Raw genomic sequence first — 125057 nt, forward strand, 5'->3', positions numbered from 1 at the left:
TTCCTACTGAAAGTTACTCTTACTCCTCTGTAGAATTGCAGAATACCAGGAGCTTTGAACGTTCATTGAGTGTAAAGGCTGGACCTGGCTCTCTTCACCTGCCCCTGCCAGCATTCATTCTCACATTGACCCATTTTCCTGCTGGGGACACTGCCCTACTTCACCCACCTGGTACCTCCCTGGATTTCCTGACTACCATAGGATTAATTTTTAACCTTCCCTTCCTTGAAAAGTACCACCTCACTGACCCAGAATGTGAGTTTCTCCTTTCTGGTCACTCTGACCATTTTACTCTCTGGAGCTAACCACCTTCTCTTCCTCTAAAAGTCCTGGAAAGTCAGCAGCAATAGGAAGCTAGGTGCCTTCCAATTCCCCTATGGGCTCTTTCCTACTTTTAACTCGCCAAAGTTACTAGCAAAACAGAGAAAAGGGGAAGTGCCCTGCTTCTGAGTAGGGTCTGGCTGGGCCAGGTTGGACCGGCACTATCTCATTAAATTCAACTGTCCCAGTTCCTGAGGGCCTCTTCAGGGGACTTAGGGCTCCGGGTTAGGAATGGCTAAGGTGTAAGGGGGGAGGGTTACTATCTTGGCCCTCCAAATAGAAGTATAAACAGCCCCCTCCTCAAATCCCAGGTTCTGGGAATCATTCTGAAACTCCAGCCCTGACCTGAGCACAAACCCGAAACCCAAATAAACAGGCTCCACCCAGGCGCTGAGAGCCCACCCATCCTCACCACCCTTTTCCCTGCTCCTCCAGCCAGATCCACCGCTTGGCCAGACCCCGCTGGCTGACCCTTGCCGGGCCGGACCGGCACTCACTCCACTCCCAGCACCCTCACCCGGCCGGGGCAGAGGGGTGGGGGGTGGGAGGTAGGGGAAGCAGGGGGCGGAGTTCCGTCCTTCGCTGATTGGCTCGGCGTGGATGGGCTGCGGCCGTGCCCGGCCAACCCGCGACGTGTTGCTATGTGCCGAGCGGAGGGGATAGGCGCGGGGGCGCGTCCGTCACGGGGCAGCCCCCGGCCCGGACCCGGAGGGATGCAGAGTGGTGGCAGCGGCGGTGGCGGCGGCGGCGGCGGCGACGACGACTGTGGCTTTAAGAGCGCGCCCGGAGCCCGGGATCCAGCCGGGCGGTCCTTTGCAGCTGCGCACGCCCGCAGAACCCAGCCCAGCGCTGGCGGGACGGAGCAGCCTGCTGCCGGGTGAGGGAGCCGGGCGCGCGGTGCGGGCTGCGCGCGCGTGGGCGTGGGGCGCGTTGACAGCGCGGGCGTCTGGCACCCGGCGCGGGTGTCTGCCCGGTGGCTTCCCCAGCCCGGGTCCCGCGGAGCCCGAGGCGCCGTCCACCCTGCGCGGCCGTGGCGGGGCCCCGCTTAGGGTCCCGATGGGGGTGGCAGGGGCCGGGGGCGGGGAGCTGGCCGCCGGGGCCACGTGACCGGTTTGTTTACAAACACTGCCGGGCTCCGGCTGCGGCCCGCGGAGAGAGCAGAGGCTGCGCCGCCCTGGGGTCGCGGCCGGGGACCTGTGTGCAGGGCCGGGCAAGTCTGCCGTGCGCGGCTTGGCGGGGGACCATGGGGAGACAGGGTGGCCGGTCCCTTTTCGGCTTCTTCCTCGCGGCTTCGGACTCCGTGGGGGCCTGCCTGGGAGCTTCAGACCCTTTCTGTCCCCGGAAGCCAATTGGGACCAGGGAACGCCACCCACGAGGCCCCGCCTCTGGGGGACTGGCCGCCCTCGAAACTCCCGAGAGCGCTTCGCCGGGCCCGAGCCGAGGTAACCGCAGCCGAGTTCTTGCCTGGCCGCTTCCCGGCGCCTCCCCGGTGCCCTTGCCAAGGGGGTGGGCGCAAAATGTAGGGGCCTCTCCAGCGAGTACCTCCCAGGGACTGGCGCGAGGGGTAGCCCTGGCCTCTTACTATTTCTCATAAATTTCCCCTGTTCGGCCGCAGACCTCCCCTGGGTGTCTTTCCCCAAGTAGTGGGCTTTTCTCTTTTCTCAGGTCTTGGGGGTGGCGAGACCTGTTCTTTTGGACCTCTTGCTCAGGGTTCTGCCAACTCTGGCTTCACCCTTTTAGCTACAGGAGTTTAAAAAGCAAAGTGAATGGTCTTCAGATTTCTCTGTTCTGTATGTGGCTGACCCTCCCACAGCCTCACTGCTGTTGAATGGCACAAGAAACTGCTCCTGGGCTTTGCTGGACTTTTGCTTCCTGCCTTCCTTGTTGACTTGCTCTCCTTGCGTTCTGAGAGGTTATTTCAGCGAGCCCTTACTTCTGGTGAGTCTAAAGGCTGACAAGACAGCCACTGTCTTTTTCCCCTGCTCTTCCTACCTTCTAGTCCTGCAAGATATGCAGGATGGGGCTCCCTGTCACTGAGCATTGGGCCAGAAGGGGAGCTGTCAGCTTCCCTGTACCCCACTGGGTCATAGAACATCAGAGGTGCAAAGCAGCAAGGGGCTGGAGAAGTTAAGGGACTTGCCCAAGGTAACAACTCCCTGGCTGTGGGTGGGCTTGGTTCTGATTCTGAGGTTACAGAGCCTGTGATCAGTGGGCTTGGATTCACTCTTCCCTGACTCTCCTTTTACCTAGTGACTGCCACAGGGCCTGCCTAACCTGTGGGCCTAATCTGACTTCTTTCCATCCCTCCCGTCATTTCCTTAGCACTTAATGCTCAGTCCTGCCTGCCTTTGATAAGGAACATTTTCATTTTTCTTAACTGTGATCTGAGTGGCTACAAGTTCTTTCCTGAGGGAGCAGGTCCAGCCTTAGGGGAGCTGTGCAAACTTCACTTTGGCACCTCCCCTATCTCCAGCCCCATGATAGAGTCTTAGGAGGGGAGTGGGGCCCGGGCTCATCCCCTGCTTACGTTTGGCTTTGCCCTATCAGTTTAGGAGTTAACAGTATTTCCAGAATGGTCTTGTTATCTCTGTGCTTGATTGAACTAAAATCAAGAAGCTGGAGGTTAGGGGTTGTTGTTGGGTCCAGTCTGACTTGTAGTGATCCCGTGTACAACAGAACCTAACATTGTTCACTCCTGTGCCATCCTCACAATCATTGCTATGCTTAAGCCCATTGTTGCAGGCACCAAGTCAGTCTGTTTCATTGAGGGTCTTCTTCTATTTTACCAAGCATGATGCCCTTCTCCAAGGCCTGGTCCCTCCTGATAACATGTCCAAAGAATGTGAGACGAAGTCTCACCATCCTCGCTTCTAAGGAGCATTCTGGCTATACTCCTTCCAAGACAGATTTGTTCACTCTTCTGGTAGTCCACGGTTCATTCGTTATTCTGGAAAGTGGAAAATAAATACCATAAGAATATGGTTTTCTTCCCTCTAAGAGACTGGTTTTCAAGCTTTAGCTGGGACTCATAGTAAGACGTTTTTACATAACTGCACACAGGTACACAACTGAAATAAAAGTTCCGGGAAACAGTAATTACCCTTACTACCTGCAGTGTGCTCTTAAAAAAAAGCAACTGTTGGTCATGACCCATTAAGTTGATTTCCTTACCAAAGGGGTCATGGCCCACAGTTTAAGAAATAATACTGTAGGGCAGAGGTCTTCAAACTTACAAGTGTGCGTAAAGATAACCCAAATAGTGTTTTAAAATGCAGTTTGTCAGGATGCTCCTGAGATGTTTATGTCCAGTGGGTCTCAGAAATCTGCGTTTTTAATAAGGGGATCGAGAGATTGTGATGCAGATGGTTGATAAGAAACCCCTGCTCTAGTGAGAATTGGAAGCGATGAACAATGAAATTCAATTAACTTGAATATGAAATACAAAGCCTTAGTCAGGTGTGGGACCTACACTCTGTGTAAGTGCGTGATCCATCATTCAGCTGCAAATCACACTACCCAAGGCTTTGGAAAGTCTAAGGACATAGTGCTGCTTGCTTTCAACTGCCCTAAGAGACAGTCACCCTTCCCACCCCACCTCACCCTGTTTGAGGGCTGCTGTTCACCGTTCTGTACTGTTCCACTGTTTCTAGGTGCGTGGGGATTGGGGGCATGAGTAGTGCTGATGAGTTCATAGATGATGTGAATTTTCACACATCTTAATGATTTTAATAGTTTTGAGGCAGCGGGACAGTCATTGTGCCTGGGGTATTAACAATTGGCCAGCAAAAGAAAAGGGTTGATTTTGTTTATTTTAATATCTGGATATTTCAGACTATGTGGCCTGAGGCAAGGGTAGGCTCCTGACATTGTTTTGAGTGAGGGAAGTCAGGGACCTATATATTGTCAGTTGTTGATAAGTAGATACACAGGTTCCCACACCTCCCTGTCTACCCTAGTCCTGGTTTTTTGCCTTTGTGAGTGTTCAGCTCCTGTGTGCAGGTGTGTCTTATTACCCAGTTTCTGAGGCTGTTATCTCTACCTTCAAGCAGAAACATACACACACCTGATGCAGCCACACATCAGATTTTTCTCTCTTAGTGACTATGTCCAAACATGTTAGTAGAAGAAATTTCTCTGAGTTAGTCAAAGCTGCAATTTAGCTTCAAAAAGGACTCTAAATTATCCAAATTCGGATTTAACTAGGATCCTTCTTGCCAAAGGTGTGCCTTATTTAGGAACATTAACCGTGAGATTGTTTAAATTAACTTTAATAATGTTCATTTTGGCCAGGCAGCTCACATTTAGAATGTTTAATTTTGAGCATATGGAAAAAAGAAAGTAACAAAAGGATGGCAAAGGAATAAGAACAGAAAAAGCAAAGAACGATGTTCAGGTGGGATTCAAATGAAGGGATTAGTTCTGTGTGTAAATTATTTTAGCATTTTACTAGGCTTTGTTAACCAAACCCCTAGGTGCTCTTTTAGAATGAAAGGGTTTAAAGTTCTAGAAAAGGAAGCACCTTTTTGAACTTCAGCCCCTCAGTGATGGAAAGCTAGGCATTGGAAAAATCAAGGCCTGCAGGCTAAAGGTATTTGGTGGTGGTTGTTGTATGCCATCAATTCATAGCAACCCTGTAGGACAGGGTGGAACTGCCCCATAGGGTTTCCTTATGGGAGTTGATATTTTCCATGAAGTTTCCTTAATGGCCCAATTATCTGTAACAAGAGGTGGTACAAACTTGAATCTTAAAGGACTGCACCTACCTGAATTTCCCAGGCAGCTGTGGATACAGCCTTGAGGGCTTATACAACATAAATCAGATTGTGATATTTTGTTTGAAACCTTCCAGTGGCTTCCCATAGCCCTCCAGGCATAACCCAACTCCTTTCCCCATAGGCATTGCCTGTCCACCTCCCCCAGTTTCTCCCACCTCATCTCGGACCAGTCCTCACCTTGTCCTCTCTGCTCCAGCCCTGTTGTCCTTCCTGACATGCTTGTTCCTGTCTCAGGGCCTTTCTACTGGCAGTTCCTCTTCCCAAATGCCCTTTCTCCAAGTTTTTCTTTGTGGCCCCTTCTCTCACCAGGGTCTCAGAGAGCGCTTTCCTGACCAGTTATCTAGAACAGCTGCTCCCCTCATCAGACCTCCATTAAACCCCTTAATGTTCTCTGAAGCACTTTAATGTTGTCTGAAAATGTTACTTATCTACTTGTTTGCTAAAGGAGCCCTGGTGATGCAGTGGTTAAGTGCTCAGTCAGCAGTTCGAACTCACTAGCAGCTCAGCTGGAAAAAGATCTGGCAGTTGGTGTCCTGAAAGATTACAGCCTTGGAAACCCCATGGGGCAGCTCTGCCCAGTCCTTTGGGGTTGCTATGAGTTGAAATTGACTGGGCGGCAATGGGTTTGATTTTTTGGTGGTTTTATTTGCTAGATTGGAAGCCCAGTGAGAGCTTTTGTGTTTTGGTCCCTGCTAACAGTGCCTGGCATAGAGTGGGCACTGGACACATGCTGTTGGTTGAATGAATGAATGAATGAATGAATGAATAAAAAGCAGCAGTCTAGGGTAGGAAATTTTTTTTAAGAGAGGAAAAGATAATTTCTCCCTTCCCTTGGAATGGGATAGTGTTCTCTTAGAATTACTTTCTCTCTGAAATTCTGCTTTTCATATTTTCCATCGCTTTATTTCCTTTACAGACCCGCAAACCCTCTAAAATCTCCATTGCTTTTGTTGTTGTGGAGGTCGTGGTGTTAGTAAGCAACTCTGGCCTCCCCAGTCACCTTATTCTAGGCCTCACTATTTTTTCCTGATAAACATTAGCATTTCTCTCATTAATTCTAAGCCCTCAAAACCAACCCCACTGCCATCCAGTAGATTCTGACTCACAGTGACCCTTGTAGGACAGAGTAGAACTGCCCCACAGAATTTCCAAGGCAGTAAATCTTTATGGAAGCAGACTGTCACATCTTTCTCCTGCAGAGTGGCTGTTGGATTTGAACTGCTGATCTTTTGGTTAGCATCTGAGTGCTTAACCACTGCGCCTCCAGGTCTCCTTTCATTAATACTAGGAGGCACTGTAGGCAGGGCCAAGCGTCTGGACTTTGGAATCAGAAAGACCTGTATAATTAGCTCTGTGACCTTGGGCAATTTACTAAAATTCTCTAAATCTTTGTTCCGTATTAGTAAAATGGAACTAATGATAGTTCCTACAACATAGGGTTGATGGGAGGATTAAATGAGAGAATGCAGGGTAAACACTTGGCACAGAGCCTGGCACATAAGAAGCACTCAGTGCTAGCTTTTAATAACAACACTAATATTCATAATTGGATTACCCCTCTTCTCTGGCTGGAAGGAGTTCCCAATCCATTGAGTTGGGATTGGGCAGAGAAAGGGGGAAAATGACCAGATTTTGAATTAGTTGTAAGTAAATGAAGACCAAAAATGCCACTTAGGTCTATCAGAACTAGAATGGAATTTAGAGATCATCTGATAGGAAACTGATTGCTGCCCAACTTTTAACAAATACCCAGTTGGAAGAAGCAATATTTACAGAAGTTTTTGGAAGGACATGCTGTCTACCTGTTCCTCTGGCCATTCCTGGTTTTATCCTTGGGTTAAACTAGGCCAGCTGAAAGCTGCATGCTTGGGCTGTATTATCTCAACCCTTCCAGAATGGTTTTCACTGAGATAAGCTCCTGTGTCCTGCCCTTTGCTTTCATGGAGAGGCACTGTCAGAAAAGGCTTTATGTAACTTGCTACTGTATTTCTTATACAGATTTATATTGTTGAAGATTTTAAGTACAACCTCAGTATCCACTTTAAGAAATTCATGGGAGAAATTTCTTTCAGAACTGAGTGTCAGGAAAAGCGTTGTTTCTCTGGTGGAACTGGTATGCTTTTTTCTTTGTGAACAATTGGAAATTTATGACTGATCATATTTCCCTTTTTGCATTGGCTGCCAGGGAGCACAGAGCCAAATTTGTGGCTTAATTTTAGTAACTGCCTAGGGCCCTGCATGCTAATTTTTTCCAGTGTTAACCTTATGATTTTTATCCTCTAATTTTTTGTTTATCCTCTAACCTTTTATTCCTGTAATTTTAAGTTAATAATTTTCTATTAATTAGATATATGTACAATTGGGGTATTAAAGTCCATTTTAGGTTACATTTTAGAGAGATAAACATTGAGGCTGAAATAGGCAAAAGGGACTTCCTTAATACACCACTAATTAGGGCAAAGGAGACTATAAACCATATTCTTTGATTCTCAGGTCAAGGGCTCTTTCTACTCCTGTATATTCTAGAAAAATACCAACATCTGAGGTAAACTCTAAATAGCCCATAATGGCCCAATACTAGGCAAAGAAGAGAGTGCTGCCTGCGTGGTGCCACGTTGCAACCCACACTCCTATTTCCTGGCTGAGCCGGCAACACTTGTGCCCTCGCCCCATCAGTGACAGAGCAGTCAAAAACATCACCCCTCCCCCGTAGTCCTGAGAATGTAGTGTGTCCAGACTTTAGTGGCCTTGACCTGAAACTAGATTGCTGGGCAGGGATGGGTTACCCAATGAGCAAGGTACGCACGGGCTTACTGGTGTTTACCTACTAATCTGTAGTTCACAGTTTCACCTGTTTTTCATCTTCAAAGGCATGGTGAAACCTATGTGGAATTGTATACTACAGATTAGTAAGTAAACACAATTAACCTCATGTATACCTTGCTTACTGGTTAATCTGCTGCTGTTGCCAGGTCAGAGTGAAATTAGCTTCTAGTGCCTGGAGTTCCCTTGTCTTGCCAGGCAAGGGTGGCCTGACATCCATATGGCAAATGGTGCTGTGGAGGCTCAAACAAGGTCTTCCAGGTGTGAACAGTGGCTGAGTTTGGTTGTATTGAAGATAGTGGACTTACTTTGTTTTATCTGACATCAGATTAATTAAATTAAGGCAATATTGACCATCCTGATAATTTATTTTGTTTTCTCAAGGAGCTCTGGTTAGGAGTACCTGGAGCGAGGGAGCACAGGCTTGGAGCAAACATTCCTGTTTTGAGCTAGAGAAGAGGAACCTCTGGCCTGGGGCTACAACTCAACCTTGGCTTTGTTTTACTTTCGGGTAATAATCATTCAACAACAGATAGCAGGGCCTTTGGAAGGTACAGATGAGTTAAGATACAGACCCTGCCCCTAAGAGTTCGAATAGAAGTGATAAAGGCCTATGTGTAAATAACCAGAGGACTAGGTAGAAAGAGTTTGGAGTCATTACCAAATCAAAACCAGACCAAACCCGTCCATCATCTAGTAGATTCAGACTCATAGCTACCCTATAGGACAGTAGAACTGCCCCACAGGGTTTCCAAGGAGCTGGTAGATTAGAACTGCTGATCTTTTGGTTAGCAGAGGCACCAAAAGAAGGTGGGTTTTTTTGAGACTGGAGGTGAGGAGGGTTTAAATGTGCAGAAACTGGTAGATGGAGAGGGTAATTCAGGGGAAAAGGTGCAAAGGCACAGAGGCATGTACGTAAGAGGGGATGGTGTGGCGAATGCTCAGTAGGCACGTAAAAGATGGGGAGGAGAATACTGAGACTGTTTGGGCCACCATTGCTGCAGTTAAGAGCAACTCCATGGGTGTGGACTGTCACCTCCATTCAGAGTAGAAATTTTAAAGATTAAGAGCTGTGAACAATAGCTAACTGGCACGGACAATAAACCAAACCAAACTCATTGCGATGGAGTTGATTTTGACTCATAGCAATCCTAGAGGACAGTAGAACTGCCCCATAGGGTTTCCGAGAAGTGGCTGGTAGATTCAAACTGCCACCTTTTTGATTAGCAGCCAAGTTCTTAACCACTGTGCCTCCAGGGCTCCACCATGGATAATAATAAAAAAAAGAAACCCAAACCTAGTGCTGTTGAGTCGACTCCGACCCATAGTGACCATATAGGACAGAGTAGAACTGACCCATCGAGTTTACAAGGAGCGCCTGGCGGATTTGAACTGCCGACCCTTTGGTTCACAGCCGTGGCACTTAACCACTACACCACCAGGGTTTCCCCATGGATAATAGGTTTCCCTATGGATAATAGTGAGACTATTCCCACTGATCCCCAAATTTGGTTTCCGTAGAATTTCTCAGTCCCATCAAAGGCCTATAAAACCAGAATCTTCAGGATGTGAAATCCATAATAAAAATAAGCAAACAGCAACCAAAAAAATGTTTTCTCTAGGTTTTTCAAATGTAGCCAATTGCACACGTCTGAAGTTGGGAACCCAACTTTGGTGGTTTATCTCCCTGGCAGAAACCAAATTACTAAGCATCCTCCTTTGGTCTCCCTTCCCTTTGCTCTCTCCTTTTTTGCCTCTTTCTTTTCTTTTTGTTCGTGTCTCTCCTGTACATATCATCTATTATATGTCTCTTATTACCAATTTGGTCTTCATTGGGCATCCCTCCCTAAGTTGATATGCCACCAAATGGACCATAAGGTAGAAATGAATTCTTTCAGTATTTGCTGTATTAATAGAATAAACATGTATATTGTATTTCTTTAAGAGCAACATCTAAATTAAGTAGCCTTAATTAGTTTTGCTTGTTGTTATTGTTGTTAGGTGCCATCGAATTGGAAGTTTGCTTACATGGCTCTTAATTTGATTCCTTTAGGAAAAAAAGTATCCCCACGTTTGACTATAGCCTTAAAGCTAAATAGCAGGAAGGTATAATAAGAACTGAAAAATATCTCTTGGTGTGTGTCAAATTTCCAGTTGTCCCACCTTCTGGGTAAGGTTATTCTCTCTCCTCATTTCTTTTCTCCTGTTTCTTCAATTTAAGGCTGAAGCATTGAGCCCACCCTGACATCTTTGTTTTGCACTGTAATTAGTTGACATAACCTCTTCCTCTAAATGACTCAACAGTATCGGGTTTAGCCTCTTCCTCTGGGAGCCATTCTGCCTGAAGCCCTGGAGGGCTCAGACTTCTTTTTGACTTGAAGAATCCACTTGGGGTGGGGGACATGATTCAAATTCTGATCCTGGTCCTTTCTAGCAGAGTGACCTTGGGCAAATTGCTGAACCTCTCAAGCTTTTCTTTCCTCATCTGGAAAATAGGAATAATCATACTCTAATGCCTGCCTCCCTAGGTTTTTGTGAAGATTAATTGAAATAATGCATATCAAGTACCTGGCCTTTTGCCCAGCCCAAAATAGAGAATCGTAGAGTCCTGGACATCCAACCATTTCAGGAGGTAGTGTATGATCAAGAACCAGTGGTACTGAAAGAAGTCCAAGCTGCACTGAAGGCATTGGGGAAAAACAAGGCTCCAGGTATTGACAAAATACCAACTGAGATGTTCCAACAAATGGACGCAACACTGGAAGCATTCACTTGTCTATGCCAGGAAATATGGAAGACAGCTACGTGACCAACTGACTGAAAGAGATCCATATTTGTGCCCATTGCAAAGAAAGGTGACCCAACAGAATGCGAAAATTATCGAACAATATCGTTAATATCACATAGAAGTAAAATTTTGCTGGAGGTAATTCAAGAGTGGTTGCAGCAGTACATCAACAGAGAGCTGTCAGAAATTCTAGTCGGAATCAGAAGAGCACATGGAATGAGGGATATTATTGCTGATGTCAGATGAATCTTGGCGGAAAGAGAATACTAGAAAAATGTTTACCTGTGTTTTATTGACAGCAAAAGCATTCATCTGTGTGGATCATAAGAAATTGTGGATAGGATAGTGAAGAATAGGAATTGCAAAACATTTACTTGTGCTCATGTGGAACCTGTACATAGACCAAGAAGCAGTTGTTTGAACAGAACAAAGGGATATTGCAGTGTTTTAAAATCAGGAAAGGTGTGCATCAGGGTTGTATCCTTTCAACATACTTATTCAATCTATATGCTGAGCGAATAATCTGAGAAGCTGGACTAAATGAAAAAGAACGTGGCATCAGGACTGGAGGAAGACTTATTAACAACCTGCAGTATGCAAATGACACAGCTTTGCTTGCTGAAAGTAAAGAGGACTTGAAGCACTTACTGATGAAGATCAGAGACCACAGCCTTCAGTATGTATTACACCTCAACATAAAACAAAAATCCTTGAAACTGGACCAATAAGCAACATCATGATAAATGGAGGAAATATTGAAGTTGTCAGGATTTAATTTTACTTGGATGCACAATCAACACTCATTGAAGCAGCAGTCAAGAAATCAAGTGATGTATTGCATTGGGCAAGTCTGATGCAAAAGACCTCTTTAAAGTGTTCGAAAGCAAAGATATCACCCTGAGGATTAAGGTGCACCCAACCCAAGCCATGGTACTTTCGGTCACCTCATATGCATGCTAAAGCTGGACAATGAATAAGGAAGACCGAAGAAGAATTGATGCCTTTGAATTATGGTGTTGCTGAAGAATATTGAATATACCATGGACTGCCAAAAAAACAAACAAATCTGTCTTGGAAGAAGTACAGTCAGAATGCTCCTTAGAAGTGAGGATGGTGAGACTTCGTCTCATGTACTTTGGACATGTTATGTTGAGGGACCAATCCCTGGAGAAGGACATCATGCTTGGTAAAGTAGAGGGACATAAAAAAAAAAAAAAAAACAAAGACCCTCAATAAGGTGGATTGACACAGTGGCTGCAACGATGGGGTCAAGCACAGCAATAATTGTGAGGATGGAGCAGGACCGGGCAGTGTCTTGTTCTGTTGTACGTAGGGTTGCTGTGAGTCGGAACCAACTCAACAGCACCTAACAACAGCAGTCCTTGAGGTTGGTGGTTCAGACCCACCCTACTGCTTCATGGGAGAAAGACCTGGTGATCTGTTCCCGTGAAGATTACAGCATAGAAAACCCTATGGGGCCAGCTCTACTGTGTTGCATGGGGTTGCTGTGAGTCAGAATCGACTTGTTGGCACCCAACAACAACAGAGTCCTGGAGGCTTATTTGCAGTTGCTCCAGCGCCTCAGATGACTCCCCGCTGCCCCTTCCCTTACCTCCCACCTCCCTTCAGAACACTTACTGAGCTCTTTACTGCATGCCAGGCTCTGGGCCAGGTATAAGGGGTGATTAACCAGAAATGGTCTCTGGCCAGGAATGGCTCACAATCTAGTGGGAAGACTGAACCATGAACAACTAACATTATGAAAGTTTCTGAAATTATATGAAAAAGCTGCCCTGGCAATGTGCATGTCTCCCTTTCATGTGCCAGGCGTATTAAAATCTATCTGCCCTTCTCATACAGAGAAGAAATCCAGAAATGTGCTGTAGATTCACTTCAGATTCTCCCCACCCCACCCTCTTTCCTTGCCTCTCTCCTTCAGTAAATGACACCTCTAGATGACAGTTTAATAATTCCTAGATCAAAACACATCCATCTTTGGGCTGGTGGTAGCTGGGACTTTAGACATACAGGCATTTTTTTGAAAGTGCCTGTCTCCTTTATTGTGCTTGAGTTTTAAGTTCAATTTCCAAATTCCAATTGTGGAAAGGCAGGGAGCCCAGGCACAGATGTCAGAGTCTAGAGTTTGGGATTTATTTGAATTGGGAGATTAAAGTGAGAAAGCCAAAGGCATGCTGACAGCTGAATCACAGAATTGTATTGGCAGATTTGGGATGCATGGTTTGTAACGAATTGGGGCCCCAGCTGTGCCTTGGGGGACTAGCAGTTAAAGAGACATCAAGGTCACATAATGCCTGTAGTCTAAAGGACTCATTCTTTTATTCAGCAGATGTTCAAGTGTGGGAGATACGTGACAATCAAATAATCACCCTAATAGAAGTAAAACTGTAACTGTGATAAGTGCTGCTCTGCAAGTGGGGAGTATGGGAATCGGGGCAAGTTCCCTGGTGAAGTAACCTGTGAAGATTGGTGGCATCTCTTACCATTTTTTTTTTGGAAGCTTCATCTAAATTTTTATTAATGTGAGTTTTTAAAAACAAGCATCCATACTGGTGTGGAAGGGAGAGAAGGGAGAAGGGGAGGGCAGAGGAGAAGGGAGGAATTCTGCTTTATTGGTAATGAACTCCAGGTTCATCCCATCGTGAATTTCATAGTTGTCCAGGCACATGTGGTCCTTAAAATTGTGCACCCTTCTTTCAGGGCAGTCTTGTTCCAATGGGTGCCAGTTTGGGCTGCAGTCAGCTTCTTAAAGGTCCCCAGTGGGGTCATCAGTGTTGTATTTAACATGGATCTTCTTCCCCAGATGGTCATTGCAAACCACCACATCATCCTGGCTGGAGCGAAGTCACTTCCTCCTAGATTGAACACTGAGCCCTGCTGCCCCTTACCCTGTTTTCTAAGACCTTTTTTTTCCCTTGATAGATCTTCCAAATGGCTGTTTTTCAAAGTAGTTAAAGTATAGCCCTGTCTGGAAGTAGGGTAATAGACCGGATTCCTCTTTGGGCCCCAGATCATGGGAAAAATGTATTTGTTTTGTTTTAACCAGGATTATCTTCTGAGCATGGTCAAATACAAAGGCCAGGACTGATGTTGAAGGATGGCATTCTCTGGGGGGTGAGGGAAAAGGGCAGATTTGGCCCTCTTTTCACACGTGCAGTAGGGGCGGAGTTGAAGCATCCTTTCCCTCTGAACCTGAGCCAACTCTGACACTTCACTTTTCTCTGATTCAGTAGCAGCTCAGACTGCCCTGGGGGTTCTGTGGGGACCACCCTGGAGAAGGTGCCTGGGAGGGGGAAGGCTGAGGGCTTTTCTCTGGGGTCCAATGTCACTGCCAGCCTGGGAGAGTCCCTTGAGAAGCCAACCTAGGGGGCTGCAGAGATGGTGAGAAGGGCCAGGGAGGCGCAGAATGGGAAATATTTCTGCTCTCAGACAGCAGATGAGTAAAACCATCAGAGGATTGTGTGGTGTGGCTTATTGAAGACATGACTCCACAGTACTGAGTTTCAGACTCCATTTGCCAGCCCAGGTGCACTGGCATCACAAAATTTTGCTAGCTTTTTAACTTCATGGAGCACTGATGGTGTGTCAGTCCCGTGTAATAACCAGAGTTAGATAATTTAAAGGCACTGGACAAAAAGTAAGTAAGTAAAGACATTTAAAAATTACCAACTTTACAGGGCAGGACAGTTTCACTGATGGCCACTCATTTTAGTCAATAAACATTTTATTAAGACTCTCCAATGTGCTGGACACTGTGCAAGTCTTGGGGGAAACAAGTAAGATTGGACCTCTGACTTCATGAAGTTCCCAGTCTGAACAGTGTGATCAAATGGCATTCCAGAGAAAAATGCAGAATTCCTTGTGTGCTGGGGCCCTCGTTCTGCCTTGGGTCTTATTTGAGCTTGGTATCTTTAAGAAGAGTAGGTATTCACCAGACTCCTGGGTGGTGCAAACGGTTAATGTGCTTGGCTGCTAACTTAAACGTTGGAGGTTCAGGTCACCGAGAGGCACCTCAGAAGAAATGTCTGGCAATCTACTTCCAGAAAATCAGCCAGTGAAAACGTTAGACCAGCTCTACTCTCACACACATGGGGTCAACCCAAAAGCAACTGGTTAGTTAGGCATTTATCAGGCAGAGAAGATAAAGGCATTTCAGGTAACTGAAACAGCTTGAGAGAAGGCACAGTGTATGAAAGAGCTTGATCTGTTGGGGAAACAGAGGTTTGGGGTGGGTTGGGGAGGTGGTAAGAGATGAAAAGAATTGAGCCCAGGCTCCTTGTATACCACTTGAGTGGTTGGACCATGTGCTATAGACTGCTAGGAAACCACTGAAGGTTTTGAAACATGAGAGAGATGTGATCAGATTGTGTTTTATAAATAGAATTCTAGAATGAGCTAGGGAGAGAAAGGCCTAAGTCAGGAAGACCTGTTAGAAGGCTACTGTAAAATGATAGAGAAGGTGGGGCTTTTACAGTGGGGCTGGTGGTGGCTGGGATGGTGTCCAGAGAGTGGATTTATGAGACAGAACCGACCATCTAGAGGACAGATGAAGTATGAGATAAAGGGAAGGAGAGAGTGAAGGACGTTTTCTGCTTGGGCAACTGAATGTTCAGGAGGAAGTGACAGAATTGGGGTGAAGGTGATGGGAGTCAAGGGGATGGGAGAAGATGGTGTTGTCTTCGGACGTGTTTAGTTTGAAATGCCTTCATAGGAGCTAGATAGAGATGTGCGTGAGAAAGGGGTCTAGGGTTCAGGACTGGGAGGCAGAAGTTTAGAAGAATTGAGAGGATGTGAAGAAGAGGCCCAGGGAAGCAGGCAGTTGAAGACATGTTGTGGAAGCAACACAAAAGGAGGAGGATGGAGGAAGAGCAGGTGGTGAATTGAGGCTTAGTCAGAAAGGTAGAAAAACCTGAAGAGGTAAGGTGAGGCCCACAAAAAAATTTTCAGGGAAAAGCAGCCCAGCAGAGTCAAATGCAGCACCAAGGCTGAATGTTATTGTGTGCTGTTGAGTTAATTCCACCTCGTGGTGACCCGATGTGTCAGGGCAGAACTGTCCCATGGGTTTTCCAGGCTATAGTCTATGGGAGAAGATTACCAGGTCTTTTCTTCTGCAGAGTGCTTGGTGGGTTCACACCACCAACCTTTAGGTTAGCAGCTGAGCGCTTAACCGTTGTGCCATCAGGGCTCCTTTTAGGCCGAATAATGTTAGCATTCAAAAGTATTAGTATTTGGACTTGGCATGTTGGAGGCTTCCCACATTTTTGTTACTCAAAAGCCTGGTTGTGATAAATGATATTCATGGAGCATTGCTAGAAGGTTCCGTAGCTCCTTCATTCCTCTGGAGAGTCTATATATTTTTTTTTTATCAGTGGATCCAACCAGACCATCAGAAATTCATGTTGTTGGACTGTCCTGATTTGGCCCCCTGTAGACTCCCTTTTACAGAATTGCACTTGGTTGGTTATGCTGTCTGTTTTCATGGAGGGACACTCTAAGAAACCACCTTGAAAGAGGGTACTTGGCAGGAACTGGTGGAGTGTGCTGGGGATCTTGTCCACTGGATGGCTCTTTGTTTGCTCCACCACATTCCACAGGAGAAATCTCTCTTAGAAAACCTGTGTCCTGAGCAACCAAGAGGAAACCCTGGTGGCATAGTGGTTAAGAGCTATGGCTTCTAACCAAGAGGTCGGCAGTTTGAATCCACCAGGCACTCCTTGGAAACTCTATGGGGGCAATTCTACTCTGTCCTATGGGGTCGCTGTGAGTCGGAATCAATAGACGGCAAAGGGTATGGAGCAACCAAGATGTTTTTTATTTATTTATTTTTTAAATTGTATTGTGCTTTAGGTGAAAGTTTGCAGCTCCAGTTAGTTTCTCATTAAAAAAATGATATGTATCAGTTTTTGTGATATCAGTTGCAATCCCCACAATGTGACTGCACTCTCCCTCTTTCCACCTCGACTTCCCCTATGTTGTGTGTTGTCTTTCCCTTCACCAAAGTTGACACTTGTCTACTCTGTAGTTAGAGATTTGCCCTCCTCATCCCTCTCTACCCTGGTAACTATCAAAGAATGTTTTTTTCTGTGTGTAAACCTTTTTGTGAGTTTTTGTAATAGCAGTCTCATACAATATTTGTCCTTTTGTGACAGATCTATTTCACTTAGCATAATGCCCTCCAGATTCATCCATGTTGTGAGATGTTTCCTGGATTCATCATTGTTCTTTATTGTTGTGTAATCTGTTGTGTGTATGTACCATAATTTGTTTATCCATTTATCTGGTCATGGGCACTTAGGTTGTTTCCATCTTTTTGCTATTATAAATAGTGCTGCAGTGAACATGGGTGTGCATATGTCTATCCATGTGACAGCTCTTACTTCTCTAGGACATATTCCTAGCTTTTTAAGGAGGCACCATATTGTTTTCCATAGTGGTTGTACCATTTTACATTCCCACCAGCAGTGCATAAGAGTTCCAATCTGTCCGCAACCTCTCCAACATTTATTATTTTCTGTTATTTTTAAATTAGTGCAAGTATTGCCGGGGTGAGATGGCGTCTCATTGTAGTTTTGATTTGCATTTCTCTAAGGACCGATGATCACAAGCATTTCTTCATGTGTCTACTAGCTGCCTGAATGTCTTCTTTGGTCAAGTGTCTGTTCATATCCTTTGCCCATTTTTAATTGGATTATTTGTTTTTTCGTTGTTGAGATGTTGAAAGAAGTATTTTGCAGATTTTAGAGAAGATGTTTTTATGGGAAATATCAGCCTTATAACTGCTGATGTTCGCCCCACCCCTGGTTACTAGGGAGCCGAAAGCCAAATTTGCATCACTGATTATTTAGCAGAAGGCGTTGGTGATTCAATGGTAAAACTTTGCCTTTCATGCGGGAGACCAGGGTTCAATTCCCAGCCAGTGCACCTCGTGCATCCACTACCTGTCTGTTAGTGGAGGTTTGCATGTCGCTATGATGCTGAACAGGTTTCAACCGAGCTTCCAGACTAGGACAAACTAGGAAGAAAGGATTGGTGATCTACTTCCAAAAATCAGCCAGTGAAAACTCTGTGGATCCCAATGGTCTGATCTGCAGCTGATCATGGAGGTGGCACAGGTATCAAACAGTGTTTTATTGTGTATGGGTCATGCCAACTCAGCAGCAGCTAACCACACCAACAATTATTTAGCGGTTGAGCAGCATGCATTTCTGTGTCCTGACTTCCCTTTTGTTCTTACTTTAATTACCCTACTCTAATTTCTTAATCTATTTTTAATCTTATTGTATGTGGTTTTTGTAAGCCAATCTTAAATCCTTTTTGGAGCTGAGAGTCTTATAAGGAAAGAAGGAAGCTATTGATAAACTTTAGCAAGTATCCTTAGTAATTTATCTTCAGATAGTTTGGTTTCTTTATATTATTTGTGATTGAAATTGTAGAAAAAAAAAAAAAAACTGAAGTAATATCTGAACCCCTGATAGCCAGTGGGCCACAGCTACTTACATGTAAGTTTCAGGATATTCAAGGGGAACTGCCTTTTGTCTATGCAGATGTTCTAACAGATGGAAGCTCACAAGGGCCTCCCCAGGCAAAGTGCTGAACTCAGGGCTATGTGGTAAATACGTTGCCCTGCTAACAGATGTTGCAAAGGGTCCATCCAGCAGCAGTCTCTGAGTGGGCTGTTTGTGCGGCTAGCGTGTTCTCTGACCTCACTGAAATAAAAGTCTTAACAGAATGAAGGTTGGTAGATGAATGCTCTGCTCTGCAGGGGATTCAGTTGGCAGAGACAGTACTACAACATGGAATCGGGACTTAAGAGCTGAAGGAACCCTCGGGATCATGTAGGATTATCATTTGATGGATAATCCTCCTGAAATCAAAACTAGGCCCCTGTTTTTTTGTGTCCAGGGTAGAGATGAGTGGTTGGTTTTGTTTACGAAGGAAAGTGTCTTCTTGAATATCCAGGCTGGTTTTTATTACCAACTGGATTGATTTGAAATGCCACTTGGGTCCAGTGCTTTATAAGGGGTAACATAAAATAATGACAGGGATTTTCCTGTGTGCGTTCCACATCAGCCCAATGGCGGTTTTAATAGGGGCATTTCAGTCAAGTTTTATGCAGTGGCCCCATCACTAGGTTTAGCGGAGTCACTACAGACCCACAGAGGGGACTTTTCCAGTGCACTAAGTGATGGAGTGGTCTGTTTGGGGTGACATAGCAATAATGTCAGGTCCCCAGCTAAGCCACAAAAACCTGCTTAAACCACAGTGTACCTTTAAGTGGATTAGTGTAGGGCCTAACCCCCTAACCACCATGAGTCAACCTGGGAGGTAGAAGCACTGCTTGTTTTGGTCTTGTGAATAGGAACAGTTCCCTGCGCTTTCTCTCCCTTGCTGGTAATGATTATAGCTGATTAAGGTTATTGAGTACCAACCACCTGCCAGGTGCTGTGCTGAGCATTTCGCTTGCATTGTCTCACGTGCTTTTTTTTCTCATATATGAGGTAGGCACTGATGTTATCCACATCTTCTAGGTAACTTGTCCATGGTCATGCAGCTGGTGAGAAGAAGAACCAGAACTTGAACCCAGATCCACCTGCCTCTAGAGCCTTCACTCCTAACCATTGGACAACACTGCCATGTACTTCTCTCATGTAGCAGGCCAGGGCAACTGGATCTCTCTCTGCTGTTTGGTCTGGCTTCAGGATTCTGGTGAGATTAGGAATAGGGAAGGAAGGCCTACCATAGTCACTTCATCTCATTTTTTTTCTCCCTGAAGTGACTTGCCTGCTGCCTTTCCATTGCCACCACTTATTTATTGCTTCCAATCAGGCATCTCTTTCCTCACTCATGGGGGAGCAGGACATGGCTCCTCAGTCGAGTTGTACCCCTACCCTCCTGTCATTACAACTAGCATAAAGCCCTTTTCTGACTTTCTAAGAGTTTCTATAATAAATGAGAGAGAGAAAAAAAACTGAAAAAGTGGTTAAACCATTACTCTAGGAGCCCAGTATATATGTATTTTTAAGTTAGACCCAGTAAATTCACAGAATGGGCATGGTTGCCAAAGATAGACATTTGATTTATACCCAGGTTTATAGTCTAGAAGTACCCTGGTTTTCCTGGGCATCTCATCACAGAATCTGAGTGGAGGTTGCTGGGGATATGGGGGATTGGTTGGGACCTTGGGGCCCAGAATAACTTCGAGTCCTGCCTCATTACCTGGAGGGGGAAGGGAGGGGCTGCAGTCACATCTGCTATCCACCCAGGTAAGTGGACTGGTATAGTCTGTAGCCTAAGGAAGCAGAAAGAGTTCAATTCAATGTATGTGTTCAGCCTCTACTGTGTGCTTTGTGTGCTCTGTCGCTATGAGTCGGAGTCGACCTGATGGCAATGGATTGGTTTTGTTGTGCCCTGTGGCTTGGAGCCCTGGTGGTGTAGCGATTAAGAACTTGGCTGCTGACCAAAAGGTTGGCAGTTTGAATCCACCAGTTGGTCCTTGTAAACTCTATGGGGTAGTTCTGTGCTGTCCTGTAGGGTCACTATGAGTCTGAATCAACTCAATGGCAATGAGTTTGGTTTTTTTTTTTGTTTGTTTTATGGTGTTCTCTGTGCTGCTGAGTTCAGAGGGTACAAAAATGACTAAAATGTGGTCTCTGCTCTTGGAGCTTACAGTATAGTAAGGGGTACAGATTCAGAAAAGGACAGTTTTAATATAGGTTAAGTGTTAAGATAGACGTGAGGACAGAGGAGGGGCTACTAAGCCCAATGCTGAGGTGACAGTTGAGCCAAGTCATGATGGACAGGTGAGAGCCTGGTGAGAGTTGGGAAGAATGTGTCAGGCTGAGGGAATGGCATCAACAAAACCATGGAACCATGCAGTGCAAGCGTGGTATGTTAGGGGGAATTGCAAAGAGTTAAAGGAGTACCAGTAGTGCAACAGTTAAGAGCTTGGCTGCTAACCGGAAGGTTGGCGGTTGGAACCCACCAACTGCTCTGCAGGAGAAAGATGTGGCAATCTGCTTCCATAAAGATTACAGTGTTGGAAACCCTGTGGGGGTAGTTCTACTCTGTTCTGTAAGGGCTGCTATGAGTCGGAATTGACTCAGTGACACACAACAGCAACACAGCAGAAAGAATTTGGTCCAGGTTGCCAAATCCCAGGCACTGAGGAGAGTTCCTGACACATGGTAGACCTTTAAATGCTAATTGTATAAATGAAATATAGAGTATGAGATGGTGAAGGTGAGTCTGAAGCCATACATGAGAGTCAGTGGTAGGTGGGTGTCAGCAGTAGTATACACCTGGGATTCATTGTATGTTTCTGTGTGCCAGGCACTATGCTGAACATTTTATATGTATTAGCTTAGTTAATCATCACAAGAATGCTATAAGATAGATATTATTATTATTATCCCTATTTTTTTTTTTTTTATGAGGAAAGTGAGGCCCAGACGGGTTAAGTAACTTGTCCAAGGTCACATACCTAGTAAATGATAGAGCTGGAATTTGAATGCCAAGAGTCTGGTTCCAGAACTGGAATTTGAATGCCAAGAGTCTGGTTCCAGAACCTGAAATGCAAGGGATTGATTTAAGGGGGGAAAGAGGCTCAGGGGTCTTCCAGGGCTGTGTAAGTCAGCCCTTGTGTTCCTTGCAGTGCCTTAAGGCCTGTGGAAGCATGGCCTCTGGGGAAACCACCTTGTAGAAGGACCTCAATACCAAATGAACATTCCTGTGGTTCCTCCAGTGTCATCACTGCCTTGTCTTACCTTGAAGAGAGTTCTAGGTTTGGAGAGAAATGCCAGGAGTGCCATCTCATGGGGGTGCTTGAAGACAAGTTCAGCCAACCGCCAGTCAACCAGTTGCTGTTGAGTTGACTTGGACTCACAGCGAAACCATGTGTGTCAGAGTAGAACTGCTCTGTAGGGCTTTAAATGGCCTATTTTTCAGAAGTAGATAGCAGGCCTTTCTTCCAAGGTACCTCTGGATGGACTCAAACCTCCAACCTGTCAGTTAAGAGCCAACTCAGAAACTCTAAAGACAGGTTAGATGGTCCTAGTAGAAGGGGCAGGCCACCCATCCTTCTAGGAGGAATCTGCTTACACATAAGCATCAGGTTCAGCTTGAATAGGAAAAGATGTTCTCAAAGGACCTCAAACTCTATGTCTGTCTGTGGACTCTCGGTCCTCCTTTTTCTTTTTTTAAAGCAGTAACACAAAGTACCATCTCCTCTCTTTTTTCCCCCACTGACCGCTAAAAATAATAATAGCTACAGTTTTGCTGCATATTATTTGCCGGGCACTGTGTATGCACTTACATCATCTCACCTAATCCTCACAGCCCTATATAAATTGATATTATTAGAAATGGGAAAGAAAGCTGAGGGTCAGAGTGGTTGCATCAACTTGCCGAAAGTCACCCAGCCAGAAAGGAGTAGACCTGGTTTATGTGATTCCAGAGCCCACTTCTTTTTCAGTCATTCTTCGCCTACCCTCCACCAAAGCATCCCATGCAAACAACAACACAGAGGCACACCTTAGGGTTGGTTAGTCCTGTGGCTGATGATGGTGTTACTTCCTTTATTGAGTCTCACCTTCTTGAGCCAGCTTCTGTGGCTCTGAGTGTGCTGGTACAGTCTTGTTTCCCACATCATACATCGGGTTCTTCTATGGGTTACTTTCATAGGTTACCTGAAGAATCTGTACCTTCTGTCCCCCTTCCAGGTGACACTCAGAAGGTTCTGTCTTGAGTTCCAGCTACAGTTAGGGCTTTTTATGGACAAGGCCTGTCTGTCTGATGGGCCAGCAAGGTTTGGCATGATCTGCTGAATAGTGGGTTCCCAAGGTGGTGTAGCTAGGATCTTTATTTCTAATCATATTTCACATCTATTCTTTTACATGCTGATCAGCGTGAGCCAGCTGGGGTGGTGGCAGATCTTGCTTTAATTTTCACTGTGATTGACTATGACTTAGAATGCTGCCAGATTGTACCTGTGCCCTGCGGCTTTTAAATAAGGAGTTCATTTGATTATTGTTGGAAATAAATTTGGACTTCACAATATGTTCAATGAATTGGACTCATGCAGCCTGTGGCCCCATTAGCGGGTACCATTGTCCAATAATTAAAATGCTGTGGTGCGTTCTGAAGCCCTTCTTATTGTCCACGTTTTTAAAAAATCTTCCTTCCTAAAACTCAGGAAAGCTTTAATTTTCTTTTAAGAGGGAAGAAGACAGTACTAGGTAATTAATTTTCAGGTCACAGCTCTCTTTTTTCCTCCCATTTAGCCTCCTCTCTTCTTTTCTTCTGGAAATCCTGGTGGCACAGTGGTTAAGAGCTATGGCTGCTCACCAAAAGGCCCGCTGTTCGAATCCACCGGGCGCTCCTTGGAAACCATAGGGCAGTTCTACTCTGTTCCATAGGGTCGATATGAGTCACTATCAACCCGATGGCAATGGGTTTGGTTTTTTTTGGTTTTCTCCTTTCTCCTCAGCCATGCAGGCCTTCTCTTGATCCTGCACCGCCTTTCTTTCTGCTTACCCTTTCTCATTCTTTCTAGTTTGCCCCAGGCCAGTTGGAAAAGATTCATATTTGAGCAAGCCACATTTCCTTTTCTTCTTTTTTTTTGAGGAAAGGAGTCACTTCTTTCAGATGCCTGTGAACTTGTTATATTAAAGAGCCAGAGGAGCAGAGTGACGCTTCAGCAGCAAAATCTAAGTCTGTTGTCTGGGCTCTCCAGGGCTTTTTCTAGCACCAGGCAGCTTGAGGACACTGCTGTGGGCGCTTATGTGGTGGATTTTAATTGTCCTTTTTTTTTTTTTTTTCTAAGTTCAGAGCTGTAGTAAGGACTGAATGTGTATGCATAAATGCTTATCCTTCAGAAGGTACAGAGAAGATAGTCTTGAATAAGTTTTGGGATTTGGATTTGAAGCTGAGCATAACCAGAAACTCCTGCCTGTGAACTTTTTATTTTTTTGGTTTCCTACAAAGAGAAGTGAGAGAAGAAACAATTCTACTCCAGGGAAATGCATAATTTAGAAGCCGTCTGCATGTATAAGAAAACAGACTCTGTGGCTGCTGGATAAACACAGACTGCAGCCAGGTCTCCTTGTTTCCTTTCCTTCCTCAGTGTTTGTGTAAGACGGATGGGTCCAGCGCTCCTCATGCTCCCCACTGGGCAGCTAAGGCCGTGGACTTCAGAAGCCTCTGGCCTGGGGGAAGCCTCCCACTAGCTTTCCCCTGACTGTCTTTTCTATTCCTTACACTAACACCATTTCTTTATTTCCTCGAAATGCTGTCCTTGCTGAGAATGGAACAGGAGTATTAAAGCTTGAGCAGATTTCAGGAAGCCCTAAGTGGGGTACTTGGCTCTTTCTACTACCTGTAACACTTCAACACCCAACAGCATTGGTCCACTATGATTTATTATTATTATTTTTTAAAGTAATTTCATTATTTGTTGTTGCTTTTGAAAATATCCACTGTAGACTTTTGGTCTGTCCATTCAAGTTACCTGCTACCCAGAATATGCCCAGGTGTGATGAAGGGGCTTTGGATCCAAGGGTTTACATATTTCCTTCCCATTGCCTGCTATGGCCAGGCACATCCCTGAGGCAAAGCTGGGGGAACTATTTCCCACTTACATGTCCTCCGAGTACACCTATAATGTTCACTTTAACCTGATGTTTCATCTTTAAAAATAGTGGCAGGAGACTGAATAGGGAACGTGCCTGGGTCCCCAGAGGTCAGAATCCCTTCAATAGTTAAACATCTCATGTATTATTGGTCACCCTGAATGTGGGATCTGCTTGGCTGAGGGCTGTGGAGGGGAAATGCTATCAAGCGGTAATGTTCAATGTTATCTTTCAGCCTAATGCCAGCCAGTGGTGGTGTTGGCCACTCAGGAAGATGTACGGAGTCCCAGGGGTATGGTGGCCTTCAGTGGCCACTGTGGTGTGAAGCTGTCAAGGAAGAGGGCAGCTTCCCTTTGGAAGATTTGATACCAATGAGGTTTAGGGGGAAAAGAGGACTGTGATTTGCGGGCTTTCTCTAAACATCCAGATGGATCCCAGACATAATCAGCAAGGAAGATATTTTGTTTGTCTTCCTCCCCCATCTCTCAAAATAATTTTATCTTCAAAGTGTGATGCAGGTGTTAATTAACATTCACTGTTCTCCTGGGAGGTAGGCAAGTGGGAACATTCACCCCCATTAGTGAAGCCCAGGGAATGGACAGGTTGCGAAGCCTCAGGGAGGTGAACCACAGAGAAGCAGAGTGAGTCTAGCAGGTTTAGGTCTCATGGCTTTGCCCTCAGACCTTTACCTGGAGGTCACTTGGTTGCCCTGGGAGCCACCGTGCTTTCTCAGTGTTCTTAGTTCCCAAAATAATAAAAGAAGCCGTGGCTATCGTAGGAGAGATGTTTAGTACTGTGAGCTGTGTATGACGAGTCTGAGGGTTGGGGAGAGATTCCGATAAAATTTACTGCCTCAGGTGGAGAAGTCTGATTATGCCATTGATGTCATTCATTTACTTGCTTTTAAAAAGAAAAAATGTCCTGGGCATCTTCTGGGCAAGGAACTGCAAAGAAAGTCACTTCTTCCGAAAGCTGGTTAGCCACGAGGAACCCTGCTGGTATGGAAGTTGACTCTTTGTATACCATGCTCAATCCTTAAGCTAAGGATGGTATGAGGTTCATTGCCTCTGCAGTTCATGGTTTCAAGTGTTGGGAGGACTCCTGGCATCTGGAAACGGATGAGAAATCCGTATGTGACTGTTGGATTTAGTGAACTGCTAGAGGCTGAGTGTCTTCTTTTCCTCTAGCCATTCGTCTTGGTTGGCACAGGAGAGGAAAGGCTTTAGGAGCCCTCCCCTGGGGGCTGTGGGCAGCACATTTTTCAAGGGCTTTTTCTATGGCTTCCTAGGAATGGTGATGATGCCAGTGTGCTGGATGTCTGTGGTGGGTGCCCAGGGTAACTGCTGAAAGTGCTAAATTGATACTGAACCTCCAGCTCTAGAGAAAGCAACAATACTGAGTTCCTGAATGGTTTTCTTCTCACTCATTGGTCATCTTGGGCACAGTACAAGAAAGAGAGAAGGGAGTCCTTTTGCCCTGTAAGTGTTGCCCTTTCTGGGTGGCAGCTGAGCTCTACTTACTTTGTTAGAAGCCTTGTTCCAGCAGCTAATGATATTCCCTTTTCCTTGGCAATGCAGGCAGCTGAGAACCAGCCCTAGACCTCTGTGTAAAGGTCCTTCCTCTGAAGACATCACCAGTGTGTGGAGCCTGCCCCACACCCACCCCCTGCCAAACCACGGCCTTTACCTGTGTCTTCCGGTGTTTCCCGTGCGACCCGTCCTGTGGGAGTGCCTCGTGGGCCACCCCAGAGTTCACCCCACACTCAGCAGCACCAATGGTGAAGATGACAAGATCCAAGACTTTCCAGGCATATCTGCCCTCCTGTCACCGGACCTACAGCTGCATTCACTGCAGAGCTCACTTGGCCAATCACGATGAACTCATTTCCAAGGTACATGTTCCCTGCAGGCCCTTCCTTGCCTGTGGCGGGGGAGGGTACTTCCTGCTCCCAAGGTTGCACAGGTTTGCAAACTCTCCCAAAGAAACTGGGATATTTGTACTCTCATTCTTCGCAGGGAGGGCGGACCTGAATGACAGTCTCACTCAACTGAGGAATAACTCTGGGTTATTTTTTAGGACATCTTAGGAACAGTGATGGATGGACAACATGCTAGTTTAATTTATTATTTTGGGAATTAGATGTCATCCCTACTGGAGGCTTTAGGGGTTGGTAGCTTACAGGCAAGAGGAGGGAGAGGGTGGGGAGTGATTGGAGCCTTACGCTCTGCTTGTTTGGTTTAGGTTGACAGATGAACACCATGTAGAGTGCAGCCCACTTAGAAAGTGAATATTAAGAAAAGTCGGGGGTGGGATGGGGAAGGTACAGGTGTGTCATAAGAGGGACGTAAGTGAGGACGTTGCCTTCAAAGCCCCTGGGAAGGTTATGACACTGTTAAACTACTAAGAAAGGTGGCTTGTCAAAGAGATGACCCACAGGCTTGAGTCCTGTAGGGCTTGCACATGAGGTAACATGGCGCCGCTTTGATCACAATCAGAAGAAAGAGTGGAATCTTGTTTTCCCCGAGGAGCCTTGGCAACTGCTTCCTGAGGTTGGAGCAGGGGTTAAAAAAAAAAAATCCTGTTGCAGTCATGCAGTCCAGGAACTGGATCCTTCAGGCATCATCCTTAGAATGAAGACATTCCTAGGAGAGGAGAAACAGGTTTCACTAGGTTGCATTACAAGGAGAAAGGGATTTTGGGGGACTTTTCCCTTAAAAGACATCTTTCCCCTGAACTTGAACTTCATGCCATCATTAAAGTAAAACAAAAATCTTTATGCAGACTTAGATTAAAAAGAAAAATCAGTGTTCCTAGAAAAAGCCAAGCTGTCACTTGACTTTGTGGTGCTCAGCATGAAATCTTCCAGGGCTGAACTGGCTACAGGACATGTTTTGCCAACATGATATAAGAAATCAGGGAGAGGACAGCTTTGTGCTCATAGCAGTGATCTGGAATTCCTGGGAGTGCTTCCTGACTTAGACCCAGGTCTTTGGAACTTCCCCTCAGATGGAGTTGGGGTTTGCCTTTCTAGGGAGCTGCATCAAAGAACAATGAGCCTAAGTTCTGTCCCAGACCTACAGTGGCTCTATTCCCAAGAACGGTGCCAGAAAATGTGGCATCACTTCGTTGCCTCTGGCTTGGTATTCCCAGCCAGAGAGGGATGAAGAATCAGTCAATGGTCAGTCCTGTCCAGCAGGCTGATTTGACACCAGAAATGAAGAAGGCTGGCCGAACAACCATGTTTGTGGTAGTGAGAAATCTCAGATGCGGACTGAGGTCTATGGTCCTTTTGTCCCTGCCCATGGGGGCTCAGGGAGGCTCTTGCAGGAAAGAGCCTGTCTGGAGCCCTCAGAGTCTTGCCGTTTGACTGGGTTTCCATTCTGTCTCACTTTCCCTTCTCGCTATTTCTGTTATAATTGCTCCTTTATGCTATTTGATGCAGCTAGCCTTTAGCTTCCCTCTCTGTCAACTTACCTCAGATTCTCTCTGAAGTTTTGGGGAACCCCTGAGCCTGGCAGTTTGGATGTGGGGAGGCTGTGTCAGTGAGAGAAGAGAGGATTCAGCCCACTTCGCTTTGGAAGGGGACCTGCAAGCTTGGAGAGGAATTGTGAATTGTCGTTTTTCCAGAAATCTCCCGTATCTAGTGGAGAAGCCAAGGCATCATTTTAATACAAGAAGTGCTATGTGTCATAAAAAATTTAGGTACCAATAAAGCACTTTCTCGTTGAGTAGAATGAAAGACTTAATATTTATTGAGTACCCACTATGTGCTAAAAACTGCTACTTGACACTTCGTTAGTGTTATCTCCCTTAACCCTCATGAGAAATCTTTAAGGTAGGTGATATTATTTTGTTTTATGTGGATGATGAAGCTGAGACTCATACAAGTTGTGCAAGTTCTCAAATTAGTGATTGTCAGGGCCAGAAGTTCAGAGAAGAGCGAGAGATTGCTTTGAGCTGGGGATCAGGAGAATTTCTGGTAGAGGTAGTGTTTGAGTGGGATTTTGTAAAATGAGCAGAAGCCAAATATGAGAAGATTTGGTTGATGTCTTATCTCTTTGGCCTGCTCTACAGGGCTGTCTTAGTTATGTAGTGATGCTGTAACAGAAATACCAGAAGACAGAAATACCACAAGTGGATGGCTTTAACAAAGAGAAGTTTATTTTTTCACAGTAAAGTAGGCTAAAAGTCCAAATTCAGGGTGTCAGCTCCAGGGGAAGGCTTTTTCTCTCTGGAGGAAGGTCCTTGTCCTCAATCATCCCCTGGTTGAGGAGCTTCTAAGGCGCAGGGACCCCAGGCACTGCTCCTGGCACTGCTTTCTTGGTGATATGAGGTCCCCAATGCTCTGCTTCTCTTTCCTTTTTATCTCTTGAGAGATAAAAGGTGGTGCAGGCCCCACCCCAGGGAAACTCCCTTTACATTGGGTCAGGGAGGTGACCTGAGTAAGGGTGGTGTTACAATCCCACCCTAATCATCTTTAGCATAAAATTACAATCACAAAATGGAGGACAACCACACAATACTGGGAATCGTGGCCTAACCATGTTGACACGTATTTTTGGGGGGAACACAATTCAGCCCATGACAAGGGACTTTGACAGTCTTGAAGAGCCTGGCTTATAAGTTATGCCTTCCCCCAGGCCCTGTTCCTTGCTTTATGCTGCAGTCACCAGGAAGTAAGCAATATACCTCAGTAAGCAGGTGGGGCTATTTCAGACCTCTGTTCCTCTTCCGAGAGCATCCCTCCTCCTTCATCTCTTTCCTCTCACTCATGAGCTCTTACACATCCTTTATGACCTGGAACCATGTCCTGTCATCTATGTCTCAGGCTCAGACCTGTGGCAAGAGCTCAGTAAATGAACAAATCACTGGACAGATGGAGTGTGACTATTGGGAGAGAACAAGTGATGAGCAAAAAGGACTTTGCTGGCTTCATGTCCTCCTTCCTGCCCTTTTTGGGGCAGAAAGGCTCATTCACAAGTCCTGGCCAAAGTCAGCAGAGGCTTCGGTTTCGTTGCTGTGACTGCAACCGGTGCACAGATGGGGTGCATTAGAGCTTGATGATTTAGAGAGTTGGGTTAAATGCCTAACTGTGGGGAAAGATGAGGGAGCTGTGGCTGGCCTTGCACAAAGATTCCTTTATTTCATTCCACAGCCACCCCTGGTGCTAAATAATCCATAGATTCTTATGCAGGTCCGCTTGATGGAACGATCATTGCCCTAGCCCCTTCTTTGGAAAATGGGTCTTTCTTTTAATTTTTTTTTTTTTTTTTCTCTTCCATTTAAGAAAGTTCAGGGAGAGAATGTCTCTCCTGTTCTCCCCCTTGACTTAATCTCCCACGCGGTTTCAGAGTCTGCCCAGTGGGAGTTGGGAGCAGGGAAGCAGATAACTGGAGCAGCAGTGTAATTAAATGACACTTTGTACTTGTAATAGAGCCTTTCATCTGAAAGCTTGACATTCGCTGTTTGGCCAAAAAAAAAAAAAAAATGTTGGCTTTCATTATGGAGAAAAGGCCACAAAGATCACAAGAATTAATGCTCTGAGTATATGCCCAAGCAGAGAACTGGGAACAGTACCTGGACCTGACTTCAGCTCCCTTTCTGTCCTCGTGGTTTAGCCTAGATGGAACTGTGTAGTTGTGAAGTTTTGAACAATTATTGATGTGGTGGTGGAAAGAATCCTGCACTAGGCCCTCCACCTTCTCAGCTTGCTCTAGATCCCTAGAGGCCTACTTGCTGCAATCAGCTATCCAATCTCTGAGTCTCAGTTTTGTACCTGTAAAATGAGTAAAGTAATATTCGTGTCTCTAGTAGCTAGCATTTATTGAGTGCGTACTATGTGCCCCCTTCAGTTAATCGCCACACAGTCTTTTGAGGTAGGAGTGTCTTTTTTTTTTTCCGTTTTGAAGGGGACAGGTTTACCTCATTGGGTTGTTATGCGGCTCAGATGAGATCATGGATGTGTGGGTGGTTTGCAGATTACAAAGCTCTATGCAAATATAAAGTAGTCCTGTTGTTTCTCTTGGCCTTGCTGTTAAAAAACAGGTGAGGTGGGACCGGTGGGATTTTTCTGGCATGACGCCAAGCAGAATTAGTTTAGCCAAGATAGTTCACTTTAGACTGTGGAGTACAGGACATGGATATAAGAGGAAAGGGTGAAAGAAGTCAGCGACAGCAAAGCTGAGTGTATCTACTTTGAGACGAAGGTAACACAGCATTTGCTCTGTGGGACGGTAGGGAAGCGGGGGAACTCTTTGAATTGATGACAGAACTATCTAGGGAATGTGCTGAGGCATCCTACCATTTCTTTTTGGGGGTGTTGTGGTCTAAATGCTGGAGTGTTTGCATGCAGAGGTATTTTGAGTTGGCATGAGGAATTGCTCACACTGTTGTTTCTCCCTTAATGGTGCAAGGCCCGGTATAAAAATATACTTTGGTTATAAAATAATGATGGATTTGATTGCAACAGTGAATTGCCCTGAGAGAGAAAAATCTAAGCACTCATTTTAGTGGACCCAGTCTATGTATCGGGGAAACCTGGGTCTTCACAAACCTTTTGAATTAGACTTTTCTGTACGTAGCCCTTTCCTTGCCTCCCAGCTAGCCCCTCAGTGGCATTGTGGAGTAAATCTTTTGGAATAGCAAATTGGATTCATCTGTCAGGAACCTACTTTGGGGAAATGTGGCTTCATTCCAAGATGCTTAGGGTGCTCTAGTGTGCTGAGCCCTTGGAGGAAAGGTATTGTGGGAGAGTGAGTGTCCAGTGCAGGTGGAGGGAAGACATCTTTTGCTCACCCTCAAAACTGTTTTAAGTTAATGCTGTGTGAAGTCTGCAGATTATCTCCTGGTGACAAACACAGAGTTCCCAGCATTGAAGATTATCCAGTCGAAGCCCCTCTTCAAGAGGAAACAGGCCACGAGTGCCCCAGTGACCAGCCAGAGATCACACAGCCTCAGAACCAGGAATCTATCTCACTTCACCTCAGATGTGCTGTGTGAGAAGCCCTGGCCTAACTAATTCCTACCTGCTGGGCAGTTTGTCTGAGGTTAGGAACTTTTAGGAGACAGGTTATTTTTCTTTCCCTGTGGGGCTCCATTGGGTGTATGGTGGTGCCATTTCGGTTTTCTCTCCTGCCTGGAGACTAGATGCAGCATTGCATGGCAGGGAGTAAAGATATTCCAAAGGCTCGTATTGATCCAGTGGCTGCTGAGAGGGAGGCTCTGCCCTCAGTTTCCCAGCCGCAGCTCCTAATTATGAGTGTGATTCTTAAAAAGACTTGTTCTGCTAACACATGGGCTTAGGGGTAGTGGGCATGGACGGGTGTTGGTATGAAAGGACAGAGATCTGTCCTATCCTGTCAGTTCAACCTGGCAGGGATTTGTTTCTCTTAATTCTCACTGTCCACCAGCTTGTGCTTTTAATGGACACTAAAACTAACACCCCAAATTATTAGTGCAATTATTTATGTCCTGGGAAACTTCATGTAAAGAATAAATGCAGGAGCAGAATTTCTAAGAATCCCCCCATTTCTTTTGCTCTAGGTGCCCTGGAAAATGTTACAGTGAACATGAGATTGTATTAATAGCGTTAGTGACAGTACGTTACTGAAGCAGCATAATTCATAAAGAACATGCAGAATAAGATGTGGCTCTCATTAAGATAATTATTTCGTGAGCTTATCTAAATTGCAAAATATGTTTTGAGCTCTCATTTTATTAGTTTAGGAAGATTTTTGGTATACAGTGGATATATGACATAATGATTTTTTCAAAAGCCGTCTGTGAATAAAATTAGTATTTCTGTTTTACCGGGAGGGGGGAAAAACAACCAGATTGTATGTAAACCTATAAATACCTATTTAATAAAAAGTGAAGTTTGTGTTTCTGGAATAGTGGGGCCCAAGTCTTCCCCAGATGATTAATGGACTGTAAGAAACAAGAGGTGGAGAACAACTGCTCTAATTTGTAACACATACCCTAGTGGTTGTCTTTGCTGGGGAATGTTTGTCAGTGTTTCTTCAAGAGCATTTCTGTGATACAGCAAAAGCAGAAGTGATGCGTTATGGAAAGTTACAACATAACTCAATAAAGCCCGATTTCAAAACACATTCAACCAATTTGGCTTTTGTAAAGAGAATCACATTTCCAAGCTAAACTTACTTGTTTTCTTCAGCTGTTTGACCTTTAAAAGCCCTATCTCCTCGTAATGAAGTGTTAGTTCTGGAGGAGTGCAAAAGAGCTAAGTGTTGGCCACCCAGGAAGGGGTAACAGGTGAACTAAGTCTGTACCGAAAATCATCACACAAAGGGATATGGATAGATTGCAGTATTTCTTGGTTAAAAAAAGAAACCATTTGGAGCTTGTAAAATACAGTATTTACGGTATCATCCCTCCATAAGAACAGAGACTGAACCGATTCAGGGTGAGACACACTGTAAAATGGACTGGGAAAATTTGTATAGCTTGTTGTTGTAGTCAGCTGCCACCGAGTCACCTCCCAATGCATGGCAACCCCATGCGCAATGGATCGTTGTTATCCACAGAGCTTTCATTGGCCGATTTTTGGAATTAGTGTGCCAGGCCTTTCTTCCTTGTCCATCTTAGTCTGGAAGCTCTGCTGAAACCTGTTCAGCAACATGCAAGCCTCCACTGACAGACAGGGGGTGGCTACACATGAGGTGTCTTGGCAGAAATTGAACCCGGGTCTCCTCACGGGAGGCAAGAATGCTACCACTGAAATACTATTTCCTTCGTGTATAGCACAGTTGGTCCAAAATGGGACCACCTTAACTGGATCCCAGGAGTCTCCATGATAGGGGGTGACTGCAGTGTGACTGACGATGCTTATACTTTTTTGTCTCATTGGTTTCATTCTTTCAGTCCACGAATACTGCATATGGGGGGTGTGTGTGTGTGAGTGTGTAGTAGTAGTAGCACTGTTCTATATATTATGATACTATCCTTAAAGATTTTATTCTCATGGAATTTTGACTGTAGTTGGGGAGATAATGGGTTCATAAGTCATCCCTTCTTGAAGTTTGTATTTAACCTTATGTTTATCTTAAAACAGTTATATCGTAAGGAAGCATGTCTTCTCATTGACCTGTGAACGACTTGAGAAATGATTGTGATTTCATCTTTGTGTCTCTAGCACCCAACGCAACTCCCAAGATTAGTAGATTCCCAAGACTACAGGAGGGGTTTTTAATCAGAGGTTCATGGAGTGACTTCAAGGAACCCATGAAATTGCATGTGCCACGTATATTTTCCTAGGGCAGTTTCCATAGGTTTCATCAGGGTCTCAAAGGGGGTGTTGATTTAAGAAAAAAAAAGAAAACCTGCCTAGAGGCTGGAGTTCTGGGAAGACTTGGCCAAAGAAATGGCATTGAGATGTGCCTTGAAGCATGGATTTAGACATGTAGAATTGGGGAGGGGGGCAAAAAGAGCAGCATGAATAAAGAAGGGGAGGCAGGAAGTGTGCAGGGAGAAGTCATTCTCTTTGGTTAGATATTGAGGGAACTATGTGAAAGCAGATGGGAAGAGTAGGTTGAAGTCAAATAGTTGGAAGAATAGAAGATTGCACTTTATCCTATTGGCAGTTGGATGCTATTGAAGCCTTTTGAGTAAGTAATAACATGACCAGAGCTTTGTTTCAGGATGGTGAATGTTGCGTGATGTGGTACGCGAACTACTGGGGAAATCGGGAAACTAATATATGTCTATTTAATAGTCCAAATGTGTTCTGGTCACATGGTGGTCGTTCAGTAAATACTTGTTGACCACTGCTTAGAAAGGAAAGAGAAGCAATCCATGGTTTAAAAACAAAACAAACAGACAAAAACTCCCTATCTTTTGTAGCCATGAAAAAGAAGAACTGGGTTCAGGAAGTCACAATCTTTGAATGGGGAGCAGACCTATCCTACAGTCATAATTGTTTTTCATGTGAAAATTAATGATCTGGGCACAACTAGAGTTGCTTACCAATTGATTGTCAAAGAAGCTGTCGGGAACCAAGTCTGGTGAATCGTTTGCGTGTTTTTTTTTTTTTGCTGCAGACTACAGGCAGCTGGAGCACAAATCTGCTCAAATGTGATCCTTTCTATGTGGTTGCTTTAAATACCAAAAGGAAATGTTGACTTGAGCTATGAGGCGTACCCTGAAAATTAACTCTGTGGCTTGCAAATGTCTGTAAGGTTCCAGTCACAGGATTGGTTTGTTCTTTAATGTCTCAGAATTCAGCGAGGATGCTGGTAACTGGGATCCTGTGCTTCCAGTCAAAATGCAAAAGAAACTTTTCTCAACAGGGTGTTCTTCCTGGGAAGCAAGAAGTAGGTGCAGGACTCCTCCCTGTGTTTTTGTTTGATCATTGGCACTCCCTCCAGCCTCTGGAATGGTGAAGCTGCACCGTTGCTGGTTTGGCTCCTGTATTTTGGGGCCTAACCAGAATCCACTGGGCAGGAAGAAATTGTTCAGTTCAATAATATTCCTTGTGTTTCAAACAGCATGCCAGGGTACTGGGGATAAGGAGATGAATCCAACATGATTCCCGTATTCAAAGAGCCTGCGATCTTTAGGGTACACGGGAATGGAAGGCCAAAGAACATTACAGATTAGGTGGTGTCGGCACCCGAAATATGTTACTGCTATTAACTACTATTTATTGAACATCTTCTGTGTGCCTGGAACTCCTTTACACACTTCACTTACTCCATCATTTACTTTATAACATGCTTTCAAGGTAGGTATTAAGTGAATTGACTGAAGAACTCAGATGGGACTTAAATCAAGATCAGTTTATGCTCTTTTTACCAGAGCTTATCAGCATTGACCTAACTAGCTCCTTTTGGCATTGGGTGTTTTCTGGTCAAGGAGCCCTGGTGGTGCAACGGTTAAGTGCTCGGCTGCTAACCAAAAGGTCAGTGGTTCAAACCCACCCAGTGGCTCCGTGGGAGAAAAGACCTGGCAATATGCTTTTGTAAAGATTACAGCCTGGGAAACCATATAGGGTCGCTGTGAGTGGGAATCAACTCAACAGCACACAACGCTGACAGCAGTTTCTGGTTTCCCTCAGTAATACAGATATCAAATCCTATCCTACCCTCCTTTCATTGTCCTTGCCTAGAGAATCCTTCTTTTCTCTCTCTTTCCATTTCCTACCCATTCTTAGAGACCAGCTCAAATATTTTCTCTCCAGGAAATCTTCCTGGCCTATAGGATTTTTTCCCTTTTCTGAAATTCTATAGAGCACACTGCCTGGTTACACAGTTGGCAGTTAAGGACTGTCTTTTAATATATACTTTTTTTTTATGTTTCATTTCCTAATAAGATTTTAAATGTCCTGGAGTTATGAAAAAAAAAAAAATAGACTCTCAGAATTTGAAAGCTGGAGGGGCCTTTGAATCTGGGTTTTCTAGTTCAACTCCTCGTTTACAGATTAGGAAACCAAGGCCCAGAGAGAGAAACTGAGTGCCTCCTGGCTTTGTCCTTTGCCACCCCCTCACCACAGCACCAGCCTACTGCCTTACACATAACAGATCCCCAAATGAGGGCATTAGATTAGGACTATCTTTGAAGGTTCCGTCCATGTACACCATCTTCTGATTCTAATACAGCAAAATAAGATGATAAGAGGCAAACACTGTTGTTAGCATCTGTTGAGTTGGCCCCCGACTCATGCACAGTGGGACAGAATGCTCCTTGGTCCTGTGCCATTCTCATGATTGGTTGGGCATTGGACTCTTGTGCTCCATTGAACCATTATGATCCATTGGGCTTTCGTTGGCTGATTTTTGGCAGTAGATCGCCAGGGCTATCTTCCTGGTTCATCTCAGTCTGGAAACTCCACTGTAACCTGTTCAGCAGCGTAGTAACACAGAAGCCTCCACTTGACAGATGGGTGGTGGCTGTCCATGAGGTGCGTTGGCCCAGAATTGAACCTGGGTTTCCTGCATGGGAGGCAAAAATTTTACCACTGAACCACCAATGCCTCATTGAGCACATACTAGGAGGTGGGAATCCACCCCAGGGATCTCCCATATGGAAGGTGGGAATTCTATCACCAAATACAACAGTGCCTCCTTAGAGACAACATAGCTTAGTGGTTAACGGTAAAAACTCTGAGCCTGACTGCCTGGGTTCAAACCTTGCCTTCTTCATTTAGTAGCTATGCAAGTTACTTAAGCTTTCTGTGTCTTAATGGCCTCAATTGCAAAATGGGGGTAATAGTATTAGATACCTGATAGGATTTTTGTGAAAATTATTTGAGGTAGTCAACGTAAAGTACATTTACCACAGTGTGTGACAATAATAAACGTTCAACAAATGCTGGTAGCTGTTGTTACTCTCTGGATATTCATTAAGCAAAACCAAATGAAGAAAATGCACAGAGACCAACGTGGATTAATGGCCACCAGAGGCTGGTAGGGGCAGGGAGGAATAACGAGGTACTATAAAAAAAAAAAAAAAAAAATTTTTTTTTTTATGTAATAGGTACAGTATCTGTTTGGGGTGATGAAAATTTTGAGAATTGATAGTGGTGATAGTTGGCCAACAACACTGTGAATGTAATTAATGTTACTGAATTGTATACATAAAAATGGCTACCACCAAAAACAAAACAAAAACAGAAAATGGCACTCATAACCAGGGCCTGGCCCCCCTGACAGGCCTGGAATATTGGCTCCTTCCTCCATTTTTGAGGGTTGCAGCTTTTGCACTTCAGCTACACACTTGTCTTCAGTGACCTTCTAAGGCCTCTAATAGTCATTGGGTCTCTTGTTTCTTATCGTTCCAAGGGGACCAGCAGTAATTAAATCACAACAGCCACAGGCTCCACTGGCTCCCTGGGGCCTTACCTGCAAGCAGCAGTGAGGCCTCCCTAGAATTTAAATGAAAAATCTGCCCTTCCTCCCTTCCCTTCTAGACTGTCAGGTGATTTTTTCGGTCTCTGACTGACACATCAACCAGTTACAAAGACCTCAAACTACTCTTGACTACTCTGACAAGAGCGGCCTAGGCAGCTGGAAAAGAATTCCAGGGCTTCCTTGTTGGTGCAGTAGCTGAGAATTGCTTGTCAGTTTTGTTCACTCTGGGGTATCTCAGGGTGGGGGTGGGGAGAGGTTCTTTTGAAAGGAGCCATTTTCCTTATCTTAAAAAACAAAACCAAAAAAGAATCTCTGACACCTTTGTTCCCAGAGCACTTCAGCCAGCTGACCCCCGATTCAGAGTGTTCCTTTCAGGGATCAGGACTGCCTAGCCAAGGAGAGCCTCAGCACTCTGCTCCCCTCCCTCCTTTGCCTATGGCTGATGACTGGACAGGGGAGGAGGGGAAGGAGAGAAAGAGAGAAGGAGATGGCTCTGCCAGCTGCTGCTAAAAACAACAACATCTAATCAGTCCATAAACTTCGTCCCCTCCAGACCACGGAGATGCCAAGAGGCACAGCAGGTGGCACTGGCTCTGCCTTCCCCCTGCTCTTAGAACACCCTTTGGGGAAATCTTGGGTTCTTTGAGGGTTAACTTAGGTTCATCAAAAGGAAAATTATCTTTGGGGGCCCAACAGCTCCTTTTCCTTCCTGTTAGGCCTGGCCCCACCAAAAGCATTCACTGTAACCTCAGCTTCTCAACAGATAAGTGGGGGAACAGAAAAGTGTTTCCTTGCAAAACAAAAGATCCCGGAGTGAGACCACCTGCACCAAGCCCTGTTGCTTTTCCACATTTAGTGAGCCCCTCTTAAATGCCAGCCAGTGGGGATCCATGGCAAACAGATGTGTGCCTTGCCCTCACCACACTTGTACCCAGTACCCTTTGGTTACTAGAAAGCCCAGCATTTGAAGGGGCAGCTGGTGACAGCAGAGTGTGGCCCCAAGGTTGTCTGCATGGCGACATTTCCATATTACTTTCCCTCCAATTTGCCTGATTTTTGTGAGATGCCCAAATGTGTACAGCTTTTTTCCTGACTGTCCCTGATGCTACTGGTTTCTTTTGGCCCCTGCGATGTCGCCCCAAGCTAGCCCACGCTAGTAAAAGTTCCACCAGGGCTCTTGCATCATCTGGCTGCAGCTTAGGGCGGCTAGCGAATGAAACTCACCATTCTCTCATGTGTCTTTGGAGGAATGTCTGTGTTCTTGGGACCAGGACTGTCATTATCGCTAGGAGAAGGTGGTGGTTGCTTTGCTTACATGCCTGACCTTCCAAAGGCTGCCTGGCTTTCCCCACAGCTGGCCTCTGTCTGCTGAATGTTCCAAATGGTAGGTAGGGCTGCAAGGAGTCCAGTGGCAAACAGATGTGTGCTTTGCCCTCACCGAGCTTGTACCCAGTATCCTTTGGTTGCTAGACGGATTCACCTAGGAGACCTGAGGACAGAGGAGGTGAGTAAAAGCAAACTTTGTGGAACTCCTGCAACTCAAAGTCCCCATATTTCTTGATCTTCCTCCCCTCAGCAGGAGAAAGAAAAAAGCAAAGCATATCTGTGGGGGAGGAGAGCTCCTCCCTGTCTGTCTGGTTCTCTGTAAAAACCACAGGCCAGTCTGCCCTGGGCACTGTGGGGGTAGGTGCTGGGTAAATACAGGAGGAAGGAAAGCGATAAGATAAAGTCTGACAAATCTGGGTCACCAGGCTGTTGCCAGGTACCTGTGTGACTGGTCACCTTGAAAGTGACAAGACTGAGGATGGATTTTTGTTCAGGGTCCAGACTGGCTGACTCCTCATGCCTTTGTTTATTTATTCAATAAACATTTATTGAGCACCATTATGCACCAGGCCTTGTGCTAGGTGTTTCAGGCCCCTGTGTGTCTCTGACAGGCAAAATCTCCTCCTGAATCCCACGCCTGTCAAAAACCAAACCAAACCCACTGCTGTTGAGTGGATTCTGACTGATAGTGACCCAGGCCTGTAACCAGTGCTAAAAAAAGAAATGACATCATTCAAAAGCGAGTTGGTCCACTAATTTCCAGAGGAGGGGTAGCCAGGCCCTTTGTGGAAGGGAGGGGCTGTTTGGAGTCTTGATTCCCTCCCTGTTCCTTAGGTTAAATTGGTTTGAACACTTTCTTTAAGGCCAGATAGTAAATATTTTAGGCTTTGCTGGCAGTAGTGTCTCTGTCCCAATTACTCAACTCTGCAGCCATAGAGAATATGTAAACAAATGAGCATGGCTATGTCCCAGTAAAACTTTATTTACAAAACAGGTGAAGGGCCAGATTTGGCCCAGCGGTGGTGGTTGCTGACCCCTGGGCTATATGATTAGAAGGATTGTTGTGAAATGGGTGTTGGAGAAATAGGTTTGTGTGATTTCAGGAGGAGATGCCATTTAGAACCTCAGATCAGCTTGGTAGCTGTATCTTGGATGGATGGTGTAAGGGTTGAGGCACCGTGCTAATTGACAAGGTCTAATGGGCATTCTGGTGTCAATTAGCTGCACAAAGAATTCCACACCACAACCCAGACTTGTAGCATCAACCTCAGCCATCCAGCACGCAGTTTCCCACCATAGGTTACAAGGTAGCCAAGCAAGACAGTGTGGATGGTTTCATACGATCTCATCACTCTAATGGGAGAACATCTTGGGGCCTGAAAGGAGAGTCAGTGGCACCATTTTAAAAGCCCTGAAGGGGAGGAGTCACGCTCCTTCTGCCTGGCCGTGCCACTAAATTTTCTGTGTGACCCTGGACAAGTCACTTAACCTCTTATTGAGCATATATTGGCACTGGGGGTACAGGAACAGACACAACGATATCCTTGTCCTTAAGCAGCTTACAATCTAGTGAGTGAGACGGCAGGTAAATTATTATAAGATGTAGTGAAACACAGACTTTGAGTAGGAGGTTGTCCCTCCTGTCCATGGGATACTCTGGGGGCAGAGAGCAGGATGAGTGTTTACTAAGTGAGCAAGAAAAAGGAGTTCATTCTGAGCAGAGGCAAAGGAACACTGTGGAGGAGATCAGGCCCAGGGAACCACTGGTAAGACAGATGGAAAGGAAGTGTGGGAGGGAAGCAGGAGGTCAGCAGGGATGGATCCCTCAACTGAGGAGTTGAGACTCAATTCTGTAGGCTGTGGGGAGCCACCCAAGGGAGTGGATAGGATTAGATTGAGATTGGACTACACTATTATAACGTGGTCTGTTTTGGAAAAATCATCATCTCTCTAGCTTCTATAAACTATATACTCATGAGCTTTGTGTGATTAGGAATGTTGATAATGTTTAGAATTTAATAAGCATCATGACATGCCAGCAGCTGTGTGTAATTACTAACCAGGCCCAGTCCCTTCCTGGCTATGCCTTCAGCTAAACAGCAGGCAGGTAAATCATTTGCAAAATAACTCTGAGAAAGGCCCTTACAAGCTCCCTGGGGCCTGGACACTCCTTACCTGACCCTCCTGGCTTCTTGAGATTTGCTGAATCATTTAAGCTTGCAATTGGAGCCCCACATGTATGGGTTTTCTGTTACTTTAAAGGGAGAACTGACAGGGCAAAGTGAAGGAGAAAAATAAGTAACTTTGCAGTCTTCATGTATTTTAGGGCCTGCCTGAGAGTGGTTGAAACTGGCATTAGAAAATGGAGATTGTTGGTTAGTGATTCCCAAAGCTGACAGCACATTAGAATCACCTGGGATACTGTATTAAAAAAAAAAAAAACTCCAGGCCCCACTCCCAGAGATTCCAGTTCAGTAGGTCTGAGTGTGGCTGACTGTAGTAAGAATGAGGGAAGCAAGTCACCGAGGGTGCATTTAAGGAGGCATCTACTTTCAGGGTTTTGTAAGTTCAGGGTCAGCACCTGAGCTTGAGCGCCTCCTTAAATTTTCTACTGTAGCTTACTGGCTTGCCTCTCCCTAGTCTCAGCCCTGCTGGGAATCAGTATTTTTAACAAGCATCCATAGGAGATTCTGATGCGGCTAGAATGATATTTGGGAACCACTGTTCTAGGACTTGGAGCCCTGGTGGCACAGTGGTGAAGTGTTTGGCTGCTAACCTAAAGCTTGGCAGGCAGTTCAAATCTACCAGCTGCTCCCTAGAAGCCCTAGGGGGCAGTTCTGCTCTGTCCTGTGGGGTCACTATGAGTCGGAATTGACTCGATGGCAACGGGTTCGGTTTTTTTTTTTTAGTTGTTTTTTTTTTTTGGTTCTAGGACAAGTGTTCTTGGTACTTGGGAAATACCTACACTTTGCTGTCCCTGCTGTCCACTACCTACCACCTAGTCCTTTCCACTAGTAGTAACTCTCTGAATACCCAAAAAGTGGTTTTGACTGACATTTGTTTGAAAAAGGAGACAGCTCTTTGGAGATCTTCTACCAATGATGATGATAGTCATCATTTTACTGAACACTTAATAAATGCCAGGCACTGTGCGGGGCACTTATCTTTGAAGTTTCACAACAACCTTGAAAGAGACATACTACATAGTCCCCATTTTCAGGTGAGGAAAGTGAGATTAAGACAGCTTGAGTTGGCCAAGGTGACCCAGCTAGGAAGTGGTAGGAACATAATTGGAATTCAGGCCTGATCCCAAAGTCCACGCCCTTAAGTGCCCTACCTTATGGCCTGTTTCTTGCTCTGAATTGGCACAGGAACCCAGCCAGACCCTCTCTTGGTCCTTCCCAGGCCGTCTGCTGGTTCCGAAACCTCTAGGTAACCCCCTGGCTGGTCCTATTCCTAGGGCCTTACATTGGGACCAAACGTGGCACCCCAGATCTCCTCTGGGGGTTCTTAATTGAGTTTTCTGGACCCATGGTAAACAGAGGAAGGAGTGAGAGGAGAGCAAGGGTGACCCTCAGCAGGGGCAGAAGAGTTATTCTTCCCTCAGCTGTTTATTGATTAACTTTCTTTCCTCCTGAAACCAGACAAGAAGAGGAGCTCAAAAGTTAGTAGCGCCCAGAAGCCCTAATTCATTTGTCTAACTGGCCCAGGGGGAGTGACCCTGTGCAGTGGACTTTCTGTTTTCAGGGCCATGTGTGCCCTAGCTCATTAGAGCAAAGTTCCCCACACGGAGGGAGAGATTCCAGCCTCGCCAGGGAGTTGATCTCCTGTGAAGCACATGCCTGCCTATTCAGTCTCTTCCTTCCTGGCCCTCTGGCTGGGCTGCAGCTGGTGTTAAGTTGCCCCAAATACCCAGTCTCCTATTTCACATCCTCAGGCAAAGATCCCACAGCCAAGGTGCCCTTTAGGCTTAGCTTTCCGACCGGCTGCTCACTAAGAGATAAGCTCCTAAGAGAAGGGGAGAGGAAGAGTGGAGAGGCAGATAAAACCTGAGCCAGACCCCTTTGTCAGTGGGCACAGTGGGTCCTGCAGCTCCCTGGTTTTCTGTTTGACTGGTCAGGCCCTGGGTAGTGACTTCCTGGCTGGCAGGCCCAAGCCTTTTATTGGCAGATGGAATTTGGCTTGGCTGGGGCACAATTATGCATATGCTTAGGCTTTACCTTAGGGTGGAAATTGGAGGCTAGAAGTTTGTAAGTGTCAAGAGACAAGGAGACTCTGTGTACTGTGTGTGGGCTGGGAGAATGCAGAGGCTCTTGAGCCAGGCTCTGTTTCTGCATAATCTGCCGTGGCCCTGCCAGACTCTCTGTCCAGACCTCTCAGAGATGTTTCATTCCTTGGGCTGGGTTGAGCAGAGACAGGAGTGCTGCTGCGAGTCAGTGGGGGGAAAAGCCAGTGGACAAAATGTTCCTAAGGCTGTACAGATCAGCCATAGTACAGGCTGGGGCCCTGGGATTTGAGATGAAGTCTCTCCCCCTTCTTTAGCCAATTCATATTCTTGAGTAACAAATGAGGTCAGTGCCTGGATGAACTGGTTTTCACTTACCTTTCTAAAGTGATAGGTGTACTTAAAATAAGAAATGGGTGTGACCAGGAAGTTTGCATAGTTAGCTTTGTCTTACTGCTTTGAGGAGTGATCATATGCTCCTGGACTCATACTCTTCATCTTTTCTCCTCTTCCCCATCACTTGCACCCAAGACAAATGTCTGGAACCTAGTTACAGGGATTCTTCTATTGTATGGAGTTAGTTGATGTCCCCCAGCAGTCTCGGGCGATTTCCCCAAGGAGTGGTCCCTGACCATGGTCCACAAAGATAACCTTGTAGGTGGGTGCAGAGTGACAGAACCCAAGAGCTGGGCGTCTCTATGTGTAAGTTGATCTTGAGTATCCAGAGACTCTATTTTAAAATGTATACAGAAAGGTAGCAATTAAATGTTTGTCTTGGATTAACCGTAGTTTCTGCATTCCCCCAGGAGCCCCAGCCTAGGGAAGATGATTAAAAATAGATCTGAGTAGCACTTCCTGCTTGGCAGATGGCTGATAGCAAATGCTAGGGCTTGCAGCTGACCTTTCCTCTCTGAAATCTGCTCTGTGTTTCCATGATGCTAATTGAATCCCTCTCAAACCTAATCAGAGACTCTTTAGTGAGCCACAGAAAACCACGGCTTGCTGTCCTGGCTGGGCTCAGTTCATGGAGCAACATGAAAGTGCTGGAATTTACATGGAAACACCCACTCTGTGGTCCAACTGGCTGGTCCGTGTTTAAAAACTAACAAATTCTGCTTTCAAAAGTGACTGCCCAGTGCTGTTAAAGATCCCACACCCTCTCCACCCCCATCAATAAGGAAAGAGGATAGCGGATAAGGAAGTGATAAGAAGACCTCATGTTTAGATGTGTGCAAGATAGACAGTGCTCACAGTCATTTCAAAACAAAGTAGGTGCCTGAGAGAGAGTCAGGAGCTTCCTGAGATTTGGGTCCCAGAAGTGGCTCTGTTGCCATCCACTGCTGCCTTTCCTCACCTATAAATTACAGATAATACTACCTACATATCCTCGTTGGTTGTTGTGAGATGTAGAAGGAAATGGTGCTTGTGACAATACTCTGAGGTGACATCAAGCTATGGAAGATACAAGCTATCATTATTTATATTATTTTATGTCACAGAACATCTAGAGACCACTGTTGACTTCTTACGTTAATCCTTTTTTCTAGCCAGCTAGATTGTAAACACCTATAGGGCAGGAACAGCTCACTGTATTCTCTGGTGCCCCGCAAGGCTTGGGACACAGCTGCTCATTAAATATTTGTTGATTTATAATCAAGAAGGCACAGTATTCCTTCATGTGAACCTATCACAAGATACTGAACCATTCCCTTATTTCTGGACATTTAGGTCCCCCCTCCTTAATTATTTACTGTCACAGACCACGTTAATGTGACACTTTCAAAAGTTTGCCCAGGAGGTGTTTTTTCTATTGCCTGATGTTTCGCAGTGTGCCAGAGGCTTTTTCCATAGACAGAGAAGGCTGAGCACCAGAGTATGTGGAAGGGATTTAAGTTTCTATGTCTCAAGGTTAAGAATCTTAAGCAAGGAATTATCAGATAAGATGGGTCAACTACTGAGTAGAAGAGACCTGTTTTTTATGCAGATAAACAGGAAGTTTGAAAACATGAGGGAAGAGGTCTAACTCTGAGTCAGAAATATTCATTTAATGTGGGAGGCGTCCATATTCTCTTGAGAATATGCACTCAAAGAATGTTGACCCTCTTAAGAGACCTTACCCAACCCCCTCATTTCACAGATGATGCAACTGCCTGCTCAGAAGATCAGGGATCTGCCCAAGAACACCATGCAAGTTAGAGTCAGATGATCAGGCCTTGCCTTATTCGGGGTGGGTAGCCTGGTTATTCTGACCCAGTTATGTTCCATTTCTGGAGGGAGTACCTAGAATCACCAGTGCCTAGTTTTCTCCACTCTGGCAAGCACGCTATGCCCAAATCCCTTTTTGACATTCATATGCCCATTACTCTTTCACAAGAGCTCCTTGCCTATGATTTCTTCAAGCCCCCACCATAAACCTTACCACCATGACCCTGTTAAGTACCATTGTCTCTTCATTAATAGTTACTTCTTGTAATTCTACTCCACAGCCAGGTCCCCTAGGGTATATGAATACAGAGGTTAAATGTGAGCATATGCTAATACATTCACTGGAGGAAAGCCCAAATGCTGGACAACTGCCACAGTGGGGAAGAACATATTCATCAACCTACTTTAGTTTGTGCAACGTGAAGCCCAATGGACTATTTAAGTAAGGGCTTGTGCTTTGATTAGCATTTCTAGGGGAGAAAAGTGTTGAAATTATTCAGGGATCACTTTCTAGTATGAAATGAAAAACCAGGTATATAAGACAGTGGTAAGCTTGATGAGAGATCTAATCCCATGTAACATATGGAAAATTTGAAGGAACCGGTGGAAGAAAGGAGGCTACCACTTCTTGAGGACCTGCTAAAGTTAGGCACTACGATATTCACTATGAGGTGAATATTTTTATCCCATTTTTGAGATGAGGAACTTGAGACCAGAGATTTGAATATATCCAAGAACAAATGGCAGAGAGAGTGTCAGAACTGAGAATTGAATCTAGTTCATCCAACTATATAATTCCTTCATTATACTAAGCTTCTAAACTGGGAGAAGTTTAACCCACAGAAGGAGACCTTGATGTGTGCAAGAGCTTTAAAACTACAACTGACATCTGAAGGATTGTCTTATATGGTGCCAAGAGATCTAAAAATGGAGCATTCAGGGAGCTCTAAGGAGACAGAGAAATTTCGGTACTGTCATATAAGGAATTTTGGTACTGTGAGAGCTATTGGCAGTAGAATGGGCTTCCTTGGTACATGGTGAATTCCCAATCCCTGACAGCGTTTAAGCAGAGGTTTGGTAGAAAAGTGGATGAGAGCCAAGAATCAGGTGAGTGATTGGACTAGATGACCTTTGAGGGTCTTTTAAATCCCAGTGGAGCCTATAAATCTATGAAATAGAAACTGAATACAGTATTTTTTCTTTTCTTTTGAGATCCTCCACTGTACTCAGACTGCAGTCAACTGCATGAGGTTCCTGCAGACTACAACGACTTAGATACTTCTCCTGCTACACGTACTCCCTGAGCTGCCTTCTGGGTTCTATGATCATTCTTTGCCATGAGGTTTAGGTGCCAAAGAAAGAAGGGATTTTAAGGGGCATCTTAGTTCTTAATTTCAGTGAAATTAGAATGATTCATTCTTCAGTGAGCTGAGAGAGCTGTTTTTAGGCTGCTACTCAGAGAACATTCCCTTGGTGGTCCTTAGTTGGCCTTAAGCATTGTAGGTTTACAAATTTAATTTTATCCATTCACTCAGGAGTGACCATGCTCAGGTGAAGGGATTTATCCTAACTCAACTCACAGGAAGCTAATTGGTAAGCCAGAATTCTAATTCATTAATTTACAGTGGAGCAGATAATCCTGAAAGCTTGTTCCATGTGTTATCTTCATGGAAGGTAAACCCACTTGAGCAAGATAATTAAATTTAGGCCGTTGCTAAGTAAATATGGAATCAGAGCAGAGGAAGTTGAATAGCCTGAGAGATTTTCATCAGTTGAGACAGCCTGATCTTCCCTTCTTCATCAAAGAGACAGGTTTTACAAGTGAACAGTTGCTCGAAAAAGCTCAGGTCTTGGAGTTAAAAGCCATAGGTTTAAGTTTTGACCTTGACTTACTAAGCATTTGAAACTGGGGAAGTTACTTAACACCTCTGGGCTTCAGTTTGCTCTTCTGTTGTTTTGGAGGTTAATGCATGTGAAAGTGCTTAGTGCATTCTGATGTTCTGTACAAGTGTCAGTTTTAGTCTGATTATGCTCAGGCTCATCTCTTTCAGGAAGTCACTCAGACAACACCCTAGTTACCCTGTTGGCACTCGCAGACTTTGGAGCCAGTCTGTTTGAGACTCTGTCATTTATTAGTTGTTTGACGTTAGGCATACTTCTTAATCTCTCTTTGCTCTACTTTCCTCTCTGTGAAATGGGGATGACGATTGTACCTGTCTCATCGGGTTATTGAGAGGAATAAATTACTTAGTTTGAATCCTGCCTGGCACGTATAGTCAGCACTACATAAGTGTGAGCCACTTATTTTAATGAGCTACCTCAATGTTCATCTATAAACTTTCCCCAATTTCACTATAGGTTGTGCCCTAACCAAGGGGCATGGTGGGCAAGTCCCACCTTTGTTGCTAGCTGTGTGGTAAGGATCAGCATGAGTCCAGTCCCCAAAGTGTGGAAATGGATCCAGTCCTCTCCTTCCCACTTCTCTATCCTCACTGTCAGCCACTCACGTGGCACAGTGTCTCTCAACCCTAGCCACCCAGAGCTGGGTCAGAGCTTACAAGTTAGACACCATCTTTCAGACTGGCTGCCCATGCAGCATTTCTCGGACCCTGACCACCCAAAGATGGGTCAGAGCTCACAAGTTAGAAGGACACCTTCTTTCATACTGCCTAACAGGCAGACGCCAGCCCCTGCTGGCTCTCACTGCCCCTGCGAGTTTGTTAATTTGTGGGAATAACTCACAGAATCTCACAGTGTGTGCCATGCTTGCAACCACAACTGTATTAGCCAAAAGGGATACAAATGAAGAGGACATGTAGGGTGAGGTCTGGGAGGGATCACAGCATGAAGCTTCCATGTCCTAAGGAGAGACATGCTATCCTCTCCCATGCATGGTCCCGGGATCCTTAGGGCTCAGGGCTCTTACCAGCCTCACCATATGGCTGTTCCTCCTGAAGCTTAGTCACCGTTGAGCCCCCAGGTCAGTCACTCAGGTGTTGGTCTGGCTAGAAAGAACTGAGAATAAAGGCTAAATTGCTTTTTACAAGGTGATTGCTTATTAGAAAATATTTTGAAAGTGATCTCCTTCATAGTTGGGTGGATTATCTAACAGGCAGGGTTCGCACGGTGTTTACCTTGCTTACCAGATTATCTGTAGTGAACAGTTTCACATTTTTTCAACACATCAAAGATTCTGCTTCTAGGTATGGCTGGTATCTGTCTCTCTCCCTACCCTACAGCACCTTCCTACAGAATCAAACCCTCTTTTGAAATTTACAATCCCTGACAGGGGTGGATGACCCAGTAAGCAAGGTAAGCACAGGTTTACTTGTGCTTACTGACTAATCTGTAGTGAACAATTTCACATGAGTTTTACCACACTAAAGACATCTTTTGTAATATAAGGACATTTTCATTTGCCAGACCCCAGTTGGTTTGAGAACAGAAGTGTAGACTGAAACATAAATCAGGAAATTTGCATTTGTTCTTTCCAGGCTTATTATCCTTTTAACTCTAGAACTCCTAGTGAATTGTTTTCAAAGGCTTGATGACTTTGAGAGAAATGTGAGCGCCAATATGTGAGCCCCTTCAGTTTTATTTTTAATATTTGAATTGCAAGGGGCCCAGCTATTAACTGCTGGCTGTGAGTGCATCCTGCTTCCGATACCTTCGGTCTCTAACTCTAAGGCCAGCCTCCCTGAGCACTCAGAAATAAGCGTTGATCAAATATGTCCAGACCTAGCGAGGGTGACACGTCAGTCTTTCTTCCGTAGAGGATGGGCTTGTCTGGTTATAGGCATCCCCCGCTCTGTATCATGCTGGGGAATGCATGTTTTCCATGCCTTACTCTGCTGTGGAGAGTGGGGAGGGAAGGCAGGATGTTGAGTGCTGGCAGCATCTGTTTTCCCACTGGCTGCATGTTTATATTGGCATCTGCTGTCCTAACCCTTTGCCACAGACTGGAGAGGCTTATCCTGCTCTAGGTTCAGAAGGGAACAATCACACTGCCTGAGCCGCATCTGGGGCCCTTAGGGTGGGAGGGGGACTTCGGGATCTGTAGCTGGGATTTGGAAGAGAGTCTGGGGAAGCTCTGGCTGGACAGCCCCTGCAGGCTAGTCATGCGGCTCCCATGTTTAAATCCTAAAAGCATGTAACAGTGTTAAAGGAAACAAACAATTATTAAATGCTTTTTATGAGCCAGGCACTGTGCTTTATATACACTCATTCATTTAATCCTCACGACATCCCTCTGGAATGGGCATTATGGTTTCCCCTTTTGTAGATAGGACCCTGAGGCTCACAGAGATGAAATAACTTGCTCAAGGTTAAACAGCTGTTAAAGGGTAGCTGGGTCTAAGGCCTCCCTGGCGCCAAAACCTGTATCCTTTCCACTGAACATCACTCTTTTTCTCTCACCATTCCCTGGGCCCGTCCCTGAAAGCAGCCCATTCCATATCTATCATTAGGACGGTGAATTTGAAAGGTCTGGCCATTAAGTGGCTTAGCTCCCCAAACCCTCCCCTCCCTTTCAGCAATAAACTGTAGCACCCAGGCCCCCTCACCACCTTTGTTTTTGCATTTCCAGGCATCATGTATGCTCCCATGCCCTTGGAATTTTATGACTCCACGCAGCAGATATTTCCTCCTCAAAGGCCAATCCCTTCCCTGCCCCTCCCTCCATCTGGTTAGGGAATGTGAGGGTGAATTGAGACCCACCAGCCTGTGTGTAGCTCACAGCTCTGTGAGGTGTGGGGCCTGTAGTATCATCGGGGCAGTTGCCTTGCCGCTAGGTAGCGTACATGGTTTTTTATCCCCTTCTCAAAGATTTCTGGATGATAGGAAATTTGTGAACCATGAACACACACAGATGGACTTGTTCTTTCCTAGTCTTTCCTGGTGACCTGTATCCCAGTGTGGAAGATGCAGAGAGTCAGGAAATTCTTCCTTTGTAATTAACCTGAGTCTCTCTTATTTCCATTTAAGTCCATTTCCCCTTGTTTTTATTGCCGAGAAGATGGAAGAAATCCCCTTCAGTCATCTTTCCTCTTAGCTAAATGTTCAATTTAAGTTGCACTTGGGTTCTAATTCTGGACGTTTTCATCATTTTCATTGTTCTTTATTATCACCCTTTCCACTTTCTCCATATGCTTCCTCAAGGGTGAAATCCAAACAGGATCCAGTGCTATTTTGCTTGGGTTTCAACTGTTTGGAATGGAGCCTGTGGCTTACTTTGACCCTAAATAGGAAACCCCACCAGGCCTAACCATGGGCAGAGAATAGAATGAAAAAGGAAGAAGGACTGACCTGATCCTTCCCTGCAGAATGTGAAATCAGTGTTGAGGTAAAGGTATTTAGCTAAAACTAAGGGCGGGGGTTTTAATAATCCTCCTTTGTGTCTCTGTGTGAATACTTCTGCTACCTTCTCTTTGAGATGCCTGAAGTACTTTAAAAGGAGTTCATGATAACCATCCCTTACAATGTATAGTGCCTGGATCCCAATGAGTTGGAACTGGGTTTGGTTTTGGTTTTTTGAGCAACTCCATAGACAGAAAGTAGATTAGTGGTTGCCAGGGGTTGGGGGTAGGGGAGAAGGGGAGTGACTGCTAATGGATACATGTTTCTTTTTGGGGTAATGAAAATGTTCTGGAATTAGATGGTGGAGGTTGCACCACTTTGTGAATATACTAAGGGCTACTGAATTGTGTACTTTAAAAGGCTGAATTTTATGATATATGAATTATATCTCAATTTAAAGAACTTCAGCTATATCTTGAGTTCCTTTATATAGTACCAGTGAGTTCCTTTATTAGCTGTATGATAAAAACAACTTCTAAAAACAACAGGAAATAGAACCTTGAAGTTTATGAACCACTTTCATACACAGTATCTCATTTATTTCTTATGTAAACACTGTGTGAGTGAGAATACTTTTTTTATTGGGCTTGTTTTACAAATTAGGCAATTGAGACTCAGAGGTGGTAAGTGGCTTGCTGAAGTTAGTAGTATAGCTAGTCTATGGCAAAGCCAGGACTCAAACCCTGACAGCCTGACTCTGAAGCCCATGCGATAACATAGCGCCTAGGACCTAGAGATTAGATAGTGGTGCTCAGTGCTTTAAGAGGGGAGGAGTCATAGAATGTTATAACTGGAAAGGATGTGGGGAGCTCCAGTTCAATCCCTCCATTTTTATGGAGACATTAAGTTGCACAGAGGGAACAACTTGGCTTTTAGCATAATAGGAGAGAAAGAGGGAGACCAGAGTCACCAAAGGAAAGAAATTGGAAGAACCAAGTAGGTTAGGGTCGATATTTTCATCTCTGTTCTCGAGGATCCTGAAAAGGCCAAAGAGGAACGTTAGGGAATGGACCTTTTTACTCTGCATGTCATTTACCTTGTTTAACTTACTGTTATCAACAGCCCTGTGATACAGGCATGGCTACCATTTACAGAATGGAAATGCTTTCTTTGTTTGTTTTTAACTAAAAGATGTGGAAGCTGAGAGAGGTTGAATAACTCTCCCAGGGTCACGTAGCTAGTAAGTTGACGTTGTGAAACCAGGGCTTGAATCTGGGTCTTCTGGTGCCAAGACCAGACCTCTTACCATACACACATATGTGGGGAGTCATCTAACCCCCAGATGTTAGGGCTGGCTGGGCAAGTGGACATCTACTCCCTCATCTCTGTGCACCTCTCTGAGGCACATGTTCAGTTGCTAATGGTCAAGCTTCCCAGTAAGAGGAATTTGCCAGGCCCTTCATGCCTGAGTCTGTTCAAGTGAATAGGACTCCAGGATCCCAGGATCCTTGTGGGCACCCTCCTGGGATGACCCTTCACGGCTTTTGACCTGGAGAGACAAAAGACTGACATCTAGGGCTTTTCCTCTCAGAAAGGGAGAGGAAAGAATGAGGGCTTGCATGCTTCAAACCGATCAGTGGTGTCTGTCACCAAAGGAAGGAACCTACTTGTTTGCTCTGTTATCCCCTCCCACAAAAAGTACGAAACAGTTTTTTAGTGGTCCTCCTGCTTTCAAAAGGAGTGGCTGCCTTCCAGACTTTCAAAGGGGCCAGAAATCAGTGGTTTTGGCTACTAAACAGGAAACTGAAAGTCCTTTCCGTTCCTTTGAGTTGTCTGGAAGGGCTGGGTCTGGAGCTGTTACTTTAAAGGACAGAAGAAAAGTTCTGTGTAGTTAAAAAAAAACAAAAAACAAAAAACCTTTCCTGGAGGCCTGAACACCAGCCTTGGTTGATACACAACATGGAAAAGAGCTGCCTTGTTGCCTGGCAGTAATGACAGCAAACAAATGTGTCTGACAGTCTGTTTGGGATCTCCTGGTCTGAAATTCTGTTTGCTTCATTCTCATTGCTTCCTTAACTTCCTTTCAGTCTCCCCACCTTCAGTACCACCCTCACCCAAGGGAGTGCCAGGCCGTGCCAGGTTGCGCCAGGCGGGGCTGGGCCTCACAGGATACGGCAACCCAGCCTGGGCTATTCTTGTCTGTGTCTCTTTGCAAGATGCCTGTTGTTCTCAGTGGCTGTTTTTCTCATCATAAATGTTGGCAGGGGCCTCAGGGTCGAAACCATGGTGGAAGAGCCTCCGGAGTTCTGCCCTAGGAAATGCAGCTGGTCCTGAGTGCCAGACTGAAGGGAACAGAGGCTCATCGACACTGTCCCTTAGGGGTACCTGAGTAGGTGTTGCCACTGGGGCAGCCCTGTTTGGGCTTGGCACTCTTGGCAGAGTGTGGGACTCTGCCAGTGTACTCTTGAAAACAGGCCTAGAGGAGCCCTGGCAGTCCTGGGAGGATACCTCTGGGCCCCTGGCTGGCTCTTTTTTTGCCACGTGCCCTGTCCCAACCCCTACTCTCTCTAGGAATTCTAATCTGTGTCAGGCTAGGAAGAGTTAGTTTTAGGCCCTGCCCTGTAGCAGACTGGAACCCCCCCAGAGCAGTGACCTCAAATTTTTAAAATCACCTACCAGTAAAATGAGGATATACTCTGAATATATTTATTGTTGTTCTTAGTTGCTGTTGACCCAATGTGCGCAGAGTAGAACTGCTCCTTATGGTTTTCAAGGCTGTGACCTTTTGGAGACAGATCACCAGGCCTGTCTTCTGAGGTACTTCTGGGTGGGTTCAAACCACCAACCTTTTGGCTCCTAGTTGAGCGTGTAACTGTTTGCACCAGCAGGGACTTCAATATTTGTATACTTATTTATATATTGCATATGTGTACTGCTATGTAATATATATAGATACATATACATTATAAACATATACAAAAAACTCAGGAAATTAAGAAGGATGAAAGATAAAATAAACTGTGATAAAATTGTTTTTAAACTTATATTATTAAAGGTATATGTGATTAAATATGCTCTTTTTTAACAAAAATATTGGTTTATCATTTTCTGATGCAGTAATTAAAAAGCGTGTCCTAAAGAGAGTGCCGTTTCAGTACTTCATTTTAACAGTTGCCCTTGCTGAAAAAGGTTCCTTACAAAGAAAGGTAGGTTCGAGTGGAAGATTAGTATCTTTGTGTTTGTGAAAGTCATGATCCTCGTTTTCCAACACATCCACCAGTTACACAGAGGTTTTTGCTGAACTTTGCTGAACTGTAGTCAAATCAGTTGTTTTTGCAAACTTTTTCAGAAAGTTATTTTACCAAGGGCTCAAATGCCTCTGAAACTCTATGAAATATCTTTAAGCAGATTAGATTAGGATGTACCTATACCTCATTGTATAGGTGTATCAATACAGTGCACAGGTAGAGGAGATTTTAGAGATGGCTTATCATTTAAAACATTTGATTGAATTAAAAAATGTTTTAAAAGTTTACATACAGTAAATTCTACTCTTTTTGGTGTATAAGTCTGAGTTTTGCAAGTATATAGTCTTGTAACCACTGCCACTATCAAGAAAACAGGATAGTTCCATGACCCTTGCTACTCTGCCCTCTTAGCCTCTGACATCCGCTGATCTCTTCTCCATCCCTACGGTTGTGCCTTATCATCAGCTAAATGGAGTCATACGGTATGTGACCTTTGGAGTCTGGCTTCTTAGCATAAGACATTTCAGATTCATCAGATTCATCCATGTTGTTATATGTATCAGTAGTTGCTTTTTATTAGAGCAGTAATACAGTGTATGAATATACCAGTTAGTTTATCCATTCACCAGTTGAGAGACATTTAGATTGTTTCCAGTTTTGGGTGATTATTAATAAAGCTGCTAAAAACTCACAGGTTTTTGTGTGAACATAGGTTTTCATTTAACCTGAGTAAATGAAACTGCCGCACTCTTCTCCAAAGTGGCTATACCATTTTGCAATGTTTGGAGTCCAGTAGTTCCACATTATTTCCGGCACTTGGTTTTGTCAGTACCCCCCCCACACACGTACATATACACACATATATACACCTTTCCCTTGAAGGAACAGATACAGTGTGTTTGTTTTTTTTGAAAATACTGCAAAATGGCATATTACTATCTGCTAATTTTTTAGTAAAAGTCTGCTAGAATGGCAAGAACATTCATCTTTTTGCAAAAGAAAAATACACCTTATTTTTACATTTTTAGGTACTTTGCTATAAGTGACTCTCTTTGTTATCTCATTATAAGAAAATGGTAAAGATCCCACTTATTTTTAGAAGACCAGCCTCACTATTGACATCATGTAGCATAAAAACAACAGTAGTCAGTATATGTCAAAAATAAAGGCAGAAGATCACCATTGTGAGTGAAAGAAGCCAGACAAAAAAGATTACATAGTCTGTGGTTCCATCTATGTAAAATTCTAGAAAATGCCAACTATAGTGACAAAGCAGTGATTACCTGTGAATGGGAAGAGAGGAAGCGAGGAGAGGAAGGAAGAATGGATTACAGAGGGGCAGGAGGAAACTTGGGGGTGGTGGATATGTCCATAATCTTGATTGTGGCGATGGTTTCACAGATGTATATTGATATCAAAACTCACCAAATTGTAGGCTATAAATATGTGTTATTTAGTATATGTCAGTTATACCTTAATAAAGCTGCTTAAAGAAAAAATGACAACAAAAGAAATCAGAGGCAACCCACTCTTGCAATAAATGTTGATTGTGTGCCAGATTCACATGCTGTGTGCTGGGGGTTCAGAGAGATTGAAGACGTGGCCTCAAGGAGCTCACAGTTTAATCGGGGAGTTGTACAAATAAACAATTTAAATGTAGGATGCTAAGTGCTAAGAAAAAGAAAACATGGTGAACAAGAAGAGTCTAGAACATTGGTGCCTGTCCTGGGAGGGGTCTGGGGAAGCTTTACGAAAGAGGGGAAGGACTTGTCAGGGGGAAGAACCTCCTCTTCAGAAGGAACAGCGTGAGCAAAATTGGTGAAATTCAAGTTCCAGGAACTGCATATGGTTCAGCCTGACTAGAACAAAGGACGCAATGAGAAAGTATAAGAGACAAAGCTGGAGAGGTTGGCAGGACCAGATTGTGAAGGGCTGTTGCTACCTTGGCTGTCCTTGATCTCTCCAAATCTATGGTCTTTGCTCCTGGGGCATCATCTCATCCAAACACTTGGCATGGACTTCTAGGTTCCAGGTTTTGAGGCTGTGAAACTCACAGCTGCTCAGTCCTGGCCTGGGAGCTCTTCTGTTCCCTAGGGATGTTTCAAGACCCAGAGGAAAGAGAGAGTTGGTTTAGATCTGAGCCTTGTGGCTATACCTGGGAGTGAAGGCTCCTGTGCTTTTGAATGTTGGAGGCAACCAATAAGCCAGCTGCCCCAAAGGCAATTTTTCCACAAGTAAAGAATTCGACCTTTCTGGCTGGCGACACTGAATGCTGAAGTCCTGTGTCTGGCAAAACGACTGTCTCATGTGCAGTGGTCTGTGCCCTGTCTGGTGCTCTCCCACCCCCTGGTCATCTGTTAACCAGTCAGCCTGGATTTTTTCAGTCACTAGAGTAACAGAGGTCATGGGAGTTGCTTGCTTGCTCATTCATTCATTCGTTCATTTTAGAGTGGTTTTTCAGAGATGACTAGGATGTTTAAATGAGGATATGATTATCAGACCGTATTAAAAATGCAGGCAGCAGTGCAGAACACGGCTGGCTCATGTCCTGTGTAACCAGAGCAGGAGAACACGGAGAAGGCCTGTGTTAATGGAAGTAGATGCCAAGGTACATGGTAAGCTGCGGCTCCCGTTTCAGCTGCTCCCTGCCACCCTTCGGCCGGAAAAGAGAAGCTCAGGTTTAAGCTAGAGTTTTAAAACGGGATTGCTGCTTAATGAGCCATTTCTGTAATCTAAAGATCAAGTTGCTTACTCTGCAAAAGGAGAGCTCCCATGCTCCCATTTAGGAGGATTGTGACTGTCATGGCACTTAAGGTCTATGAGAAGGGGAGACTAGTAAGTAAGTGAGCATTTGGTAGTTTAGTCTCGTGTTGGGGGTTCTCTGCTGCCTTCTGCAGAGCTGAACTGAAAGGGTGAGCAGAAGTGCTTTATCGGCTTCCGTGCCCTAGCCAACCTTAGGAAAGCTGTGGCCTGCACAGATGGCCCAGAACAAGTGGGACCAGGAAAGGCCAGTGTGGCTTAATTACCTCAGGTGGATTAATTATGTGAGGCGGTGCCAGGAGGGAAGAAATTTTTAATGACGTTGTGGAGTTTGGTGCTGCTTTTTTTTTTTTTTCCATATTCTTACCTGGGCTGGTCTGAGCTCTGTAGCTTTGTTTATTCTGCCTTCTCCTCCCCCCCCATGCCATCTGCCAGCTGGACTGTTAACTGGCTCAGAGCTTCCTTTTTCTGTGTCAATTCTGGAAGGTCACGGTTGTTGGTGGTTTGGGGCTGGTTTCCCGAATGGGTGGGCGAAGTGGATGTCTAACTATCGATTTGTTTTCTTGCATTTCAGTCGTTCCAAGGAAGTCAAGGACGGGCATACCTCTTTAATTCAGTGTGAGTGTCTCTGTTTTTTGGTACAAATTTTGAGGGATGGGGAAAACAACCCTGTACAGTAATGAAACAGTGGGATCTGCCTTCTCTGCCACAATGAAAAACTCCGTGGAGTATTACTCTCCCCATTTGGTAGTCAGTCACTTGTGGTAAATTTTTTGGGCAGCATCTTTGGCTAAAAATAGCATACCCACTTCCCCCAGTAGGCACATTGGAATCAGGGCAGAGACTGTACATGTTCCCATCTTCAGCTGCATTCAGTCCTCTTGATGTGGTTCTCGTTTTAACTAAGATTTGAGACCCTGTGCTTGTGGCTCTGGACTTTACAGCATGGTTGCCAGTTAGTTCCCTTAAGTCACAAGATTAAAAGCATTTGTTAGAAAAATTACATAAATTCCAAGCAAAGTCTCAACCATACAGACTTATTTTTAGTTGACCGACTGAATCAGAACTTGGAGATAGGAAATCCATTCACATGGAGACATTTCCACGTGGCTAACTTTTGGGGTTGATATTGATTTCAGCTATACACCATGCTCTTTGCAGTCTTGGTTTCCCCTGGGGCAGCCTTGTCCAGTTAATTTTTCGTGGGAAGCGCAGCTGGAATGACTAATGATGTACTCGTGACTGACTACCTGCTGTCTCTTTTTCTGTCCCTTGGCATAGAGTTAATGTGGGCTGTGGGCCTGCAGAAGAGCGAGTGTTGCTAACAGGACTGCACGCAGTTGCAGACATTTACTGTGAAAACTGCAAAACCACTCTGGGCTGGAAATATGTAAGTACTGAGGAGTCTGGTTGGTGGAAAGAGGCCTATGAAGGGAATAGCTTAGAGTCTCACACTAGAACAGTGCTTTCTTCTCCTTGCTTCCCACGGATGTGGGGTTGTCCTAGGCCAGGACAGGAAACTGAGCACAGAGAGCATATCCCAGCACACTCACTGTCTGCCATGCTCATTCTTCGGACACTCCCCTCCACCTACTCATTCCTTCGCACCTGCCCCTCAGACACACACACACACACTTCTTCCTCTGCCTTTTGATTTAATAAATAACAATAATAGCACATAGCATTTACTGACAGTTATGCACTAGGCACGCATTATTTTATTTATTCTTCAGGAAGTCCTAGAGGGTAGGTACAGTTTTTATCCCTATTACATAAATGGAGAAACCGAGGCTTAGGGAGGCTAAATAGTATGTCCAAGGTTACCTAGCCATTAAATGACCAAACCAGGTTTGGAATCAAGGTAGTAGAGTCCATGCTCTTAACCACTACACTTTGATGCCTCCAGTAAAGGTTCCTAGAACATCTGCTAGGTCCTAGGCCCTGTGCCAGGCACCATCAAACATTATCTTAATTAATCACTACCTTCAGATACAGTCATGGTTGCACTCTCCCAATTGGACAACCATTCTTTTATTCTTTAACTCAACAAAACATTTTAATGTCCTTTTAGGGCCTAGGAGAGCTGAGTAATCATTTGTCAGGGTAAGAGGAGGGAAGGGCAGGGACCTGCTGCTCTAACACTGGGGGCTGATTGTGCTGCCTCACATTGTGGTCACTACACAACTATAAACAGAGTCCCCACAGTCCCTCTGGCTAGTGGTAAAGTGACATCTGGGAAGCTGGAGTCAGTTTCCAATAGAAGTGTACTGGTGTTATTGTTACTGTTACAATTAGTTCCTTTTCAGACTGTGTATATAAACACATGCACAATATTCTTTTCTGCCCTCTCTGTCATTATGGGATATTGAAACATTAATCTTGCTGCATCTGGGAGGACAATTCATTCAATGTAAAATCTCTCAAATTTCTCATCCTCTCAGTATCTTGCCACCCAATGTGACCTGCCATTGGCTTCAGAAGGAGCCTGAAGGAATAGTAAAAACTACCACAGTGACTTTGGCAGTACCACCTTTGGGACAAAGGGGATAGATTCCATTTTTTATGTCTTCACTGAAATATTCAGGATCCAGAAGATGTGTTTTGTGATGCTGAGATGGTTTAACCACAGCCTCCCTGGTGGGCTTGGTTATTCCTTACGGGAGAAACTGACCCTGGCGCCCTCCGTCCTGCCTGAAGGCCACCTCTGGGTGATCTGGGGACCACAGTTCTGGTTGTGATTATCCAGAAATGTTCTACCCTTTCCTTCTGTTTTGTAACCTCTTGGCCATCTTATCTACTGGGGATGGGCTGGATTACAGACAAAAGATAAACCTAAGTTGGTTAGTTTTGTCTCCTCACTTGTGGTTCAAGTAAAGCAATTCACTCATTTGACAAACCTTTATTGAAAGCCTTGGACATGCCCAAGCCCTGGTCAGTGCTGGATATAGATATAAAGTGGATGAGATTCAGTTCTTGCCCTCAGGGTGTTTACAGTCACGGTGCCAGGGAGGAAGGTGACATGCTAAAGAGAAAACAACTTGACAAGTGTAGTGATATGCTTAGGACAAGAGGGAAACATCTAGGAAGGGCCATGTAAGAGCTTCCATCAGCCATTCCTCTGACTCCATGGCTAACTAGGAATGTCTGTCACCTTCTCTTCACTCATCTGATACATATTCATCACCTTGTTTACACCAGGCCCAATGCTTTGTTTTTCTTCTGTCACAGCAACCTTGTGAAGTAGGTGTAATTATCCCCATATTACAAATGAGTGAACGGGAAGTCTGAGTGGTTAAGTGATGCTTCCATCACTGGGAAGTGGGAGAGTCTGAATCCAAATCTAGTATGCTTCCTCCTGGAGTCCAGTTCTGACATTTTCAAGATGCCTGTGAAGCTTGGGGCTGTTGTCTTTTTGCTTAATAAAGATACCCTCGTTCTCCCAATTTTGCTTTCTTCTCCCCCTACCCTGAACACGCTAGTATGTGACAATAGGCATTATTCCTGACTCTTGTTCTTGTGTATGCGCACACACAGACACACAGCTGGGGAGTAATGAAGTGTCAGAGAAATTTCTGCTGAGCCCACAGCTCTCGTAGGTGTGTGGTGTGTTTGCACATTCTCATTTCCCCTCCAGTCCCCTCTCTACTTTGTGGAATGATTCTTTTCTCAAAGCAAGAGGCCCGAGTCTGAATTCTCTTTCTGAAACCGAAAGCCCCTGAGGTCTAGAGCAAGACACGCAGTTCATACAGATACTGCCCTACTATTGACTGTGGGATTTTGTTTCTAACTAATTCAGTAGACTCTGGAGGAAGAGCTGACATCCTCTGCTTGTGCACATGAGCCATGTGATGACTGCAATGACTGGTGTTTTTCAGATGATATACCAAGATGCTCTTATGTGAATATAACAGCTCCTTTATCCTGCACCTATGCAGAACTTAATTCTGTGGGGCTTATTAGCTGGGAGAGCCCACGATGTTGTAAGTTCAGAAGGGTAACCTGCCAGGTGGTTTGCATTGAGTTTTCCCTTGGGGGCTTGGCAGTCAGGTAGGTCCTGAGGGCTGCCAGCTTCTCCAGCCTGGAGTTTATACAGCACCTGTCTTTCCTGGAGAGAGACACTGCAGGAAAAGCAGGCTTAACACATCTGACATAGAAACAGCAAGATAAACGAAATAAAAAGGAGACTATTTGGCCTCACAGTACTTTGCTTCTCTTGCTAAATGCCTTTTCTCTAAGCATAACAAAGTATAGTTTAAAAGTATAAGGAGACTTTCCTGTGTTCCTAGAAACTGGTGGGAATGGCACAGAAACTTTATGTGGGTACATCTGTAGGGCACACTGCTGGTTAGCATCAGAAAGCAGAACACCCTAAGGTAATACATAGTCATGTGCTGCATAACATCTGTTCGGGCAATGTCCGACTGCATATATGTCTGTGGTCCCATAAGATTTTTTTAAAATTGTGCTTTAGATGAAGGTTAACAGGGCAAATTAGTTTCTCATCGAACAATCAATACAGGTATTGATTTGCTGCATTGGTTGCCAACCCCACAATGTGTCAAAACTCACCCCTTCTTGACCTTGGTTTCCCCATTACCAGCTTTCCTATCCCCGCTTGCCTTCTTGTCCTTGCAGCTGGGCTGGTGTGCTCATTTAGTCTCATTTTGTTTTATGGGCCTGTCTAATCTTTGGCTGAAGGGGGAACCTCAGGAGTGACTTCCGTACTGAGTTAAAAGGGTGCCTGCGGTAGAGTTCAGAAATCTTGATGGGAGAACGGGATGTAGCAGACGTAACTGGACATAGCAAACACAACAGCTTCCCACATACAACATGTGTATCTCATTTCTCTTACATACGAAGTGATTATGCTGCCAGGTATATAATGGTACAGTACATACATAACCTATAACACATAGGTTATAGCCATATAAACGCCTATGTTAGAGTGTTGTCACCTCTGTTTAATTTTCTTTAGAAAATATTACTGTGAAGTGCATCATGGCTCCCAAATGCTGCAAAACCAGTGCTAGTGGTAGCAGCAGCAAGAGGCATAGGAGAAGTATCAATTTCAAAGTAAAACAAAAGGTATCTCATATAGCCTTGCTAAGTATATAATATGGTGTTCACACAACATTGAAATCACGTAACATCCGATTTCATAGAACATATTGTGGCCGTTAGGTGTTGCATGACTGTGTGTGTGATATATCTATACATACACATATATGTATGTATATCTACACACACACAATTATTTGGCAATTATTTATTGAAGACCTGTGTGTCAGGCAGTCTTTTAGGCACTAGTGATACAGCAATGAGCAAAACATACGAAAATCTCTGCCTCTATTAAGTTTATATACTAGTAGTGGGAGACAGGCAATAAAGAAAATATATGCAGATTATAGTGTATGTTTGAAAGGGATAAAGTGCTTTGGGAAAAAGAAAGAAGGGAAAAGGGGCAGAGGGAGTTCTGGGGTGAAAGTTGTGATTTAAGGAGTATAGTTGGGAAAGACCTTGTTGAGATGGTGACATTTGAGCAAAGACTTGGCTGAGCAAATATCCTGCAGAAGTTTTGTTGTAATATTGAGAAAATCCTAGTGTTTTCTCCCTCCATTCTGCAGGTGAGTGAAGGGGACACGGAGTGCTTGATTGGTAGGAATTCTGTCAGTGAGTCTGGGTAAAACCGGGACCAGGCCTCAGTGGTCCTAACCCCTGTCATTGGCACTGCCTCTGCTTCTGTGCTACAAAAATCAGCTGCTTATCTTTCGTCATTCAACATCTTTTTTCTTTCCTCTCTGTTTTCTAGGAACATGCCTTTGAAAGCAGCCAGAAGTATAAAGAAGGCAAATACATCATTGAGTTAGCACACATGATCAAGGACAATGGCTGGGACTGATTGGAGAAGTCCCCCTAACCCAGTGTCCACGTGAACGCCATCCAACTGAACATTCTACCCAAGCGTGAGAGAGTGACTGAACACTTGGTTCCATCCATTTAGAGGCCTTGCCATCTGGGGCATCCTCCCACCCTGACGACATCTTTCTGGTGACTGGCCTCTAAATCGCTGTCTCTCTGTCTCTTTGCTTTGTATCTGTTTGTGAGTTGATCCTGGCTTCTCTCTCTGTTCTAGTGTTGGCTAAAAACAAAACAACAGAATGAACGGATGCCCGACTGCATGGCGGCAGCCCACCTTGATAGGGGTCCTAGGGTCCATGCAAGAGCTGCCCGATGGCCTCTTGTCAGGAGTGCAGTGGCACAGGGTTGAGAGGAAGGAGGAAAGGGGGAACCCTGAGGGTCCTGGGAGTAGGTAGGGGTGGGAGGGTGGAGGTAAGGACAAAATTGTGCTGCTCCTAGAGACCTGGTAATCTAGGCTTGAAATAACCAACTTGTCTAAAAGGACAAAAAGAAAAAAATACCTCATGAGTGCATTCTCTCTGACCAGAAGCTTCTGTTCCTGACACCAAATGTGCCAGGTTAGCAAATGAGCACAAGAAGTGGCCCTAATTCCAGCTGATGGGGCAAACCCCTGGTTCTCCTGGGCTGAGTTGGGGAGTGGCCTGGCAGCAATCAGTGACTCGGGTGAACCCAAATGGGTTTTGATGATTCTTAAGCCTCGCTGCGCCTCGAGGTTCCCTTCCTCTTTGCCTCTTCAGCCACTTTAGATGAGGGGAGAGGGGATTGCCATTTGTTATGGGTGCAAGATCCAAATATCCCAAAGGCTTTGACTGACAACCAAGTAAAATTGGTAATTAAGGACAGCAGGGAACAAAGGGGGCTGGAGTTTGGGAGCGCCCGCAGAAACAGCTCAGACATGGGGCCAGAAAACTAAAAAGTAAAACCAGTTAGCAATTCTGCCTGTTTGACCTTTTCTCTGACCCTTAATAAGAGCAATGTGGCAAGGAACGGGGTGTTGCAGGCAGTGCCTGAAATAGTTTAGATTCGAACCATTACAAGTTAGGTGCAGCTTTCTTCTTTGGGCATACATGGGCTTCAGTGGGGTCAGCAATTCTTTGTACATGGAGTTTTGGGTGTTTTTCTCCATTTCTATCACTGTAGATTGCGGAAAACATAAGCCCAAGGCTTTGAGCTTAGTGATAACCTGGCAGGTGGATTCTTCATGCCCCTAGTTCTTCGTAGACTTAAAATGTCTTATGTGGAGAAAAAGCTTCCGTCAGTGTGGCCCAGCAGCAGTGTCAAACTTCAGGTTACCAGTTCCCGTATTATGCATCCCACCCTCCACCGCCTCATCCAAACTTCATGATACTATGAAAGTAGAGAACAAATCCGTCTAAGGCTCATGAGAGAAAGAGGGGTTTGTTAGATTTAATCAACACCGTGAAGTGTGTTTTAAAGCAATCCAGCCAGCACACGGTGCATGATGGGAGACATATTTAACTGAGTTAATTTCATTTCTTAGGCTGAAAATATTATGCTAATATGTGTGTTAGATAATTCTCAGCATCTCGTTCTCTAAGTAGGCTGATCCTATAGGAAAGTTTACCTTAAAAGTCACAAAGGAGTGAATTTATGGAGACAAGAATCTGTGAAATTGATTATCCAAGATTAAAGCAGCCAGCCCAGAACATGTTCAGAATTGCTTCTGCAGCAGAACCCAGTTTTCACAGGGAGTGAGTCCATGGTGGAAATGCCTTTTTGTGTCTCTCTGTGCTGGTTACAAAATGGGAGACACAGGAAGGGTGTGGTCCTGCCCTGCTGTGACAGAGGGCAGGACTGACAGGAAGCAAGGTAGCTGCAGGTTAGTACTAGACTCCCTGCTGTAACACAAAAAGGAGTCCTAGAAGTAAAACTTTCTTCCCAAAGGTTTCTTGCCCAGATCTCCCTTGTGCTTTAGCAGCCCTGGAGATTGAGGAAGTAAGCTGTTCTCCCCACTTCACTGAGGTTCAGAAGAAGTATTTCATTTCTGCGCCCAGAGTAACAGTTCTTCTGGCTCCCAGGCTTCAAGATCTCAACAAAAAACATTTTCAACTTTCACATTCCCAAACTGGCTTGCCAACACAGAAATCATGGATTTCCCCCCTTCTCTATCTCCCCTGAAGGAAGCAGGCTTTGTTTATGAATTTTGATTAGCTCCTTTGCTCAGGGTAAGTCCAGACATTGATACTCCTTTCCATAAAAAGAAAATGGGGGTTAAATGTAGTGACAAATAGATACTGACATGGGATGCCCTAGAATTTTCAAGGGACAGAGAAGGAGACCAATATGCCACTGTGTTTCCTTGGGGATGGAGCCTCTGGCTGCTGCAGGATCAGAGCAGGCTCCATTCAGACCCTGATTCTGGTTTTATTCAATTAGTATCAATTGAGAATCCAATGGGTGCATGGCACCATATTTGGTGTGAGAGATCTGAGTAGGGTATTGTTTTTCTTGAAACTACAGGAAAGAAAAAATTCATTAGGCTTTCCCTTTGTGTCAGTGAAACCAAAAGTGCTTCTTTTAACTTCAGCTCCATTCACGGCTTGTTTATCTGAAGTCTAGCAGTATTGGAGGGGCCACAGCTGAGCGATGGAAATGCATCAACTCATGGCCTCAGTCAGTTCATTCTTTAATTTCCTCACCAAATTATCAACTCAGAGCATAACCAAAGACCTCGTCCATTCACCCCTGGTAGGTTCAAGGAATTGGAGTATGTTTGGGTAGGGGGAAGGGGGACAGGGAAAAGGGAAAGAGAGAGCTGAGAAGGGAAAAGGCATGAAGTCTTATACCTCAGCCAGCAGCTGCCTTCATTTTGAACTGAAGTCCAGCTGGCAGACTCTCTGTCTATCTAGTTCCATCTCCCCTGTGCCACCCTAGGTTGTATGGCCTTGGCTGCCATGGATAACAACTAGATCCCCAGGGGATATTAGTCTCTGGCTGCTGGTGGGTTGATTTGACATGAATCAAGATATAGCTGAACTTGATGCCCCCAGTTCTCAGCTGGGCCTGACCAGGTACTGCCCTAGCTCCTATCACAGGAAGATCACTAACGTCAATTTGCACTGGTGGACCAGCGTGTGCAAAAGAGGTGTCCCCTTTATAAAAAGATTTTCAAGTTGATATATATAAACAGTTGCTTGTGAAATATACTTTTGTAAATAATATTTAATTTTTTAAATAATATATTTGGTGCTGTTTTCTCAGATCCCCTGAGAGCACTTTTTATTTTCGTTTGTAAATTCTATGGTTTCCTCTGCATTTCTTGAAGTACATTTTAAGGGAAACAGTTATCACCAATAAACTTTTTATTTTTTAAAGGTCTATCATTTTAGTCAGGACCGAGGCAATAAAACACTGCCTCGCTGCATTTTTTTCCAGTGGAACAGACTCTGCAGTACATTACCAGGTTGAGAGGTGAAATATTTCCTTGCACCAGTATTGGCTAGAAAAGAAAATAAATAAAATCAAGTAAACTTAGTAACAACTTTGAGTGATTCTTCTTGTTGGGAGAAATTTCCAACTAAGTGGAATCTTGTTTTTTATTGTGTGTGTGTGTGAGGGGGGAAAAAAAGCGCTTTGGATTGTGCCTCCTGTTTTTCTCTTTTTACTGGGGACACTAACTACAGTTTACACTGCGTGCGCATACAGTTTTTCTTCCCTTTCCCTCGGGTTGTTTTTTGTTTCTGAGTGGACCAACAGCACAAACCGTGAGGTTTTTGTTTTCCTGAGCAGGGAGCTGTTGCTGATTTGCTCTGTTTTCTTTCTCTGTGTGCTCAACTTCTACAAGCTGTAAAGGAAGTATGTTGTTTGAAAGATCAAGCAGAGTCAAGTCTCTGCTTCTCACTGAGATGTGTGTTAATTATGAATCCCAGGGCTTCAGTTGTTTTAGAAGCTACATCATGTTAAACTTTAACTGGCTTGAGTTGAAAGACCGTTAATAAAAAATACACATACCTTGTAGGTAAATAAGCTTTTTTTTTTTTTAAGATCAGATTGCCTCAGGTTCAGGAAAGAGGCTGGGAAATCAAATCTTGAACACAATCAACTTCCATATTTTAATAGAATCTGCTTCAAATGAGAAAACTTGCTAGTGGTCTAGGTAGAGGAAAGAGATGTTTAATTTTTAAAACAAAAGTACAGTCATGAAATCTACTGACAGTGAAAGGTGAAACCAAGAAAGAACCAAGAATTACCAAACTCTATCTGCCCCTATGTTTTTGTATAACATTTTGGTGAAAGTGGGAGTCAGTTCCCTTTTTCCAACCTGCAGAGACTATCTTTCAATACAGAATCTATTTATGCTTGTGTTTACAAACAGGAATTGTTGGGTTTGGGGTTGGGTTTTTTTTTTTTTTTTTTTTTTTGGCATTTTTCAGGTCACTTTGCTTCAGTAACAAAGAAAATTGTTTTCAAATAATTTGTCTTCACCTTTTCCTGTATTTGTACATAGTGATTCAGTATTAGAGAAAAGTGCATTGTTTCTGTCATATTTCCAATCTGTGTTGGTGCTCATTTGAGAAAATAAAGTTTTCAAATATTAACTCTTTGGAGGACTCATCTGTCATCTTTGACCTAGCCTGTTTTATCTTGGTATTTAACATTGAAAGTGCTGACGGGCCTGCAGGAGGTTATCTAGTTTAACTCAGTTCACAGATCTGTCACCTGAGACCCTAAGGGGTTATTCTCTCCAAGGTCAGCCAGCCAATTAATGACTAAAAATCAGGTCTCTTCGCTTATCAGCAAATGCCTCTCCTTACTTAAGCTATCAGAAACCCATGAGTTCTGTTTTCTAAACTCCGTATTCTGCAAGTTTATTCTGATGACATCATTTTTTTTTTTTTTATGGAGATAGGATTGCATTGAGTGTGGGGCAGGGGAAAGACATAAACAACAAAGTCATGCCAAAAGGGGGTAGTGCAGCTGACCCAAGCCAGGGTATTTTCAGTCACCTCATAAATTTTTTTCATAAGCACACAAAAGCTGGAATAGGGAAAACTGCAGAAGAATTGATGCATTTGAATCATGATGTTGGCAAAGAATATTGAATATACCATGGACAAATCTGTTTTGGAAGAAGTATAGCTAGAATGCTCCTTAGAGGTGATAATGGTGAAACTTTGTCTTGCTTACTTTGGGCATGTTATCAGGAGGGGCCAGTCCCTGGAGAAAGACACCATTCTTGGTAAAGTGGAGGGTCAGCAAAAAAGAGGAAGACCCTCAACAAGATGGATTGACACAGTGGCTGCAACAATGGGCTGACACATACCTACTATTGTGAGTGTAGTGCAGGACCAGGCAACATTTAGTTTTGTTATACATAGAGTCACTATGAGTCAGAACTGACTTGACATCACCTAACAACAACAACAACAATCATCTCTGAATGATTGGCTAACAAAAAAAAAAGGAGATGAATATTCACAGTTATATGGAAAAATTGTCTTCAACTAATATTTTTGAGCATTTTATTAGATTCCAGACACTGGGTGAGGCAATGGATATATGGCATCTGAAATGCAGTGGGAAGTGAGACCATCCAGTTGACTGTTACCTTGGTCAGCTCACAGACTCATAGAGACCCTATATGACAGAGTATAACTGCCCCATAGGGTTTCCTAGGCTGTAATCTTTATGGGAGGAGCCTTGGTAGTGCAGTAGTTAAAATGCTTGGCTACTAACCGAAAGGTCGGTGGTTTGAACCAACCAGCTGCTTTGTAGGAGAAAGATGTAGCAGTTGGTTTCTGTAAGGGTATACAGCCATGGAAACCCTATGAAGCCATTCTACTTTGTCCTATAGGGTCACGGTGAGTCAGATTCGACTTGATGTTAGTGGGTTTAGGTTTTGGGAATCTATGGGAGGAGATTGCCAGGTCTTTTATTCCAAAGAGTGGCTGGTGGGTTTGAACCATCAACCTTTTGGTTAGCAGCCAAGTGCTTAACCACTGTCCCACAGAGCTCCATAGGGTTTCCAAGGAGCTCCTGGTGGATTTGAACTGCCACCCCTTTGGTTAGCAGCCATAGTAGCTCTTAACCACTATGCCACCAAGGTTTCTTTGGTCTGCTAGACCATTGCTATTCAAAGTGTGTCCCTGGGAGTTGCTTAGAAGTGCAGAAGCTTGGGCTCCAACCTAGACTTACTGAATCAGAATCTGTAGTTCAGTGAGATCATCAGGTGATTCTTATGCACCTTAAAGTTTGAGATGCACTGAGCTAGATGCTTCATTCAGCATTTGGAAGATCCCCTCTCAATTCCTCTTAAGCTGTGCGCTTAGACAGCAGTGGGAAGTGACTCTTAAATTCTAAAATGGTGCATTGAGGCCAAGGGTCCCAAGTGGCCGAAACTCAGTGCAGAAACACACGTTTCAGAGGAATTCATCCTATGAGGAGGGTAAAATCTGAAGTCCAAGCATCAGACAGTAAGGTGTAGTCAAAATTATTCTTGATCCCTGTTTCTTCAGTTAAGCGCGAGAAGGAGTTGACTTGTTTTGCGGACCATGTTGTAAAAGGAAAACAGCTGCTGCTGAGAACTCCGACTCATGGCAGCCTTATGTACAACAGCAATACGCAAGCCACCACAGTATGAAAAAAGTGGTGTGAAAAACATAGGTAACCTTAAATCCAGAATCAGTCTCTGTGCAAGGAACTATTGGATCATGCCCTGAGAGGCAGGTGGTGGAAAGACTACTTGGAGAAAAGGCAGATTCAGATCTCCTATCACACATTTCAGGGTAGAGGTCCACTGAGTAGTTTTGCCCACAGAATTTCAATTACTGATCTGTACTTTTTTTTTTTCCTGGGCAATAACAGGTGAATTCCCGTAAGTTAAATGCCTGGTTGAAAGCAGCTCCACTGTCCCAGATATTTGGGGTTTGCAAGTGGAGACCATCGTGGTTTTAGAGTGATGGTGGGCTGTCGCGTTCTCGTCCCTCTCTTGCCTGTCGGGGATAGTTCTGCAATGAGGATGTGCAAGGTTTCTTTGTGGCTCTGTTTAACATGCTTAAGCTTCAAGAAAAGAGTACCTTTGAAGCTGGCCTTTTGTCAGGCAAGAAAAGCATATGGAAGAGAATATATGGGTTTAAGGCACAGTTTACAGAGGAGCCCTGTTTTCATAATGGATTACACCCTTGCTTAGAGTAAAGGAAAGGGCAAAGCCCTTTTTGCTATCCACATGGTGTGGTTTCAAGAGCCAGACAGATCTTGATTTGTTCCTGCCTACAGCTCTTTTGGCACAAGTGGTTAAGAGCTTGGCTGCTAATCAAAAGCCCAGCAGTTCCAATTCACCAGCCACTCCTTGGAAACCCTATGGGGACAGTTCTACCTTGTCCTATAGGGTTGCAATGAGTCGGAATCGACTTGATGGCAATGGATTCGAGTTACAGCTCTTTGGGCAAATTGTTTGACCTTATTAAGCCTCAGCTTTCAAATCTGTAAAGTGTTTTTTAAAAAAGGCTAGTGACAAAGGCTCATGACACCTTACCTGGCACATATGCAGTCAGTGAATGGTAGTTGCCATTATAATTAGTCTTTATCTGTAATAAACCAAAAAATCAAACCCACTACCGTCGAGGCGATTCCGACTCATAGTAACCCTATAGGACAGAGTAGAACTGCCCCATAGAGTTTCCAAAGAGTGCCTGGCAGATTTGAACTGCCGACCTCTTGGTTAGCAGCTGTAGCACTTAACCACTATGCCACCAGGGTTTCCTATCTGTAATAGTTATCATTATTCCCAGTAATAGGCTTTTAAAAGCCTATTTCTTGTAAAGTTCCCTGGGTGGTACAAAAGGAAAAAAACTACTAAAGGGTGGCAGTTTGAACCCACCCAGTGGCACCACAGAAAGAAAGGCCTGGTGCTCTGCTTCTGTAAAGATTACAGCCAAGAAAACCCTATAGAACAGTTCTACTGTATAACAAACACATGGGGTCACCATGAATTGGAATCAACAGCAACAGGTTTTTTAATCCCCGTAAAACAGAAAATCCCTTTCCTACTTCCCATGAATTTCTACCCCCCTGTCTGGACCCAGTTACAGTTGACTTTTATTTGTCCTTGAGTAGATTATCTTCTTCATGTGACCTGTTTTGCTTCAGTGGATGTTCCTGTTATCAGTTCTTTCTTGTTTGCCTTTTGCCTACAGGGACAAGAGGAAAAAACATGTAGGAGACAGTCTCAAGCCAGCAATCCTTGGGTCCTCACCCTTCCAAGCTCTTACACCCACAGTGGCTCTCCAGGAGAGCAGTCTGAAAGACCAGGAGGGGAGACCACTAATACACATTGAGTACCTGGTTTGTGCCAGACCCTGTGTTGGATGCTTTGCCCATGTGACCTTACTTAGGATCCTTGCAGTGAGGTACTCATTCTTGCAATGAGTTACGTTACACTTGTCATCCTAGGAATCCTTACCACCCTGTGGGAAAGCAATGACAAATGCTTATTATCTCCATTTTGTAAAAAAACTGAGGTTTTTCAAGGTTTTTACTGCTGGTGATAAGGTCAGAAATCATACTCAAGCTTACATGACTTCAAAGGCCTGTGTTTTCCCCCCTAGCCACATTCCAGATACCGACTACCCTCGTCCTCCAGCATTGTTAATTCTGGTGTGGCTTCACATGATACTTTCCCAGTTGGCCCTTGATTGCTTAATAAATAATGGCTCACAAAAGGTGGAAACAACCTAAATGTCCATCAACAGATGAATGGATAAACAAAACGTACATACATACCATGGAATATTACTCAGCCATAAAGAGAAATGAAGTCTTGATACATGCTACAACATGGCTGAACCTTGAAAACATTATGCTAAGTGAAATAAGTCAGTCACAAAAGAACAACTATTGTACGACCTCACTCATACGAAATAGCTAGAATAGGCAAATGTATAGAGACCAAAGTTGATTAGTAGTTAACAGGAAGGGTGGGGGAAGGGGGAGTCACTTAGGAAGCACTGAGTTTCCATTTATAGTGATGGAAAAGTTGACAACAGACAATGGTGATGGTTGCACAACATGATTAATGTAATTGATGTCACTAAATTGTGCATGTGAAAAATATTAAACTGGCAAATGTGTTATTTGTGTTTTTACAACAAGAGATAAGGGCTTAGAGAATGAAAATTAACATAAGACAGCTACAAAAGTCAGTGCTACCTGGAAAGTATCACGTATTCCATAAGCTGGGCTTTGTTGTTGGTTTTTAATGCTCTGTGATGGATTACATGTGTAATCCTCGGCACCCCTTCCATTAATAGTAGATGCTTAATAAATGCTTGATGGACACTGAATTAATGTGATCGTGAAGACTTAACAGTTTGTCCTAATCTTGTTTAAGGCAATAGGATGCTAAAGAGGGAAATGGAGTAGAGGTTAGTGTGAAATGTTTCCTACATAAGGTTAAATGGTTACACCATTAACGATCAGTTTATTGTTTGTATTTATTTATTCAACAAGATTTTTTTTAATTGTGCTTCAGGGGTAAGTTTACAGAGCAAAATAGTTTCTCATTAAACAGTTAAACACAAATTGTTTTCGTGACATTGGTTGGCAACCCCGTGATGTGTCAACACCCTCCCCTTCTCTGCCGCAGGTTCCCTGTTTCCATTTGTCCAGTTTTCCTGTCCCTTCCTGCCTTCTCATCTTTGCTTTTGGGCAGGTGTGCCCATTAGCCTCCTGTGCATGAATTGATCTTTGAAGCCCATTCCTCACTTGTGTTATTGTTGGCCCTATAGACCTGTCTAATCTTTGGTTGATGGGTGAACCTCATGAGTGACTTTAGTACTGAGTTAAAAGGGTGTACAGAGGCCATACTCTCAGGGTTTCTCTAATCTCTGTAAGATCAGCAAGCCTGCTCTTTTTTTGTGTGAATTTCAATTTTGTTCTACATTTTTTCTCCCGTGTTTTGACATCTGTTGTGTGCCTAGTCTACTACGGAACTAACCCCAGGGAGCAGGAAGTCAGCAGTACTATGTAGAGTGGCAGAACAAAATGGTTACTTGGCCCTCTCCACTGTTGACCAAATCTCTGGCCACATCAGCCAAGACCCTCACACTGGACCCTCATAAGCAGCTGCTTTCTGCAAAAGCAATTGCTCTTAAGTGTTTTCATCTGAACCCAATTAGTGGCTCATGTCCTAGAGCAGAGTACAGGGCAGACTCTGGAAGCAGAGCACTTGGGTTCAAATACTGGTTTCCCTTAGTAAAAAGATAATCTGTGCAAAGGATTCCACCCAGTGCCTGGCACATAGTAAGGAGTCAATATTAATAGAGTTGTTTTTATTACAGATCACTCCATCTATTTTGAATTGGGAGTGGGATGGAGAGAAGTATTAGATTTGCTCTTTCTATACATCATTTCATCTTAGAAGAAGAAGTACAGCCAGAATGCTCCTTAGAGGCAAGGATAGCGAGACTGCGTCTTACATACTTTGAACATGTTGTCAGGAGGGATCAGTCCCTGGAGAAGGACATCATGCTTGGCAGAGTACAGGGTCAGCGGAAAAAGAGGAAGACCCTCAACGAGGTGGATTGACACAGTGGCTGCAACAATGAGCTCAAGCATAACAACGATTGTAAGGATGGCTCAGGACCAGGCAGTGTTCCGTTCTGTTGTGCATAGGGTCGCTACGAGTAGGAACTGACTCAACGGCTCCTAACAACAACAACGTACATCATTTGTTTAATATTTATAACAATCCTATGATGCAAATATTATCCCCATTTTATAGAGGAGGAAACTGGCCCATGTGCATAAACAACATGCCCAAGGTCCTAAACTGGAAGAGCTGGGATTTTAGCTCTTGTTCTGATTCTGAAACTCATGCCCTATCTGCTGATCCAGTCCACCATCCAGGAAATGGAAATACCTATCAAATAGGAACCTATCTGGCAGATCTGACTAAGCACACACCCAAAATGCCATGGCTGTTTTATTTTTTAACATTTTATTTTTTTTTATGAAATGGAAGCCCTGACTTTTCAAATATTGGAAACACGGATCTTAGAACTGAGGTATGTTATACCTTTATTCACAGGCTCTCAGGCCTGTTGATTGTTGTTGTCTTTTGAGGGGGAAAAAAAAGTGTTGCTTTCAGTTGTTTGGACTGATTAAAAAGATAAAAGTCCCAAAACTTGCCCATGCTAAAGCAACTAAGGTATCCTAACATATGACAACATCTCTATGGGGTCCAACAGTAACTCTCTAGGCACCTCAAACAGCCAAGGATAAAAAGTTCATGTCGCGTGAAGATATTTCTAATGCCCAAGTGATGTGGGGTCATTTTAATGAGAAGCTGAAGCCGAATTTTTCAAAGTGTTTGTGAATTATTTGAAGGGTATGACAGAACTATTGAGTTGCATTTATTTTGAGTTGAAATAATGTTAAGGATTTATCCCAAGCTCATGAGTTTAGAAATTAGCAGGGTCAAGGGGAAAGAACGTTGGCTCTGGAGTTGGACAGATGGGAATTTGAAGCCTGGCTGCATGCTTTTACATTCTTCACTTTGAGGAAGTCCCTGCCATTCTCAGGACTAGCTTCCATCATCTGTAAATAGAGGATACGAGCAACCTGAATAAGTATTTTGAGAATCAAATAATAGCCATAAAGTGCCTAACATTACCCAGTACAAATAGGCCTTAGCAAGTGTCACTTGCCTTTCTCTTTGTTGAGTGAATTGAGCTCATTATGATGGACACTTCTCCTAACCACACAGGCTATTTAAGATCCAGTGCTCATCCCTCTAACCCCTCTACAGAGGAGACAGACACCCAGAGAGGTTAAGTAACCAGCCCTAGGTCATGGGCTTGGTAGGTAGCAGAATGGAACTCGAATGCAGTGTACCTAGGCAATCAGGTTAGCGCTCCCTGCGCTGTGCTACTTGCTTTTACTTTTAGAGGAGAGTGTGTAGTCTATGGAATGAAAAAGGAAGGGCATCAACAAGAGAAATTTCCTTGAATTTTAGGATCATGTTTGAAATTTTTATGGTAACCATATTTGGTGGTCTTTGGTAAAGCTAAATTTGCTTCTTATACTTGCACCCTGATCTTGTATGCTGGAGAGGAAGTAGAATGCTCTCCGACTCTCCTCCCCAGCCTCCCCTGGACTGCCCACCTCAAGTTCTGAGCCATTTCAGAGTGGCACTGTGCAAGCACAGCAACAAAGTAGTCGAATCAAGGATGTTTTATTTATGGCTTAATAATTGGAGTCTCTTGGGAAAATTTTGGTTGCCCATTCCCAGAAGCAAAAATGCTTCTACAGAATGTTCTTGAAATTTATTACTGTTTATGTTTTTTTTCCTACCACATTTTCTGAGCCACCTTAATAGGGTTTAAAACATCCCTTCACAAAAATAGGCCGAATAATTGAGGTGCTGTTCATTTGGCTGGTATGTTCTGCACTGAGCCAGCACATTGTTGCAAATCGGGAATATAAATTGATGATGCTCCTGATGTAATCCTGTGCTGAACATGCTGTTTTGTTTACTACCAAAACTGATGCTAATCCCACAGACCCTTGTTTTTCCTTTGTCCAGTTCCCAGTCCCTTATTTCCACAGTGATTGGAAGAACAGCACCCGCATCTCCTGGAGGCACTCAGGCTTGAAGTCGTTTCCATGGTGATGAGAGATCTCCAAGGTTCAGGTTTCATTTCTTTTTAGATCTCAATGATATTATAAAAGAAATAGTTTACCAGCGAGAATGCCAGCCATCTGAGAGAGGAGAAACAGGAGCCACTGTAGCTGCAGGAGCGACCTCTGGGGTTTCTATTTAACTAGGAGGGTGGGCTGTCCTAGGAAGATAAGGTCAGAGTTACCACAGAGATAACTGGTTTGGACTGGTTGTATCCAGTGCAGCAGATATCTCATCTTGCCTTGGGTAGACCCAGGTCTAACCTGAGGGAGACTTGCCTGAAAAAGCAGTGGGATAAGGCAGGCAGAGCTCAACATCACAAGGCCTGCAAAGATGCTGCGTGTCGGTGGGCTGGAGACTCTCAGGCACACAGTGGTTAAATTGTGGGCGCTGGAGTCAGACCTTCAGGTTCTGTCGCCTGTTAGCTGTTAGCGTGTGACCTTAGCTCAGTTACCTCTTAAAGCTCAGTTGACTCATCTCTAAAAAAAGGGTGGTTGGGAGGACTAAGTGAGATAAGGCACGTGAAGTGCCCAGACAGAGCCTGGCACATGGTTAGCACCACAGAAATATTAATTATTATTATTTTCCCAGTGGTAAAGGCAAGAGATGGATATATGTTATTCCAAATGGAAAAATGCATGTGAAACACTGGACAAATGAGAACGATTATGAATATGATAGATTACAACTATCCTTTTTCTTTTCATGCACTTTCTAAACATGCTTTATTTGAGATTTCCTTCCATGGAATTTGGTAAATGCTAAATATCCCAGAGGACAATCATTCACACATTCTTTAAACAGGTAGTTAGGGACCAAGCATTGTGGTAGGGGTAAACACACAAGATTCCTGCCTATCGGGGGCTTTCTCAATCCCCCCGGGAGTTCCTGTTTAACAATGGGGAATGGGTAGCTGCCCAATGAAGAAACGGTCTGAGTTACTACGGAGACAGCTAGTTTGGACCAGAAAGTATTGCTCTAGAAGGGCTTCTCAGGGGCTCTTGGCTGTGTTGGTCCCTCTTTTACTGTGTCCCCACAGCACCTGGCCCAGGCCCCAGTTATGACCCTTACTGGGTTGTGTTATCGTCTCCCTCCCTCCCTAGAATTCCTTTGAAGGCAGGGACCTGGACTTTTCACGACTGTCCAGACTACAATGACCTTTAAAAGAGGCTGCCTGACTCAGGATCTGGAAAACTTAGGTCTGAAATGGAAGCTACAGTCCCTTCCTTCTGCAAGAAAATGGGAAGGAAGGTCTTTCTTCCAGCTATATGTGGGAGACGTGCACTGGGGACTATGTTTACCCAGGGTTGCTTCTCATACACCTCTGTGCAGCTAATTGAAGGAACAAATCACCCTACAGCCCACCCTGAGGGTCTTATGTCCTACTTCCTTTCCTTTAGGGAGAAATTGCTGCTTTTATCCAGAACTGGCTATACCAATCACCTCTATATACCAAATGCAAGGGAGAGCAGGAGGAGGGAGGCTAAAGGGGTGGGACTTGTGAAGAATTTGGGTATAACACTTGCTTTTGGTTTCCAGGCAATAAATCATGGCTTAGGAGCAAAAGGCTGCTCCTGGTTACAGATACCATCTGGATCCATATTCCCTAAGGTGCTGTACCCAGGGTGACCCATGATGGCAAATGCAAAGCCCCCTGAAATCAAGCATCCCATATTTGAGAACCAGGCTCAAGATATTTGGTTCAAAAAGTGATGGTGACACAATGGGGTCAACTTCAGCTGTCAGGAAAATAGCTACTAATAATAGCTCATATGTATTGAGCACTATCTCTGTGCCAGCCACTAAACACTCCACAGCTATTTTTTTATTAGCTCACATGTTAACCCTATGAAATACGCCCTATTAATGGCTCAATTTTACAGTAAATAAGCCCCAGGCTTAATAAGACTGTGAATTCTTAAGGGCACACAGCTAGCAGGTGGTAGAGCTGAGTTTTAATCCCAGGTAATGTGATTCCAAAAGCCCTTATTCTTAACCTCTAAGATATTCTACTACAATATCTGCTAGAGCCTCAGGGCAGCAAAAATCCCTGGGTAGATAAGTCTAGAAAATGGGAAAATGTGAGGAAAAAAATGTTTCCCAGATTTAAGAATGTACTTTGAAAATAAATTCATTTCCACAAGCCATTCATTTATTCACTTAATAAATATTTATGATCATCTACCAAAATGTCAGGCAATGTACACATGCTGGGAATCCAACAGTGAACAAATCTTAGTTCCTGCCCTCATGGAATTTACAATCTTAGAGAGAGACAGTTTGTAGGGAGAAAAGTTACAATAAAATATGATGTGTTTCATCAGAGGTATGAAGGGTCAATGCCAGAAAAGAGGAAGAAGCACTTAAATCTGATTGTGAGAGTCAGAGAGGGCTTCACAGAGGAGGTGGTTTAGCGTGTGAGACTTGAAGAATAAGTCAACAAGTAGACAAGGTGTATGCACACATGTGCACACACTTATGAGGGAAATTTGCACACAGGGGAAAAGGAAGAGGCATTCCTAGCAGAGGAGACAGCCCAGCCCCAGTACTCACTCCTGAGAGACCATGGAGACCATGGTGTGTTTGGTAGGCCTGGAACACAGGGTTCAGGGTGAAGGAGCAAGACAGGAGGAGGGGAAGGCTGCAAGGTCTTGAAGGACCTTGTAAGGAGTATGAATTTAATTTACAGGCAGCAAGTACCTTTAAAGTATTTTGAGCAAATGTGGGATACAGCCAGGTGGGCATGGCATTCCAACTTGGTCAGTTACAGAAGGAAGTTTTGGACAGAGGCAGAAAGGCTGGATGGAGGCAGGGAATAATTTAGGAGGTTATGGTAGTATTGCAGATGAGAGAATATGAAATGCCTAACCTAGCAGGAGTATCCATGGGGATAGAGAGGATGAGACAAGTGAGAATGCGATTTAGAAGGCAGAAGCCACAAGACTTAAGGACCCCTTCACCATGAGGGAGTGTAATATAGTGCCTAAGAGCATAGGCTATAGCTCCAGACTGCATGGGTTCCATCGCACTTCTTAGCAGTGTGACTCGGCCAAGTTACTTAACCTCTTTGCTTCAGTCTCCTTGTCTGTCAAATGGGGATAATAACAGTACCTACAACATAGGATCAAATAAGATCTATGCACTTAGAAGAGTAGCTGGCATAGTAAGTGCACAACAATTTTTCCATTTTTATCATTTTAGTGAGAGAGGGAGCAATCAAGGCTGACTCCGAGGTTCCTGACCTGGGTCACTGTGTGGATGCCCACTAGGCACAGGGCAGTCTCCTTGAGAGGGTTGCAGTCTAAGAGGAGTACCTACTGGGAACACTGTGAAACTGATCCTAATGGACCAGAACTAAGATGTGATGTACTTGTTTAGCTGTGGAAGTAATGCGTGACACTCCTCAATAGCTGCAGATTCTGGGCTGCCTGGCTCACAGCAGTATTGTCTACCTTTGTTTTGATCAAGGTTCCCAGAAGATATTTAAAAAAAATAATTTCATGTGGTCCTAATGCTCTTAAAGTAAAATAATTCCAGTGTCTTAGTCATCTAGTGCTGCTATAACAGAAATGCCACAAGTGGATGGCTTTAATAGAAATTTATTTTCTCACAGTCTAGTAGGCTAGAAGTCCAAATTCAGGGTGTTAGGTCCAGGAGAAGGCCTCTCTCCATCTACTCTGGAGGAAAGTCCCTGTCATCAATCTTCCCCTGGACTAGGGGCTTCTCCACACAGGAAGCTCGGGTCCAAAGGACGTGCTCTGCTCCTGGCTCTGCTTTCTTCGTGGTGTGAAGTTCCTACTCTCTGCTTGCTTCCTTGTCATCTCTTGTAAGATAAAGGGTGGTGCAGGCCGCACTTCAGGGAAACTCTCTTTACACTGGATCAGGGATGTGACCTTAGTAAGGGTGTTACAATCCCACCCTAATCCTCTTTAACAAAGAGTTATAATCACAAAATGGAGGACAACCACGTAATACTGGGAATCATGACCTAACCAAGTTGACACATATTTTTTGGGGACACAATTCAATCCATGACACCCAGATAGTTAAAAAGAGTACTAGAAAATGAGCTCTGGAAAGATAATTTCTAAGTTTTTTTTTTTTAATTTAACAATGTTTTCTAGAACTCAATATATTTTCCCACCAAGTGAATTCTATCTTTCTGAATTCCTGGGAGTAACCCTAATGGGCATTTATGCTTGGCTCTTCTATCTTTTCCTTTCAGGACTAGGTCCTTCCAGTCTGAATATCTGCCACTTTCAGAGAGACACTTTGGTACAAATGATTTCCAGTACAATGGTTCAATGATTTCCATCCATCCACCCACCCACCCGCCTGCCCATCCAGTCACCCACCCAGCCAGCCATTCACCTACCCATCCATCCATTCATTCACCCACCTATCCATCCACCTACCTACTGATTATCCACCATTCACCCATCCACCTACCCATAATCAATCCACCCATCCATCTTCCACTCACCCATCTACCCATCCATCTATTCATCACCCAACTATTTACTCATCCATTCATCCACTCACTCACCAACCCATCCATCTACTTACCCACCCATCCATCCACCCATTTAAACAAGTATCTATTTCACAGGTCTCTTGTGAGGATTAAATGAGATAATGAACATAAAGTATGAAGCACAGTGCCACATATGTACCAAACACTTAATTATTGGTAGCTGCTTTTATTATTCTGTGGGTGAGGCATTGTGCTGGACACTGAGCATATAGGAGTGAATGAGAGTTAGGGTTCTTAGCTTCATAGAACTTACAGTCTAGGGGAGGAGAAAGAATAAGTAATTTTCCCCCAAACAATCCCATCTCATTAAACAGTACCACCATCCTGCCAGTTCATTAGACTCAAAATCTTGCCATGATCTTTGATTTCTCTTTCTCTCACTTCACCATACCCACCCCGTATCCAACCCATAGGCAAGGGCTCTCTCGTTGGCTCTACTCCAAAATATATTTCAAATCCGACCAGTTTTTACCATCTCCAATGCTATAGTCTGATTAAAGTACCATCTCCCCTTGCCTAGACTCCTGCAACAATCTCCTTAGCCAGTCTCCTTACTTCCACTCATAACCCGTTATGGTACATTTTCCAAGAGTCACCATGGTGATCTTTTCAAAGAATAAATCAGACCTTGCTACTATACCTCTGCCTAAGACCCTGCAATTACACAGTACAAGTGTCACCTCTTCAGTGGAGCCTTCCCTGACCATGCCCACTCCCTAGTTAAGAAACAAAACAAAACTCTGCAATTAGAATAAAAACCAAACTCTTCACCATGGCCTACAAAGACCCTAAATACTCTGGCACTTGCCGCCTTACTACCCCCAACCACATGGACATTCTTTTTGTGTCTTGAACACATCAAATTTTTTTCTCCTCAAGGATTTTACATTGAGTTCTCCTCTGCCTATGATGCTATTCCTTTGTACCTTCTCATGGCTAGCTCCTTCTCACCCATCAGGTTTCTGCTTAGATATCATTTCCTTCTGATCTCAGTCAGATACCCACCACAAAAACTATTCTAACTGTGCCTCAATAGTTCTCTCAATAGCTTTTCTCACCATTTGTAATCATATATTTACTAACTTTTGTCTTCATTTTCTGGCTCTCCCCCTAGGCAGGGGCCATCTTTGTTTTATTCATCAATATGTACTCAGAACCTGGAAGGTGCAGGTACATGGCGAATACTGAAGTGAAGGTGCCAGGGTGGCTGATCCTTAAATTGGGAGGTCTTTGTGGCATGTAAATAAGTTACAATGTGCTTATCCCCTTCCTATTTGCATATTGGTAAACTCAGTTTAGGTTAATCCAAAGGACAGGTCTGGAGCGGAAGTAAGGACCACTCCCCACGAAGGGTCAGGGAAGGAGAACGGGAAAGTTCTTTGCCTACAAGAAGTGAGGAAAATTCTGGGTGGCTTTTATGGAAATGAGCCTAAGTCAATTTTAGCCCTAGCCCTCTCCTCCTCGTATCAGCCCGTAGCCAGTGCCCACTTAGGGGAGGAATGTAGGGGGGCAGGTCAAGCTGGGGCTTGCCTCACTTTGTGCTGCCAGGTGCTCTGGCTGGCTTCCATCAGATATATGTTGGCTGTTGGCAAGCAAGAAGGAGGCAAGCTATAGCAAGAGCAAAGCCTGCCCTCCCAGACTAGAAACAGTCAGCTGAGAGAAGGGACTGGTACTTGGTAAGAGAAACCATTATTTGCCATCTAATAACCAGGTGTTTGGGGGACACATTATTTCTCAGCAGATTGGAAAACAAGTCATGCATGATATTTTGTTTCTCCTTTGACCTTGCTGATAGCAGGGTTCACCCCAATGTTGCCCTGACGTGGTTCTTTTAAGGGGGACCTTGAAATGTAGATAAGCACATGGTGGCGAAACAGACAGGCTGCTTGTCACGTACTCATTCTTCTTCATGGCATTTTTTGCTTATGAACTATGAGACCTCTGATAAATGTCATCAGGGAAGATAAATGGAACCAGGAGACTCTTGCCTATGGCCTCAGCGGGACACATCATGGTCCAGATTGGGCCTCTTCTTGGGACTTCTAAATGGAATGATCCCAGAGAAGAGAAATAAAGTCCTCCTTGTTCCCATCAGCCTTCATATCAGACAGATGTTTATGTCATGGGCCTGCATGTTTAGAGACACTAGTCATTTTGTCCAACTAGTGTGAAGAGCCTGGATGGCTTTGGTTTGTTCTCACATTTCCTTGCCTTTTATTTTCTGTGAAGAAATGTAGGACAGTTTATTGATCACCTACTATATTCCAGGCACTGTATTAGGCACACTTTCTGAAGTTGTCTCCTTTTAGTTTCATTAAAACTGTTTCAAGATAGAATATTTTCCCCTTTTATATCATGAGAACACAGAGGTCCAGAAGGAGGTTTAGATATTGACGGTGGAATAAACTTACTAAGCCCTCTCAGCTAAAAGGCTGTGCCAGAATTTGAACCCAGGTATCTGGCTCCTAAGCCTATGTGTTCTTTCTCTCCAGGGCTACAAGGGATGGATATGCTGGAACAAGCTATGGGGTGACCTGTTGACAATGCTTATGAGTGTGAATCTGAAGCTAGCTTAGCTTGTCTTATTTTACTACGGGGAGAGAGAAGAAGACAGGAGGGTGGTGTAAAAAAAAAAAAATTTTTTTTTTTTGTTGCAGTCCAATCTGCTCTTGGCATCCTGTCCCAACCAGCCACCCTGTCCCAACCCATGCCTCTCTAAGTAGGCCACCTTGCCACTGTAAGGCCTGAGAAAAGTGGCCTCAGTAGGGACTAACCCAACTCAGCCCAGAACTGGCTACCTAAGGTAGCTCAGGTGTCTGCATTATTAGGTAAGATAACCAGAGTTTTTCAGTCCTGCCCAGGAATATCTGTGGGAATAAAGTCTCCACGAAAATAAAAGTTAGCCTGCATGCTTGTCTCCTGCCCTAAACCAGGAGCAGCTCAGCAAGATAGAAACCCCAAAGCAGAGACTTGTCTCTGAGGTCAATACGTAGTCTCCCCAACCTCTATCCAATTGCCCCTCCTGGGAAACCGAGGCCCAATCTCTGCTTTCTGGGAAGAAGCATGTGTTCTGTGTGCTCTCAGCAACCCGACTTAGAAGTTTGCTGCTTGTTTGCTTGAACTGCGTTATTAAACTGTAATCACACTGTGAGTGGAGTCAGCCAAAGCAGTGGCTATTAATAGGGAGGTGAAGAAAGCTGACTCAGAAGGAAGCCGACTTAGGCTGGAGGGGATCGCCTGGCCACCTTGGCCTGCAATCCTGAGTGCGAGGTCAGCGAGACCTGAGCTCATTCCTTTCCCAGGCAGGAGTCAGCATTATCTGGATTTCTCAACTTTGGAGATAGAAACCTGGAGAAGTCCTGATCAAAGGTCTAGTTAGCCATATTTCCCAGGTCCCTGGGGAGTCTTGGAGCCCTGAGTACAAAATAGCTTAAATAGCTGTGACTCAGCATAGCAGCAGCACTTGCCCCACAATGTCATCGGGTCTGTGCGACTTGGAAAGGGGCTGTGGGGTTAGATTTCTGTGGCTCCTTCATCTGAGAAGCCGGGGCTGACCCAGCCCTCAGCTGGCTAGAGCTCCCCATTGGCAGAAACAGAGCAGGGAGGGAGATTCTATTTCTGGTTTCTTGATAAAGCTGGGAAATGGGAAATGGGTGTTACAGAAAGGTGGAAACAGAGAGGTGAAGGTCTGTGGTAAATGAAGGGCACGGTGTAAAAGGGCCTTCAAAATGTGGGAAAAAGGAGTTTCCAGTGATTTCTGCAAATGTAATATGTTTCTTAGGGAGTTTAACTTTAGCCACTTGATAGACTTTTCTATCATCTGACAGCTGGTAATAGAATAGATGTCAAAATCTGGCCTAGGGTGGGGTATGGGAAAAATGAGTTGTTCCTAGACCCTGGGTTCATAGTATCCGTTACTCTGTACCAGCCACTGAACATGTTACCTATGCTGCTTCGTTCAGTCCTCACCAACCCCATCAGGGGTATTATCACCCCTCTTCTCAGAGAGAAAGTCTGAGATTCAAAGAGGTGTAGTGACTTGTCCAAGGTCACACAGCTAGTAAGTGATAAAGACAGGACTTTTAAAATTATTTATCCATTCATTCATTGATGGGCACCTTGGTTGATTCCATCTTTTTGCTATTGTAAACAGTGCTGCAATGAACATGGGTGTGCATATATCTGTTCGTGTAAAGGCTCTTATTTCTCTAGGATACATTCCAAAGAGTGGGATTGCTGGATTGTATGGTAGTTCTATTTCTAGCTTTTTAAGGAAGTGCCAAATCGATTTCCAAAGAATAGACTTTCTTTCCATTGTCATTCGGGTCATTCCTAAACCTGAAAGAGATCCCTTGACCCCAAACACTGAATCCCAAGCTTAAGAAGTACATGAGGGAAGAGTTTGCAGCCCGCAGCTGACAGGGAACTCAAATATAGAGGTAGGAGCAGACTGGGCTTATGGAAATTTATTCATCATTTTACATCTACATCATGGCCCATCCTGAGAAGGCTACAGAGTAATTACCAAACTCTCAGCAGGGCTTTGAACTGGTTTCGAGTTTGCCTTTCCACCCCAGATATACTGAATCAGAATCTACATTTTAACAAGATCCCCAGATTCAGTATGTCTGGGGTGGAAAGGCAAATTCTCAGCAGAGGGTCAAACCGAAATGAACCAGTTTGAAGCCCTGGCTCTCAGGCAGTAGACTGAGTGATGGCTCAGTGGTAGAATTCCCAACTTCCCTGTGGGAAACCCGGGTTTGATTGCCAGCCAACGCACTTCATGCACAGCTGCCTGTCAGTGGAGGTTTGTGTGTTACTGTGATGCTAAGCAGGTTTCAGCAGAGCTTCCAGATTCAGATGGACTAGGAAGAAAGTCCTGGGGATCTAATTCTGAAAATCAACCAGTGAAAACCCTAAGGATCACAACAGTCCAATCTGCAACCAGTCATGGGGATGGCCCAGAACCAGGCAGTGTTGGACATGGGGCTGCCATGAGTCAGGAGCCCACGCTATGGTAGCTAACGACAAAAGGCAGTAGATAATCTAAGCTATTGTTTTGGGGTTTTATATATATTGTTTTGGCCAATCCTATTCCTTCCTTTTAAAAAGCAAACAAATAGCAATCAACAGGATGGCGGCAACATCCAGATTCAGACAGCTGCCTTCTGTCGCTGTAGTGAAAGTTAATTAATTCTCACTGTACCTTGAACTAGGTCACCTGTGGGTCTGTGTTGGGGCCTGAACTTCCACTGGCTCTTGGTGTGCTGTCCTTGGGTTTGGGAAGGAGGATTACGTTTTACCTTTGCCTGGGATTGTCGTTTTTCTTCTCCTCCGGTGTGGTGACCATTTTCAGATCTGTGGGTGAGGAGGAAAATCTTCTCTTCCAAAAATAATCTCTTTCTGCAGTGGAGTTTGAAGCTGGACCAAGCTGCTAGTGCTATTTTTACCCACCTTGCAGTTCAGGGTGTAAATAGCAACTCTGGCTGTTTTTTCCCACAGCTGACAACAGAGTCAACCTCTTAGAGGCAGAGGCATTCTGTCATTTTGCACGGAGGAAATAGAACAAAGTTTGCTCTCAGGCCCAGGGGATGAGTCCTTGACCACTGGGTCAGTATACAAACAGGAGTGGCATCTCCATGGCTCCGTTATCTCAGTCTCTGGAGGTAAACACCAGGCCCCATGATAGCTGCTTGGCTAAGGCTGATTTAAAGAAGCACAATGTGGAATCATGAGAGAAAAGATGGGCCCATAAATCTCTGCCTGTTCTCATTGAGGGTTCCAGGAGCTTGAGCAGTCAGTATATGAGCAGCTGTATGCTCCAGCTAGCTGTCCTTATCACCCCCTCTCACCCCATCTCCCCCTTGCATTAGCAAGCACTTCCTTCAAGGTTGCTGCCTTGGCTTGCTTCTTGCACCAAATCCACAGGATCAGGACTGATCTGAAGAAAGACTGAGAAAACATCCATTCAAGGCTGCCCAGATGACAGAGTGTCTCTAATAGTATATGCTTCCTAGTTCTCAAGTGATTGGAGGTCCCACAGTTTTCAGTTTTACAAAGAGTCATTTGGAGGTTGTGCTGGCAGAACTGTGAACAGTGCCCCTCCAGGCCACATGTAAACAGAAACTGCAAGAAACTAACCAAAGCCTTGGCTTATGTCTCTAATTGTCTCTGTGTCATTCACAGAGGGTCCCTCGCTAGTATTGTTGGTGAACGGGGTAAACTAGCAAAGACTGAGATGTGCCCATCACATTTGGCAATTCCCTATTGCTTCTCTTCTGGGGAAATGAACCGGCTTCCGTTGCTTTTCTCTGAGGCCAAGTTTCTTACCCAAATCTGTCCCTAGGGTCTTTGTCCTGAAATAAAAGAATTATGAGTCAGCAGGAAAATCATTCTTCCTTATGAATTACATGTAACTCCTTGTGGAACTGTCCATTCAGTCCCTCTAGGTACGCATCAATCAATCAATCGATCAGAGTATTTCTACAGTATCTACTGCGTACTCAGAACTGGGCATTTAGGCACACGATTCAAGTTTCAGGTTCTTCCAGCAGATGATTTTGAGTGGGGTGAAAAATAGGATTAGAGCAGTTGAGTAAGCCCCAAAATCTGCTTATTTGGAAGTGGGTTCTGTGCAGTATCCTTAGAATTGATTCTGGGCAGCTGTTAACTGCAAAACTCACTGTCAATTTTCAGTAGCTGAAGTGGCATTGGGGAGGTTCTGATGGTAAAAATAGGGACAGGTATTAGGTGAGAAAATAGCTTTGCATTTGAGAAGACAGGATGAGGACACACGGTCTCAATCTGCTATGTCGTAGGTTTCCATCATTAGCTTGGGTTCTCTCCCCAGACTGGCCAGCAAAGCCTACTTAGCGCACGAGGAACTGGGTAGGATCAGGTTAAAGCTTTGTCTTAGCAGCCAGAACAGAGGAGATCCATGCTGGGTTGAAGGTATTCTGGTTCTCACACTACTCACAGTCACATTAAACAGCTAACACCACAGTTTTCAGTAAGACTAGTTGAATTTTAAATGTACTTTTTGCTAATTTGGGGGGTTATTATTATCCTTTTAAGCTGATAATTAGCTTGTCTGTCAAACTTCAACTCTACAAACAATGGTTTTTTGGGAATGCCTCTTGAAGCCTGAATAATAAATGTTTACCTTAACAAACAAACAAAACAAAACTGAAGCAGGAAGAAAAACAGCCTGGTAAGCAAAACCAAAGGCATGCGACAAACAGTCACATTGCTAAACTGGCCGTTTGTTTTGAAAAATGCTCCCAGCCTCAGTCTTGACATTGGGGAAATTGAGAGCATGGTCATGAACTTCCAGGGACGGATTAGCCAGTAAGCATGGGAAGCAAGTGCTTAGGGCATGGACAAAACCGGGGCACCAGTTATCCAAAGCAAAGACCCGTGGATGGCAAGCAGACAGAACACAAGGAAAAGCGAGCACTGCAGTGGTAGAGAACTGGCAGGGCGCTAAACGAAACTGATACTAGCTCTGGTGCGTGAGAGTGTGCCGGCTGGAGATGAAGTTCACATAAGGTCATGAGGGTGCCCACGCACAAAGGCTATGAAGCCACTACCACTTCAGTACCTTTGTTGACATCTGTCTCCTATGGTCCCCTCCTGTGTAACTGACACTCCTTATCTTGGTGGGTCTCTTGGGAGCACACTATTTCTTTCTAATAAACAACAGGTTAGGGATGGGCTATCGAGTAAAACTCTTGCTACATTCGTTCAATACGCAGCCGGATCCAACATGAGTGGTTACTGGGCAAGGATGGGTTATATTAATAGAAAACAAGTCTCTGATCCATTTTGAGAGAACAGTCTTGTATATCCACATGTGCTGATCCAGCAACTCCAGCCAGGAGGGCCAGTAATGCTCTCTGCCATAATACAAAAACAAGGGTATGCTTTTATGGAAGTCTTGGTAATCAACCAATGGAAATTCCAATCTCATATGACTGGCAAAAGCAAGGGAATTCAAATAAGTCGACGACTGCAATGAATTCAATCAAGTTACTTTTTAACTGTATAGTATTTGCATACAGGATTATGTCCTAAGTTCCAGAAACAATAATATTTATAACTTTAAAATATGATTGACATACATGCAGATGAAATCTAGCATACATTTAATATAATGCTAACATGGGTTAATAATTTAATATAATACTAACATTGAAAATCTTCAAAAAACACTGGAGATATTAATATTTATCTAACATGAAAACTTTTAATTTATGTATTGAGTGAATTTTGTATTTTATTGTCCTTGTGTGCGGCACAGTGCTTGATATTACACTATATATACTACTAAGCGAGTTATTAGGCACATTAAGAGGATGTAAAATTCAGTATTTACTTATGGTACAAAATATGTTTCTGTTTTGCAACAATGAATGTGTTTCTAAATTCATCTTCCAAGAAAGCGACAGTGTTTATCAGAAAATTACAATTATATTTTAGCAGAATATTTACATATCTTTGTGTAAGGAGATTGAACTATTTGAGGAAATAAATTAAATGAATCTTTAGGTAATAAAAATTATATAAATGTATTTTATTTTCCATTTCCCTTCAGACTGATTTTCTTTTATGAAATTGATTGATATCGTTATCACTAGCAAAACAAACTTGCTCAGCAAGAAGTGGTGCTATTGTTACATCAATTATGTAGGTATCTCTGAATATGGGAGTTGAACTACTCCACAAAGAAATAAAATGTACATTTTATACATTTCTGTGTAACAGTTATATTTTCCTTTTCATTTTAGTCCCATGGGGTGTAACGTCATATTCAGTTCTCAAACCAAAATTGGCAACAGTCACTTTTTCATTGTGGGAGATCAACAGAATTTTATATTGAACATTGAAACAACTAAGTTTGCTGACTCATTTTCTTTGTTGTAGAATATGTGGAATATTCTTTTTATAGAAAATGATCAATAGTAAAAATCTTAGTATCCCACATCCACTAAAAATTTTGTAATTCAGTTCATTTCATTCTGTTGAAATGGCATATGCCAGCCACTTTTGCATTTATTCACTAGTATAGTCGCATTTAAAAAGAATTTACATCATGGATAGCTAAGACACACACATGCACATACATACACATGCATATATATATGTATGTATATATATAACTCACATATCCTGTTGGAATGTGTGCATAAGCAGAGGAGGGGGCACCACCAATTATCAGTGTTTAGAGCCCCTACATGCCCTAATCTGGCCCTGTAGACTTTCTATGTCTCGTATTTCCCTGGGTTTTCTGGAATCCAATTTGCAGTGCCATTTACCCTTGTGCGACCAAGGAGTTAATATCTGGTTCTGCTCTCTCAGTGACTAATATGCACTGTGTGGCTCTGAGATCACTGAGAGAAGAAATGGACAGTCGGCATGGGAAGGTGTGAGATTTTGGTGCTCTTGAAATGCCTTTGATGGGCATGGTGAGTGAGCAAAAGATTATTGCCACTTTTTTTTTTTTTAGTGCCCCTGATTGTGTAGTTTTGTCGTGAGTTCTTTTTTCTTCCTTTGAATGGTTGCCTTATTTTAAATGACGATCTCTAACTGCTTTGGGAGCTTGATATTATCATGGTGTGTGAGCTATTCTATGTTGTTGTTAGGTACCCTCAAGTTGGTTCTGTTTCACAGTGACCCTATGTACAACAGGTCCTGAGCCATCCTCACAATCATTGCTGTTTGAGCCCATTGTTACAACCACTGTGTCAATCAATCTTGTTGAGGGTCTTGCTCTTTTTCAATGTCTCTCTACTTTATGAAGCATGATGTTCTTCTCCAGGGACTGGTCCCTCCTGATAACATGTCCAAAGTATGCCAGATGAAGTCTCACCATCCTGAATTCTAAGGAGTATTCTGGCTGTTTTTTCAACGCAGATTTGTTCTTTCTTCCGGCAGTCCGTGGTATAGTCGATATTCTTCACCAACACCATAATTTAAAGGCATCAATTCTTCTTTGAACTTTCTTATTCATTGCCCAGCTTTTGCATGCATATGAGGTGACTGAAAATAGCATGGCTTGGGTCAGGCATGCCTTAGTCCTCAAAGCGACATCTTTGCTTATTAACATTTTAAAAAGGTCTTTTGGAGAAGATTTGCTCAATGTAATATGTCGTTTGATTTCCTGATTGCTGCTTTCACGGGCATTGATTGTGGATCCAAGTAAAATGAAATCCTTAACAACTTCAATCTTTTCTCCATTTATCATGATGTTGCTTACTGGTTCAGTTGTGAGGATTTTTTTTTTTTTTTTTTTTTTTATGTTGAGGTATAATCCACACTGAAGGCTATAGTTCTTGATCTTCATCATTTAAGTGCCTCAAGTCCTCTTCACTTTCAGCAAGCAAGGTTGTGTCATCTGCGTATCACAGGCTGTTAATGGGTCTTCCTCCAATCCTGATGCCCCATTCTTCTTCATATAGTCCAGCTTCTCAGGTTATTGAATAAGTATAGTGAAAGGTTATAACCCTGATGCACACCTTTCCTGATTTTAGACCATGCAGTATCCCCTTGTTCTGTTGGAACGATTGCCTCTTGTTTTATGTCCAGGTTTCTCGTGAGCACAATTAAGTGTTTTGTAAATTCCATTCTTCGAAATGTTATCTATAATTTGTTATGATCCACATGGCCGAATGCCTTTGCATAGTTAATAAAACATAGGTAAACATCTTTCTGGTATTCTCTGCTTTCAGCCAAGATCCATCTGGTATCAGCAATGATATCCCTTGTTCCACATCCTCTTCTTAATCTGGCTTGAATTTCTGGCAGTTCCCTCTCGATGTACTGCTGCAACTGCTTTTGAATTATCTTCATCAAAATTTTACTAGCATGTGATATTAGTGATATAGTTCGATAATTTCCATTAGATCACCTTTCTTTGGAATGGGCACAAATACAGATGTCTTCCAGTCAGTTAAAAAGGTAGCGGTCTTAACAAGTGGCCATCTAAGATGCATCATTTGGTCTCAACCCACCTGGATCAAAGGAGAATGAAGAACACCAAGGTCACAAGATAATTATGAGCCCAAGAGACAGAAAGGGCCACATGAACTAGAGACTTACATCATCTTGAGACCAGAAGAACTAGATGGTGCCCGGCCACAACCGATGACTGCACTGACAGGGAGCACAACAGAGAACCCCTGAGGGAGCAGGAGAGCAGTGGGATGCCGACCCCAAATTCTCATAAAAAGACCAGACTTAATGGTCTGACTGAGACTAGAAGAATTCCAGCAGTCATGGTCCCCAAACCTTCTGTTGGCCCAGGATAGGAACCATTCCCGAAGACAACTCATCAGACATGGAATGGACTGGACAATGGGTTCGAGAGAGATGCTGATGAGGAGTGAGCTACTTGTATCAGGTGGACACTTGAGACTGTGTTGGCAACTACTGTCTGGAGGGGAGATGGGAGGGTAGAGAGGGTTAGAAAGTGGAAAAACGGTCATGAAAGGAGAGACTGGAAAGAGGGAGTGGGCTGACTCATTAGGGGGAGAGTAAATGGGAGTATGTAGTAAGGTGTATATAAGTTTATATGTGAGAGACTGACTTGATTTGTAAACTTTCACTTAAAGCACAATAAAAATTATTTTTTAAAAAAGAAAAAAGGTAGTGGTCTTCCAAATTTCTTGGCATAAACATGTGAGTACTTCCAGCGCTACAGCTGTTTGTTGAAACATCTCAATTGGTATTCTGTCAATTCCTGGAGCCTTATTTGTCACCAGTGCCTTCAGTGCAGCTTGGACTTCTTTCTTCAATACCATTGGTTCTTGATCATATGCTACCTCCTGAGATGGTTGAATGTTGGCCAGTTCTTCCTGGTACAATGACTCTGTGTATTCCTTTCATTTTCTTTTGATGCTTCCTGTGTCTTTCAATATTTTGCCCTTAGAATCCTTCAAAATTGCAACTCAAGCCTTGCATTTTTTCTTCAGTTCTTTCAGCTTGAGAAATGCTGAGCTTTTCTTTTTGGTTTTCTAACTCCAGGTCTTTGCACATTTCATTCTCTGTCTTCTTGAGCTGCCCTTTGAAATCTTAAGTTTAGCTCTTTTACTTCATTTCTTCCATTGGCTTTAGCTACTTTACATTCACGAGCAAGTTTCAGAGTCTCTTCTGACATGATTTCGGTCTTTTCTTTTTCTGACATCCATTTTGGTCTTTTCTTTCTTGTCTTTTTAATGACCTTTTGCTTTCTTCATGTATGATGTCCTTGATGTTATCCCACAAGTCATCTGGTTTTCAGCCATTAATGTTCAATGCATCAAATCTATTCTTTAGATGCTCTCTAAATTCAGGTGGGATATATTCAAGGTCATATTTTGACATAGGGTCACTATGAGTCAGAACTGACTCAACAGCACCTAAAAACAATGAACATGTTTTAATTTTCTTCAACTTCAGCTTGAACTTGCATATGAACAATGGATGATCTGTTCCACTGTCAGCCCCTGGCCTTGTTCTGACTGCTGATATTGAGCTTCTCCATCATCTCTTTCCACAGATACAGTCAATTTGATTCCTATATATTCTATCTGGTGAGGTCCATGTGTATAGTTACCATTTCTATTGTTGAAAAAAGGTATTTGCAATGAAGAAATCGTTGGCATTGCAAAATTCTATCATGCAATCTCCAGCATTGTTTCTACCACCAAGGCCACATTTTTCTGCTGATCATTCTGTTTTCAACTTCTGCATTCCAATCACCAGTAATTATCAATGCATCTTGATTGTGTATTTGGTTAATTTCAGACTGCAGAAGTTGGTAAAAATCTTCAATTTTTTCATCTTTAGCATTAGTGGTTGGTTCATAAATTTGAATAGTAGTCCCTATTCCATAGGGAATGCTATTTCAGACAGCAAATTCCACCGCTTTGAAAAATAACCCATTTTGATTGAAAGGAAGGCAGAATCAGCTGGCCTGAGCAAACACGTGTGATGTGTGTTAGGGAGGCTGCGTCTTCTCACTTCTGCTGTTTTCTTCATGAGGAGGAAGCCCAATTAGCATAACACTCCTGTCTTCTCTCCCTAGGAGGGAAGAGTGAATTAATATGATCAGTGAGTTTGGAAGGAGAAACTGGGCCCCATGTCATCCTCTCTTCCTTTCTTCTTGGGAACAAGCTTTGGTGGGAAGAGGAGGCTGATTCTGGCCCAGCTGCCTGTCTAATCCTGCGGTTGGGTATTGAGAAGCTCATTTGTCTCTAATATTAGGTTTATCAATAATAAAAGTAATTTTTGGTCCTCATCTAACTTGTTGTTACTAGTTGTCATTGAATTTGCTTTGACACATGGTGACCTTATGTATAACAATGAAATGTTGCTCAAACCTGTGCCATCTTCATGATTGTTGGTACGTTTGAGTCCATTGTTGTGGCTGTTGTGTAAGTTCATCTTATTGTGAGTTTCCCTTGTTTTTGCTGACCCTCTACTTTACCAAACATGATGTCCTTTTCTAGGGATTGGTCTTTCCTAATGATGTGTCCTAGATAAGTGAGCTGAAGACTCTCCATCCTAGCTTCTAAGGAGCATGCTGATTGTATTTCTTCTAAGACTGATTTGTTTATTCTTCTGGCAGTCCATGCTTTATTCAACATTCTTTGCCAACACCACATTTCAAATGTGTCAGTTCTTCTCCTGTCTTCTTTTTTCATTGTCCAGCTTTTAAATGCATAAGAGGAGATAAAAAAGACCATAGCTTGGGTCAGGCACACCTTAGTCATCAAAGTGACATCTTTGCTTTTTAAAACTTTAAAGAGGTCTTTTGCAGCAGATTTGCCCAGTGCAAATACATCATTTGATTTCTTGACTGCTGCTTCCATGGACGTTGATTGTTAATCCAAGTAGAATGAAATCATTAACAACTTCGATTTTTCTCCATCATCTAGTTTATTGCTGTCTTAATTCTCATTCAATTCAAAACTCTGGCAGAGAAGGGGGTGCTATTTTTGGGCCTCCTCAAAGACCCCAACATATTTACTGGGAGCATTCCTGGTAGTTAGAAAAATCCCTGTGCTTGGGTGAGACATGGCTTCTTAGGTTCACATCAGTACTTTTCTATATATCACCAGGTTCTTGAGCTGTTAAATGAGTAAGGGGGATATTATAGAAGGTGTTCCTTCCCGCTGAAATGCATCCATTCAGAAGTCATTTATTGATGCCCACTATTTTTTATGTGCTAGGGGATACAATGATGATCAAGATTGCCACAATTTCTACTGTTGCACAGTTTATAATCTAACTAAAACTAACTAGGGTATATCAATTAGAAAGTTTAATGTTTCAAGTGAAATAAAACAACCTTAAACAAGCTTAAGCAATAAAGGAAATTTAGTGGCTCATTGCCAATCTAGATACAGTTTGATTTAGGACTCAAACAATGACTAGGATCCATTTCTTGGCTCTGCTTCCTTTGGGTTGGATTAATTCCTCAGCTTCACATGGTGTAACCCTTCCTCTCTCCTGGCAGCTCAAGCTTTCCACTTTGGCTGCAGCTGATCTAAGACATATCATTTACCAGGCTTAGGGAGAAGAGTCCAAGTCCCAGCATTCCCTGAAAACTCCTGAGGTCCACTCTGATTAGACCACCATTGGTCATAGGCCAGGAAATGGTTAAGTGCTGGACTACTAACAGAAAGGTTGGAGGTTCAGACCCACCCAGAGGTGCCTCGGAAGGAAGGCCTGGTGATCTGCTTCTGAAAGTTCACAGCCTTGAAAACCCTGTAGAGCAGTTGTATTCTGCATACATGGGGACTAACAAAAACAAGGTGAGAGTTAAACTCAGTGGTGACTAACAACAACAACAAGGTCATAGGCCATCTCCAAAGCAACCACTGTGCTCAATGTGGTAGGACACACTGATTTGCTTAAATCCAGTGGGGCCTATTCCTGGATATGGAAAAGTTGAACCCGTCCCACATGGCTCAGAATTTTGGGGAGCTATAAAAAAAAAAAAAAAAAAATTTTTTTTTTTTTGTTAGGAAGGGAGAAGGGACAACCACCAAGAACTGTCCATGATAGAAGGACAAGACAACAAATAAAAGCATAATTCTACTCTGAGGGAAAAATCCAGTGTTCAGAAAATGCAGACATCCCATCATTGCTTGGTGAGTCATGCACAGGCCTGGAAATCCACAGATCTGTATTCCAAATTCCGTGCAGGCCCTAAACACAGAAGGCCCTTAGGGAATGTTGGTTGTGGACATTAAAAGATTCTGCTCCTTGATCTGGCCCCTGAGTAATTGCCCTTGGGTTGGATTCTCCTGCTCTGTGATCCTTTTTCTCTTTTTGAAAAGGAGAAAAATATGTGCCTGAGAAGGACACTAAAAGGGTAACAGGTGAGTCCACAAAGCACCTGGCAAGTCACTAAATTAACCCAAGCTAAATATTGGCATGTGTTTGTTACTGTTTCAGATTGAAGGATAGCCAGCTGGTAGTTTAGGGACTGAACATTTAACTACACTGGGGCAGATCAGCACTGCAGGAGCGATGAACCATTAAGGCACACGCCTTTAGTGTTCCAAGTTCGAAAGATTTGTGCGAAACAAGATAAAACTCAAATGAATTGAAAATGGACAGAAATGCAGTCAAATAGGCAGGGTAGAGAGAGTGCTGCAGCTAATCACCATGAGCAGTTCTCAAGAGGTACTTGCCAAGCAACTAAAAAATATCAGTGGTGCCTGAGCAATCCTTTGTTTCTTCATTCAACAAACGTTTATTGGGTACCTGCCATATAAGAAGCTCAGCAGGAATACACAATCAGTTTATGAAGATGACACTTATATCCTTTTTGAAATAAGGAAGGGATTTCCACTTACGGATAAATTATTATAAGAAACTAGATTACCATATGCAAAACTAAAATGAACTAAAAGATCTAGTATAATACCGTAGACAGAAGGTAAAACTAGTTTCATTTTTGGGGTGGAAGTCGGAGAAGGACTGGGCCATACCAGGGTCAGAATGAACTGACCTTGCATTAAGGCATAAACCAATATATAGCATTACATTGAGAGACTGCAATCAGTTAATCAATATAAAGTCTCTTTTGATCTCCCAAGTAAATATGACTCCGTCTTCTAAACACCCCACAGTAGCAGTTTATTTGCACGGTTCTTACTGCTCTTGTTCTGACTTGTATCACAGTCGATTATTTATTCATTAAATTATCCATTAAATGTTCACTCCTTGAACATTTACGGTAAGCTTTCTATGTGCCAAGTACTGTGTCAGAGCCTAGGATGCAAAGCAAAGTTAGAGATGGTTCCTACGCTCTAGGAACCCAGTCCAGGAGGGTTGGAGACATTTGAAAAAATAATTATAACACAAGGGGTGCTATACATATAATAGAAGCATGCACAGAGTGTTTGGAGGTCAAGTCTTGACAAAAAAGATGACATCTGAGTAGATCTTGAAGATAACAGGAGTCTTCTAGGCTGGATTTCAAGAGTTCTGGAAAGCCCCTGAAAGAGGAGCCAGCATGGCGTACTGAAGAAATGATAAGTAGTTTTGTACAGCGTGATCTTAAGATATGTAGGGAGTATATAGTAAGTTTGAGGGAATTTGGGGCTGATAAAGGAAAAAGATATGACTGTGAGATTGCAGTACTCAACAAGCTATCTGTTCGGACCAATGCATTGACAGCTGCCTATAGTGGGCAGCCCCCCACAACAGGAGATGTTCCAGAAGCAAGCAGAAGCACACGGAGCCACCAGAAGGGAAAGAGGGCATGAAAACCTGGGCAGAAGGGAACAGGAGAAGGAAAGGGGCTTATGTGCATCTTTGTAACATCATCCTGCAGCAAGATGGGGCCTCTCTAGGTTAGAGAATGCCCAAGGACAGACTCGGCCGGGAGTCCTTACTGCTACAGGGTTTTAACGTATCTAGAGCTAGCTGACGCCGGGTGCAGTTTCCCTAGGAACATAAAGCAGGCAGCCTGAAATTCTACTTATTTCAGCTACTTTTTTAAAATTAATTTTTATTGTGCTTTAAGTGAACGTTTACAAATCAGGTCAGTCTCTCATACGAAAATTTACATACACCTTGCTATACCTAATTGCTCTTCCTCCAATGAGATAGCACAGTCCTTCCCTCCACTCTCTGTCCTCGTGTCCATTCGGGTAGCTCCTGACCCCCTCTGCCCTCTCATCTCCCCTCCAGACAGGAAATGCCCACATAGTCTCATGTGTCTCCTTGATCCAAGAAGCTCGTTCTTCACCAGTATCATTTTCCATCCCATATTCCAGTCCAATCCCTGTCTGAAGAGTTGGCTTTGGGAATGGTTCCTGTCTTGGGCTAACAGAAGGTCTGGGAACCATGGCCTCCGAGATCCTTCTAGTCCCAGTCTGACCATTAAGTCTGGTCTTTCTACGAGAATTTGAGATCTGCATCCCACTGCTCTCCTGCTCCCTCAGGGGTTCTCTCTTGTGTTCCCTGTCAGGGCAGTCATCAGTTGTGGCTAGGCACCATCTAGTTCTTCTGGTCTCAGGCTGATGTAGTCTCTGCTTTATGTGGTCCTTTTTGTCTCTTAGGTTCATAATTACCTTGTGTCTTTGGTGTTCTTCATTCTTCCTTGTTCCAGGTAGGTTGTAGACCAATTGATGCATCTTAGATGGCCGCTTGCTAGCATTTAAGACCCCAGATGCTACTCTCCAAAGTGGGATGCAGGATGTTTTCTTAAGAGATTTTATTATGCCAATTGACTTAGATGTTCCCGGAAACCACAGTCCTCAAACCTCTGCCCCTGCTATGCTGGCCTTTGAAGCGTTCCGTTTATTTAGGAAACTTCTTTGCTTTTGGTTTAGTCCAGTTGTGTTGACCTCTCCTGTATTGTGTATTGTCTTTCCCGTCACCTAAAATAAAACTTATCTACTATCTAACTAGTGAATACCCCCTCCCTCCCTATCTACCTCACCCCTCTTAACCCTCAAAGAATATTTTCTTCTCTGTTTAAATTATTTCTCCAGTTCTTATAATAGTGGTCTTATACAATATTTGTCCTTTTGCAACTGACTAATTTTAGTCATTCATTCAGCATAATGTCTTCCAGATTTCTCCATGTTATGAAATGTTTCATGGATTCATCATTGTTCTTTATCAATGCGTAGTATTCCATTGTGTGAATATACCATAATTTATTTATCCATTCATCCATTGATGGGCACCTTGGTTGCTTCCCACTTTTTGCTATTGTAAACAGTGCTGCAATGAACATGAGTGTGCATATATCTGTTTGTGTAAAGGCTGTTATTTCTCTAGGGTATATTCCAAGGAGTGGGATTGCTGGATCATATGTCAGTTCTATTTCTAGTTTTTTAAGAAAGTGCCAAATTGATTTCCAAAGTGGTTGTACCATTTTACATTCCCACCAGCAGTGTATAAGTGTTCCAGTCTCTCCACAATCTTCTCCAACATTTATTATTATGTGTTTTTTGGATTAATGCCAGCCTTGTTGGAGTGAGATGGAATCTGATTGTGTTTTTGATTTGCATTTCTCTCTGGGTCTGGACTGGCTAATGATTGTGAGCATTTCCTCATGTGTGTGTTAGCAGCCTGAATGTCTTCTTTAGTGAGGTGCCTGTTCATATCTTTTGCCAGTTTTTTAACTGGGTTATTTGTCTTTTTGTAGTTGAGTTTTAGCAGAATCATGTAGATTTTAGAGATCAGGCGCTGATCGGAAATGTCATAGCTAAAAACTTTTTCCCAGTTGGTAGGTAGTCTTTTTACTCTTTTGGTGAAGTCTTTGGATGAGCATAGGTGTTTGATTTTTAGGAGGTGAACTACTTTTAAAACAATTGAATGTGTACAAATTTGATTTTGGCATCTGCAGCCTTTTGGGGCTGATGGCCTCCAGCTTGCTATGAAGAAGTAAACCACTGGGGGTGATACACCAGAGCCATTTTTTTCTTCACAGAAGCCATTTTGGACTCATTTATATAACATTGTCAGAAGATGGGCTTGGAAAGGTAAATGAGGACTGTGTCACACAGAGATTCATAGAGCTTGCTTCGGGCATTTCGGACTTTATAGATTAAAAGAATTTGTTGAAGGATTTAAATAAAGGAGTGACAAATATTGGGCTTGGACTTTAGAAAGGCATTCTGGTAGCCGTGTGAAGGAAGAGTTGTAGTGGGAAGGGATTACAGGCAAAGAAATCAACAGGGAAGCTATTTCAATTATCTAGGTGAGAAATGGTAAGGTCTTCATGGTGGAAAAAGAGGGAACAGAATGGGTTCAGGAAAGAATTGAGAGACTGAATCAGTAAGACTTGATAATTGATTGGATGGAAAGTGATATGGGAAAGGAGAAAGTTAAGAATGACTTAGAAATCATTAGCCTGGGCAGTCAAGGAGATGAGGGGTCTATTAACCATAATAGGTAACAGAATCTAAGAGCATGAAATTCAGCTGGACGAGCCCTACTGGCAGTTAGGAACATGTGTCTAGAGTTCACTTGAGAGATGGAGGCAGCGATTGACCTGGGGTTAGGTAGCTGCTGAGACCACGGCAGTAAATAACACAGACCAGGGAAAAGTTGAAGAGTGAGAAGAGAAGATTGCCTAGGATAGATCTTAGGGAGCATCAACACAAAAGGACTGGCCAAAGAAAAGGAGCCAACATAGGAAAGTAAAAAGAGGCCTCAAGAGAGGAGGCAGGAGAATCAGGAAAAGACCAGTGTCTTAGAAATCACAGGGTACAGAAAAATGAAGAGGTTGTCAAGTATACCTGCTCCTCACTTATTGACTACCTCATTATCAGATATTTTGCATTTATGACAATAGTAAAAAATCTACTATCTGACAATTTTGCACATTAATGACATATGTCTGGCAGTAATGAACTCCAAGGTAGGAGGTGAGAGTAATGCTCGCTGTGATGGTTATGTGTCAGTTTGGCTGGGCCATGATTCTCAGTGGTTTGGCAGTTACGTACTAACGTAATTTGGCAGTTATATAATGATGTAGTCACTCTATTTTTGCATAATGCTGATTTTCACGTAACAACCTGGTCTTTGTAACCTAATCATGTCGGTAAGTGAGGAGCAGGTGTATGTTGGAGCTGCTAAGAATTCTATTGCGGCATTTGTGACATTTCTCCATTAATGAGTAAATCCTTTGACAACAGAACCTTGATAATCCCCATAGTCCTGGCACAATACTTTGCACAAAGCAGGCATTATCTATACAACTATGTATCTATGTATCTATCTATAGATACATATATCGATATACCAATTTGGAGACTGCTAGATGCTCAGAGACCTCAAATTTGGAGCCATTGCATTTTTTTCCCATAATTTGCTTATTTAAAAAAAATTCTGATAAAAATATATATGACAAAACATTTGTCAAGTTGTCTTAGGCTGAGTTCTCTAGAGAACCAAAACCAGTGAAGTGTTATATATAGAGAGAGATTTATCTCAAGGAAATGGCTCATGTGGTTGTAGAGTCAGGCTAGTCCCAAGTCCGTGGGTCAGGTGTCAGGTGTCAGGCATCAGGCTGGAGGCTTCTCCTGACTCACATAGCTGCAGGAGCTGATGAACCCAAGATCCACAGGTCAGAGGGCAGGCTACTAGCTCATGGCTGCGAAGGCTGATGAATCCAAGATCAGCAGGTAAAATGGCAGGCTGCTGGCCCAAGCTTCAAGAACAGGGGGTCAGATGCTGATGAGCCAAATGCAGGATCCAGAGCAGAGCAAAAGCTCTCAAGCCTTGCCAGGAAGTCCACCTATATTGGATACAGTCCACAGGCCCAAGGAAACTCCCTTTCAATTGATTGGCTACTCACAGTAAATTGCATCATGGAGGTGATCGTATTATATCAGATCCCATCACAGAGGTGATTACACCATTACGTAGCTGCCAAACTAACATCATAACGCCAAACCACTGAGAATCATGGCCCAGCCAAGTTAACACACAACCTTAACGAGCATACAAGTCAACATTTTTTATATGAACAATTTAGTGTCACTGATTACATTAATCATGTTGTACAACCATCACCCTTATCCATTGCCAAATTTTCCATCACCATTAACAGATACTCGGTGATTCCTAGACAATGACTCTTTCTTTTCCCTTCCTCCCACCACTAATAAACTTTGGTCTCTATACATTTGCCTGTTCTAGGTATTTCATATACTCTGTTGCCACCGAGCTGATTCTAACTCATAGCAACCCTTTAGGACAGGGTAGAACTGCCCCATGGGGTTTCCAAGGCTGTAATCTTTATGGAAGCAGACTGCCACGTCTTTCTTCTGTGGAGCCACTGGTCAGTTTGAATACCAACCTTCTGTTTAGCAGCTGCTTAACCACTGAACTACCAGGGCTCCTTGATATTTCATATAAGTGGTATCATATGCCACTGCAATTTTAAAGGCTTATTTTAGGGTCAAATTAGCAATAAGAAGAATACAAATAGCATACTAATACTCAAAGATGCTCTAGCCTTCGCCAAATTCCATTTAAGAGCTACTGTTACCGCCTTTGTATTTCTTTGCATTTATTCTTTCAGAGAACAGACATAGTTAACACTATAAAATGAGGAAGCTGTGGAAATACAGAATAGGGGAGTTCAGTTGCAGTTGCTGGAACACAGAAATCGGTGTCAATGTGTTTGGCCTTTAGAAAAGTCAGTCTGAGGGCAACTTCATGGTGTTTTAGGAACAAAGCAATGTCTTCTTCAAATGTCATACAATGTTATAGCTCTTTGCATTTCTTATTCTTTCAACCGACAATGTTTGAGCACCTCATGTGTTCTAAATACTGTACTAGGTAAGAAAGACATTGTCCCATCCCTCAAGTACCTCACAATCAATGGGGGGACATGGGTGAATACAGTGAAAATATACTGTGAAGTGCTGTGATAGAGGTAAGCACAATGTACAGCTGAAGACAGAGAAGGACAATCCTACAGAGTGTAGGAAATAAGCGTGGAGGCATGGTTAGAAAAATCTTTCCAGAAGAGACAATGCCTGAGCCAGGAAAGATGTTCCAGGTCGAGGGAAAAATGATTGTAAAGACAAGGAGGAAAGGAAGAACAGAACTCAATATGGCTGAGCTTAGAGAGTGAGGAGGGAAATGGCAAGATATGAGCTGGGGAAGGTGGGCAGGGACCTCACTGAGCATCTGTAGGTCCTATGAAGGAGTCAAAACTTTAGCTTGAAAGCAGTGCTTTGAACCGCTTATTTTCATTTCAACTCCCCTGCTGAAAATTTGTTTTTCCACCTCAGATTTACTGAATCAGAATCTACGTTTTAACAAGATCCCTAAGTGATTTTTACGTATATAAGAATCTGCTGGGGATCTTGTTAAATCTTAACAAGATCTTTTTAAATACATAAGAATGAAAATAATGGGTTCGAAGTGTGGCTTGAAAGCATGGGGGGCCACAGAACGATTCTTATGACTTCCTTTATACTTTTGATATTTTTCTTCTCTTTCTTTCTTTCCTTGTCTCTCTCTTTTTCTGACTCTTCCTCCCCGCCTCCCTTCCTTCCTTCCTATAATCTTGCTTTTGAATATTATGGCTAACCTAGTCTATACAGAAAGGGATTAAGGGCAAGGGATTTTTTTTTTTTAAGATACTATTTTTTTATTGTACTTTAGATGAAGGTTTACAGAACAAACTAGCTTCTCATTAAACAATACACAAGTTGTTTTGTGACATTGGTCGCCAACCCTATGACATGTCAACACTCTGCCCTTCTCGATCCTGGATTCCCTATTACCAGTTTTCCTGTCTCCTCCTGCCTTCTCATCCTTGCCCCTGGGCTGGTGTGCCCATTTAGTTTCGTTTTGTTTTATGGGCCTGTCTAATCTTTGGCTGAAGGGTAAACCTCAGGAGTGACTTCATTACTGAGCTATAAGGTTGTCCATGGGGCATACTCTTGGGGTTTCTCCCATCTCTGTCAGACCAGTAAGTCCGGTCTTTTTTTGTGTGTGTGTGTGTGTGTGTGAGTTAGAATTTTGTTCTAAATTTATCTCCAGCTTTGTCTGGGATCCTCTCTTGTGATCCCTGTCAGAGCAGTCGGTGATGGTAGCTGGGCACTAACTAGTTGTGCTGAAGGGCAAATATTTATTTATGGTTTTTCCATGCTTCAGCTAGAGAAAAAGGGGTAAGCTGTAGATCCCTGAGACCTCACCTTTGGTGCTAGGAAGAAGGAAAGTGAGAGGACCCCAGAAATAATTCACATGACCCAGAGACTCTCCTTCCATTTGAACCTGGAGATGCCTGTGCTTGGTTTTAATGATGGGGGCTGTTACTACCAGGTAAGAATAGGAATCTTGACTACAGTAAGGCCTACACACTTCTTACTATAAGTGGGGTTTGTGGACCAGCAGGATCAGCAACACTTGGGAGCTGATTAGACATTCAGAATCTCAAGCCCCACACCAGACCTACTGATTCAGAATCTGCATTTTAACAAGATCCCTAGGTAATTCTCACACACATTTAATTTGAAAAGCCTTGATTTACACAAGCCAGCAAACCTTGTATCACCATGTGGCAATCTGTGTTTTATTTTGCATGGCTGATTGATATGTAAGCAGTTTGTCAACCTTTATGCTTACGAACTTATGTAATAAAGCAAATTCAACTTGGGTCAAACTATTTTCACTCTTCTGAACATTTCCAAGAAATCTTCTAAGAGCCCACAATATTGAGATACATTGAAATAAAAGGCTTGTTCTCTGGCTGATAGATGAAAGATTCATTCTTAGAACCAGCATTCACACCAGACATGTAACTCCCTTCTCCCAGACTACCTACATTATTTCCTAGAGATATGCCAGGATGAATATTACAAAATTCACAGTTAATGGATGTTCTCAGTGGATTTTTAAAAAATTTATCGATTCTCCAGTTGACTCCTCATTAAGAAAAGGGAATTTGCTGTCGTTGTTGGGAGCAATATGTCTGTTCCATTTAGTGTCTCTGTCTGGGAGCAGTGGCCTCCTGAATATAAACTCAGACCCAGCGCCAACACATTAATTTGTGAAGCTCAAGTATTGATTTGTTGATACCATTCTCTTCCCCTGATGCTATTCCTATCAACCCAAATTATCCATGTGAATTTAGGAACCATTTTTTTCTGGGTGCACAGGGCAGCTGGTGACAAGCTGCTTGCTGATAGGCTCCGACAGAGATGAACAGCCGGCTGCTCCTGGGCAATTGAGGCTTCACTGCCAGAGTGTTGCTGGGGAAAGGAATTTGCAGCCCTGAAGCCAAGGAGCCCGGCCCTGCCTGGACAGTCTCAGTGCTCCATTCTGATTTCAGCAACTGGCAACGGGGCTCAGACAAGGGGAAGGGTCCCTGAGGTTATACGAAACGATTCTAAAAATTTTTATAGAGGGCATTCTCTCCCCAGAATGACCATAGTTCTCTAGGCTCTCCAGTTTACTTGAGCTGTTTCAGGAAGCTGGGAGACAGAATATGCTTTCCCTTAGGCATCTAGTGGGGGCGCTCTTATATTCTCCACTTTATCCCCACTATTTCGTCCCTCGGAGTCCCTGGGTGTTGAAAATGGTTAATGTGCTTGGCTGCCAACTGATAGGTTGGAAGTTTGAGTCCACCCAGAGGTGCCTCAGAAGAAACACCAGGAGATCTTCCAAAAAAATCAGCCATTGAAAGCCCTGTGGAGCACAGTTCTCCTCTGACACACAGGAGATTGCTCTGAGTTGGACTCGACTTGACGGCAACTGGTACTGCATCCCTGGGACAACTATTTGGGTTGTCAGATATGCGTGTGAAGATGACAGTGTTAGAACCACACCGTCTTGTTTGGAAAATAAACACTGAAACTCTGGATTTCACCTTCTCTGCAACCACTTTTGCTTTATGAACTAAATCTAGACCCCAAAACAAGGGAACAAGGGCAAGTTCCCTATTTTCATGTTAACTACTGGTCCTCAGTGATGATTCACTTTATCTAGAAACTGAAAATACTTTTGGGCTAATCCTTTGTGATATCTGATTAAGAGCTTTACAGAGAAGATTTGCAGCACTGTTAAAGAGGGGATTTAGCAATTTAGAAGAAGAAGGAATTCCTCTTACCAAGCTGTAAAAGAAGAGCTAGAAAACAGCAGACTGCACAAGAAAGGAAGGGGTGAGGACCTCCAAAGAAAACAAGTTTGTACATTGATGAGCACAGTTGAAGAATTCCCATGAGAACCACTGACTAAACCAAAACACGTCATGTGTAATGAGGTTATACGTGTGTGCAGCCACATCAACTGTAGCTGAAAAAATCCAGTGAAAGGCTGGAGACTTGCACAAAATAATAAAGTATTTGCAGGCCACTGTCTAGAATTTATGACTTGCCTTATTCCAAGTTTATCCCAGTCTACTTGAAGTGCCCTTCCCTGTCCTGATCCTCTCCATGAATACATGCTTATCACCTTATTCAAGAGCCTGCCCAGACTCTTTTAACTGTAAACATTCCTTTGTACCCTCTAAAAATGGGGGTGTTCTATATGTCCTAGGGTAGCTCACATGGCATTAATGACCCTTTTTTTTAAAATACACAACATTTTATTTTTGTTGTTGAGAATATACACAGCAGAACATACAAATTCAACAATTTCGACATGTACCATTCAGTGAAACTGACTACATTCTTTGAGTTGTGCAACCAATCTCACCCTCCTTTTCTGAGTTGTTCCTCCTCCATTAACATAAATTCACTGTCCTCTAAGTTTCCTATCTGATCTTTTGAGTTGCTCTTGTCAATTTGATCCCATATAGATAGATCTTAAAAGAGGTCAATGCTCAAGACAGACATTCTTTACTAGTTAAGCTAAACTACTGTTTGGTTTTGAGACTTCAGGGATATTTTTGGTTTAAGGTTTAAAGATTATCTCAGGGCAATAGTTTCATGAGTTCATCCAACCTCCATGGCTCCAGAAAATCTGGACTCCACATTTATTAATGATCATTTTCATGCCATTTTTCACATGTGTGGTTTGTGTCCCTAAACCAGTCTATAAGCTCCTTGAGGTAGGGACTATGGTTTTTTTTTGGTGGGGAGAGGGGTGTTGTTTGTTGTTGTGTCTGGTTTTTTCTATTGAGTGTCCTAAAAGAATGCTTTTCAAACATTAATGTGACTAGGAATGAATAGGTGATCTTGTTAAAATGCAAATGCTGATTCAGTAGGAAAGAGTTGGGCCTGACATTTGGCATTTCTAAGCAGCTCCCAGGTGTTTCAGCTGGTTCCAGGACCACACTTTGAGCAGAGACCCTATGGCACCCACCATAGTATTTCAACACAGTGAGACTTTGTATTCTAGTAGTTCCCGGGAAAATTTTCCTTCTGTGGCCTGAGCCCTCCAAGCAAATGTTACCTTGCAATAAGTCTTTTCCTCTTTGATCATTAGACTGCCCTCTAAATTAATTGAAGCCTGAGGACATGGTTTTTTAATAGCGCAGTTGTTTGAATATTTGTTTTGTGTCCTAGGAATACAATTGGTTTTACTAATATAGTGTGAGAGACTTGGTGAGTTATTTGGGTATGCATGGTCCAGCCCTGTAATGCTACACCACTCTTGATAAGAGCCACAACTATACCAGCTGGCTCCATAAAAGGGGACACACTTGAGTTTGCATAGAGTGCTGAGAACCATCACCCTCCCACTGGGTTAGGGGCCCTCACCTTTCTCCCAGGTGGGTCATGTAGCTGGAGGCTGAAATACAGTTCACTTTTGTTTACCTGGGAGCCCTGGTGGCACAGTGGTTAAGAGCTCAGCTGCTAACCAAAAGCTCAGCAGTTGAAATCCACCAGCTGCTCCTTGGAAACTCTATGGGGTGGTTCTACTCTGTCATATAGGGTCATTATGAGTTTGAATAGACTCGATGGCAATAGGTTTGGTTTTGGGTTTGTTTACTTGTGTCTGGCAAGGCTTTGTTTCCTGTGTAAAGCCCTCTCTGTCAGAAGCACAGAAACTGCTCTTAGTTTGGAGTTAGAAAAACCAGTCCTCAACCATACTAAACAGACTTCAATAAATGCTTTTTAAGCTGGAAGCACAGACCAGAAGGAAAAGCTGGCACTAGTGAAGCCACAAAGACAACTGACTGGACTCCTAGGGTGGAGCCAACAAGAGGACAACCAAGAGTCGGGTCTCTCAGGGCCTTGGCTTCCTTGTCTGTAAAATTAAGGTGTTGGGCTGGAAGATTCCTATCAGCCCGATGGTCTGTGATCCTAATCAAGGTATCAGGGAAAGGCATGGACGAAAGGAGAATTTCACACCTGGCGACTGGACAGCATGCTTGGTCTCAACCCAAACACTTGCCCTGATACGGTACTAGGTTGTCCCTTCCTAGAGAACTCGGTGCCTATTGTGAGAGATCTGAAAAGACATGCCCTGTGCTGCCACCTAATGGCTCCTACTCTATTAAGGCCATTCCTTGACACCATTTGGAGAGTGTAGAATATTTAAGCCCTTCATACATAATCCACCAGCTATGAAAGTCTAACATGAGAGAATAAAAATAGGGTACTTCCAGGAATCACCTCATTAAGAAGTCGAGGATTCTGGCTATAACAACTCTAAGGTTTTTTCTTTTAAACTTTGTAATTTCCTCCTTATTGTTATTTCCTGTCTGTTTCCCTGTAGCAATTAGCAATAAAACTCTTAAAACAAAAAGGGCCAAAGCGTTTGTTTTCAAGGGCAGCAAAGAAGCAGGGAACTGGGGAGACAGCACCCCATGGTTTGAGGTAAACAACTCCAGAAGATGGTGTGGGTGGAGAGAGCTGAATAGCTGACAGACTAAGTCCTGAGGCTTATTTGAAATGGAAAGAGGGTGTCGGGGGATCAAGTTGCATTCTATTTGGAGTGAAGGTAATGGTCTTAATAGCATTATTATCCTTTCCTGCTTTGTTTTTTAGATATACAAGTCTGTTTTCTAGCCAGTAAAATGAAGCAAATGTATAGCTATCAGCTCGTGTTGCATTTCAGGGGCCTTTGCAGCAAATGACATTCCACTAGAGTAAGGATCCTAAATACAAATGTCTATAGAAGGGTCAGGTAGGTAAGGTACTTGGATGAGGATTCCAAGGGTAAGACTGTAGGGAGTGGTGAGGTCTGTGGCAAACTGGAGAGCACTCACCCCATCTAAGGAGTCCCAGCTGGTTACGGCCCTACTAAACTATGTACCCCCATTGTTAATTCTTTCCAATTTTTAAGAGAAGCTGGAAATCTGCATTATTATATGGAGTCTCCTTATTTTTAGAAGTTGGCAGCTAATGCTGATTAGAAACAAACAAAAGTACTGTGTGAGCCAAATAAAACACGTTAGGGAGACATATTTAGATCAAAGGCCAACCCTTTGAAAATCTGGATCTAGAGCAATTTGCATTCTGGAATCTCAATGTACTACCATGATCCTTGTGAGGCATGTGGCCTTCTATCAACAAAAACAAACTACAAGCAAAAAAGAAAATACCAGATAAATTGGGGACATGGTAAAACGCATTGTGTTTAGATTTGTTAGAACTGACTCTCATACCTAGAAATCTGCCAAAAGAGGTAGTTTGTTGACTTTCATATCCAGTGGGAAGGCCTTGAATGTATTCATTTAATAAGTCAAGAAGGATTTATTGAGCACCTAATATGTGCCAGGTAAAAAATAAATAAAAGTTTTTCTTTAAAGAGAGAGAGAGTAAATATTTTAGACTTTGTAGGACATATATTTTGCTGTAGGAAGCCCCAAAGCAGCCATCCAAAAAAACAAAACAAAAAACCTGATTCTGATTCATAGTAACCTTATAGGACAAGGTAAAACTGCCCCGTAAGGTTTTCAAAGTTGTAAATCTTTACAGGAGCAGACTGCCACATCTTTCTCTTTCAGGGTGGCTGGTGAGTTTGAACCACTGACCTTTTAGCTAGCAGCCTAGCACTTAGCCACTGTGCCACCAGAGCTCCTCCAAAGCAGCCATAGACAATACATAAACACATGACTGTGACTGTGTTCCAATAAAGATTTATTTACAACAGGCACATATTTAGCCCATGGTCCACCAATCTCTGATCTACAAGATGTAAAAGAGAGAGGTTCTGACAGTTTTCTTTAAGGAAGGTTTTATGTTTATGTTTTGCCTACTAAGACAGGGAATTAGGGGAGGGATCCCTGATAGTTATGTTTGTAAGCAGAATACTCTGTAAAATAGTTCTCTATTATCGTTTAGATATAATACAATCTATCACATAACTACCCTGTCAAAGTTACTATTGAAATTGGAGATGATGCTCATCGTACCTGGTTACTGAGGTTAGTTTGCTAAGACTGTCTGAATTAGGATAATTTTTCACAAAGCAGTCCTATCTATTTGGGGCTATTTATGGAGTTTCCTTCCATTCTCATACTCCATCAACATTGCTCAGGGAATAAAAATGCAACAGCAGTCCAGCATCCAATGCAGTTGAATTAATTCCCCAACTCATCCTGAGTCATTAAAAAAGTTGTTTAAATCTTGTTACAAACTCATATAACATAAAAAAACAATGTAGAAAGATCAAAATCCACTGGGTTTCTTAGGAAGAAGTCCTATTATAACACATCATCATCAAGTTCAAAGAAAATATTCTATGATATAATTTCTAAGAAAATCAAAGATCTTGTCAACAAATTGTTTTCTGAATTTGTTTTAGGCAGCAAATGTTTTATGCCAATAAACTATCCAAATAGCATTTTTTAAATGTAGGAATGTAGTCTATATTTTAGAGTTTCATGGTCCCCAAATCCATTGTGTGTTTAGATACATACATTGGATTATTATAAAGACCTTTCAGATGTTGGATTTTAAGAGCTCCCACTTGTGAAATCTGGGACACTTTGAGCAAGAAAAAATAATGATGATGAAGGATTATAACACATTAAATGAAATGTAAAAAATCGATGAGTTCACAGTGATTCAGAAGCATGCCAACTAATAAATATAGACAAATGATAGAGCTAGAGTTTGTAACTGCCAATGTAATACTTGATTCAGGGAAGGCTCATCAATAGATGCTAAGCCATTAAGTGAAAGGATGTTGGGGACCAAGATAATTACATGGTTTCAAAGTAGAACCCCACAGATCAATTAATTACAAAGGGAAAATGTACCTTTACAGTGCAGAGATCTGGTGGACACCACTTAACCAAACAATCAAACTTTGCATAATCAGTGGTAGTACAATGGGTGGCCTCCTGATGTTATGCATTAAGAGGTACACAACACTGCCTGTCTTAGCTAGTGCTGCTATAACAGAAATGCTACAAGTGGGTGGCTTTAAAGAACAGAAATTTATTTTCTTGCCCTTTTGAAGGCTTAAAGTCTAAACAGGTTCTTGGCCACGTTGGGTCTTTGGTTGCTTGGTTTGTAAACAATCCTCACATGGCACGTGTGTCCCCTCCACATCATGTGTGTGTCTCTGTGTCTAACTGCTCTTTTTATAACCCAGAAGTGATTAGATTTAGAGCCCACTCTATTTAGTTATGATCTAATCAACATAACAAAGAAAACTATTTCCAAACAGGATTACATTCACAGGCAATGTCATGGGAAGACAAGAAAAGAAGGGGTTATTCTAGATTAAAAGAGACTAATGAGATAACAACTAAATGAAATGTGTAAACCTTGATTAGATCATGGATTGAAGGGGAAAAAAAAGTTGCAAAAGATATTTTTAAGACCACTGGAGAAATTTAAATATAAATTGCATTATTATTCGTTTTAATATTATAATATAATATTTATATACTAATTAATATTAGTATAATTTAATATTAATATTGGAATTAATATGAGTTTTCTTGGTAAAACTAATATTAATTAGTGGTATTGCAATTATTTAGGAGAGTGGCTTTTTTTTTTTTAAGAGATCTCTATTGAGGTATTTAGGGGTGAAGTGCCATGACAGCCCATCTTACTTAAAAAAAAGCATGTTGTGTGCATACATATGTGAATGTAGAGGCAAATATGGTAAAATATTAACAATTGGTAAAATCTAAGTAAGGAGTATATGAGTACTTATTGTTTTATATTTTAAAATTGTTTAGAGATTTCAAATTTTTCAAAATATTCTTGGATTTTTTACCATGTCTGGGAATTTTAACAGCATTATTGTGATTGATATTCACAACCACCTCCTGTAGATATTAAGATGTGCTAGCTAGATATTCTGGCACAAAGTCTAGATGACTCATGTAAGGATTATTCAGTTAAAAAATATTTGAGTGCCTACCACAAGCCAGGCACTACTTTAGCTACCTGGGATACTTGAATGCCCTGGTCTCATAGAATATATATTCCAGTTTAGGGGAGGAGACATACAAGAAATAATAAAGCTAATAAATACGTAAGTTATATACTGCTACGGGGAAAAAAAAAGAGCCCTGGTGGCACAACAGTTAAGCACTTGGCTGCTAACAGAAAGGTTTGCAGCTCGAACTTCCCCAGCGGCTCTGCGAAAGAAATGCCTGATGATCTGCTCCCATAAAGATTGTTGTTAGGTGCCGTTGAGTTGGTTCCGACTCATAGTGACCCTGTGTATGACAGAATGAAACACTGCCCCATCCTGAGCCATCCTCATGATCACTGATTGCTATGTTTGAGCCCATTGTTGCAGCCATTGTGTCAATCCATCTTGTTAAGGGTCTTTCTCTCTTTTGCTGACCCACCACTTTACCAAGCATGATGCCCTTCTCCAGGGACTGATCTCTCCTGATAACATGTCCAAAGTACATGAGATGAAGTCTCACCATCCTTGCTTCTAAGAAACATTCTGGCTGTACTTCTTCCAAGACAGATTTGTTTGTTCTTCTGGCAGTCCATGCTTTATTCAACATTCTTCACCAACACCATAATTCAAAGGCATCAATTCTTCTTCAGTCTTCCTTATTTATTGTGCAGGTTTTGCACACATATGAGGTGATTAAAAATACCCTGGCTTGGGTCAGATGCACCTTAGTCCTCAAAGTGACATTTTTGCAGCAGATTTGCCCAATGCAATACATCATTTGATTTCTTGACTGCTGTTTCCATGGGCGTTGATTGTGAATCCAAGTAAAATGAAATCCTTAACAACTTCAATCTTTTCTTCATTTATGATGATGATGCTTATTGATCCAGTTGTGAGGATTTTTGTTTTCTTTATATTGAGGTGTAATCTATACTGAAGAAAATCTTTGATCTTCATCAGTAAGTGCTTCAAGTTCTCTTTGATTTCAGCAAGCAAGGCTGGTTTTGTCATCTGGTATCACAGGTTGTTCATAAATCTTACTCCAACGATGATGCCACATTCTTCTTCACATAGTCCAGCTTCTTGGATTGTTTGCTCAACATACAGATTGAGTAAGTATGGTAAAAGGATACAACCTTGATGCACACCTTTCTTGATTTTAAACCACACAGTATCCCCTTGTTTTGTATGAACAACTGCCTCTTGGTCTATGTACAGATTCCACATGAGCACGATTAAGTGTTCTGGAATTCCCATTCTTCCCAATGTTATCCATAATTTGTTATGATCCCTACAGTGGAATGCCTTTGCATAGTCAATAAAACACAGGTAAGCATCTTCCTGGTATTTTCTGCTTTCAGCCAAGATCCATCTGACATCAGCAATAATTTCCCTCATTCCATATACTAGTCTGAATCTGGCTTGAATTTCTGGCAGTTTGAAGAGGAACAGCGCCACATTCATTACCAAAAAGAACATTTCAAGATCTATCCTGACATACAATGCTGTCAGTGATAAGATAATATCCATACCTACAGTTAATATGACTAGTATTCAAATTTACAAAGCAACCACCAATGCCAAAGATGAAGAAATTGAAGATTATCACCAACTTCTGCAGTCTGAAATTGATCAAACATGCAATCAAGGTGCATTGATAATTGCTGGTGATTGGAATGTAAAAGTGGGAAACAACGAAGAAGGATCAGTAGTTGGAAAATATGGCCTTGGTGACAGACACAATCCCTGAGATCGCATAATAGAATTCTGCAAGGCCAACGACCTATTCATTGCAAATACCGTTTTTCAACAACATAAATGGTGATTATACACATGGACCTCACCAGATGGAATACTTAGGAATCAAACTGACTACATCTGTGGAAAGAGATGATGATGAAGATCAACATTCTCAGTTAGAACAAGGCCAATGTCTGATTGCAGAACAGACCATCAAGTGCTAGTTTGAAGTTCAAGTTGAAGTTGAAGAGAATTAAAACAAGTCCATGAGAGCCAAAGTACAACCTTGAGTATATGCAACCTGAATTTAGAAACCATTTCAGAATAGATTGGACACATTTAATGCTAATGACCGAAGGCCAGATGAGTTGTGGGTTAATACATAAAGAAAGCAAAAGGTCATTAAAAAGACAAGAAAGAAAAGACCATAATGGATGTCAGAACGGACTCTGAAACTTGCTGTTGAATGTAGAGTAGCTAAAGAAAATGGAAGAAATGATGAAGTAAAAGAGCTGAACAAAGGATTTCAAAGGGTGGCTTGAGAAGACAAAGTAAAGTATTATAATGAAATGTGAAAAGACTGCAAAGATTAAAAAAAAAAAAGATTACACCCTAGAAAACACTACGGAGCCATTCTACTCTGTCATATGGGGTCACTGTGAGTCAAAAACCGACTTGACAGCATCTAACAACAACAACGTGGAAAAAAAAGAGCAGGGGGGCAGGTTGTGGAATATTAAAGTAGAGGTTTAGGTAAATTAATGGAAGGAGCATAGAGATTAAGGGATGTTGAGATAATGTCAGAATTTTCAACATTATTGTAAGATATACTAGCTTGGCTTCGCCTGAAGAATACTACACCTCTTTGTCATTTCAGTTGTATCCCAGGTACACCAGAGGTTGAATTCCAGCTTGGGTGACCAACTGTCCTGGTTTGTCTGGGACTGAGGAATTTCATGGGACATAGGACTTTCAGTGCTAAAACTGAATAGTCCTGGGCAAACAAGGACAGTTAATTACCCTAATACTGCCACTCACCACCTGTGTAACCTTGAACGAATTTTTTGGCTTCCCTACATCTTGCTTTCCTCATCTATAAAAACGAGATTATATACATACTACAACATGGATAAACCTTGAAAACATTATGCTAAGTGGAAAAAAAAAAAAAAAAAGACACACAAAGCCACAGATCGTATGCTTCCATTTATATGAAACGTCCAAAAGAGGCAAATCCATAGAGAGAGAAAGTAGATTAGTTATTTCCAGGGGCTGGGGAAACTGTTCAGTAGGAGTTTGTTCATGAAGGCGGATGTGCCTACCTACCTACTTGTTTCAAACAGCAATGACAGCGTCTGAGTCATTTGTACTCTTAGCGAGAGAAAAGTATATCACCTTGGTATCCTGATTTCATGAGTTCTGCTTTGTTACAGGAAATAGAAGGCTCTGATGTATTAGGATGGGACTTCAGCTCTTTTTCACGGTGTGAATAAAAAGTCAACTCTGCCTTTTTCAGAATGTTTATGATCTATCACATTGACATCCATAATTAAAGAGATCCGTCAGCCCCTTTTAATTAAATTTAGTTTCTACGTACAAAACACTATACTAGGCACTGCTGACAGGAAGATTGTAGCTGCGTCTTTTTAAGCTCATCACGTGAGCTCTTTGGACAAAGATTGTGGTGGGCTACAGCTTCATTGGATGTCAGCAGAGAGGAGTAGTTAAAACTCCAAAATTCTTGATAGACCTGGGTTCTATTACTAGATGTTCATTATTAGCTGCAAGTCCTTAATGTAAGCTTTAGTTTTTTGTCTGTTTGTACAACCCTGGTGTCAAGGGGCGGTTGTAAAGATTAAATGAGACAATGCATGTATAGCTCTTTGCACAGTGTCTGACACTTAGTAAGAAAGCCACAATAAAAAAAAAAACCCAAAAACTGCAGTTTTGCATCATAATGGATAAATAGTAATGTTCCTGGCATACAGCCACATGTCATAAAATTCCTCTGCCTGCAACTTCTATTTTTCTAGCTAGAGGTGAAGGCAAAGAACTCGAGCCAACACCACCTAACACTGTGAAGTCAGTGTGATTTCCCTCCTCCCTGTCACCCTCGGTGGTGATCCCACATATGGTTGGGTCAGCTCTTTTGGGGAGACTAAGCAAGGAGTTGGAACAGCTGTAGTAGCTGGTGGGGGTGTGTGTGGGCAGTTTGACATGTCCTGGAATCTTTAGCTTCTTTGGAACTGGGAGCCCATTCCTTTCTAGGACAGTGTGCCCACTGAACACCTGAGAACTTGAACTCTGGAAATAGACAGGACTGGATTTGAATCCCAGCTCCATGACTTACACTCTGAGTGACCTCTGTTTATTCACCTGTGTAATGAAGCGACTTGACGGCACTGGGTGTGTGTGTGTGTGTGTGTGTGTAATGAAGGTAATGTTACCTACCTCGCTGTATTAATGAGATAATGTACCTGAAACATACAAATTGCTAAATAAATATTTCTTCTTTTTTTCCCCCTCCTTATTAGTTATTATTATTATTCCTGTCTGCACATAGGAAAAAAATACTAGATTTTTTCTCTCCAGTATTTATATTTACATTTAATCTGGATTATTAGAACAGGAGAAAATCCTGGATTTTTTCCTGTTCTAATAATTCAGATGGATACTTTATTTTCCAGCTCATTGATAAAGTTTTGCGTAGTATTTAATGAATTCTCATCCTATACCCGTACTCTGATGTTCCCAGCTCCGTCCTAATTCAACAATGAAATGAGATCTCTTTTGAACACATTTTAATATTGTTTAAAAACACATCATCACTGGGGGGATCTTTTCTATAGCTGACACCCAACCCGAGGGGGGTTGTATCCCCTAACACTGAGTAACCAGTGGGGAGATTCCAACCACTTGGCCCGCTCACCAGTGAAAATGTTTTCAAAGGTCATCCTAGTTTCATTTCTCCGGAAAGTAGCAACTGCGTCAGCTGAGCAGACCATGACGCCATTTGGGAGTGTCCCTGCAATCTTGTATATGGTCAGGATTAACCCTAAAGTCCACAACCACTTTTCGCAAGGCACTGTGAGGTATAAATGAATCAAACACAGATCTTATCCTTAAAGAGTTTGAAATTTTATAAGGGAGATAAGACATGCATACAAAGAAATGTTGTTGTTGTTAGGTGCCCTCAAGTTGGTTTTGACTCATAATGACCCTGTGTACAACAGAACAAAATACTGCCCGGTCCTGTGCTGTCCTCACAATCTTTGGTATGTTTGAGCCCATTGTTATAGCCACTGTGTCAATCCATCTCATCGAGGGTCTTCCTCTTTTTTGCTGACCATCTGCCTTACCAAGCATGGTGTCCTTCTCCAGGGACTGGTCCTTTCTGATAACATGTCCCAAGTATATGAGACAAAGTCTTACCATCCTCGCTTCCAAGGAGAACTCTGGCTGTATTTCTTCGAAGACAGATTTGTTCATTCTTCATGGTATATTCAATACTCTTCATCAACACCACAATTCAAAGTCATCAATTCTTTGATCTTCTTTATTCATTGCCCAACATTCACATGCACATGATGCGATTGAAAAGATCATGGCTTGAGTCAGGTGCACACTAGTCCTCAAAGTGGCCTCTTTGCTTTTCAACTTTAAACACTTTAAAGAGGTCTCTTGCAGCAGATTCACCCAATGTAATATGTTGTTTGATTTCTTGACTGCTTCTTCCACGGATGTTGACTGTGGATCTAAGTAAAATGAAATCCTTGACAACTTCAATCTTTTCTCCATTTATCATGATGTTGCTTATTGGTCCAGTTGTGAGGATTTTTGTTTTGTTTTTGTTGAGATGTAATCCATACTGAAGGCTGTAGTCTTTGATCTTCATCAGTTAGTGCTTCAAGTCCTCTTCACTTTCAGCAAGCAAGGTTGTGTCATCGGCATAACGCAGGTTGTTAATGAGCCTTCCTCTAATCCTGTTGCTGCATTCTTCTTCATATAGTCCAGCTTTACAGATTATTTGCTCAGCATATAGATGGAATAAGTATGGTGAAAGAATACAACCTGGACACACATCTTTCCTGATTTTAAACCACACAGTATGCCTTGTTCTGTTACAGCAACTGTCTCTTGGTCTATGTACATGTTCCACATGAGCACAATTAAGTATTCTAGAATTCCCATTTTTCACAATGTTATCTGTAATTTGTTATGATCCACACAGTCGAATGCCTTTACATAGTCAATAAACACAAGCAAACATCTTTCTGGTATTCTCTGCTTTCAGCCAAGATCCATTTGAGATCAGCAATGATATCCCTTATTCCATGTCCTCTTCTGAATCTGGTTTGAATTTCTGGAAGTTCCCTGTCAATGTATTGATGTAACCATTTTTGAGTTATCTTCAGCAAAATTTTACCTGTGTGTGGTATTTTTTTTTTTTTTTAGTGGTATTAATGATATTGTTAGATAATTTTCGCGTTCCACTTGATCACCTTTCTTTGGAATGGGCAAGTATATGGATCTCTTCCAGGTGGTTGACCAGGCACCTGTCTTCCAAATCTTGGCATAGATGAGTGAGCGCCTCCAGAGCTGTATCTGGTTGTTGAAACAACTCAGTTGGTATTCCATCAATTCCTGGAGCCTTGTTTTTCCCCAGTGCCTTCAGAGCTGCTTGGACTTATATCTTCAATACCATCGGTTCTTGGTCATTTGCTACCTTCTGAAATGGTTGAACATCGATCAATTCTTTTTGGTACAGTGACTCTGTGTATTCCTTCCATCTTCTTTTGGTGCTTCCCGTGTTGTTCAATATTTTGCCCAAAAAAACCCTCAAAATTGCAACTCAAGCCTCGAATTTTTCTTCAATTCTTTCAGCTTGAGAAATGCCGAGTGTGTTTCTCACTTTTGGTTTTCTAACTTCACGTGTTTGCACATTTCATTACAATACTTTGTCTTCGATACAATATTAAAAACAGTAAATATCATAGGACAAACCAAAATCAAAAAAACCAAACCCGCTGCTGTCAAGTTGATTCCAACTCATAGTGACCCTATCGGACAGAGGAGAACTGCCCCATAGAGTTTCCAAGGAGTGCCTGGCGGATTTGAATTGCTGACCTCTTGATTAGCAGCTGTAGCACTTAACCACTACACCACCAGGGTTTCCAAGTGCAAGCCTCCTCTGACAGAGGGGTGATGTCTTCACATGGGGTGCATTGGCCAGGAAGCGAACTTTGGTCTCCTGCATGGAAGGCAAGAATTCTACCACTGAACCACCACTCCCCTCTATCATAGGACAAGTACAGAAAAAATACAATTGAAGTTCAGGAAAAGATTCAATTCTAAGTAGGAAAATAGGAAAGATCTTGTCCTTCTTCATCAACAGTGTGGGGGCAATGGTGGTTCAGTGGTAGAATTCTTGCCAATCCAAGCAGGAGACCCGAGTTTGATTCCCAGCCAATTCACCTCAAGCGTAGCCACCACCCCTTTGTTGATGCTTATTGCTATGATGTGAACAGGTTTCAGTGGAGCTTCCAGGCTAACACAGATTAGGAAGAAAGACCTGGTGACCAATCATGGGGATGGTGCAGGACCAGTTGCTTTTTGTTCTGTTGTATACGGGGTCACCATGGGTCAGAGGCCAACTCAAAGCAGCTAACAACACACTGTGTGCCAAGTAGTGTGCTTTACATGTATGAACCCATTTTTTCTAGAAAAATAGGCTGTGGTCAGATCATGGTGTGCTCTAAGTACCAGGTTAAGGAACATGGACATGTTTTATTGATAATGGGGATCCACTGAAGGTTTTTAAGCAAGTTTTATTAGGAAATAAAAGAGAAGAATAAAAATTGCTTAGATAGGGGGGCCTGAAGACCCCCTGAAATTTTAAGCAAACATTTGTGTGAATGGCCACATATTTTTCTGGGGAGTGCATAACTTACCTCCATCCAATTATCAACGGTATCTGAGACTTCAAAAAAGGCTAAAAGTCACTGATTTAGCAGTTTCAAGCCTAGAAGAACAGCCAAATGGTAGTATCGCTAATTTAAAAAAAAGGGGGGGGAGGTGTTTCCAGGGTAAGAAGTTGGTTGGCAGAGTAGAAATGATCGTTTCCTTCTGAGATGCATTGATTTGATGATCTTGTAGGTAGTTCTTCCAGTGGGCAGTACAGACTGAGTCCAGCCTTGCAGAGATGGACAAGGCTGTAGCCACAGGTGGGGGAGTGATCCTCCATCACGAGCCAGAGCTTGAATGACATTGTCAAGGAAAACAGAAAAAAAACGCCAAGGACATGTCTTTGAACATATTTAATCTGTCTGCTGTGCCTTTTCCTAAATGTTTCCTGACAGATTATTTTTCTCTACACAGGAAATTCACATTTTGAACTTTAGTTCTCAAAATACATTAAAGCATACTTTGGCTTCTGAGGAGGGGCAGGAGGGGGTACACATAATGACTACTTACATGGTTCACTTCTTCTCTGAGGAGATTATCTTTTCAAAATGATCAGGTGCTCCTGACCCTCCTCACAAGTGTGTGGGTATTTTTGAACTAAGTTGGGAAGCATGTAGGATAATTGTTAGCACTTAAAGAACCTACTTCTAGCCCAGTGTTGAAATCTCAGGAACCCACAAAATCCTTCCTCTCCCTGGGGAGGGAGGAAAAGATGCCTGTTATCCTTTCTTGTTCATGCCAGGAAAGCTGCTTAAAATATTAGGGTGGATTGCATATCAATAGTTCCTGTCCTGAATCAAGGATTACAGCCCAGCCAGATGATTGGCAGAAATATCCCGAAGAATAACCAGCATTTCCCCAAGAGTCTGTGTAATTTTTTGTGGGTGCATTATTTCAAAAGGAAAGGAGAAACAGTTCCAGTCCCTTATACCTAGAAATTACCTAGTATGCAACGTTATGGAACTTTGTGGAAGCAGTAAAATGTTTGTAAATGGTCTTCACAGCTAACATGTCCCTAAGTTAAGGCCATATATTACTTAATCCCCACAAAAGTCCCGTAAGTCTTGTTATGGTTCCCATTTTATGGACTCAGAAATTAAGGCTTCACAAGCAAAGTTTATGCTCCTAACTGGGATAATGCTGTCTACGAGATTTCATTCCTGCTTCACTCTGGAAAAGGACTCACTTTCAGACCTTCATGTGGCCTTAATCCACCCTTGCAGGCCTGGGCCATCCACACCAAAGAGGCAGTAGGAAACAGAGGAAGAGTAAACACCCTTACGCTTCCCATTTTGGACTGTAACTCTGCTTGTCTGTGCCATTTTGCAGATACTCTTCCACCTTGCACCAAACCTTGCCTATCTGTATCTAAGATGTCTGCTATATTGTCCCTGCTTCATTGAACTTCAATCACTGCTGGCTTCTCTTAGGATGCAGCAGGGTTTGGCCCCACTACCTGCAGAGGTTGGTGCACAGCTAAAGAAACAAAGACCTAGATTAGCTGCATTCCCTGTTCTAAGAGGACGTCTCCTCAGGCTGACAGAATGAATTATGGCAGAATAAGAATAGAGAGATGTTTACCCAAGGGTGAGAGCTGCGGATGGTAACAGACTACAGAAGGGAAGCACGAAGAGAGGCAGGGCTTGCTGTTGTAAGGTGAAAGGCACAATGCAGAATATCAGGGTATCCTGATAGGAAGGTAGCCCAGTGGTAAGAAATTCAAGAGGGTCAATATTTAGGAACTGGGGCAGGTATTATGGGGTGGCCTTTCCCCACCCATACCCCCTTCACTTAAAATTGTAGACCTGCTCCCTTCTGCTTCTTACAAACCTAGTCCTGGTTTCCTCAACTAAGGCCTCAGAGGAGGTAGAGCTGCAGAGAGCTTTTCAGTAAAAATGGCTCCGGAAGAGCTTATTGGAAGCCAACAGGCAGAGTGGCATGGGTATCTTCAACCTTGTCTTGCACTGTGAGGACAATCTGTGTAGTTTGGCTTAAGGGAGAGGGTCCCCAACACAGAGCTGGGTATTAACTTTCTTGAGAGATCAAAAATGTTTTACCCCAAGTCTGGAGCATGGATTTTGCTTTACCTGGCTCATAACAATCTTTGTTCTCAGCCTCTCTAGCCATCATCATCATCAGACTGTTACCAACTTGTTTTTAGTCACCTTATGAAGGCAGTCAGTTTCCATGGTTACCTACAAGCACTCGGCAAGGTGCCATTCCTAGGAGGCCCTGGGATTAAGCAAATAACATGATAAGGCCTCTGGCAAAACAAATATGACCTGGATCCCTTGATCAGATGTGGCATACTGGGGGCACGCAGGGCCTCAGAAGCAAGTCAGAAACCCAATTATTAGAGCTGGACATAAAATCAGAGGTGCAGCAACACTAATTACTACTGCTGTCTACTGGGTACTGAACCTTAAAATGACCTAGGTGCTACACTAAGCACTTCATGTGCATTACCTCCCCGCAACCCTTGCTTACCATAGCCTGAAGGGTTGTTATTATCTCCATTTTATATATGAAGGAACAGAGCTTTCATGACTTGTTGACCACTACACAGCTGGTAGGTATAGAGCAAGAATTTGAACCCAGGTGCTGGGTATGTTCTACCTGTCCCCCCACATCCACTTTCCATTCTTCTTCAGCCCTGGTAGTGCAGTGGTTAAGAGGTCGACTGCTAACCAAGAGGTCAGCAGTTCAAATCTACCAGCTGCTCCTTGGAAACCCTATGGAACGGTTCAACTCTGTCTTATAGGGTCAGTATGTGTCGGAATCGACTTGACAGCAATGGGTTTTCACCCCAGAGGCTGACCTGTACAGGCTGCAGCAACAGCATCTCTTGCCTCCTATATCTGGCTGGGTCTGTTAGTAGAGAGCCCCGCAGTTAAGAAGGAAGAAAGGAGAGGTTCCTTTCAGTTGGCTGGGCCACAAAGAAAGTGCCTCTACAAGATTCTCTCCTTCCATTGTGCCTTTGAGTCCAGGGCTGCTACTAGCTCTGGGTTACTGCCTTATCTATCCCTGGTTGTTGCCTAACGTCCACTCTTTTGGATACAACCTTTTTGTAATGAATCCTTCTTTAATTCTGTTTTTTCTAGTGAAACCTTGGCTGATATATTAGGTCTGTCTATCACTGGAGGCTTTGCCCTTAACTCCTATGCTGTCCTTGTCCCCATTCTCAGCCAGAGTGATGATGAGTCCCAGAATGTTGGCTCAGTGTTCCTGAAACCCCTTCAACCTAAGGTCAAGATTAGTCTTTGAGACTGGGAGCTGCTGCAGGGAGGTGCTAAACCTGAGGTGAGTGCCCAGTGGTTACAGGTGGGAGGAGAGGGCCACTGCAGAGCCTAAAGAATTAAGCAGGGCCTGATACTCAGAATAAGGACTTTCAGTTCCCACATGATCCTTCCTACAGTGGCAACTCCCTGGTGCTTAGTTATTTTGTTCCTTTGGCATCCATCAGATCCTCCTGCTTGGCTGTATTTCTGGCCAGGCTAGTGGTGTCACTATCCACGCATCCACTGCAGTTTGTGAAAGGGCTCAGGAAATACTTGATACAATCTATGATGAGCTTAGCAGATCTGACCCATTGTAGGATTTACCACTGTACCACTGTCCCTGCCACTGTGGTGGCAGATTCTGTATATCCCATGGTTGGGAAAGGACATCTGCTTTACAAAAAATTCCTGTTTGTGGCACTGGTGGAAGAGTCCACAACCACCTTCTGAATGCCCTTTGGCAAAACAACTGTTGCCACATGAGGAATTGAGGTGCCTTCACTCGATCATGGTGAACATGTTTTGTGTTTCTACCTTTATTTTATCACGTTGTATGTCTGTCTCCTCCTCTAGTCTTAGGCCTCTTGAAGGTAGGGGATGTGTCTTATTCATCTTTATACCTCCAGTGCCTACCATGGTGTCTAGTCCCTTGTAAGTTCCATAAGTGAACTTCTCCAGTTCACCGGCTCATGTACACCTCTGCATTTAATTTCTTTAGATTTGAGTGAGCAGAGATACCTCTGACTACATCCCTGCCTGCTCTTTAATAAAAATAATTTATATTTATTAGAAGACTTACCCTGTTTGCAACATTATCTCTTTTAATCTTACACCTGTGAGATAGGTACACTTACTCTTATCTTCACATACAGATGAAGAAATTGAGGCATAGAGGGCAACCCCAAGGTCACCTAATCCCTCCCCCCCAGGTGGCCCAAAGATGACAGAATTCGGTCTGTTGGATTCCAGATCTCCAAGCCCTTAGCCCTACCCCATAAAATGAATGGGACAGTCCAGTGAGATAAATGCAGTTGAAGGCTTTTTCCAGAAGAGGGTTTAGCTAGAAAGCAAGCTTGGAGTTGCGAATGAGATGACAAGATGAAGAGACTTGGACTAGTCTTCTGCGAAGGACTGGAGTGGAAGCTAGTGCTCATGAAGTGGTCAATACTTCCCTAGACATAGAGAAAAAAAATATTGATCCTGTTTTTTAAGGCAGTAGGAAGACACCACAAGTAGGTTGAACGAGATCATTGTTAAATCTCCAGGTAAAGTATAAGCTGAAATATCCCTGTGTGGTATTTTTTTCTGAACTTAGAGTAATCTTTACTTTGCTGGTTTCTTTTTTTTCTCTATTTTTCCATTACATGGACAATCTATCTTCTTATTTCTAGGTTAATTTCTATTTTTATACATGAGATTTTATAGCATAAAAGGTAACACTGCCTAAATTTTTTTTTAAATAATTTTTATCGTGTTTACAAATCAAGTCAGTCTGTCACATATAAACTCATATATACCTTACTACATACTCCCATTTACTCTCCCCCTAGTGAGTCAGCCTGCTCTTTCCCTCCACTCTCTCTTTTCTTGTCCATTTCACCAGCTTCTAACCCCCTCCACCCTCTCATCTGACCTCCAAGCAGGAGATGCCAACATAGTCTCAAGTGTCCCCCTGATCCAAGAAGCTCACTCCTCACCAGCATCCCTCTCCAACTCATTGTCCAGTCCAATCCATGTCTGAAGAGTTGGCTTCAGGAATGCTTCCTATCCTGGGCCAACAAAAGGTCTGGGGGCCATGACCACCGGGGTCCTTCTAGTCTCAGTCAGACCATTAAGTCTGATTTTTTGAGAATTTGGGATCTGCATCTGACTGCTCTCCTGCTCCCTCAGGGGTTCTCTGTTGTGTTCCCTGTCAGGGCAGTCATCGGTTGTAGCCGGGCACCATCTAGTTCTTCTGGTCTCAGGATGGTATAGTCTCTGGTTCATGTGGCCCTTTCTGTCTCTTGGGCTCATAATTGCCTTGTGTCCTTGGTGTTCTTCATTCTCCTTTGATCCAGGTGGGTTGAGACCAGTTGATGCATCTTAGATGGCTGCTTGCTAGCATTTAAGACCCCAGAGGCCACTCTTCAAAGTGGGATGCAGAATGTTTTCTTAATAGATTTTATTATGCCAATTGACTTAGATGTCCTCTGAAACCATGGTCCCCAGACCCCTGCCCCTGCTATGCTGGCCTTCGAAGCATTCAGTTTATTCAGGAAACATCTTTGCTTTTGGTTTAGTCCAATTGTGCTGACCTTCCCTGTATTGTGTGTTGTCTTTCCCTTCACCTAAAGTAGTTCTTATCTACTATCTAATTAGTGAATGCCCCTCCCCCACCCTCCCTCCCTCCCCACTCTCGTAACCACAAAAGAATGTTTTCTTCTCAGTTTAAACTATTTCTCAAGTTCTATAATAGTGGTCTTACACAATATTTGTCCTTTTGCAACTGACTAATTTCACTCAGCATAATGCCTTCCAGGTTCCTCCATCTTATGAAATGTTTCACAGATTCCTCACTGTTCTTTATCAATGCGTAGTATTCCATTGTGTGAATGTACCATAATTTATTTAACCATTCATCCATTGATGGGCACCTTCGTTGCTTCCAACTTTTTGCTGTTGTAAACAGTGCTGCAATAAACATGGGTGTGCATATATCTGTTTGTGTAAAGCCTCTTATTTCTCTAGGATATATTCCAAGGAGTAGGATTGCTGGATTGTATGGTAGTTCTATTTCTAGCTTTTTAAGGAAACGCCAAATCGATTTCCAAAGTGGTTGTACCATTTTACATTTCCACCAGCAGTGTATTAGTGTTCCAATCTCTCCACAGCCTCTCCAGCATTTATTATTTTGTGTTTTTTGGATTAATGCCAGCCTTGTTGGAGTGAGATGAAATCTCATTGTAGTTTTGATCTGCATTTCTCTAATGGCTAATGATCATGAACATTTCCTCATGTATCTGTTAGCTACCTGAATGTCTTCTTTAGTGAAGTGTCTATTCATATCTTTTGCCCATTTTTTAATTGGGTTATTTGTCTTTTTGCAGTTGAGTTTTTACAGTATCATGTAGATTTTAGAGATCAGGGGCTGATCAGAAATGTCATAGCTAAAAACTTTTTCCCAGTCTGTAGGTAGTCTTTTTACTCTTTTGGTGAAGTCTTTGGATGAGAGTAGGTGTTTGATTTTTAGGAGCTCCCAGTTATCTAGTTTTTCTTCTGCATTCTTTATAATGTTCTGTATACTGTTTGTGCCATGTATTAGGGCTCCTAACGTTGCCCCTATTTTTTCTTCCATGATCTTTATCATTTTAGATTTTATATTTAGATCTTTGATCCATTTTGAGTCAGTTTTTGTGCATGGAGTGAGGTATGGGTCTTGTTTCATTTTTTTGCAGATGGATATCCAGTTATGCCAGCACCATT

At 43.2% G+C, this 125057-nt stretch overlaps 1 protein-coding gene across 5 annotated transcripts; it reads left to right on the plus strand.

Annotated features, from left to right (window-relative positions):
- The first annotated feature begins 1079 nt into the window (after positions 1–1079).
- Positions 1080–66755, plus strand: YPEL2 (yippee like 2). Of its 5 annotated transcripts, none has more exons than XM_064271304.1 (6): positions 1093–1198; positions 10448–13247; positions 25928–26241; positions 56847–56890; positions 57554–57662; positions 62082–66755. In XM_064271304.1, exons 3-6 carry the CDS (start codon positions 26125–26127, stop codon positions 62169–62171), a joined length of 360 nt encoding a protein of 119 aa, XP_064127374.1. In that variant the 5' UTR covers positions 1093–1198; positions 10448–13247; positions 25928–26124; the 3' UTR covers positions 62172–66755. The 5 variants fall into 5 exon arrangements, with proteins under 5 accessions (XP_023409298.1, XP_064127374.1, XP_064127373.1 ...); XM_064271303.1 differs by lacking the exon at positions 1093–1198 and adding an exon at positions 1512–1763; XM_023553530.2 differs by lacking the exon at positions 10448–13247 and having other exon boundaries at positions 1080–1198.
- Positions 66756–125057: the final 58302 nt, after the last annotated feature.

This window comes from Loxodonta africana, chromosome 18 (assembly GCF_030014295.1).
Source record: "Loxodonta africana isolate mLoxAfr1 chromosome 18, mLoxAfr1.hap2, whole genome shotgun sequence".
Taxonomy (NCBI): Eukaryota; Metazoa; Chordata; class Mammalia; order Proboscidea; family Elephantidae; genus Loxodonta; species Loxodonta africana.

Coding starts and splice junctions, on each gene's coding strand:
- YPEL2 (XM_023553530.2), top strand. CDS start 26,125: ATGGTGAAGATGACAAGATCCAAGACTTTCCAGGCATATCTGCCCTCC. Junction 56,891..57,553: donor GCATACCTCTTTAATTCAGT/GTGAGTGTCTCT, acceptor CCCTTGGCATAG/AGTTAATGTGGGCTGTGGGC. Junction 57,663..62,081: donor CCACTCTGGGCTGGAAATAT/GTAAGTACTGAG, acceptor TCTGTTTTCTAG/GAACATGCCTTTGAAAGCAG.